The sequence below is a fragment of the Amborella trichopoda genome, chromosome 2 (assembly GCF_054954075.1).
Source record: "Amborella trichopoda isolate Santa Cruz 75 chromosome 2, AtrichopodaSantaCruz75HAP2 v2.0, whole genome shotgun sequence".
In the NCBI taxonomy this organism is placed as follows: Eukaryota; Viridiplantae; Streptophyta; class Magnoliopsida; order Amborellales; family Amborellaceae; genus Amborella; species Amborella trichopoda.
Window position 1 is genome coordinate 7,136,649 of NC_142337.1, and position 144,179 is coordinate 7,280,827.

General features: G+C 35.4%; 6 protein-coding genes and 1 pseudogene across 14 annotated transcripts in view; 5 read left to right on the plus strand and 2 right to left on the minus strand.

The window, feature by feature from the left end:
• The window catches only part of LOC18443191 (fe(2+) transport protein 2-like), a 2,151-nt pseudogene extending 1,146 nt beyond the window's left edge, over nt 1-1,005 (plus strand). Inside the window, exons 2-3 of the transcript XR_016049197.1 lie at nt 31-180; nt 578-1,005. The product of XR_016049197.1 is annotated as a fe(2+) transport protein 2-like (transcript). The remainder of the gene's footprint in view (nt 1-30; nt 181-577) is intronic.
• A 23,222-nt stretch (nt 1,006-24,227) lies between these two features.
• Nucleotides 24,228-31,471, plus strand: LOC18443192 (fe(2+) transport protein 1). Its single transcript, XM_006853384.4, has 3 exons — nt 24,228-24,901; nt 27,334-27,483; nt 30,996-31,471. Exons 1-3 carry the CDS (start codon nt 24,311-24,313, stop codon nt 31,299-31,301), a joined length of 1,047 nt encoding a protein of 348 aa, XP_006853446.1. The 5' UTR covers nt 24,228-24,310; the 3' UTR covers nt 31,302-31,471.
• A 3,170-nt stretch (nt 31,472-34,641) lies between these two features.
• Nucleotides 34,642-118,818, minus strand: LOC18443195 (organic cation/carnitine transporter 2). Of its 2 annotated transcripts, none has more exons than XM_088857702.1 (2): nt 118,037-118,773; nt 34,642-35,316 (listed from the first exon to the last, which is right to left on the minus strand). In XM_088857702.1, the coding sequence occupies exons 1-2, from the start codon at nt 118,461-118,463 to the stop codon at nt 34,826-34,828; spliced, it is 918 nt and encodes a 305-aa protein (XP_088713828.1). In that variant the 5' UTR covers nt 118,464-118,773; the 3' UTR covers nt 34,642-34,825. The 2 variants fall into 2 exon arrangements, with proteins under 2 accessions (XP_088713828.1, XP_020528579.2); XM_020672920.2 differs by lacking the exon at nt 34,642-35,316 and adding an exon at nt 99,503-100,911 and having other exon boundaries at nt 118,037-118,818.
• On the plus strand, nt 41,742-50,264 carry ERG28 (ergosterol biosynthesis protein). Of its 7 annotated transcripts, none has more exons than XM_088857706.1 (6): nt 41,742-41,963; nt 42,247-42,366; nt 42,529-42,719; nt 47,663-47,869; nt 48,544-48,632; nt 50,032-50,264. In XM_088857706.1, exons 3-5 carry the CDS (start codon nt 42,605-42,607, stop codon nt 48,612-48,614), a joined length of 393 nt encoding a protein of 130 aa, XP_088713832.1. In that variant the 5' UTR covers nt 41,742-41,963; nt 42,247-42,366; nt 42,529-42,604; the 3' UTR covers nt 48,615-48,632; nt 50,032-50,264. The 7 variants fall into 7 exon arrangements, with proteins under 7 accessions (XP_088713832.1, XP_088713829.1, XP_011626640.1 ...); XM_088857703.1 differs by lacking the exon at nt 50,032-50,264 and adding an exon at nt 49,351-49,636; XM_011628338.3 differs by lacking the exon at nt 50,032-50,264 and adding an exon at nt 49,365-49,636.
• On the plus strand, nt 53,138-54,217 carry LOC18431844 (fe(2+) transport protein 1). Its single transcript, XM_006841957.4, has 2 exons — nt 53,138-53,281; nt 53,710-54,217. The coding sequence occupies exons 1-2, from the start codon at nt 53,180-53,182 to the stop codon at nt 54,013-54,015; spliced, it is 408 nt and encodes a 135-aa protein (XP_006842020.3). The 5' UTR covers nt 53,138-53,179; the 3' UTR covers nt 54,016-54,217.
• Nucleotides 73,726-81,000, plus strand: LOC18443194 (fe(2+) transport protein 1). Its single transcript, XM_006853386.4, has 3 exons — nt 73,726-74,372; nt 77,515-77,664; nt 80,516-81,000. Exons 1-3 carry the CDS (start codon nt 73,782-73,784, stop codon nt 80,819-80,821), a joined length of 1,047 nt encoding a protein of 348 aa, XP_006853448.1. The 5' UTR covers nt 73,726-73,781; the 3' UTR covers nt 80,822-81,000.
• A 10,533-nt stretch (nt 118,819-129,351) lies between the features above and the next one.
• LOC18443197 (organic cation/carnitine transporter 2) lies at nt 129,352-139,783 on the minus strand. Its single transcript, XM_020672836.2, has 2 exons — nt 139,227-139,783; nt 129,352-130,829 (listed from the first exon to the last, which is right to left on the minus strand). Exons 1-2 carry the CDS (start codon nt 139,651-139,653, stop codon nt 129,601-129,603), a joined length of 1,656 nt encoding a protein of 551 aa, XP_020528495.2. The 5' UTR covers nt 139,654-139,783; the 3' UTR covers nt 129,352-129,600.
• Nucleotides 139,784-144,179: the final 4,396 nt, after the last annotated feature.

The window sequence follows — 144,179 nt, forward strand, 5'->3', positions numbered from 1 at the left end:
TAACCTAAAAGAAAGTGAATGGTTTTTTAGGTATTGGAATTTGGGATCGTGGTGCATTCGGTGGTGATAGGACTGGGGATGGGAGCTTCACAAAATCCATGCACTATCAGGTCTCTGGTGGCGGCTCTTTGCTTCCATCAACTCTTCGAAGGAATGGGTCTTGGTGGCTCCATACTTCAGGTTTCTCTCTCTCCTTCTCCTTCTCCTTCTCCCCCCACAATTTTATGAAACTAAACAATAATTTATCCCCCACAATTTTATGAAACTAAACAATAATTTTTGTATATTTATCCTCAATTCACCTCAAAAAGATGAATTAGAGGGGATATTCTAACAAAGCACACAGATCAGACACATAATATGGATACATATTTATTCATCTACAATGTAGACATGTATTTATTTTTGTCTTATGGATGTATGTATGTATGTATGTATGCATGTATAGTTACATTTTAGTTGTATTGCTTGCTAGCCGCATTCACAAGTATCTGCATGTGTAATCATCTATAACACACATATGTACATATATGTGTATGCATAATCTAATTTGGTTAGACATCTGATATGATCGCAGGCAGAGTATCGAACCACAATGAAGGCGATCATGGTGTTCTTTTTTGCAGTGACAACCCCCTTTGGAGTAGCACTAGGGATTGGATTATCAAATGTGTATAGTGAGAGTAGCCCTACAGCTCTCATTGTGGTCGGCATTTTAAATGCGGCTTCAGCTGGGCTTCTTAACTGCATACATGGCTCTGGTGGATCTCTTGGCTTCAGATTTCATGGGACCAAGGTTTCAAAGCAATCCTAAGCTCCAAGGTTTCGCTTATGTTGCAGTTTTACTAGGAGCGGGTGGAATGTCTCTCCTGGCTAAATGGGCCTAACCATATTTATGCAATCTGCAGATCAATTCCATAGTTGTTTTAGCAGTGTATTTACTTTTCATTGCAATTGATGCATTATTTCATTGCAATTGATGCATTAGAGAAAAGGAAAAATAAATTGACAATAGAACTCCACAAGTTCTAAATAAATTTTATGAAACCTCTTGCAACTTAATGGTTTATGAGATTATTTCCTCCTTGTTTTTCTCTGGGTGATTAGGTCATTATATTTTTTTTTGCATTAGATTTTTTATATTTTTTGACCATTCTGCTGCGTGTGCATACAAATGTGAAGTGTTGGACTTTGGCCGATTTTGAGTTACTCAGACTTGACCGAGGTGAGTTCCAGTTAACAACTTCCAAGGTTGAAAACATTAAAAAGACAATTTTTGTTGAAAATCACTATAATATCTTTGAAAAATAAATTGTTACACGATTTTTATTGTTTTATGATGATTTGGGTACTTTCTTATGACATGAACTGTTTTTTTATTTTTCTTTTTGTTAAATGTTTTTGAAATAGTTTAATGTATAAATCAAAATTTTCAATAATCCATCTTTTGTATATTTCTTTTTCATATTTTATAGTTTCTAAATGATATCTATACCTTGTTTGGTTTCTTGTGATTTTTAATTATTTTAGTAGTCTTTTTTATATACATTTTTATTGAGTTTATGGGTATGTTTTGCCCTTGTTTACCTGAGCTGAATTTTAAAACATTAGAAAAAACCAAGCGTTCTTTTAGCCATTCACTCCTTCATAGAACCCATTTCATACTTTCAAGAGGTTAAATTTTCAACATTGTAAGCCTCTTTTACAACCAAAAAAAATTGTGCAAGTTTCTTAATAAAAGCTCTTTTGGACAATCAATACATTCGTGATAGGAAACTTAGGGATTTCAAAAATGTATGAACTTGTCAATTTTACTTATCTTTTTCGTTTTACGATTTATTTTCTAAAAAGGGCTTTTGCTGAAAATGTTTTTTTTTTTTTAATTTTTTTTTTTTTTTTTGTGATCTCATGTAGAGAAACTACCAGACAAATACAATATTTGAGATAGTAAATAAGAATTGCCAAAATATTCTATTTATTTTAATAAAAAGTCAGGTCTGTTGGATTATCAAGGAGGCAATAGGAAGCAAAAATGTATAAACTTGCTTATTATACTTTTCTTCTTTTTTCTTACAATAAAGAGTCTCTAAATGACAATCACCCATTTTAACATACATAACAACGGTTCAAATGGAGGTTTGAGCCATTTTGGTGCAAAATAAAGGACTTAAGTGCCTAGATCAAGGATATTGGATCTTCATGAACCACTTGTGTTCAAATTAAGGTTCTCTTAAGATGCTAAAGCTTGCATAGATATCTAAGAGCCCATCTTCAGATGGTTTGTGGTCTAACATTGAGTTGTTATAAATATGATGCAAGAAGATCATAATTAACCTTAGCAATCAATTGTGATCTCTTTACAAAAAGTAAATGATCTTATAATATATATTTTTATATTAAAAAAAATGATTAGAACAACATTTTTATGGACCAATTTATTATTATTATTATTTTAACCAAAAATACCATGTGCCATTTTGGGAGACTTACGTGGCTCTTTTTTCATTAACTCATGTAACTTTCTAATTGTAGTCATGGGGAAAAAGCTAAAAAAATAAACAGGTTGATTTTTGGTATATAAAGAGTGAAACAAAAAAAGAAAAGAAAAAGAGAAAAAAAACACAACCAGCAACATGCAAAGCAATAAACAAGAAAAATAATGAGTAAGAAAAATAAAGCATGAAAGATATAATACAAAAAGAGTAGCAATATTTTATGTGGTTCTTCCCAAATGTGACATTCACAGGCATGACAAATTGAAATCTACTATATCGATGAAATAGAATACAAAAGGATTAAAATCACTCTCCTGACCGACATCATTTGTAGTTTTTCGTTATCTTTATTTATGGCAATTATTATTGAACGTACTAGATAGAAATGCGAGAGTAACAAAAAATCGATTTTCTACACTAGATAGAGATGCGAGAGCAACAAGAAATCGATTTTCTCTCTACAATTGGAATACCACCCAAAATTTGCATAGGAATCCCTTCTCTACAAGAAACAAACCTCTCTCTTAACATGAGGCACATGCAACCCATTTGTCTCAGTAGAAGCTCACTTCTCTCTTTGGATAAACCTCTATGCAGGAAGCCCTTGTGTCTATCTAGAAGGAAGTCCACCTTCCATAAGGTGGCCAAATAGGGCATACATATTCCTTTCTCCCTTTGATATATATATATATATATATATATATATATATATATATATATATATATATATATATATATATATATATATATATATATATATATATATATATATATATATATATATATATATATATATATATATGAATCTTATAGCAAATAGAAATCCTTATCCTATTAAGAAATATATTTATTTCATGTCTAATTTGGTTTTTTTAAAATAAGTGATTTTACATCTGCCAAAACAAAAATCCCAATAAACATATAAACTTATCGATATCAATATCAATCCTAATAATATAAAATTTCACTGGGGAGGTGATGGATATCACCTTATCCAATAGTTTGTACTTATGACCAAACCGAATAATTTTATCCTAACTTTGAAAATATTGAAATTCTCTGACCATAAAAGAACCTCCTTAGTTTTCTTCCCTATGAGATAGTTTTCTTCCCTATGAGACCTATGGTACAATTTGTCTTCCCGATGAGACCTATGGTACAATTTGATCATGAGGACCACCGTCTTCCTGCCCTTATAATTTGAGTTTTAGTCCGGAAGAGCCGCTTCTTGTCTTAATTGAATGGTTATTTAATCATTTATTGTTTTATCCATTTGATCTTCAAAGGTCTTAATTGAATGGTTATTTAATCATTTCTTGTTTTATCCATTTGATCTTCAAAGTCAATGTGTCCATATTTGCTCTTGGACCATTTTCTAGCCACGTACGGAAATACATTCCACTTTTTACTTCTTGCATTCTCCTTCCATTGTATCAATGCTCTATGTGGATGTGTACTATGCTTGTTGAATGTTATAAACCATATATTGAGTTGTTTATTTTGTACATTACAAGATATTAAAGTTTCTTATATTTAGTTTTTTATTTTGTAGGATTACTATTGTAATGAGATTTCATTTCTAAAAGGCAAAAGTTGTAACTTTATATATTTATGGTAAACCAGAGTAATTCCTATAAATGAGATACTGGTTTACCCTCCATATATTGAGTTTCTTATCTTGTATATTACAAGATACTAAAGTTTCATATTTTGTGGGATTAATATTGTAATGAGATTTTTTTCCTAAAAGACAAGAGTTGTAACTCTATATATCTCTGGTAAACCAATGTAATCTCTATGAATGAGAATCTGGTTTACCCTCTATAGATGTAGTAAACCAGTATAATCGATGTAGTAAACCAATGTAATCCCTATGAATGAGATACTGGTTTACCTTTCGTGGATATAGGCATCGTTGTCGAACCATGTATATGTCTTATTGATCTTTCTCTCTCATCACTATTTCTTTTATTACAAATTCTACATGGTATCAAATTAGCACGATTGGTCGCTAAACGTATTGCTAGTCGACAATAAGTTTCTCACATTAATCTTCTTCCGTTTTATGACGAGTCGTTCATTGTTTGAACGACAGCTATGTTCAAATAAAATTTCCCTTGTTAGGCACCATATATTCTCCTTTTCTTGTTGCAACCATATTTCCTCTTGATGAGAGTTTTAACAAGAAGCACTATTATTGTTCCAAGCTTTTAATGGGGCCACTTATCAAAGCAACATATTTTTGCAGGTAGAGAAGGGTGCTTCTCATATAATGCGGAGCAGCTTATAAAAACCATCGTGTTGTAGATGAATGAGGTTGAGGTGTTGGATTTATGTGGCCTTTAAAGGCCTTATGAGTGCGTAACGAAAAATATTTATTATAGTGGAACATAAACTCAGTGGGAGTGTGGTGCCTCGAAGACCATACTAAGCAAATGATATTTGCGGATAACGGACTATGCTTGACGATCTAGACCAGTCGGTTGGAAAACCCAAGGTACCTGGGCATAAAAAAAATAAAATAAATCGAGAAGGATTTTTGGGTTAGCCCTTGATGAGGTCGGAGCTTATGCCGAGATGAGTGAGCCGAGGGATTGTGTGACCATTGTGTGTGACGGTAGGCCTACAGAGACGGGGGCCAAAACCTCATCCATATTCCATCATACGACATGCATATAGATGTATCAATCGGGAAAGCTAGATATCCACATTTGGGTAAGCATATGCATGTGCGAGAGATACCTTTATGCGCCATAGAGCTGTGGTCGCATCAGGTTATGATGACCTTGACTTGTCTCTAGGGGAGGACCTGTAATCCACAGAATGAGATTGCGACTCCTTGGCTCATCGACCAGATTTTGGTGACCTGTTAATGAGCCCCTGCTTGGACTGTGGGTCATGGGAAACACTGCATCGGTTCTATAAAACAAGTGTAGTCTATAGTCCACAGTTGAAGATAGAGTACCCCATGATTGTTGATTGAATTCTTGAACCATATGGATCCACTTCCCATCATATTAATTTAATTGTTTTGATTTTATTATTAAATTATTTTAGATTTATTATTTGAATTTTTATAAGTCATTTGATAATTTATTTCTTATTTTTGGACTTATAAAACTGAAGTTATTAATTTATAAAGTTACAATATTTTAAAATTTATTTTGTTTAATGTTTAAAGTATTTATTAAAAAACATAAATACATGGGAGCCGATAGTACACATGAGCCCACCATGTGGGTATTAGGTGGGGCCCCACATACCATACATGGGTGGCACACCCCACCCTTGGATACCTTATCCTGTTGCTTTGTCTTTAAGTTTGTTAAATATGATAACTACATCTTGTAGCATGTGGTCAAATATTGATTAGGAAATGTTGCCATATCTTATCTTGATTATTGAAGGAATATCTTGACTGATATTATTGAAATATTCTTATGAAAAATATGAGATGGAATATGTATGCACTATATCTTTAATGGATTTAATTTATTTAAATATATTGATAGGAAAATGGTTTGAGGAAAGGGGGATAATGGTTCATTCACCTTCCATAATGTTAATGACCCATCGATAGAATGGATGATTCAGATCTCTCACCCCACAAGTCACCTTGATCAATGGTCCATATTCAATCTTAAAAAAGAGGCAAACTATGGGAAACCCTAAAGAAACACTAGACCTAAATTTCACTATTAATAGGGGTGCTCTCCCCCATCTCAACACACATCTCTCTCCCATAAACTCTCTTTCTCTCTTCCCTAAGGGCCACACCCCTCTCTCTCTACTCTCTTATTTTCTCTCTCTCCGAAGAAGGACCCTAAGGGGCATGCCCAACATAGAGACTCTCTCTTTCTCTCTCATGATCTAATCTAAGGGTTGGGAAAATTAAAGCTTGAGCCTAATTGTTTTGGAGTTAAAGTTTTGTAGAGATTTAAGGGTGGTTACCTAGTTTGGCCGAAATTAGCTTTTCCGGTTCGAGATTGAAGCTAGACCGCTGATCCCGCGCCATTGATGTCGTGACTCGGTGTGGGGTGTAAAAGCCTGGATGAGGTAATCTCCGACATCTTTTTCTTTATTTTGTTTTATATTCTCAAGCACAATATTAGGTTGTATGAATGACATCAAGTAGTTGAGATTTATTTTATTGATGTGTTATTTAATTTTTAAAATTTCTATTATTTGTAAAAAGACCATCTGTGAGTGATCTTGTTGCCAAAATTATAAGGGGTGATTATTATTTAAAAAAAAAAAAAAAACTTTATATTTCTCTGTCAAAAGATTACATAGGTCTTTCTTTCATTGGTATCAGAGCTAGTTTTACTTGATTGCCATTAAGAGTCTTTTCTTATTTTTGCTTGAGAAAATAAAATAATGGCTGCTCGTACCTTTATCTCTGAAATCTTGATAACCGAAAGCTTTGATGAGACCAACTTTGCTTCATGGATAAGAAACATCAAATTTGTGCTCTATGAAAAAAAATTACATGAGGTATTCTTTGAGGACCGACCTCATCGTCCAACTGACGACTCATCTCAAATAATCAAAGATGAGTACGCCAACTGGAAAATGAGGAACTTGATATGCAAACACATTCTTTTATGTGCCATGACTGACTCGAATGCTTCTGAATACGAGTCAATCTATACGGCAAGTGAGATTTTTGATAAACTTGAAAGAGAGTATGCTGAACCATCTGTCATGAAGCAAACTATGGCTATGAGAAAATACAATGATTTAAAAATGGTAGAAAGTACCAAGTTTGCATATCATATGCACGTGTTTCATGCGTTAGTAAGAGATTTGGAAGATACAGGCATGAAGCCCAATGAATCTATACAATTGATTCATTTAATGAATTCTCTCCCTAATTCATGGGAGACTTTCATAACTTCCATCTCTGCTAGAAGAAAAACACAAAAATTGGAAGAACTCATCATGACTATCAAATTTGAAAAAGAAATGAGGAGTTCAAGGCAAACCCCAAGGGACGCTGTGCATATGGTAAAATCTCAACCATCTTTTAAATTTAAGAAAGGAAAGGGAAGAAATACTTTTGAGAAGAAAAGATATTTCAAAAGAAGAGATTTTGGAAATAACAGAGCAAAGAGAGAGACTCGAACTTGTTTTATTTGCAAGAAGGTGGGCCACATAGCCAATAATTGTCGGTCCAACAAATCTGGTGGAACTAACAAGGAATTGGCCTGTGTGGTTTTTGAGTCCATGCTAGCTGACCCCAAGGAAGCTTCTTGGTGTCTTGACTCGGGGGCTACAGCTCATGTCACAAACACTAATGAAGGTTACCATTCTTTCACTCCCATGGGGCAAGGACAGCAACATAATTATATGAGAAGAAATCAGAAGACTGATGTACTTGGAGTTGAAGATTTTGAGCTGAAACTAAAGAGTGAGAGCATCTTGATCCTAAAACAAGCACTTTATGCTTCTGATATGAGGAAGTGCTTGGTTTCGATTCTTAAGATGTCTATGGCTGGATTTATAACCACTTTCATTGGGGAGAAAGTGGTGGTCAAGAAGGGGAAATATGTGATCATGACTTGACGACTTGTAGACGGTCTATTTACCATTGAAATAAAAGAGAATGTTGCTTATGTCTCGTCCCCTAATGAATTAGATGCTATCCTATGACATATGAGGTTATGACACATTAATATTAAACGAATGAAAAGATTAAAATTGGATGGGATTATTCAAAATTATAAGGGAGATTTATCGAAAGTGTGCGAGTCTTATGTGCAAGAAAAACTAATCAGAAAAAATACCACCAGGGCAAAAAGAACTACTAGCGTATTGGAAATCGTTCATAGTGACATATGTGAACCTACGAATGTGAGCACCAAAAGTGAAAAAAGATATTTTATCTCTTTTATAGATGACCACTCGAGATATGGCCATGTGTACCTTATTCATGCAAAATCAAAAGCCCTAGAAAAATTGAAAGAATATAAACCCCAAGTAGAGAATCAAACCAACCTGAAATAAAGTCCTTAGAACCGATAGAGGGAGGGAATATTCATTTGACCTTTTCAAAGAATTGTATATTGAAAATGTGATCATCAATCAGTACATCATGCCTTATACTCTTGAACAAAATGGTGTAGCTGAGAGAAAGAATAAGACCTTAGTGGAAATGGTAAGGAGTATAATGGCGCATGCAAATCTCTCATTGGAGTTTTGGGGAGAAGCCGTATTAACGACATGTTATATCCTTAACCAGACTCCCACAAAAGCTGCCCCACTTACACCTCACGAAATTTTCACAAGTCGTACTCCCTCTCTTGAACACCTGAAAATTTGAGGTTCCTCAGCCTATGTCCTTATCCCACATCAAATTAGAGCCAAATTGAAACCCAAAACTGTCAAATCCAGTTTCATTGGTTACCCAGATCAGGGTAAGGTGCATCGATTCTACAATCTTGAAACTGGTACGGTTATTGAAAGCCGCGATGCTCACTTCCTTGAGGAAGAGTTCCTTGAAGCAAGGGTGAGTAGAAAACAAGCCAACTTTTACGAAGAGGCAAAAAATAAGGATGTAGTTCGAGACTCTAAACCAACCCAACCTGTTTCTGAACTCCTTAAAGAAAGTGAACCTTTACCTGAACTAAGATGAAGTAACCGAGTCAGTACACCATCTCTTTACCTAGAACATTTTGTCTACCTTGGAGAACATTTTGATAAGGTTGGGGAAAATACAGATTCATAACCTAGAACTCACCGTGAAGCCTTGACCTGTCCTAAAAGGGAATACTCGGTAGAAGCCATGAAAGATGAGTATGCTTATATTAACTAAAACCATGTATGGGAATTAGTACCCCTACCTGAAAAACGTAAGGCCATTAGTTGTAAGTGGATCTTCAAGAAAAAGTTGAACTCTGAAGGGAAATAGAAAAATACAAAGCTAGGTTGGTTGCAAAGAGTTTCTCCCAGAAAGAAGGGATAGATTATGAAGAAACTTTTTCCCCTCTTGACAAATTCCCATCTATCCAAATCCTTATAGCTACAGCATCCCATTTTGACTTTGAGGTTCAACAAATGGATGTCAAAACAACCTTTCTAAATGGAGATTTAGAAGAAGAAATTTACATGACCCAACCTGAGGGATTTGAGGAGAAAGGGAAAGAAAACCTTGTATGCAAACTTCATAAATCCCATTATGGCCTGAAACAATCATCGCGACAATGGTACATAAAATTTCAAGAGACTCTTGTTCTTGCAGGATTCTCTACAAATAATAAGGATTATTACATATATCAAAAGGTTAGTGGGAGTGATATGGTCTTTATATCGTTATATGTAGAAGATATGCTAATTGTTAGTAGTTCAATTGCTCTAGTAGTAGAGACGAAAGATTTCCTTATACAACTCTTCGATATGAAGGATCTTGGAGAAGCTTCATATGTGTTGGACATCAAAATAATAAGAAACAGGAGAGAGAAGACTATCCAATTTTCTGCGACAACACGACGGCTATTTGTGTCTTTAAGGAACCTCGGTTTCACAAGAATTTCAAGATTATCAAGCCATACTTCTATCACTTGAGAAACAAGGTGAGATTGAAAGAGATAGAAATCAGTTACATATCTACATATTTGATGATTGCAGACCCTTTAATTAAGGGAGTTGTCCCTAGTGTTTTTGTTAGACATGTGAGAGAGATGGGGATGAGAGAAAGTGATGAAGAGATAATGTAAGGCCAAGTGGTAGATGTCGGGTTTATGTGGCCTTTAAAGGCTTTATAAGTGTGTAATGAAAAATATTTACTATAATAGAGCATAAATTGAATAAGAGCGTGGTCCTTCGAAGACCATATTAAGCAAATAATATTTACGGATAACGAATTGTGCTTGACTGTCTAGGCCAGTCGGTTGGAAAACCGAAAGTACCAGGGCATAAAAAAAATAAAAAAAAACTGAGAAGGGTTTTTGGGTTAGCCCTTGATGAGGTCGGAGCTTATGCCTAGATGAGTAAGCTGAGGGACTGTGTGACCCTTGTGTGTGATGATAGGCCTTTAGAGTCGGGGGCCAAAACTTCATTCATGTTCCATCACACGATATGCATATAGATAGATTGTTCGGAAAAACTAGCTATTCACCTTTGGGTGAAGCATATGCATGTGCAAGAGATACCTCTATGCGCCATAGAGCTGTGGTCGCATCAGGTCGTGGTGACTTTGACTTGTCTCTAGGGGAGGACCTATAATCTACAGACTAGGATTGTGACTCCTTGGCTCATCAACCAGACTTTGGTGACCCGCTAATGAGTCCTTGCTTAGACTGTGGGTCATGGGAATCTCTCTCTACTATCTTATTTTCTCTTTCTACTCTCTCTCTCCTAAAAAAGACCCTGGAGGGCACGCCCCAACATAGAGACTCTCTCTCTCTCTCTCATGATCTAATCTAAGGGTTAGAAAAATTAAGATTTGAGTCTAATTATTTTGGAGTTAGGGTTTTATAGAGATTTAAGGGTGATTACCTAGTTTGGCCGAAATTAGCTTTCCCGATTCGAGATTGAAGCTAGACCGCTGATCCCGCGCCATTGGATGTGGTGACTCGGTGTGGGGTATAAAAAACCGGATTGAGGTAATCTCCGGCATCTTTTTATTTTAATTGTTTGTTCTTTTATTTTATTCTCAAACACAATAGTAGGTTGTATAAATGGCATCAAGTAGTTGAGATTTATTTTATTGATGTGTTATTTAATTTTTGGAATATCTATTGTTTGTAAAAAGTTCATCTGTGAGTGATCTTGTTGCCAAAGTTAAAAGGGGTGATTATTAATTTTATTTTTTTGAAAAAATTATATTTCCCTGGCAAAAGATTACATAGGTATTTCTTTCATGAGGAAGTGTGTTTCTTGTGCGCGTAGCAAGGGGTGCAATAGATTTTTGCATGCAGCAAAGATAAACACCAAGATTTTTTCCTTTTTGAAATTTTTTCACGGACACTCTACTCTCTCTCTAGCAAATCTTGCACGCAGCCACGATTCTTAGCACCCACAAGCCGTTGGACGTATATTGATGTCTTCTAGAGAGAAAAACAACAATGCTCTTTGGGATCTTCGATTGGTAGCGGCATCTTTTATTCTTTGTCGTGTTTTGCTGCTAATCAGGTCAGTTTTATGGTTCTCTTTATTTCTTCGTAATGACTGATTTAGAAAATCACTCTAGTATGAAAATTACTATTGTTCCTTTGAATGAACTTAATTATCTAGTTTGGTTGGAAGTTGTTTCTTGTTATATCTTTGAAAAATCTAAACATGGACACATAACTAGTGGTTGAGAATTTTTTCCTGGTTGCTAATTGTGAGAAATATGAAACAAAAAGGCCTAAAATAGTGGTGGTGGTAAATACTCTAACAATTATCTTGATGGGGAAGGGATGCTCTCACAACTTTCTGTGATACTTTTTTTTGGATAATAGACTCAGGGACCACAGATCATATGATTGGTAATTTGCAGTGTCTATCTAACCTAAAAAATAATGAAAATATGAACCATGTGTTTATTGTTCATAGTTCTTTGATTCATGTCCATAGTGTTAGTATGAGCAATTTCTTCTCCAAGTCACAAAACTCAGAAGTTCTTTTTATATCAGCATTTTCTTCTAACTTGATGTCTATTAGTAAAATTACTTAGAGCATGAATTACAATGTTACTTTTTCTCCCAACTTTTTGATTTTCCAAGACTGAGCCGTGGGGAGGAAGATTAGTGAGAGAAGACTATCCCATGGGCTATATTTATTCAAACAGGAGAATAAGACTTTGGTTGCCAGTTAAGATAATTTCGATATTAAAAAATTGTGGCATTGGAGATTTAGGCACCCCTCAAATAAAGTTTGAAAATTTTTGATGCTTTCTCTATCTTTGTACTCTCATTTTTGTGGAGTCTGTAAATTCTTAAAACAAGCAATACTTCATTTTTAGTCTTCTATGCATATTTCAAAAGAACCGTTTAATTTTATACATTCTGATGTCTAGGGACCAGCCCCAGTTGATTCTTATACTAGCTTTAAATATTTTCTTACTTTTATCGATGATTGTTCTCGTGCTACTTGGGTATATTTATTGAAATAAAAAACATAAGTTTTTCCTGTGTTCAAAGAATTTTCCAAACTAATTTTCACTCAATACAATGGGAAGATTAAAATTCTGCAGACTGATAATGACACAGAGTATGTGAACAAAGCTTTTTCTGAGCATTTATTGAATCTTGATATTCTATACCAAACATTGTGTGTTGGAGCATCTCAACAGAATGGAGTTGCTGAAAGGAAAAACAACACCTTTTAGAAGCTACAAGGTTTTTGATGTTTTAGATACATGTTCTAAAAATTTATTGGTCTGAAGCTGTTTTAACTTCTTGCTATTTGATTAACAGACTTCCAAGCAAAATTCTTAAAGATAAATCTCCCCTTGAAATTTTGAAAAATAGAAAAATTGATTTATCTCATTTACGAGTATTTGGATTTGTGTCTTATGTTCATGTGGCTGGGCACAATCGAGATAAACTTGGTAAACATTCCAATAGATGTATCATTCTTTGATACTCTTCTACTCAAAAGGGAAACAAATTTTATGATCCCATAACTAGAAAAATGCATATTTTCAAATATGTTCAATTTGTTAAAACAAAGTCTCATTTCCATAACACATTGGAGAGTGGTTTGGAAAATTTCACTCAAGGGGAGTGTTCAAGAGGTCATTTGCCCTTGCCTGATATTAGCACCAGTGATATGTCCAACACACCCCGAATAAGTCATGATGATCAAGCCTAAGCTAAAGATACCTCTGAAACTCACCAAACTGGTTTAGAAGAAAAAGACTATGCCGTGGTTGTGGCCCACTTGACCCCCCTTGCGCAGGTCTTCTCATATCTCACAATCTTCATCTAGACTTCAAGATATTTGTACTTACCGTGCAGTTTCTTATCATGTTCAAAATTATATTACCTATCAAAATATCTCTCCTATTTCTAATAATTATGAACCAACCAATTTTCAAAATGTTATTTCTCAACTTGTGTGGAGGAAGGCCATGAAAGAATAAGTTCAAGCACTTGACAAGAACCATACTTGGGATATTTGTCAAGCTACTTAAAGGGAAGAAAGTAGTTGGATGCAGATGGGTTTATAAAATTAAATATAATAGTGATGGGTCAGTTGAGAGATATAACGTCAGGTTAGTGGCCAAATAATTTACTCAAACTTATGGGATCGAATATAAAGAGACTTTTGCACTAGTTGCCAAGATGAATATTGTTTGTGTTCTTTTATCTATCGTAGTTAATTGTGCTTCCTCTCCTCATCAGATGGATATTAAAAATGACTTCTTACATGGTGACCTTGAAGAAGAAGTCTGCACGAGTCTTCCTCAAAGGAATTCTAAAGAAAATGAGAAACGTCTTGTATGTAAATTAAAGAAGGATTTGCATGGACTTAAAACAATTACCTCGTGCATGGCATGCGAAAGTCAGTTAAGCTTTAATGAGTGTCGGGTTTCTTACAAGTTTTGTTGATTCTTCGATGTTTGTAAAAAATGGGACTTCAGGTACAACAATTGTATTCATTTACATTGATGATACTATCGTTACAAGTGATGATAAAAAAGAATCATATAACATACAAGTTATCTTCATAAGAAATTTGACATCAAAGACTTTGGTCAGCTAAAGTATTTTCTCGGTATTGGAGTAGCACATTAAAAAAAAAGACTCTTCATTTGTCAAAGGAAATATGTACTAGATCTGTTGAAAGAAACTGGAAAACTAGAAGTCAAACCCATTGACAATCATGTTGATATTAATTGCAAGCTTAATTTAACAAATGGAAAACCTTTTGAAGATGTGAGTCGCTTTTAGAGACTTGTGGGCAGATTGATTTACTTGACTGTGACACGACCAGATATAATGTATGCGGCTAGTCTTGTGAGCTAATTTATGCATTCTCCTAGATTGTGTCATCTGGAAGCTGTAATAATCCTAAAATTTCAAAAGAAAAAAAAAAAAAAAAAAGAGATAAAAAACTTTGAATAAGTGATGATCCATATGAGCATGATGGTCCTTAGGGGCCATCACTATCTTCTAAAGCTTTTGGTTTAAGCTTTTTCCTTTCTCTTACCAAGTCCTTAGTTGACGTGGGCCTTAATCGTCTCTCGTATAATATTAAGGTAACACCTCAGGTATGAGGTGAAGCTCAATAAAATAATATAATAATATATTATAAGAATTTAAATTCGAAGAGATGAGGATTCCCACCCTAGAAAGTTTTGAGATCTCTCTCGTTAGTCGAAACGCGGTGAGCTCTTTCTCTCTCTAGTCCAATTTTGATCGGAAGTTCCCTCTCAAATATTTTAGGTAAGTGACTTCATTATCTTGAAAAATAATCCGTTCTTTTTAAAAATGAAATGAAATAATTATTTCTGATTGTTATCATGAATTTTATGCGCGGTAAATTTTATGCGCAAGTTACCTCATTATTTTGAAAAATAATCTTTTTAAGAAAATTGTGATATTTTATCTATGTTAGAAATTCTAAATGCTGTAAATTCTTAAAAATAAATTTATTTATTTTTCTTGTTTATTGTTAGAAAATTTTAGATACTGTAAAATTATTAGAAATAAATGTGATATTTCTGCTTTTAGTAAAATTGTGAGATTTTCTTTCTACTGTTTTTGAATTTTTAGACATTGTAAATTTCATGTGCAAATGACTGCCTTATTATTTGACAATTGATATTTTGCATTTGATTATAGCATTGTCTGTTAAATGTTTATTTACAAATTGACATCCCATAAATTGTGATGATTCCGTATTCTTGAATTTCTATAAGAGTCTTTCTATACATATTAGATTGGCAATTATGCTAGAATGTTTTTACGAACGGCTACCTTTCTGAATTTGAGCCCAAAATATTTGACTGGGTGTTTTCGAAATGTTATTGGAAGTGACTGTTATTAATCGTTTTAGTGAAATTCATATTAATGATTTCAGTGATATGTTGAGTACATGATATTGCTGCGTTCGAATGTTTAAAGAGATTTAGAAATATTTTAAATATGCAAGGAGACTCATCCGGTTCACCGGTGAGATATAAGTGGACCTATCCGGGACGCCAGTAGGGATTAAGTGGACTCATCCGGTACGCCGGTGAGGTATAAGTGGACCTGCAGGGATTAAGTAGACCTATCTGGGACGTCGATAGGGATTAAGTGGACCCATAAGGATGCTGATGAGGTATATAAGTGACCTACTTGGGACGTCAGTAGGGTATTTTGTGAAATCCTTTGAATTATGCGTTGCCATTAAAATGTTATACGCATTTCAATTATTTGAATTATACTTAATTATGCATTTTTTTTTTAAAGTGAAACTGTTAATGCATTTCTGTTAATAGATCTCCTTTTTGAAAATATTGATATCTTTCAATCATGATTATTTTTAGGATTATGATGATCACTTACTGAGTAGCCAAACTCATCAAATTATGGTAAACATTTTTTCAGGATAACATCGGTTTTATTTTGAGTGCTCGTCAAGATCAACCTTGAAAGATATTGTAGTTGTGCTTAAACTTTCTTTTGTTACCTTGTAAGAATTATCCACTGTAAATTTTTCCTATCAAGAGATGTATATATGTTTTGACTGTCACATCTCAGGAATATTAGTATTGTAAATTCTTGGGGTGTGACAATTATGGTATCAGAGCAAAATATCCATATCTTTTTCAGTAATCAGGTACATAAATTTAGAGGACTAAATTTCTTTAAGGGGAGAAGAATATAATAATCCTAAAATTTCAAAAAAAAAAAAAAAAAAAAAAAGGAGAAAAAAAACTTTTAATAAGTGATGTATGCGGCTATAGTCTTGTGAGCTAATTTATGCATTCTCCTAGATTGTGTCATATGGAAGCTATAATAATCCTAAAATTTCAAAAGAAAAAAAAAAAAAAAAAAGAGAGACAAAAAACTTTGAATAAGTAATGGTCCATATGAACATGATGGTCCTTAGGGACCATCACTATCTTCCAAAGCTTTTGGTTTAAGCTTTTTCCTTTCTCTTACCAAGTCCTTAGTTGACGTGGGCCTTAATCGTCTCTCACATAATATTAAGGTAACACCTCAGTTATAAGGTGGAGCCTAATAAAATAATATAATAATATATTATAAAAATTTAAATTTGGAGAGGTAAAGATTCCTACCCTAGAAAGTTTTGAGATCTCTCTCTTTAGTCGAAACGCAGTGAGCTCTTTCTCTCTCTAGTCGAATTTTTATCGAAAGCTCCCTCTCCAATATTTTAGGTAAGTGACTTCATTATCTTGAAAAATAATCCGTTCATTTTGAAAATGAAATGAAATAATTACTTCTGCTTATTATTATGAATTTTAGGCGCGATAAATTTTATGCACAAGCGACCTCATTAATTTGAAAAATAATTTTTTTAATAAAATTGTGATATTTTATCTATGTTAGAAATTTTAAATGCTGTAAATTATTAGAAATAAATTTATTTATTTTTCTTGTCTATTGTTAGAAAAATTTAGATGATGTAAAATTATTAGAAATAAATGTGCTAATTCTGCTGCTAGTAAAATTGTGAGAATTCTTTCTACTATTTTTTAATATTTAGACATTGTAAAATTCATGTGCAAATGACTGCCTTATTATTTGAAAACTGATATTTTTGCAATTGATTATAGCATTGTCTGTGAAATAGTCTGTGAAATATTTATTTACGAATTGACATCCCATAAATTGTGATGATCCCGTATTCTTGAATTTCTATAAGAGTCTTTCTATACATATTAGATTGGCAATTATGCTAGAATGTTTTTACGAATTGCCACCTTTTTGAATTTGAGTGTTTTTAAAATATTATTGGAAGTGACTGTTATTAATGGTTTCAATGAAATTCATATTAATGATTTCAATGATATGTTAAGTACATGATATTGCTGCGTTCGAATGTTTAAAGAGATTTAGAAATATTTTAAGTATGCAAGTGGACTCATCCGGTTCGCCGGTGAGGTATAAGTGGACCTATCCGGGACGCCGGTAGGGATTAAGTGGACTTATCCGGTACGCCGGTGAGGTATAAGCGGACCTGCAGGGATTAAGTGGACCTATCCGAAACGCCGATAGGGATTAAGTGAACCCATCAGGACGCTGATGGGGTATATAAGTTACCTACTTGGGATGCCAGTAAGGTATTTTGTGAAATCCTTTGAATTATGCGTTGCCGTTAAAATGTTATACGTATTTCAATTATTTGAATTATACTTAATTATACTTTTTTTTTTTTAAAGTGAAACTGTTAATGTATTTTTGTTAATAGATCTCCTTTTTGAAAATATTGATATCTTTCAATCATGATTATTTTTAGGATTATGATGATCATTTACTGAGTAGCCAAACTCATCAAATTATGGTAAACATTTTTTCAGGATAACAACGGTTTCATTTTGAGTGCTCGTCAAGATCAACCTTGAAAGATATTGTAGTTGTGCTTAAATTTTCTTTTGTTACCTTGTAAGAATTCGCCACTGTAAATTTTTCCTATCAAGAGATGTATATATGTTTTGACTGTCACATCTCAAGAATATTAGTATAGTAAATTCTTGGGGCGTGACAGAAGCTGTTGTTAGGATTCTCATATATCTTAAGTTGTAACCCGGTAGAGGTGTTTAGTTGAAACTGAATGGTCACACTAATATTATTAGTTATTCTGATGCTTACTAGGGAGGTAGTCCAATTGACAAGAGGTCCACTACCGGCTATTGTACATTGGTCAGATGAAACTTAGTTACTTGAAAAAGCAATAAACAAAATTTAATTTTTTGATCCAGTGTAAAGGCTGAATACAGAGCTATGGCTTCAACTACAATTGAATTGATGTAGCTAAAATACCTACTTCGAGATATGGGTTCCCAGCGGTCAATCAAATGAAGATGTTATGTGATAATCACGCAGCTATGCATATAACCTCCAATCTAATTTTTCATGAAAGAACTAAACACATATAATTTGATTGTCACTTTGTAAGAGAAAAGGTCCAATAAAAAATTATTCGTACTCCTTATGTTCGAAGTAAAGACCAACTTGCAGACATGTTTACCAAAGTTATTGCAAAGACAAAGTTTTATCAGACACTATCCAAGTTGGGCAATATTGATATCTATGCACCAACTTGATGGGGAGTGTAGAAAGTTATAAAAACCATATATTGAGTTTATTATCTTGTATATTGAGTGTCCTATTTTGTGCGATTATTATTGTAATGATGTTTGTTTCCTAAAAGGCAAAAATTGTAACTCTATATATCTTTGGTAAACTAGGGTAATCCCTATGAATGAGATACTGGTTTATCCTTTGTGGATGTAGGCACTATTACCGAATAACGTATATATCTTATAGATCTTTCTCTCTCATCACTATTTTTTTTATTGCAAATTCTACAATGCTCCCTCAGGAGCATAGTATACTTCTACTCCTCAGTTAGGTGACCAATTTGGGAGGATTTTTTTAATATGAAATTTTGGTAACCACCTTAGAATTAGCAGATGACTATTCTCAAAAAACAAAATTTTAAAGTTGAGTTTTGTAACGCTTAGATCTAACCCTATAAAAATGGAGGGTTTCTATTCAATCTTGAGACATTATTTTTTTAAAGTGATTAGAGGGTGTAGTTAGAATTTTTTTGTTTTGTTTTATTGAGATTAGTTTATTTGTTGAAGAGGTTACATCCCAAAAATTGGGGTCCTTGGTGCAGTGTATCACGCGGGAGTAAGCGAACAATATACTCCCAAGGGAGTAGACAAACAATATACTCCCAAGGAAGTAGGGTACCTTTTGGTTTCAACATAACCTCTTTTCCTTTCTAGATGTATGGCATGTTGTGGTGGGACTATATTGTGGACTCGCTCATTAGGTAAATGATCCTCGAACTATTGGATCTAAAATGTTGCAATCCACTTTAAAATCGCAAGATGAATATTTTTCTGAAGAGAGAGAGAGGAGGGAGAGGGGCATGTTTTGGGCACATATAGAATATATTTAATTTATTTAGAGAGAGAGATTCTCTTTTTTTTTTTTTTTTTGAGACACATAAAATGCATATAATTTATTTTTGGGTGAGGTTTGTATTAGGTTTCAACCTTATACTATTGAATTAAGGTGCGACTCAAAATTATGCAGAAAATATATTGTTGTCCCTAATTATGAAGTTTAAAGTTCCAGAAATGATGAAAATCAGATAGATCTATAAACACTTGAAAATCTTAAAATTGGACTGTTCAGATAATATATTAGAACATAAATCATTTTTAGTATTAAAAATCCCCTTTTTTATCATGTCAATAAATTTCGAGGTCGAGATAGATGATTTGAGAATTTCAACATAATAACAACCCATGCTAATGGAGTTTTTTGGTGTACCTTACTCATAAAGTATAAGGTCGAGACATTATATAAGTTCTCTCCCTTATTTTTTAAAATTTGAAGCAGTTACGTGTCACAACTTTAGAATCTCATAAGCACTCGAAGATGTGGTTTTTACTCAAGTACAAGTTGGAGATTCGATTGACCATACAACATTGACTACAAAACCGGATGGTACGGCGTGCTTGTCATCTCAAGTACACGTTGGAGATTCGATTGCAACACATACCAAGCCTTTAAGAAAATAAATAATTAAAAAATGGTTGGTATATGTGGCCGCAATTATTTACTACCATATGAAGTGAAATCCGATAGCGTGCGTGGGTTATATTTGTAAGATTGTCACTAAAAAGACTCAAATTGTTTTTAAAAAATTGTCGGATTTCGTTATTAGCCCGAGCCATCCAATTTAATATCCAATTTAATATCTAATGAGTATGAGTAATTATGACCACATTATCATAAATATAAATGATTTTATTGTATAAATGATCCAATACAACAATTGCATAGTAGTATAATGCAACTATACATCTAAAAAACCACATTTTTGGCATTTTTATGACCCTAAATTTTACACACATATTCTCTTCATCCTCGTAATCAATTCTATGAAATTTTTTTTTTCAATTTGCACCCTTGATATGGTCAAAATTAGTAACCATCCAACAATGAACCTCGACCATTCATTTGGTGAATTTCAAGATCTAGAATGAAAACTTTTTAGAGTATTTTTTCAAAATTTTCCTTTTTATGATTGTTCTTCAGAATGAAAAGAGTGTATATTTAAAAATTCGTGTCAAACAAATGTCTCTAATATAGTTTTTGAAAATGGTTGCATTATATTACTATACAACCATTGCATGAAATCATTCTCTTTTATTCTAACATATTAACAAAGAAAAGGCTAATATAAGTGCGAGGCTCTAAACAATCAAATTAGAGCCTACTTCACTTCAAAAATTTTATTTGAAGAGGTTGTTTTGATGCCCAAATATCCTAAAATTGATCATCTCGAAATCAAGATGCATGGACATGAGAAAAAAATGGATTTAAAGTTTTGAAAATAGGTGCATCTTGTAATGCATTTTTGGCCCATCAATTTTCAAGATTTTCAAGTTTTAATGGATCTGCTCAATCTACACTATCTTTGAATCTTTAAATTTCATAATAAAAATGAAAATATATTTGAAGGCTATACCAAAGATTTCGTATTGAAACCACATTTCTCAATACTATTTGAAGGTGTGCTTTATTTTGATTGTTGAGAGCTTCGGTTCCATACAATCTGCACCCAAATTATTAAGATTAATTAAAACAATAAAGCCACAATAATATTCGCATAATTTGAGAGGGTATACCATGATTTTTTAGGATCATCTCCATCACTCGTTGTCTACAATGGTTGACATCAGATGTATTATTGTGTGGAATGATAAATATACTATGCTTCCGAAGGAGCATACTATGCATTTACTCACTCGAGCAAAACACTTAGTTGGAATTCTTTTTTTTGAAATTTTGGATCCATCTAATTATAACGAGATGGTTATTTTCAAATATTTAAAATATTTGGATTTTGAGTTCTTGAACATCTTGATCATTCCCTTCAAAAATTAAAAAGTTCGGGTGGAATCTTATGATTCCATTCTTTTTAGGTACAGAGAGAGTGAGAGTTAGCTCTTTTTTTCTTTGAGGTTGGTTGCGGGGTTCTAGAGATCACGTCCTCAAATTTGGGATTTAAAAGATACTCTTAGGTACGTTTTACTAGACGGAGCAAATGGATACTATACTCCCACATGAGTAGAAAATCTTTTGGCATATGATTTTTCTTCCGAAAGGTCAACAACATGATAGATCGCGCTCCCAACGATGAGTTGCTAAGGATATTTATGTATTTTTAATAAAAATCAGCGGCATTGGGTTGGAATGATAGCACCTCACAAGTTAGGTAAATAAACCCATTAGTTTTAGTTTTGCCAAGTTCAAAATTAGTATTTAATTGCTACTGGATGATGATTTTTTGCAGAACCTCCAAAGTATTTTTAGTTTACGATTTTTCTTGTATCTTTAAGTTCTTTAAAAAAAGGGAAAAGTTTATATAGAGCCGAGGCTCTAAACAGTCAAATTAGAACCTACCTCAAAAATTTCAGTAGGAGAGGTTGTTGTGATGCCCAAATATCCTCAAAATGACCATCTCGACATCAAGATGCGTGGATATGGGATAAAAAAATGGATTTCAAGTTTTTGGAAATAATGTATTTTGCAACGTATTTTTTAACCGTCAATTTTAAAAATTTTCAAGTTTTCATAGATATATCGATCTACACTATTTTTGAAGCTTTAAGCTTTATAAATAACGATAAAAATATATTTTAAGGCTATCACAAAGATTTTCAACATTGAAACTATATTTCTTGACATTATGAAGGTGGGCTCTAATTTATTTGTTTAGAGCCTAGGCTCTATACAAACCGCACCCTTAAAAAATTTCAAAGATATTACATTTAAAAGAATCAAAGTTCGGTCATATCTTTTCAATTCAAAGTTCGAGCCCAAATATATAGCACAACCGAAGAAATTGAAAAGTAATACAGATGTAAGATACAAGTTGGAACAAAGTGATCGGTCAAACAACACATTTAAGTTTGGGTGTGGTTTCTACAAGGTGGTAACCTTAAACAATCCAATTAAGGCGCACCTCCAAATTTTATCATAACATATAATTTTGATATAAATTGTTTTTAGGATTATTGAAAATCTATTTTCGCATCTAATTATAAAATTTTAAACTCTAAAAATGTTTAAAATCAAGTAGATCTACGAACATATGAAAATCTTGAAACTGGACGGTCTAGATAATGTGTTGTAAGATGCACTATTTTTGGAACTTATTTTTTTTTTTTATATTCATTAATCTCGATGTCGAGATGATCAATTAGCGGGTTTTTCAACACTACAAAAACCTTTTTCGATGGATTTTTGAGGCGCAACTCTAATTCTACATTTTACGGTTCCAACCTTACATAAACTTTTTCGTTTAAGTTTTCATAAATGGAGAATAAATTATCATCTTTTAATGAAAACATTCGGTGAATAAGTACAAATTGTAAATATGTGCGAAATATTTGCCAAATTCTTATGCACCCTTCAGACGTCCCCGTGTTGTGGATGATTTAACATCCAATATCTAGAATTGGAGAGTAATTTTGGCAAAGTTAAAGAAAGGAGCTCCTTAATTAATGAAAAGAACTCTTAAAAAAATAAAAATAAAATAAACATTTCATTTTAGGAAAAATCCATTCTACATGGTAAGATTAAGTGTATGTATATATTACTACAATAACCTTTATAATTTTTATATAAAAAAATATAATATAATATAATATGTCGGGTTTGGGGTGGGTCCATCTAGATCCAGACACGACCTACTGGGTCCAACTCTTTGACCCATACCCGAACCCGCACCAGGTCGGGTAGTCATGTTTCAGGTCGGGTAGTCATGTTTCAGGTCGGGTCCGGGTAAATTCCAACCCTATTAGGGCACTTTGTAATAGAGATCTACAACAATATGTAAGAAAAATAAATTCCTTATCTAAATTGAGAACCACCAAGTTTGGATAAATTTCTCATCTAAATTAATGACTTCTTACCTAAATTGATCAAAACAATTTAATTTTATACCCATATTTAATAATTACATATTTTATGAAACTAAGCTCCTCAAAAAGGTTGAAATCCAATAGCTAGAAGTGTGTTGTTTTAGTTCAATAAAAACTTCTCGTCTTGAATCTACTAGTTAATAGCAAATTTTACATTTAATGATTAAGGATAAGTGTGAAGCTAAAAAGAAAACAAACAAAAAAACGAGAAGGAACCTTAAAAAAAAAAATCTTGGAAAGAAGGAGGCTTAGCTGGACTTGAGATCCAATTCCAAAAACCAGCCACACGTGGCACTCTAAGGACCATTGATTTGCCCATTTTGTTTCTGTAGGGTATGTGTTTGTCCTGTTTCATCCCATGCTGGCCTCGTGTAGAGCACACGCCCCACTGCGAAGTCAAGATTTGATGCAACGGCCCACAATTCTCCATAAAATATTCAATACATCGCAGCCGTCAATTTTCATTCCCCAAAAGTACAATTCGATCCCACGTCTCGAACCCTAAACCAAATGGGCGGTCTAGATCTTGTAGATGTGGACCCATCTCAGACAACGAGAGATGACCCTCTATCTTGGCCGTTGATTTAAATAAAGGGCAGCTGGAGAGTGAGCCTATATATTAATAGAGGGCGTATGACCAAAGCGTACAAAGCAAGTACCTCTTGAGAGTACTTGTAAAGAGATATTCTTAATTGAGGAAATGGGTCTCAGGCTCTCTGAACCAAAGCTCTGTGTTTTAGTATTCTTCTTAGCTTTCTCTTCGTTCTTGGTCCAAACCCTAGGTTCCGGAGAATGCGAACGTGAGACCGGTGATTGTTACAACAAAACGTCGGCTCTGCGTTTGAAACTAGTGGCGATAGCCGCGATTTTGATAAGCAGCATGATCGGTGTTTGTTTGCCATTGATAACACGATCGTTGCCTGCTCTGAATCCTGATCGGGATGCCTTTTATGTTGTCAAGGCCTTTGCGGCGGGGGTCATACTTGCTACAGGATACATGCATGTTCTCCCTGATTCCTTTAATAATCTGACCTCCAGCTGTCTGCCGGAAAATCCTTGGCAAAAGTTTCCTTTCACCACGTTCATCGCCATGCTCTCGGCTGTGTTTACACTCATGGTGGAGTCTTTCGCTACCAGTTTCTATCGCCGGATGAATGACAAAAAGAAAGGGATCGTTAATCCACTTGGCACCGACACTGAGATGAGCCCTATAGGCCATAGTCATGGTCATGGCTTTGAGCACAAGGATGGCCCTGCAACTGCCATGCTTCGGTATCGAGTCATTGCTCAGGTTGGTCTTCCTTTCAATATTTCATGTTTGACGCCTACCTCTTAATGGTTTCCTACATGAATATGGTTATTTATAAGTTATTATCGAGCCAACTTAGAATCTCAACTCGAATTCGAGATCGTCTGGAGGAGTTGCTAAAAGATTAAATTAAATTATCCTCGTAGTATTAAATCCGTATCACTATTTTTCACCGCCGAATCCGACTGGGAATACTACCGAGTCCAAGCCCGAGTCACACATTGAAGTACTCCATGTAATAAATTTTTTTTGGGTTCAATGGGGGAGAGGGCCTCTACGTGGAGCGCTAACCAATTAAGCAATGAAGATGGAGGGGAAAAGATGAGAAACCTGGTAACACACGACACGCCAGGAATGAAAGCTTTTGACAATGATCCGCATGGCACATTGGACGCTTACATGCAAGAGTGCATGTGGAGAGTCGTTAGCACACTATTATTTATCCCAATTTAAGCATTCACACCAATATTTGACACCCTTATTTTCATTACTACCGGTTCCCATCTGAATTTCAAAGTTAGACATGTCTCGACTAGAATAGTACTAAGATGAGTGACCACTTTGTATACATAGAGGCCAGTCATCTCGATTGATTCATTAAAAAATAAAGGAAAAAAAGAATTCTTCTTTTTTTCTCCAAATAATCACTTTAAGGTAGAGGCCTGTTATCCTCATTGATTTACAAAAAAATAGGGAAAAAAAATCTTTTTCCCAAATAATCACTTAATTGTCATTATGTATGTATGTATGAAGTTATCGACAGATGTTGCACATTTCTTTGTTATGTTTACGTTTGGTAGGTATATAAAGGTAAAGTATAGAATGAGACTATTTATATTTGGTGTAAGGTAGTTACAATTCATCTTGACCATTGGATGTGAAATTGGGTGGTATGTATTTATTCTATTGACCAAGATCAAAATTCAATAGAAAATTTCTCAAACTTTTTGAGACATTCAAGCTAACAAATTTCATACCGAATGGTTATATGTAATTGAGACCTCCTTTTAATAGAGGTAACTAGTCTCATTGTATAAAATCCCATATATAAATAGGAGAGGGGGATTTCTTGAAATATATCGGTCCTTATAATATTGTGGTAAAAGGAAAAATTTTGGGGAGGGCAGGCCACAACAGCATCCACTCAAATCTGGCAAACTCAATCTCTTGCTATTGGGGAAAACGATCATGAAATTTGGATAATAATCGAAAGAAAATGGGGGGAACATGGGGTATGCTTTGAAAAAGAAAATAATGTCGAATCAAGCACCTAAGATATAGTATATTGCCTCATCAACATTATAAACAAAATGAGATAGTAAAGGACTAGATCTTGTCAGTCATAAAATAAACAGCCTATATCTAGCCAGTCAAATTTTGAAGTTTTTTTTTTTTTTTCTCTTTTTTCTTCTGTGAAATATTTCATTGACTTCTTCATCAGGCCAAGGAGGGTGTTTATTCCAACTTGGGGCAAAATAAATAACTCAGGCCCCCTTAAATGGCGCAGGCGGACCACTACATAGTGGTCTGCCCAAGGACTGACGAGGTATTCTCTCATAGTAAGATCTTTCATTCGCTTAGGGCAAAGGAGGGTGTCTATTCCAAGTTTGGGGCAAAATAAATACCCCAGAGGCCCCTTAAATGGCGTAGGCGGACCACTACATAGTGGTCTGCCCAGCGACTGATGAGATTTTTTCCCATAATAAAATCTTTTATTTGCTTAGCCATGACTAGGTCATTAGTAATTATCAATATTTCAGGAAATTTATCAAAGCACGTATGAGAGATATATGTAATTTCTGAAAAATATTTATTCATATTATTTGAGTTAATTTAGGAATGGGATTGTATACTACAAGGCTCTTTATCTTTCATATAAAGAGGTCAGAATTATGGAAAATTATAGATGCCCTGAAATTCAACTTTTTAAACATCACACCGCCAAAAAATTTTGTATTCCATCCTAAATTCCAATACTGTTTTTTCTTATATTTATCCCCAAGACAAAAAGTAAATGATTTAAGAAAAAATTTCCCAAAACAAATTTTTTTTTTTGGAACTACGAGTTAAGCAAATAACATGCTTGCAATCATGATTGAAATTTAAAGACAAAAGACACATGACCATGAGTACAGGTCGGTGAGTTAGAATATTTAAAAGGGATTGTATATAATGAGACCATTTACCTTCGGTACAAGATCGTAACCATTAATCTTAACCATTGGATGTGAAATTGGATGGCTGCATGTATTAATCTTAACCATGGGATGTGAAATTGGATGACTGCATTTATTCGATTGACCAAATTCAAACTTCAAAATGCATATTTTGATCATTTCTTTAATATTTTTTCTATAATTGAATTGCACACGGGTTTATGCTGATTTCATAAAATGCCATGGTATGTTGTTCAGGTATTAGAATTGGGGATCGTGGTCCATTCGGTGGTGATTGGGCTGTCATTGGGAGCCTCTATGAATCCTTGCACCATAAGGCCCTTGGTGGCTGCCCTTTGCTTCCATCAACTCTTTGAAGGAATGGGTCTTGGTGGTTCCATACTCCAGGCAAAATCCTCTCTCTCTCTCTCTCTCTCTCTCTCTCTCTCAGGCATCCATGTCATGTATTTTAGTAGGATAGGGGTTGGGGTGGAAACGGTTGCCCCAAACCTGACCCGGTTTAAGGCCCAAGTGGATCTGAACAATGACTGGACTTGGCACTTTGGGTCAGGCATTAGATTTGAATCTGGGTTGGTTCAACAGCGAACCGTACCTGAATTTCGTTTCTACAAAAATGTGGTCTGGTCTTGATCTGGTCAACTTAGATCCCAACCTGGACTGGATCTCCTAGTGTCATGGATGGACTTGGAATCGAACCCAAACTAAGTTGTATTCGTACCATAGTTAGCAAGTTGCGGAATAACAATATATCAGCAAATTAGAACATCGGTAATAAATTGATTTTGTGTCAAAAAATATTGGAAAAAAGAACAGGTAAAAAATACTGCTTCCAAAAATGACTTAAGTTAGAGAACCGTGAATATTTCGGACTTGACAAAAAAAATAAAATAAATGGAATGAAAAAAAAGTCCAAAAAAAAATAAACACAATGAAAATGAAAAAATCAGATATGTAAACATAAAATATTATAAAATTATGAGTTATAATTATTATATTGATACATTAAAACTATTCAACTATAACTTCTATGTCCTTACCTAGTATCTCTAGAGTCATACTGGACAAATTTTAGTCTAAGCTTATGATAAATACCATAACGATGCTACCAAATCAGTCAGAAAGCTAAAAGTTACAGGCAAGGTTTGACTAGTTAAGAAAGCATAACTATTATAGCGCTACATCTCCGATCACTTAACTAACTAAATAAAAAAAAAAGAAATAGAGGAGCTTAAATGAAGGAAATGACGAACTAGAGAGACGTAATAAGAGCATATAGGTCTTAGACAGAGAGATTCAATTCAAATAAAAGAAAGCAGCTGATAAGAAACATAAAGAAAATAAGAAAAAGATAAAAATAGACCATTTACTTTTGGTATAAGACGGTTAGAATCACTCTGATCTGTCGGATTTCAAATCCGGTGGTTATGATTATATTATTGGCTAAGTTCAAAGTTCTTCAAAAAAATTTATCGAAGTTTTTGACACACTCCAAGTTATCCAATTCGAAATTGGACGGCTAAAGGTGGTTGTTACCTCCCTGTAACCAAAATAAATAATCTCAGAGTATACAATCTCAATAAAATAAAACATTGTGTATAGTGTGCTCCCATGCACTTACTCCTTCACATAAAGATCTACGAAGTATTTTCTGCATCTAAATTTTTTGGGATCCCATTTAGAGGCACTAGATGGGTATTTCCAAACAAAGAAGAGTGCATATACTTTGCCCCAATGGGAGCACTATATTGTACAGTTCCTCCCTCAGTTAAAATACCTAATATGAGACCATTGAATCCATCTAAGAATAAATAAATAACTATTTTTAAAAAGAATTGGATTTTGAGTTCTTCGATACTAGATCTTACCGTCTAAAAATTGGATGCTTTGTTCAATATTGTGACATAATTTTTTGCCTGGCACATTGAGAGTAGGATTTGAAAGAAAGGATTTTCTTTGAGGTTAGTCTAGAGGATGATGAGTCTACATATTAAAAATCTTGGGGTCCTAATAAATACATAGTATGCACTCGCTGGAGCACGAAATCTTTTGGTAAATTTAATTAAGAGTCTTTAAACATTATCTATGGTCTCCATTCTATGTTATATTTTATTCAGGCACATACAAAATGGTTTCATTTGTTTATATATTGGAAAATTGTTTCATCTGGGCTGGACCACATTTCTACGATATGCGGTTCTAATGTATAAAGCATCAATTTGAAACATGGATGCAAATAGGTGGTCTATCTAAAATAATTGAAACTAACGGTTCAAATATTTTCTTCATAAAATTATTATTTTTATTTCTTAAATTATTATGTCATTAGCTTGTCATGTCATCACGGATGCCCATGACCAAAACGAGCCCTACCTTTAAAAAAATCACTACTCAGATCTCGTACGGGAGCATTTCTTCTATTTATTCCCTTCGCTAAAACCTAAGTTAGATCTAACTTCTTCGGCGACAATAACAGTAACAATAACAACAACAATAACAATAATGATAATGATAATAATAAATTTCACCTGAAATCTTAGGAATTCGTTGATAGTTGGAATAGATTTGTAGACTGGATTTGCTTATACATTTTAAAGTCTTTCTATATGTCTCTTTTCTATTCATTCAATGTCATAAGGTTAAAATTAGGAAATATTTGTTGTTTTCCCGATGTTTTCAAATATTTTCAATAAAACCTTCTAGGAGAATTTTTCAAATTTATTTTGTTTGTGTATGAAAGATTAACATCCTAAGAATGTCTATTTCTTGTAGAGTCATACCTAAGTTTTTAAGAGCTCGATATATATATATATATATATATATATATATATATATATATATATATATATTATGGGTGCAGTTGGCATACAGACGCCTCCGTAGGTGTAGAGGTATGATGCCCTTCAAATTTTCTCATGGTATATAATTTCGATGTAAAATATTATTAGGATTATCTCAAAATCTATTTTTATATCTAATTATAAAATTTAAAATTTCAAAAATGGTTAAAATCAAGTAGATCTATAAAAATATGAAAATCTTGAAAATAAACAGTGTAGATAATATGTTGTAAAATGTACTATTTTTGAGACTTAAAATCTTTTTATTTTCCATAGTCATACATCTCGATGTCGAGATGATCAATCAAAGGGTTTTTCAACATTAAAACAATCTTTTCCGATGGATTTTTTAGGTGCATCCGTAACTCTACATTATAAGGTTGCAACTTTATATAAACTTATATATATATATATATATATAGGGTTTGTCTAGAAATAACAACCCCTCAAAATACAAAGGTTCAAGTTAGAAGGGGTTGTGATCGGTGTATTTATCAAAACAATCATTTTTTTTAATTAAAAAATAATTTAAATAGATAACTTTACCATTAAGCAATGACAACTTTGAAATTTTCACAAAAGTACAATGGTATTTTGGAAGTTATTGTCCTGAAACTTTATTTGTAAAGTGTTTTTTGTCTTTTAGTTAAAATTTCAAATTTACCCCTTATGAAGATGAAAAAAATTCCCATTGTCTTGCGGTAATATTTACAAATTTGCCCCATTAGAATAACTTTTTTTATAAAATAGACAACAAAATTAATAAATCCGCCTTTCACTACTCTCTCTATCTGGAACTTTTGTAATTTGAAAGGCTGTGAAGTTTAGTACTCTTGGGTGGATCCCAAATTTCAAATTACACAGTTCTTCCTATAATAGCTCTTTCACATGAGGGTGTATGACAGTATGCTGTAGGGGAGCATTTTATGAGGTAAACATTAAAGTTTATATTCTCAATGGTTTCTTTGTTGCATCAAAATTTTCTTCGACATACATTTATGCATATATATTTACCAGCAACAATATTATGGTACTTAAATGTGATGGAAAATTGGATTTCAGGCTGAGTACAAGATCTTGACTAAGTCTATCATGGTGTTCTTCTTCTCAGTAACAACTCCTTTTGGAATAGCATTGGGGATTTTTTTGTCAAATGTGTATAGTGAAAGCAGCCCAACAGCTCTCATTGTTGTGGGAGTGTTAAATGCAACTTCAGCTGGGCTTCTTAACTACATGGCCTTGGTGGATCTCTTGGCTACTGATTTCATGGGGTCAAGGTTTCAAAATAGTCCCAAGCTACAAGCCATGGCTTATGCTTCAGTTTTGCTAGGGGCTGGCGGTATGTCTCTCATGGCTAAATGGGCTTAGGCCCATTCAAGGGGAATTTATGCTTGTCTTAGTTTTCTTTTGCATTTCCTTTTAATCGTTAGTTTCAATTTTCGTTACCTGTAGTTGGTGTGATGATGTAAAAAGTTTTCTTTATCAATAATGTTATTTTTATGGGCCAAATTACCAAAAAAAAGAAAAAGAAAAGAAAACTTGATCACGTTCGTGTGAGGAGCAACTAGCAGTTGGGATGAGAAGATTTTTTTTTTTCTGGGTAAGACCTAACCATTTCATCAAATAGTTTAGGAGTTAGTTTTTTTTTCAAAGTGTTGGTGAAGGTGCTTGTAGGGTGGTGTTAGTGGGAACGCCGGAGCTCAATATTACAATCCATCTTATTTAAAATTCCAGGAAAGAGGTCATAAAACATACATAGTTTTAGGACAAAATAATCTCCTTAATATTTAAAATTTTATAAGGCATAGTTTTATAATAAGAAAAAAAGTTTATATAAGGTATCAACCTTATAACTAATTGGGGAAAAGTATTATGATGCCAAAAAACACACTAATTAATCATCTCAATCTCAAGATAGATAGACGTGAACAAAAAGGATTTCAAGTCTTGAAAATAATGCATCTTATAAGATATTATCGCGACCGTCCATTTCTTAGAGTCTGTTGGATCTACATTATTTTTTAAGCTTAACATTTCCTAGATAGATATGAAAATCGATTTGCAGACTATCATGGGAATTTTTGGCGCGTTAATCATATCTTTTGACATCATTTTGGGGCGAGGCCTACTTTGATTGTTTAAGGTGCCAACATCATACGAACCTCACCTGTTACATTAAATACGTCTACAAAAGTGCGAATACAGTTTTTTTAAGGCCGAGTTTACTATAAGGTGGCATCCTAAAACTGTAAAAGTAAGGACCACCTCTAGATTTTACTTGGAGATATGGTTTTTGGTTTCAGAAACCTGCTTGAAAATCTATTTTTCTCCCTGACTATGCGATTTAGTCGAGGCAATCGAGTTGATCATCTGGAGCGAATACATCTGGATCGGAAGTAAAAGCACTAGCGAGTGGAATTATTGTATTGCTTTACTCGATTTTTTTATTTCTTTATTTTATTTATTTTTAAGTTGTTGGGATGGGTAAGTTTGCTTTGCTTTTGGATGTTTGTTGATGAGCCCATTCGCTTTACTTTTTGGAAGACTTCTCCTGCACCAGTAACAGCTATTTGGATGGGAAGATATAGTCTTTTGGAAAGATTTTAAGTCTTTTAGAAAGGTTGGTCATTACAAGAGATAAACTTTCATTCTTTTGTAGTAGGGATGATCCTTTGGTGGGGGAATAAAAGGAAAACGAACCACGTAATGGTGGGAGGAAGTTTTTACATTGAATGAAAAGAAACCAGCAGCTTGTTAGAGAGCGAGAAAGCCTTGTTGTAGAGTGTTTTAATTCTTGTGGGGCTTGGAAGAGATCTCAGATCTCAGATTCTTAGGTTGATTTTTTATTCTTTTTGATTTGTTATTATTATTTTTTTCTCTTTAAAATGCGGCTGTACTTGTTGAGTATTGGCTTTTGGTAAGTGTCCATTGTGCTTGATTATGTGGAGTGAACATATTGAGCTTGGAAACAGAAGCACCAGTGTGAGGAATTGTTGTATTTCTTTATTTGATTTTTAAATTTATTTATTCTTTATTTTTTTAAAAGTAGTTGTGATGGGTCCGTTTGCTTTGCTTTTGGATTTGTTGGAGTCCATTTGATATCTTTTTGGACGACTTATCCTTAACTAGTAAGAACTATTTGAATGGGAACAGTCTTTTTGGAAAGATTTAAGTCTTTTGGAAAGATTAAGTCTTAGAAAGGATGGTCATTACCAGAGATGAACTTTACGTTTTCTTAGTAGGGATGATCCTTTGGTGGGGAATAAAAGGCAAATGAACCATGTAATAGGTGAGGAAGTTTTGATGTTGAATGAAAAGAAACCAGTAGCATGCCCTCATTCCTCTCTTTCTCCCTCTGCCCCCAACTCTCTCATACCTTGACCTCTCTCTCTCTACCCCAAACTCTCTAGAGAATGTGGTTGGTTCATTTCAGTCAAGTTTGTCAGAATCTTACCGGAAAATCGATTTCCCCCTAAAGCCAGGACCTTGATTTATCGACCAAAACTGGTTGGAACTTGGCATGAGATTTTGTTTACCAACATATCAATATGTTCTAAGTAAGAATCGGGATCACAGACTGGAAATTTATAGCCTAGTAAAACAATTGAATTAGCCACAAAAGCAACATGATACTTGGAAGATCCAATAGAACTCGGTGCATATTTGTGATTGTTTTAGCACCTCACAAACAGACACACATGATCGAGTAACATAAGAACAAACTCGTTCAGCAAAAAGAACAAGATTGAGCAACAGACTCAATCTTACAACAATGGACAAAAAAAAACTAAATCTGGCTCTTATACTATGTGAAAAGTTTGAGATTTCTCTAAAGAGACTCGGTGTTCATTCATCAGTATTAAAATATAAGGTTGTCTTATATAAACGAATACAGATGACAAAAATAAAAATAAATCATAGACATACATATTATACCCATACTTACCATAAAATGCAATATATTGCATCTACCTTTCCCCTTAATACTGATTATAATATATACCTTTCATATTACCCCCGGTAGACAATATATACTTTGCTTCCGCCAGAGAGAGAGAGAGAGAGAGAGAGAGAGAGAGGCACACTGAAGTTTCACTTACTCATTCACTGAGAAATCCCTTGGAGAGAAGAGAGAGCCAATTACTCAAACCTCATGAACCCTATGGACCGCAAGAAGTGACCTCTTCACACTCTAGCTCCTCCATGGTGTCACAGAGTGGCCTGCCTCTTGTCTCAGGCAACAACAAAGAGGACATTCCACAGCAAATAATCACCAACCCAAACACCTCCGAATGACCAAAATGCATTCTCTTCTCCCCAAAACCACAAGCAATGGGCTAAAAGCCCCAGCAAACAAAATGGCCTGCCTAAGCAAAGAAAGAGCTGAGTTTCTCACACTGGTTGGGAACAACTCTAAACAATATAGCAGCAAAATGTTAGAGGCTGTGCAACAACTAAAGAAGGCCACAATCTCTGCCCCCATTTGCGACCCATTCTTAATGTCCCCCTTTCTCTCAACAGAAACCAACACATCCCACATTCTCTCTCTAGGCAAGGACAAACCCCCCTTTCTCTCTCTAGACAAGAATACACACAAGATGCTCAAGACCCCACTAACCATAGATAATGTGATCACAGCACACCTCCTATTAAGCCTAGAGATTAGGAAGAATGAGAGAAGGGCTGAGGGAAATTCAGCCAAGGCATTAAAAGTGACACTTAGATGGAGATTGAAGTCTAAATTTCCAGCCCCAAGTGGCATTCCATAGTACACAAGCCCCGCCCCAAAACCAACAACCATTGTAACCAACAACCTTCTAAAAGCCCACCTTTTTTCCCACAGTGTTTTCATGGCTGAATAAACATTCACATTCCATGCCTCCTCTTCTATGCTAAGTGCCTCTTATGTTAAAATCAAGGCTTTTTCCATTGAGCCTAGCCATTGATCTCAAAACCTTGAGAGCCTCCTCTTTTCTTCCTCTCACTAGAAGCCACCTTGGTGATTCTTTAACAAAAAAATGCACCAAGATTGAGTAGAAAAATGTGGGGAGAGAGACCATCAAGTATAGGACCCTCGAATGAGAGTTTTGAGTGAAGTAGGCCATGGTGGGTAGAGAGAGGAAGCCAATTGTGAAGCAAAAGAAGCCAATTATGCCAACCTCTCCCCTCCACCGTCTGCCCACCAGCTCTGTGGAGAGGACGAGGGCACTGGTGCCAACGGTGGCACGGGCGAAGCCCCCTATGAATCGAAATGAGGAGTAGATCCATATGTTTGGAGAGAGAGAGGTGAAGAGGCCGGTTAGAGACATCATGAGGCATGTAATGTGAAGCATCCTCTTGCGACCTAGAGTTGTGTCTGCCAGCGTTGCTAAGACAAGGCCACCTGCACCATGTTCATAGACAACTTTTAACGATTGATCAAGAGAGAGGGACTGGGGATCATCTATTTCTTCATTGTTCATTTACCCATGGATTATAGATGTGGGCTTTGCAAGTAGTGAGGTGCTCTTTGTCTTTGCCACTTAGATGCACAAAAATTATTAATCAGCTCATTATTCCTTAAGTGCCGAAAAAAGGTTTAATTTTGTGGGAGATCATTCATGCGGCTCTTCTATGGGAGGTTTGGTTGGAAAGAATAATCGGACTTTGAAAAGGTGAATTCTGAGTTAATTCAAGTAATGGATAAGATTGTTCACAATGTATGGTCATGGTTTTCCAATATAAAATAAGGTTTTGGGGTGTCTAAGATGGATATCATTCTTAATATGCATAATTCGTTTCTACAATCTTTGGCAAAGACAAGACCTAAAGGTAGATGGACACCATCAGCAAATGGATGTGTTAAGCTTAGCTATAATGGAAGTTCTTTGGGAATCCAAAGCCTACTGGATTTAGAGGAGTGATTAGGGATTCCATGGGTGTGGAGATTTTCTATTAGTTTGGACCGTATGGTGTAGCGCCAGACAATAATGTTGAGATATTGGCGGTGTTACAAGGCCTAAAGCTATTGAGAGATCAGTGTACTAATTTTGATTGGATGGTGAAAGGTGATTCCTTAAATGTGATTAATTGGTGCACAGGGTAGGGTAGGTCTACATGAAGCTCGAGAAGTTTTTGGATAGAAGCCTTAGATACTTGTTGCCACTAAGTAATAGTCTTTAACCATGTTTATAGGGGGCATGTTGGTACGTGTGTGTGGCCATGGGGCTTTTAAACATGCAATATTTCTCTCTCTCATAATTTAATACTTATCACTAAAATAAGAAGGCTTCTTAGAGAGTGAAAATGCTCTTATCTAACGGTAATAAAGTAACCACCCACTTTTCAGGATTACAGGGCCACGTTTCCTTAAAGATTTCAGGAGGAAGCCGAACGTTGGAGAACGACTTCCTCCATCCCTCTTTAAGAAGGGTTTCATGGCCATAGAGAGGTACATAGAAATTTACAGAGTTCTCACAGTTATGATAAAAGGCTGATCTTTGCGATCGTCAGTCTCACTACACTGCCCCTAATCCTGAGAGTGGGTCCATCTCTTCTTTCAAGTTTTTAAACATTGGTATCATAGCAGGTTGTGGAAGCGTGGTGGGCTCATAACCTACAGGTCCCATTTTTTTTTGGTATTTTATATCTTATTTTTTCTTGAGTTTAATTTACGGTAACTTTTATATTGTGCTTTGTCATTCACGTATATCTTGCTGTAAATTTTTCTAACCTTAAATTTAACAGTTTGAATTTTTTTATGAATTTTTTTCTCTTAATTTACTGCTCTTCATTTGTGATTCAGTGCTTGCTTTTTACTGGTATTGTTGGTTCTGGAATATTTTCTCTCCGTAAATTATTTACCCATACTCTTTCTAGATTGCGTTTGGCTTACGTGATCGTAGCGTACTCGGTTAAGTCCTATGTTTAATCTTTTGTAGAGAAAAGTTAAAGAGATAGAGACGCTAGAAGAATCATCAAAAGAATAGGAACATAGAGAAAATAAGTTTAAGGCTGTTGCATAAGAGTTATATTGACTTAGCATATGCCTCAATATTAGGTTCTCTGTCTAAGCCTCAATATTAGGTTCTCTCTCTAGAGTAGACTCTCTATCTTGTGCTAAGACATAGTCACATATTTATGAAAATTATTCTAATGGAAGATTTGGTATAAAAGTAGTCATTGTCTTACTTTATTAAATTTTTTGTTGCACCACAGTAGTGCGAATATAAACTGTTTGAGAAAATTTTTCTTTGAAGTTGCAGCTCACTGACAGTCGGCAAACATATTGATTTAGCTAGCAGACAATATTTTCTTAAATACAATTAAATTTGTTTTTGAACTTTTAGGTATTATCTAAAAATTTAAAATATCATCTAGGCTAGTCATGTCAGAATTATCTAAACTTGAAAAACTCAATGAGACCAATTTTTGTATGTGGAAAAGAAAAATTGGATATATTCTTTTCTATGATAGGGTAGATTATGTCCTAGAAATAGAACCATGAGTTTTAGAACCTAATGCCAATGGTTAAGCTAGAAGGCGACTTGAAAAATGGTTATAAAATAATAAAGTAGCTAGGACTAGTATACTGAGCTTTATGGAAGATGATTTAATTAGAGTTTTTGAGGATCACACCACCGCTCAAAGTACGATGGGTGCCATATATGAAAAGTATGAGACCACTTCTGCGACCCATGTGCAATTGTTGTTAGAAAAATACAATTCTTGTAGAATGAAAGAATCAGATTAAGTGACTGAACATGTCAATAAAATGACAGTGCTCACAAAGGACCTTGCTGCAACCTTGAATCCGGTCCTCGATCGCATGCAAGTGTCCATTGTTCTTAACAGTCTCCTTCCATCTTGGGTGTCTGTTGTAGTTGCATTGAACCATTTTGTACAAGGGATAACCTTATTAAATCTTCCCCTGCATCTCAGTATTGAAGATGATAGAAGAATGATGAAGAAGTCAAATGAGCTCCATTTTGCACAAAGTTTTTCTAAATTTGTTTTTTATACTTTTTTATAGGTGCTTGAGGGTGAACAATATATAAAAACCAAATATATTGATGCATGTGAAAAGTATAAAAGCCGAAGATATTACCCCGATTTGATATATAAAAAGTAAAAATAAAATTAAAATAGTTAGACTTGCTCTCACTTTATCCAAATGTTTTTTCTTTTAATGTGATATGAAGTGTCAAATTCGTTTGACCAGCCATGGATGAGCAATGATTTCGAAATCTCATTCATTTAACAAAAATTACCATATCATTAACGAAAACATTAATAAATGGTAGAAATCAGCTGATCTTCAGATCTCCTAATTTATGAAATTTCTGTTTAAACCAAATATAGCTTTCTAAAATCCCCATAATTCTGGACTAGTTAACCAAAAACAGTATTTTCTATTACCATGTACTCAATTTATGCCTTGGAGATTTCATGATTAGAAATCTCCGATTCTAATTGCAGGCTCCACTTGCCAAATGCCTCCCAAAAGCATGTAATAACTACTCTTTTTTTCCAAAAAGTATCTTTCATTTTCTTGAAAAAAAAATACAATATTTCAAGATAGATTTGGTTTTTACGCATTAGATGATGCAATATATGAGCGAGATCTCCAGTCCATTTTAGATAGACGGTGGATGCGTCCAAGGACATAGTCCAATGACCACGTCCCCATTTACCAAAGGCTATTCCTTGTTCCTTCTAAGTAGGGGTAGCAATGGACCCAACCCGACCTCGGGTCCAGGTATAAGTCCAAAATTTGGGCCCAAAAAGTTGGGTTCGAGTCCAAAACCTGGACCCGAATACTATTTACATATGGGTCTAGATCTAGGTCCAACCGGACCTGACGCGAAAATTATGAGTGTACAGGGGTATTCATAAATGTTGTCAATATGTTTATTTTTTAGTGTTTTCTAGTTATTACGTAAAATAGTAAGGTATATATGGTCATTCATAAATGTTGTGCAATACTGTAAATGTTGTCAATAATATAGGTATACGATAGTAAAAAAAGGCAAAAATAAAGAAGAAACCATAGTCAAAGCCCACGTGTCTCGCATAAACATTAGGGTGGCAATGGATCCAACGGGTAGACCCCACCTCAAGTTCGAGTATGGGTCCAAATTTTGGACCTAAAAGGTCAGGTCCGAGCCCAAAACCTGGACCCGAATACTATTTGATTCCGGGTCCAAGTTTGTCGAGACCCAACCCATTTGCCACCCCTACTTCTAAGATTCCCTTGAGAAAACGGCAACACCTTTGATGTGACTATTAGTATGTCCAAACATGCCTTTAGGATAAATTATCACTAAAAAAAAACAATCACCTCTAAAGCTTGTTTTGGTGGTCAATTCAATTTACTACTTACCCTGAAATTGATCATCTCGATCTTGAGATAGATGTATGGATATGAAAGATACAATCAATTTTAGATGTATATCTAAAATTTCCAGAGTCTTAAAAGATACAATCAATTTGCACCATTTTTAAACTTTAAATTTCATATTGAGGGATAAAAGCAAGGGAAAAGTAAACAGTTGTTTTTTATGTTGAGGACTCACCGATTGACCATCTCGTCTTCAAGACGTTGGATATAAGAAAAAAGAAGAAGAAAGATTTTAAGTCTTGAAAATAGTGTATCTTGTAACGCATTATATGGACCACTCATTTGTAAGATTTATTTTTAAGTGTTTTATAAATTTGCACCAATTTTGGATCTTTAAATTTCATAATTATGGGTGGAAATGAATTTTTAGATCAACATAAAAATCAATGCAAAAACTACATTTTCCAATAGGAAAAAGTTTATATAAGTGTGAGGCTCTAAACAATCAAATTAGGGCGCACCTTAAAAATTTCACTAGAAGTGGTTGTTTTGATGCCCAAATGTCATCAAATTGATCATCTCGACCTCAAGATACATGGACAAGGGAAACAAATGGATTTTAAGTTTTGGAAATAGTACATCTTGTAATGCATTTTTGGACCGTCAATTTTCAAGTTTTCATAGATCTGCTCGATCTACACTATTTTTTAAGCTTTAAAATTTATAATTAGAGATGAAAATATATTTTAAAGCTATCACAAAGATTTCCAGTATTACCATATTTCTCGACATTATTTGAAAGTGCGCTTTACTTTGATTGTTTAGAGCCTTAGCTTTATACAAACCACACCCTTTCCAATATGGTTCGAAGGAGTATCTTACTTTGACTGTTCAAGGTGCGCACCTTATACAAACCTCACATAAAAATAAATTCAAGGCAATCATAAAATTTTCAACACAGGCCACACCTTTAAGAAATATTTGGAATAGTGCTGATCTAGAATGAAATTGGCCGATCCGGGTCAGGTATTGGTTGGAAGAATCTAGTTCACGGTTGGAACTGAGAATTGACTTGTTCTCACATTTTTTAATGGGTGTGGTTTCTATAAGGTTGTAACCTTAAACAATCCAATTAAGGCGCACCTAAAAAATTTATCATAACATGTAATTTTAGTATAAATAATTATTTGGATTATCTAAAAAATATATTTTCATATCTAATAGTAAAATTTTAAACTCAAAAAATGGTTGAAATCAAGTAGATTTATAGACATATGAAAATTTTGAAAATGGACGGTCTAGATAATGTGTTCCAAGATGCACTATTTATGGGACTCAAAATCTTTTTTTTTCCCCATATTCATACATGTCATTGTCGAGATGATTAATTAGAGGGTTTTTTAATATTAAAACAATATTTTTTGATAGATTTTTGAGGTGCATATGTAGTTCTCTTGCAACCTTTTGTTAACTTTTTCCTTTTTAAAATTTTTCCAATTTTTTCTTTTTGTGTACATTATGATTTATTTCTTGTTGGTTGATTCACTCGACCGGATTACTGCCAATCCATATCGATGATCTGCTGATGCAAACTGATTTCCCAACCCTTCACCTAACAGATTTGGGTTTAAAGGTTTTTTGATTGCTGAAGGCTAGTGAGGTTTAGGCTATTGGATTGCATTCAAATATTTGAATATTTTATTATTAAAGTTTTAAGTGATTCATCAATAATTTAATAACCAAAGAGAAAATACATATTTGAGAGGTTAAAATCCTATCATCAAAGTTCAAAATAAAGGCCTCAAGTCTATATGGATCCGGTTTCTATGCGGCCAAGCCCACATATGTAGAAATGTACGTTTTTTATATAAATCTATTTTTATGATGGACTTTAAAATTTAAGTTTGAAAGATATGTAATCTCTAACATGAAGATCATGAATATAAAAAAATAAAATAAAATTTAAATATTAAAAAAAAATAATTTTGATAAAAAAACATTTAGACGGTTAGTTTCCATTGTTTCTAGATGAAACACCTACTTGTATCCATCTCTAAGATAGATGCTATCTACTTTCTAGATTGTAGAAGTGCGGTTTAGTCGGCATTTAGCAATTTCCCAATCTATATTTCACAAAATTAAAGTAAAATTCAAGTACTACTTGAATTTTGTAAAATACAATATTAACTCTCAAAGTTTGTTAAAGAAAAGAAAAAATATTATATAAAATAACTATTTATTTTTGGTATATGGAGGTTACTCGTCCATCAGATTTAAAATCTGGTGGTTGTGGGTGTAATCGAATTTATAATACGAAAGTATTTATCTTTGTTACTGGGGGTCACGGATGCTTACAGCCATGTGATTTCGAATTCGACAGCTTGAATTGTTTTAAAAAATTCAAGATTTGTTTTTTTTTTTTTGAAGTTTTGACCTAGTGAATGACACTCCCTCTCTCTTCAAAAGCCCTACATTCACAGGTTTTTCTCGCTCCTCTCTCTTCCATCTGACTCGTTAATGCCTTCGAGCCTGTACGGGCTTTGAGCCTCTTTCAAGCATTTAGAATCGATTAATATCGGGAAAAAACATGCGCAGTTCATGGAGTATTTTGTGAAATAAGGCAGAGTCTCAAAGGGGATCTCTGGTTAATGTCTTCTCATCCATGGCTATTCGCTTTCTCTGAAATCTTCTCTGTTCCCAATGTTTCTGAGGTATGAATCTTGTCGTGGTTGATTGGGTTTAGAGAGAGCTTAGCGGGAACGGAGAGAGATGTTGTAATGGTTAATGGGCTAAAGGAAAAAACACTGCGTTTTTGGGTTTTTCCTCTTCAGTAAAATAAAGGAATGACATTGAAGTCTTAATGTGTGAATGCTTTATTTTTCTCCGTTGTCGTTCCACTCCCATTCTATTTTCTTATGTGTTTTTTATTTTTTGCATTTTTTATAAGAACTTTTAGTTAGATACTCTATTCCGACACTTTTGTGTTTTGAACAGCTCTGAAAACAGGGTTGAGCTTGGATATATTCATTCAAAATGTTTGGATTTGTTTGAGCACTAGTGTGTTTTCTGCTCACAATGTGCTCGAACAAATGATATAAAGAGATAGTCAAACAGGTACGAAAAAATATATGTCAAGATACTATATAATCCAAAGACCAGCAATGCATATTTTCAAAATTTCAAATATCTGAATATTGAAATCCTGAGATGTGCCTCGTTTTGATTGTTTAAGACAGTCCTTAATGCCCCTTTTCATGTAACAAGCACTTGTAACAGAACTTGGCAGTTTTGAGAAGCCTTTTTTATCTCGGATCAAATTCCCCCTTCAAGTTTAAAAGAAGATAACAAGAAAATGGAGGCATTGGGGTGGTGGCTGATGCTTGTTGGCGCTCTTCGCTTAGCCTCTGTTTGGTTCGGCTTCTTTAACTTATGGGCTCTTACGCGCGGTGTCTACTCTCTCTCCTCAAGTATCTTTCTTCTTCTTATTTACTCCTTTTTTTTTTATTGTTCTCTCACATTGTTATTTTCATTACGTTTCTCAAAAATATATCCATCAGGTGCTGCCCATTTCCACACCACTCTCTGTTTTTGAGTCATGTTTCTATAAATGTTGATTTTGTTTGTCTAATCAGTGGTTCATTGATTTTATTTTTATTTTTTATTATCAATTGCTTTGTTATTGACGTTCTTTTTTCTTTGATCTTTACATCAATGCGTTACTTATTATGTAGCTTTTTTTTCTTTTTCTCTTCATGCATTTGGGATTATTCTGCTTTGCCTTTTGGGTTGAAGCGCTGCTTATTGATGATGATGCATAGTCAAATCTTCGTGATTAGATTGAGAGAGGTTGCTTTTTTTGACATGGATTCGTTGGTTTTTTGTTCTTTCTAGAATCAATGATGGAATTTTATGACTACATCTGCGACATCTAAGCTTTTAATATTACCTTGGATTCATTTCTCATTTGTTTTTCGAATAGCAATGTTACTTCTGACTTCATGAGATAGACTGCAATAAAGATTTCTATGAATTTGGGGGTCATCCATGTTTTAAGCTGGGTTTAGTTTTTCTTCCTTGATGATGGTTTCTCTGGGCTTGAAGCCAATATGTGATTTGGTAGGTTGGGGCTTGGTAGTGATGTCCTTGAAGGTTATAATGGAACGAGTGTGATATTTTTTGTTTGGTGGGGGCTTACTTTTGCTTACTTAGTATGATGGAAGTTTGGATTAGATGGAAATATTTGACTATACTAATTTTTTTTTTTTTGGTAAAATATGTGACTTCATTATTCATTGCTGGAAATGTTTAATGGCCTCTATAGAATGTGGGTCTAATTGGTTTTTGGGCCATATGGTATTTGTTAGGAGGGTTCAGATTGATTGCTAGGCATGTTGGGTGTTTATGCTTGATGGAAAATGTAACTTTAATATATCATTTCTAGCACTGGTTAATGGCTTTTATGGAGTGTGGGGCTAATTGGTTTCTGGGTCAATTGGTTTTGCTTGGTGGGTTTACATTTGATTCCTACGCATGGTGGGTGTTTATGTGAGTTGACTTTGTCAATCGAAATGATGTTGTTTTGGTAATAATGTTGTTGAAGGCTCTTAGGGAGTGTTTCTCTGATTTGTTTTCTTTGGCGGGTTTAGGTTTTATTATAAAGTATCTTGGGTTCTTGACTGGAGGGAAATATGTGAGTTTAAAGTATTGTGACTGATATAGTTAAAGGTTCCTATGGAGTGTGCAATCAAATTGTTGTTTAATGGGCTTTGGTTCTGTTAAAGGTTCCTAGGTAAATGATTGAATGTAAGACCATTTATTTCTCTGGGAAGGCTCAGGTTTGATTCCAAAGTTTGTTGGGTGTTTGGACATGATGGGGTGTGGAGATACATGATTCTACTAAATGATTGTTATTGATATTATTGTTGAGGATTGTATACCGAGTAACCAACTCTTTGAAATAGATAGTGGGGCCTAAGATTTGGGAGAGTATTCTCTCAAAAAAAAGACTTGGTAGAGTCTTGTTTGATGGGTTAGAATTGGCGTTCTAAGCATTTGAGCTCCAGCTATAGCCATCCTTTTTGGACATGTTTGGATGGACCACGAAATGGGAGTTCCTCCATTTTCAAAGATGCTGGTGTAGGAACTCATTGGCAACATGTTTGTTCCCCTCCCATTTTGAAGCTTGGCTGAAAACTGCTTGGAAGTTGACTAAATAAAAATAGGCTTGATGATACCAAAAAAAACAAAGAAAGAAAGAAAGAAAAAGAAAAAAGTAGCCTTGGGGACAAAATAACGTGTTTTGCCCATATTCTTGAATGTGGATATGAGTACATCTATGGGGTTGGTCGTCCTCGGTTTTCTTTATATTGCATTTTATTGCGCGGATAGTGGTTGGATCTGATTGGTAATTCCAAGGTTTCTCCCAATGGATTTAGTTGTGATGGAAACTACTAATTTTTTGAGTTTTTGGGGAGTTCCCCGGTAACTATAATGACAGCGATCCTCTTAGTGTGGACTATGTGCACGATGGATATGGCACCTCGGTTTCTGTGCTCCTATACTTGAAAGTGACCGCCTCTTTAGTATATTAAGAGAGCATTTATTGGTTTCAGATTGAGATATAATAGGTGGGATGCTTTTCCATTTTTCTCTTACATTTATAATTTGGCTTTTGGGCCTGAAGCATATTTAAAAATTGGAGTTTCCCAGTCATTGATGTGCATAATCAGTTAAGAAAAAAGTCTCAAATTTTATGAAGCCATATTTCATTAATTTGTGCAATTATGAAAAGTTCATGTCTGATATAATTGCTCAAGTTGCAAGAGTTCAGTTGTTCTTTGAAGACAGTATGAATATAAAAGAAGGTAGTAACATAGGAGATGTACTATCTCTTAATACTTCATCTAGAGGTGTAAATGGAGTGCTTATGAAATATGAACAAGTAGCTTCCTTTGTACCATTGGAGTTAGTCTTTGGGCAATGGTTTCCTTAAATAGCTAGCAATTGATAATTAGGCTTGACATTACAAGATTACATTATGCAAAATTAACCAATCAATGAATCAAAGTAATATTAATATATTTAGCACTAATAGAGAACACTAGGTTGCGGCCAGGTATGTGGTTCTGAAATTGTGTTATTATCATAGTATAAGAGAATAGGCCCCTCAAGGGGAGCATTAAGATCCCTAAAGAGAAAATGTCTTTGTATCTTCTGCAACATTTGAAGCAATTCTGTGTTTCTTACTATAAGAATCTTTTGCCACCTAGAAGAGGACAAATTCCTGGCATTAGACTGTCAATTGTCAGGGATTCCTGCCCAATCATTCTACGAAAAGGCCATAAAATCAATGGAATTTGATAGAGTAGCCATATTGTCATTTCTATTGCGGTTTTCTGCAAAAAGATTATTACTGCCCCTTTGTTTTTATGAGTGAAAGAATCTGTTCTCACATTGTCAAATGTGTTTGGTAGCTTCTTGGTAATTTTTAGGGCATTACATAATGGACTGCAAAGTAACAGCATAAGCATCAATAAAATAAATTTAAGAACATAAGCAATACATGGGTGCATGATTTTGAGATGCGTAAAACGCTATGATTGCTGCTATTGTTCGTGGATTTCAAGAGGGTATACCTTATTACATGAGGAACTTATATGATGCTAACTGGCATATTGGTTTAGGATTGAAAGTATATGAAACTTCTAATCTGAGGAAAGAGCAAAGGGCTGGGGTTTCAATTCTTTCATTTCAAAGTAAATGTTAAGAACTTTTTATCAAAAAAAAAAATGTAAATGTTAAGAACTTACAATAGGAGCCAATGTTTTAAAAACCGCAGATCCGGATAGGGAATTAGTGATCTGGAATAGGAATCGGTGGGGACCAACCCGGTTCCTAGTCAGTACCAGGAATCGGTTTGATTTTGATAGACCCTACCATTTTGTCAGAGACCTAGGCAAGTCCTTCATGGATCCCGGCAATCCGGTTCGTCCAAATTGCCCAGTTCGCCCCCATCTTAATTTGTTATTATTTTTAAATTTTTAAAATTTCCAAACTTAAAATTTACTATTTAAATTATTTTGAGACTGATTCCCATGCCGAGAATCGGTAAGATCTTGATCAGTCCAATGGGTAATCGATCTGGCCTCCCGATTTGGGTTTAAAACATTGGTAGGAACTGCTTTTGGCTTCATCTACTGTAAAATATCATCCATATACATCGAAATACCCAAACAGTCAAGGAATACTTGACTGACATGGAGCTATGTGCTCAGTATTGCTTAAATTTAATTGCTAGAACAGGCAACTTTCTGCTTTCAAACCAAGCCCAGGAGGTTTGTTTCATTATACATAGCCCAAGAGAAATATATGCCAGAGAAACTACGTAGTTGTTTATTCGGGAAAAAGTATGTGATAGTTTTTCCCATTAGACAACTACTCTCTATAAGGGGACTCGAATCGCTTATCTTTTGAAATAGAACTGAGAATGGTAGAATACAACATGGTTATTGCATTCTTATCTGTATGTCTGGATTTCCTAACTGTAGGTGCCAAGAGGAGCTACTTGCCTTATCAGGTGATAACTTGTTCTTGATACGTGCTTCAAATGTGGAAATCTGGTAGTTGTGGAGAACACATGCATTCCTGTCTTCCATTAGTTGTGTACTGCCTTGTTTTTAGGTCCTTCACAAAAAGGTCCCTTAGTGCAAGCTCAGACTCAGGAAAATAGTCAACTTGCTAGAATTCTTGATGCTTTGACCAAATTAATTGTTTGACATCTGAGTAGGCGTATACATACAAGATAATTTCTTTTTTTATAAGGATATATGAGGTATCATTAATTACACAACATAATAAATAGGCATGTCCAACCATCCGTAGTATATGTTATGCAATGCACATGGAAAGGTGCAATAGAAGTAAAGATGCTTGCATTAGTGGCCTAAATAACTGTCTACTTACAAGGATGTCAGAGGAAGCAATATACATTGAACTGAATTCTAGATAGAGTTTTACAGCTTGACAATTATGATTTCATTTGGTTTTAGCTCTAGAGAGGAGCTTGCTTAATCACTTACTCTCAATAACAAGTGGTAATTCTTCCTGAATGGCTTGATAAGGAATGCTCAAAATACAAGCCATATGGTATTTCTTCAAGATGTATATGTTGTTTTTGGCAGAAATGTAGTATAGAATTTTTTGATAGTTTCTATAATTAGCTGGATACCTAGACAGTTTTTGTTGTTTGATGCTGGTTTATATTGATGTTCAAATGTATATTTTTTTGGATAGGACAAATGGATCTTCTTATTGCAAATTAAGGTCACCAATTAGGGTTGCTTGCTCTTTTATTGTAGTAACAATGTTAGTTAATATGGCATTTTCTGATTACCTTTGTTTTTCAATACAGTGACTGAAGTTCATGGAAGGACATTTGGAGTGTGGACGCTTTTGACGTGCACTCTCTGCTTTCTCTGTGCATTCAACCTTGACAATAGGCCCCTTTACACTGCCACTTTTCTTTCATTCGTCTATGCGCTGGGTCACTTCCTGAGTGAATACTTTATATACCATACAATGGCTATCACTAATTTGACCACTGTTAGCTTCTTTGCTGGTATCTTTCTTCCCTTTCTAGATTTAAATATTTATTGTTGATCACACTATATATTTGCATCCCTTATAAGATTCCAGTTCAAAAAATAATCTTGGATTCCAATCAGAATGGGATTTGATTAGATTCCTTCAGACTTGATTGATTTGGAGATTTTCTGCATGGAACCGACTGAGGTGGAAGTGGATGTGCTATTACATGAAAATTAGAACTTGTATTTTTGTATTTTTCTCTAGTTTGAGGGCCCATTTGTGCTAGAATTTGATGCCCAGGTAGCCTAGTAGTTGAACATGCTTTGATGGATACACCAGATATTTGTGAGACCTTTTCAAACGGCTGAAATCACAGTTGTTTAGGCTATTGTTGCAGCTGCCCTCCAGATAGGGAGGTAGAGTGGAAGGGATAAAAGGAAGCTACAACCCTTTCCTTTTTTTCGAGGATAAATACAATACACAATTTAACAAGTGGTGCACCATAACTAGATAACCCTTGACACTATGTTTAGTTCAGATGGAGCTATCAAACTTGCATGCTAAGAATTGATTCCGCAATGCCACTCGAGAATTCTTTGTTTGCTTCGTTTTATTTTTATGCAAATTGTTTCATTGACATGTGCTTGGACTGTTTCGCTAAATGAGTCAATTTTTGTGTGTTAACATTAATTGTTTCTTAATCAGGTACATCAATTATTTGGATGCTTACGCAGTGGGGTAGTTTTCAACATCATAGGATCTTGAAGCAAGATTGAGTTTCCTGCTTTCTGCTGGTATGCATTTATTTCTGCTGGCATATTGTGTTACTGATTATACAAGCTTCCTCTCTGGGCTGAACCGATATTTCCTGAGCAATCAATTGACTTTCAAGAGAAACTTATTAATAGGATTAGTAGAAATGTTCATTGTCAATCGTTTCAAGCAGTATTGAACCTACCAGTCCAGATCAAGAATCAACAATAAATGTGTAAATGTTTTTAAATAAGTAATTATCTTGTTATTGTCATGTTATTCAATAGAATGTATAATATTTATTAAATTAGAATGTATAAAAATTTAAATACAAATATTTATTTTTGTAATTGGTATGTCCATATATTATTTAACATAAAATGTATAATCACTATATTTATTATATTTACTAAAATATAATGAATATAGTGTATTAAAGTATTTATTATATTTATTAAGGGGATCGTCTTCAAAGAGACCATTTATCTTTTGTATATGGAGGTAACAATCATTCCCCCTCATTAGATGTCAAATTGGATCGCCTGGCGTGAGTCACGAATTCCGAGAATTTTTTTTTGGAACTTTGTGTTTATTCAATGACATTCTTACAACCACCCATTTTGAAATTTAAGGGACAAAAATGATTGTGACCTCCATGTATAAAAGATAAGTGGTGGTCTCTTTGTAGACAATTTTTTTTATAAATGAATAATGTATTGAGATATTTATTATATCTATTAAGATAGAATGTTCAAATAGTCTTGGGATTTCAGGCAAGGAGAGCGGTTGATACGTTCCTCAATTGCTGGAGTGGGCATAGCCAGCCGGATACTAACATGCCTGAAGCCCCATACTCGTATGTCAATCGGCTCAATGATTTGTCTCAACAATTTAACCAGTGGAAGCAGTGTGATAATGAGGAAGAGCAATGTTGTCTTTTGTTTGATATTATGTTCCATTTTGGACGATGTATTCATATTGATGATAATTGTGTGTACAATTTTTACTGTAAAATGAATGTAATGGTCCACGTATTTCTGTAAAATAATGAATATTCATTATGCAATACCCCCATTCTTTTGGAAACCCCAAAAATATTTATAACAAATTTTTAGAAACTTTTTGAAGGCCAGATCGTCCCAAACAGGCCTATCCACCGATTTGGATCGTCGATCTGCCAATTTGGACCGCTTCCTTGGACAACCGATTTACTCGGCTGATCCAGGCTTTTAAACACTGGTTTCAAGTACGTAATTCTAGACAAGGCATTTAAATTACCCTCATGTTTTACTATTCTTTTATGTGCAGCTGCCACTGCACTACTGCTATCTTAATCAAGTATGTGGTAAACATAAAAGAGACTGTAACAGATTAACAGAAGGCTTGACTTTCAGATTTAACTCTCTCAAGATCTTATAGATGAATGTTTGCTTGTTTCAGGCTCTATTCTAAGTTATCATGTCATCAGTGATGCAACTTCCTCTCTTGATGTCCAGATTATGTATCATGGTGTTCCTTTTGTTATTGTTTTCTTTTTTGTGCTAGTTTAAGAAAGGTTGTATAATACAATGGACCTTAATTGCGCATTGTTATCTGAATTGTTACTGGCAGGGTAACCGTATTGAGATTTCCTTAGGGTCCCAAGTATATGTGATTCCAATTTTCAAGCTCAATGATTCCATATATACGACTTTGAATGAAATAACTCAGCTTATGATACACGTATGTACTTAAAACCTACTTTTGCAAATGAGACATTTGACAAGAGGATTTCTGGAATTTTAAGAGCCTAACCTCAATGTTTGCAGGAATGCAGTAGTCTTGAGCCTTCAGCCATAGATCTCCTGGGGTTTCTTAGATTGCTCTCGGTTTCCTGCAGCTTTCTTTTAGTAGATTAGCCTCAACAATAGATTAATCTAACATGGATCAGCTAGATTGGTCTATAGTAGAAATTGCATTTGGTTGACATGTCATAACTAACATTTAAATGAATTTGGGTTGGCGAGTTGTGGGTTTTGTTTGGTTGGACTAATTAAATATACATGATAGTATTTTGGGAAATTTATGTCGGGACTGGGAAGGATGCTACATTATTCATATTTTGGGGTATATTACTGTGAAGTCCATTTTTTCTAGTTTTTTCTGTTCCTATTTTACCCCGTTGGAACCCTAAACACAGGAGAAAAAAGAAAAAAGTTATTTGGAATGAAAGCCATCATTTTGGCCCCAAATTGTGCTTTAATTAATTTTATTTCCCTTGGTCTGTTGTTGGTATATTTTGTGGTGTTGTTTTAAGTATCCTACAAAAATGTTATCAAGCCTAATAAATTGAAATGTACTTTTAACTTTATCTTCAAATAATTTACAGAAACAGTCGAAGTCACCAGAGCATCGAAATTAGGCCTTATTCAATCACTTTTCCCCCTCTCAACATCCCACCAAACACACTCCGATGGTCCCTCTCAAACACACACACACACTTTCACTCTCTCTCTCTCTCTCTCTCAGCAGTCTGGCCGGCCAACACCAGCTTGTCCAAGGGTTAGCCTTTGCACACCCATCAAAGTTAAGTTTCGTTCAGGCCTGGAAGGGTATTTTCCATGCACTTGGCTTCGAGGCTTTTAGGTTTCGAGAAAGGCTGCATTTTTTAGATCAAGAAGCAAGTGTTCTCTGGCTGCCCTTGAATTCATATATGTTCTGACCACTTTCCAACTCACTATTGTAGTTCACACGATTAGTAGCACTTAAATCTTAGATATTTTTTTGCAAAAGTTCTTTATTTCTCTCCTTCCCTCTCTCTCTCTATTTCTCTTGGCAGCCCCACTTTCCTCCCTCTAACGTACATAGAGATGTGCATTTGGAATGAGAGAAAATGGGGAATCGATAGACAGTTTATTTTTGTGCCTTTTGGGAATTGAGCTTGGGCTTAAGTGGTTAATGGTTCACTTCACAAACATTACATCTTAAATTTAATTCCTTGGGTTGAACGGCCAAAAAGAAAGAAAGAAAAAAAAAAAAGAGTCTATTATATCAATTAATAATATTTGTCAACAGTAATTAACATGATGATAATCAATAATATCATCAATCATTTTCATTCTATTAATTATAATTCATAGCTATTATAATATTCCTAACTAAAATAATTATTAAAAATATCAAGAATATAATCGCAATATTTTACTAAACATTGTACTTATTACACAATTAATTGTAATTTTAGAATGTATTTTTATTAATGTGAACGTATATTAATAATGTATTTTTGGTCGACATTAGAAATGTGATGAGTATGTTTATATGAATAATAATAATAATAATTATACTTTGATAATTGTGAAAGTATGTTATTACATATAATATTATATAATATAGTAATAATATATACTATATATAATATAAGTATATAGTAATATTATGTATTACATATAATATGTAATCAATATATACTATTAATATAAATTATACCAATAAAATAAATATATAATATAATATAACATAATATTATAATATAATATAGTAATACTGTATTATAATATATCATATTGATAATATTAATACTATTTATTTTTATTTTTCACAGTGAATAGTGATCAACAAAAAAAATTCTGAAATAGGAACTTAATCTTTTACTTTTTAACAAAGGAATGAGAATTTTTGTTGAACAATTAGTTTTTGAACTTTTCATGAAAAGTGTGAAGTAAACACAATTTTTTTAAAATTTGAAAGAATACTTTATGAAAGAATGCTTTAAGAAACACAAGCACGTCCAAAGAGAGAGAGAGAGGAAATGTTAGTTTTAAATATGAAAAGAGGGATAAAAAAAAGATCATTTTAAAAAAATTTGCATGTATATCTAGTATTATTTTCTAATGAAAAATCATTTTTTAAAAAATTAGAATGCATATCTAATAAAAAGAAAAAGACAATAGAAAAATAAAATTGATATGCGAATTCAATCTCTTAGATATCTATTTATATCTCTCATTCTCTCTCCCCTACTCTGTTAGATATCTAGTTATATATATATATATATATATATATATATATATATATATATATATATATATCATTATCTCTTTATTTCATATACTCAAACGCGGGTCCACTTCGGCACATGTCGCCACACTTTTTCTCCCAACAACCACACGCCTCCACCTCCACCTCCACCTCATCCTTGGCTTCATCCGACGGCTTCCCTCGCACCCATTCCTAATTTCACGGTGCACCAAATCTCACGATAAACGAGTGTCTCCTAAAATCAAGTAATTTCAATCCCAGCACTTCATTTTCAACAAGAACCCCCCACTTATAGACACCACTTTGCATTGCCATTAGAGAAAGCTTAGCATTGTCATTAGTGAGTGAGTGCAAGCTTTTAGTGAAAGAAACCATTGACTTTTAAATTACCCTATCGATAAGGAATGGACTATTTGTTGTGATAGTCATTGTACAAGAATTTTGATTTAGTGCAAGTTAAATTGGGTTAAAACATAAATGTTTAGTTGAGTAACCTAAAAGAAAGTGAATGGTTTTTTAGTTATTGGAATTTGGGATCGTGGTGCATTCGGTGGTGATAGGACTGGGGATGGGAGCTTCACAAAATCCATGCACCATCAGGTCTCTGGTGGCTGCTCTTTGCTTCCATCAACTCTTCGAAGGAATGGGTCTTGGTGGCTCCATACTTCAGGTTTCTCTCTCTCCTTCTCCTTCTCATTCTCCCCCCACAATTTTCTGAAACTAAACAATAATTTATCCCCCACAATTTTATGAAACTAAACAATAATTTATCCCCCGCAATTTTATGAAACTAAACAATAATTTTTGTATATTTATCCTCAATTCACCTCAAAAAGATGAATTAAAGGGGATATTCTAACAAAGCACACAGATCAGACACATAATATGGATACATGTTTATTCATCTACAACGTAGACATGTATTTATTTTTGTCTTATGGATGTATGTATGTATGTACGCATGTATAGTTACATTTTAGTTGCATTGCTTGCTAGCCGCATGCACAAGTATCTGCATGTGTAATCATCTATAACACACATATGTATATATATGTGTATGCATAATCTAATTTGGTTAGAAATCTGATATGATTGCAGGCAGAGTATGCAACCACAATGAAGGCGATCATGGTGTTCTTTTTTGCAGTGACAACCCCCTTTGGAATAGCATCAGGGATCGGATTATCAAATGTGTATAGTGAGAGTAGCCCTACAGTTCTCATTGTGGTCGGCATTTTAAATGCGGCTTTGGCTGGGCTTCTTAATTACATGGCTTTGGTGGATCTCTTGGCTTCAGATTTCATGGGACCAAGGTTTCAAAGCAATCCTAAGCTCCAAGGTTTCGCTTATGTTGCAGTTTTACTAGGAGCGGGTGGAATGTCTCTCCTGGCTAAATGGGCCTAACCATATTTATGCAATCTGCACATCAATTCCATAGTTGATTTAGCAGTGTATTTCATTTTCATTGCAATTGATGCATTATTTCATTGCAATTGATGCATTATTTCATTGCAATTGATGCATTAGAGAAAAGGAAAAATAAATTGACAATAGAACTCCACAAGTTTTAAATAAATTTTATGAAACCTCTTGTAACTTAATGGTTTATGAGATTATTTCCTCCTTGTTTTTCTCTGGGGTAATTAGGTCATTACATTTTTTTTTTGCATTAGATTTTTTTTTTTTTTTTTTTTTTTTACTATTCTGCTGTGTGTGCATACAATTGTAAAGTGTTGGACTCTGGCCGATTTTGAGTTACTCAGACTTGACCGAGGTGAGTTCCAGTGAACAACTCCCAAGGTTGAAAACATTAAAAAGACAATTTTTGCTGAAAATCACTATAATACCTTTGAAAAATAAATTGTTATACGATTATTATTGTTTTTATGATGATTTGGGTACTTTCTTATTACATGATCAATTTTTTTTTTTCTTTTTGTTAAATTTTTTTGAATTATTTTAATGTATAAATCAAAAATTTCAATAATCCATCTTTTGTATATTTCTTTTTCATATTTTATAGTTTCTAAATGATATCTATAACTAGTTTTGGTTCCTTGTGATTTTTAATTATTATAGTAGTTTTTTGATATACATTTTTATTGAGTTTATGGGTTTATTTTGCCCTTGTTTACCTGAGCTGAATTTTAAAACATTATAAAAAAAACCAAGCGTTCTTTTAGCCATTCACTCCTTAATAGAACCCATTTCATACTTTCAAGAGGTTAAATTTTCAACATTGTAAGCCTTTTTTACAACCAAAAAAAATTGTTCAATTTTCTTAATAAAAGCTCTTTTGGACAATCAATACATTCGTGATAGGAAACTTAGGGATTGCAAAAATGTATGAACTTGTCAATTTGACTTATCTTTTTCGTTTTACGATTTATTTTCTAAAAAGGGCTTTTGCTGAAAATGTTTTTTTTTTTTTAATCTTTTTTTTTGTGATCTCATGTAGAGAAACTACCAGACAAATACAATATTTGAGATAGTAAATAAGAGTTGCCAAAATATTCTATTTATTTTAATAAAAAGTCAGGTCTGTTGGATTATCAAGGAGGCAATAGGAAGCAAAAATATATAAACTTGCTTATTTTACTTTTCTTCTTTTTTCTTACAATAAAGAGTCTCTAAATGACAATCACCCATTTTAACATACATAACAACGGTTCAAATGGAGGTTTGAGCCATTTTGGTGCAAAATAAAGGACTTAAGTGCCTAGATCAAGGATATTGGATCTTTATGAACCACTTGTGTTCAAATTAAGGTTCTCTTAAGATGTTAAAGCTTGTATAGATATCTAAGAGCTCACCTTCATATGGTTTGTGGTCCAACATTGAGTTGTTATAAATATGGTGCAAGAAGATCATAATCAACCTTAGCAACTTATGGTGATTGTGATCTCTTTACAAAAAGTAAATGATCTTATAATATATATTTTTTATATTAAAAAAAATAATTAGAACAACATTCTTATGGACGTATTTATTATTATTATTATTTTAACCAAAAATACCATGTGCCATTCTGGGAGACTTACGTGGCTCTTTTTTCATTAACTCATGTAACTTTCTAATTGTTGTCATGTTGTGGAGAAAAAGTTAAAAAAATAAACTGGTTGATTTTTAGTAAATAAGGAGTAAAAAAAAGAAAAGAAAAGAAAAAGAGAAAAAAAACACAACCAGCAACATGCAAAGCAATAAACAAGAAAAATAATAAGCAAAAAAAATAAAGCATGAAAGATATAATACAAAAAGAGTAGCAATATTTTATGTGGTTCTTCCCAAATTGTTACATTCACAGGCTTGACAAATTGAAATCTACTATATCGATGAAATAGAATACAAAAGGATTAAAATCACTCTCCTGACCGACATCACCTATAGTTTTTTGTTCTCTTTATTTCTGGCAATTATTACTTAACATACTAGATAGAGATGCGAAAGCAACAAAAAATAGATTTTCTCCACTAGATAGAGATGCAAGAGCAATAAAAAATCGTTTTTCTCTCTACAATTGAAATACCACCCAAAATTTGCATAAAAATCTTTTCTCTACAAAAAATAAACCTTTCTCTTAACATGAGGCACATGCAAACCATTTGTCTCAGTAGAAGCTCACTTCTCTCTTTGGATAAACCTCTATGTAGGAAGCCCTTGTGTCTATCCAGAGGGAAGTCCGCCTTCCATAAGGTGGCCAAATGGGGCATACATATTCCTTTCTCCCTTATGATATATATATATATATATATATAGTATTATGAATCTTATAGCAAATAGAAATCCTTATCCTATTAAAAAATATATTTATTTCATGTCTAATTTGGTTTCTTTAAAATAAGTGATTTCACATCTGCCAAAACAAAAGTCCCAATAAACATAGAAACTTATCGATATCAATATCAATACTAATAATATAAAATTTCACTTGAGAGGTGATGGATATCACCTTATCCAATAGTTTGTACTTAGGACCAAATCGAATAATTTTATCCTAATTTTTAAAATATTGAAATTCTCTGACCATAAAAGAACCTCCTTAGTTGTCTTCCCTATGAGACCTATGGTACAATTTGATCATGAGGACCCCCGTCTTCCTGCCCTTATAATTTGAGTTTTAGTCGGGAAGAGCCGCTTCTTGTCTTAATTGAGTGGTTATTTAATCATTTATTGTTTTATCCATTTGATCTTCAAAGGTCTTAATTGAATGGTTATTTAATCATTCTTGTTTTATCCATTTGACGTTCAAAGTCAACGTGTCCATATTTGCTCTTGGACCATTTTCTAGCCACGTACGGAAACACATTCCCTTTTTTACTTCTTGCATTCTCCTTCCATTGCATCAATGCTCTATGTAGATGTGTACTATGCTTGTTGAAAGTTATAAACCATATATTGAGTTTTTTATTTTGTATATTACAAGATATTAAAGTTTTTTATATTTAGTTTCTTGTTTTGTGGGATTACTATTGTAATGAGATTTCATTTCTAAAAGGCAAAAGTTGTAACTCTATATATCTCTGGTAAACCAGAGTAATTCCTATAAATAAGATACTGGTTTACCCTCAATATATTGAATTTCTTATCTTGTATATTACAAGATATTTAAGTTTCATATTTTGTGGGATTAATATTGTAATAAGATTTCTTTCCTAAAAGACAAGAGCTGTAACTCTATTTATCTCTGTTAAACCAATGTAATCCCTATGAATGAGATATTGGTTTACCCTCCGTAGATGTAGTAAACCAATATAATCGATGTAGTAAACCAATGTAATCCCTATGAATGAGATACTAGTTGACCCTCCGTGGATATACGCACCGTTGTCGAACCATGTATATGTCTTATTGATCTTTATTTCTCATCACTATTTCTTTTATTACAAATTCTACATGGCATCAAATCAAGACGATTGGTCACTAAACGATCTATTGCTAGTCGACAATAAGTTCCTCACATTAATCTTCTTCCGTTCTATGACGAGTCGTTCATTGTTTGAACGACAACTATGTTCAAATAAATTTTCCCTTGTTAGGCACCATATATTCTCCTTTTCTTGTTGCAACCATATTTCCTCTTGATGAGGGTTTTAACGAGAAGCACTATTATTGTTCCAAGCTTTTAATGGGGCCACTTATCAAAGCAACATATTTTTGCAAGCAGCGAAGGGATCTTCCCATATAATGCGGAGCAGTTTATAAAAACCACCGTGCTGTAGTTGGTTGAGGTTGAGGTTGAGGTGTTGGGTTTATGTGGCCTTTAAAGGCCTTATGAGTGTGTAATGAAAAATATTTATTATAGTGGAACATAAACTCAGTGGGAGTGTGGTCCCTCGAAGACCATACTAAGCAAATAATATTTGTGGATAACGGACTGTGCTTGACGATCTAGGCCAGTCGAAAAACCCAAGGTACATGGGCATAAAAAAAATAAAATAAACCAAGAAGGGTTTTTGGGTTAGCCCTTGATGAGGTCGAAGCTTATGCCTAGATGAGTGAGCCGAGGGACTGTGTGACTCTTGTGTGTGAAGGTAGACCTACAGAGACGGGGGCCAAAACCTCATCCATATTCCATTACACGGCATGCATATAGATATATCATTCAGGAAAGCTAGATATCCATATTTGGGTGAAGCATATGCATGTGCGAGAGATACCTTTATGCGCCATAGAGCTGTAGTCGCATCAGGTCGTGGTGACATTGACTTGTCTCTAGGGAAGGAACTGTAATCCACAGACTGGGATTACGACTCCTTGGCTCATCGACCAGACTTTGGTGACCCGCTAATGAGCCCCTGCTTGGACTATGGGTCATGGGAAACACTGGATCGGTTCGATAAACAAGTGTGATATATAGTCTACAGTTGAAGATGGAATACCCCGTGATCATTGATTGAATTCCTAAACCATGTGGATCTACTTCCCATCATATTAATTTAATTGTTTTGATTTATTATTAAATTATTTTAGATTTATTATTTGAATTTTTATAAGTCATTTGATATTTTATTTTTTATTTTTGGACTTATAAAAATGAAGTTATTAGTTTACAAAGTTACAATGTTTTAAAATTCATTTTGTTTAAATTTTAAAATATATATTAAAAAAAAAAATACATGGGGGCCCATAGTGCACATGAGCCCACCATGTGGGTATTATTAAGTGGGGCCCTACATACCATACATGGGTGGCACGCCCCACTCTTGGATACCTTATCTTTTTGCTTTGTCTTCAAGTTTGTTAAATATGGTAACTACATCTTGTAGCATGTGGTCAAATATTGATTAATAAATGTTGACCATATCTTATTTTGATTATTGAAGGAATATCTTGACTTGATGTTATTGAAATATTCTGATGGAAAATATGAGATGAAATATGCAATTTATGGTATGCACTATATCTTTAATGGATTTAATTTATTTAAATATATTGATGGGAAAATGATTTAAGGAAAAGGGGATAATGGTTCATGCACATTCCATAATGTTAATGACCCATCCATGGAATGGATGACTCAGATCTCTCACCCCACAAGTCACCTTGATTAACGGTCCATATTTAATCTCAAGAAAGACACACCTCTCTCTCCTATAAACTCTCTCTCTCTCTCTTCCCTAGGAGCCACGTCCCTCTCTCTCTACTCTCTTATTTTCTCTCTATACTAAACAAGACCCTATGGGGCACGCCCCAACATAAAGACTCTCTCTCTCTCTCATGATCTAATCTAAGGGTTGGAAAAATTAAGGTTTGAAGCTAATTATTTTGGAGTTAAGGTTTTGGAGAGATTTAAGGATGGTTAACTAGTTTGGTCGAAATTAGCTTTCTCTGTTCGAGATTAAAGTTATATCGCTGATCCCGCGCCATTGAATGTGGTGATTCGTTGAGGGGTGTAAAAAGCCCGGTTGAGGTAATCTCCGACATCTTTTTCTTTTAATTGTTTGTTCTTTTATTTTATATTCTCAAGCACAATATTAGGTTGTATGAATGGCATCAAGTAGTTGAGATTTTTTTTTATTGATTTGTTATTTAATTTTTGGAATTTCTATTGTTTGTAAAAAGACCATCTGTGAGTGATCTTGTTGCCAAAATTATAAGGGGTGATTATTATTTTTTTAAAAAAATATTGTATTTACCTAGCAAAAGATTACATAAGTCTTTCTTTCATTGGTATCAGAGCTAGTTTTACTTGATTGCCATTAGAAGTCTTTTCTTATTTTTGCTTGAGAATATAAAATAATGGCTGCTCGAACCTTCATCTTTGAAATCCTGAAAACTAAAAGGTTTGATGGGGCCAACTTTGCTTCATGGATAAGAAAAATCAAATTTGTGCTCTACGAAGAAAACTTGCATGAGGTACTCTTTGAGGATCGACCTCATCGTCGAACTGACGACTCATCACAAATAATCAAAGATGAGTACGCCAACTGGAAGAGGAGGAACTTGAGATGCAAGCACATTTTTTTATGTGCTATGGCTGACTCGTATGCTTCTGAGTACGAGTCAATCTATACTGCAAGAGAGATTTTTGATAAGCTTGAAAGAGAGTATGTCGAACCCCCTCTCATGAAGCAAACTAGGGCTATGAGAAGGTACAATGATTTAAAAATGGTAGAAGCTACCAAGTTTGTAGATCATGTGCACGTGTTTCTTGCGCTAGTAAGAGATTTGGAAGATACAGGCATGAAGCCCAATGAATCTATGCAAGTGATTCATTTAATGAATTATCTTCCTAATTCATGGGAGACTCTCATAACTTCCATCTCTGCTAGAAAAAAGGCACCAAAATTGGCGGAACTCACTACGACCATCAAATCTATATAATAAATGAGGAGTTCCAGGCAAACCCCAGGGGATGCTGTGCATATGGTAAAATCTCAACCATCTTTTAAATTTAAGAAAGGAAAAGGGAAGAAATACTTTTGAGAAGAAAATATATTTCAAAAGAAGAGATTTTAGAAATAAGGGAGCAAAGAGAGAGACTCGAACTTGTTTTATTTGCAAGAAGGTGAGCCACATAGCCAATAATTGTCGGTCCAACAAATCTGGTGGAACTAACAAGGAATTGGCATGCATGGTTTTCGAGTCCATGCTAGCTGATCTCAAGGAAGCTTCTTGGTGTCTTGACCCAGGGGCTACAGCTCATGTCACAAACACCAAGGAATGTTACTGTTCTTTCACTCCCATGGGGCAAGGACAACAACATATTTATAAGGGAGGAAATCAGAAGACTGATGTACTTGAAGTTGGAGATTTTGAGCTGAAACTAAAGAGTGTGAGCACCTTAATCCTAAAACAAGCACTTTATACTCCTGATATGAGGAAGTGCTTGGTTTCGGTTCTTAAGATGTCTATGGTTGGATTCATAACCACTTTCATTGTGGAAAAAGTGGTGGTCAAGAAGGGATGTGATCATGACTGGACGACTTATAGACAGGCTATTTACCATTAAAATAAAAGAGAACATTGCCTTTGTCTCGTCCCCTAGTGAATTAGATGCTACCATATGACATATGAGGTTAGGACACATTATTATCAAACGAATGGAAAGATTAAAAAGGGACGGGATTCTTCATAATTATACGGGAGATTTATCGAAAGTGTGCGAGTCTTGTGTTCAAGGGAAACTAATAAGAAAAAATACTACCAGGGTAAAAAGAGCTACTGGCGTAATGGAAATCACTCATAGTGACATATGTGGACCTATGAATGTGACCACCAAAAGTAGAAAAAGATATTTTATCTCTTTTATAGATGATCACTCGCGATATGACCATGTGTACCTTATTCATGCAAAATCAGAAGCCCTAGAAAAATTCAAAGAATATAAACCCCAAGTAGAAAATCAAACCAACCTGAAAATTAAAGTCTTTAGAACCAATAGAGGGAGGGAATATTCATCTAACCTTTTAAAAAATTGTGCATTGAAAATGAGATCATCCATCAGTGCACCGTGCCTTATACTCCTGAACAAAATGGTGTAGCTAAGAGAAAGAATAAGACCCTAGTGGAAATGGTAAGGAGTAGGATGGGGCATGCAAATCTCTCATTGGAGTTTTGGGGAGAAACCGTATTAACGACATGTTATATCCTTAATCAGACTCCAACAACTCCTCACAAAATTTTCACAAGTAGTACTCCTTCCCTTGAACACCTGAAAGTTTGGGGTTGCGCAGCCCATGTCCTTATTCCACATCAAATTAGAACCAAATTGTAACCCGAAACTGTCAAATCTATTTTCATTGGTTACCCAGATCATGGTAAGGGGCATCGATTCTACAATCTTGAAACTGGTACGGTTATTGTAAGCCACGATGCTCACTTCTTTGAGGAAGAATTCCTTGAAGCAAGGGTGAGTAGAAAACAAGCCAACTTTTATGAGGAGGCTAAAAACAAGGATGTAGTTCGAGACCCTGAACTTGAAATTTCTAAATCAACCCAACCTGTTTCTGAACTCCTTAAAAAAAGTGATATTTTACCTGAACCAAGACAAAGTAACCGAGTCAGTAGACCACCTCTTTACCTAGAATATTTCGTCTACCTTGGAGAACATTTTGATAAGGTTGGGGAAGATCCAGATTCAGAACCTAAAACTCACAGTGAAGCCTTGACCTGTTCTGAAAGGGAATACTGGGTAGAAGCCTTGAAAGATGAGTATGCTTCCATTAACCAAAACCATGTATGGGAATTAGTACCCCTACATGAAAAACGTAAGGCCATTAGTTGTAAGTGGATCTTCAAGAAAAAGTTGAACTCTGAAGGGAAAATAGAAAAATACAAAGCTAGGTTGGTTGCAAAGGGTTTCACCCAGACAGAAAGGATAGATTATGAGGAAACTTTTTCCCCTGTTGCCAAATTTCCATCCATCTGAATCCTTATAGCTATAGCAGCCCATTTTGACTTTGAGGTTCATCAAATGAATGTCAAAACAACCTTTCTAAATGGGGATTTAGAAGAAGAAATTTACATGACCCAACCTGAGGGATTTGAGGAGAAAGGGAAAGAAAACCTTGTATGCAAACTTAATAAATCCCTTTGTTGCCTGAAACAAACATCGCGACAGTGGTACATAAAATTTCAAGAGACTCTTGCTCTTGTAGGGTTCTCTACAAATAATAAGGATTATTACATATATCAAAAGGTCAATGGGAGTGATGTGGTCTTTATATCGTTATATGTGGATGATATGCCAACTGTTAGTAGCTCAATTGCCCTAGTAGTAGAGATAAAAAATTTCCTTGCACAACATTTCGATATGATGGATCTTGGAGAAGATTCATATGTGTTGGACATCAAAATAATAAGGAGCAGGAGAGAGAAGACTATCCAATTTTCTACTACAACACGTTGACTATTTGTGTCTCTAAAGAACCTTGGTTTCACAAGAATTACAAGCATTTCAGGCCATACTTCTATCACCTGAGAAATAAGGTGAGATTGAAAGAGATCGAGGTCAACTACATATCTACATACTTGATGATTGCAGACCCTCTAATTAAGGGAGTTGTCCCTAATGTTTTTGTAAGACATGTGAGAGAGATGGGGATGAGAGAAAGTGAAGAAGAGGGAATGTAAGGCCAAGTGGGAGATGTCGGGTTTATGTGGCCTTTAAAGGCCTTATAAGTGTGTAATGAAAAATATTTACTATAATTGAACATAAACTCAATGGGAGTGTGGTCCCTCGAAGACCATACTAAACAAATGATATTTGCCGATAACAGACTGCGCTTGACAATCTAGGCCAGTCGGTTGGAAAACCCAAGGTACCTGGGCATCAAAAATATAAAATAAACCGAGAAGGGTTTTTGGATTAGCCTTTGATGAGGTCGGAGCTTATGCCTAGATGAGTGAGCCGAGGGACTGTATATAGATAGAGCGTTCTGGAAAGCTAGATATTCACTATGCATGTGCTAGAGATACCTCTATGCGCCGTAGAGTTGTGGTCGCATCAGGTCGTGGTGACCTTGACTTGTCTCTAGGGGAGGACTTGTAATCTACTGACTGGGATTGCGACTCCTTGACTATCAACCAGACTTTGGTTACCTGCTAATGAGCCCTTGCTTAGACTGTGGGTCATGGGAATCTCTCTCAACTCTCTTATTTCTCTCTCTACTCTCTCTCTCTCTCTCTCTTAAAAAGGACCCTAGGGGGCATGCCCCAACATAAAGACTCTCTCTCTCTCTCATGATCTAATCTAAGGGTTGAAAAAATTAGGATTTGAGCCTAATTATTTTGGAGTTAGGGTTTTGTAGATATTTAATAGTGGTTACCTAGTTTGGACAAAATTAGCTTTTTCGGTTCAAGATTGAAGCTAGACCGCTGATCTCGCGCCATTGGATGTGGTGACTCGGTGTGGGGTGTAAAAGGCCCGGTTGAAGTAATCTTCGACATCTTTTTCTTTTAATTGTTTATTCTTTTATTTTATTCTCAAGCACAATATTAGGTTGTATGAATGACATCAAGTAGTTGAGATTTATTTTATTGATGTGTTATTTAATTTTTGAAATTTCTATTGTTTGTAAAAAGACCATATGTGAGTGATCGTGTTGCCAAAATTAGAAGGGGTGATTATTATTATTATTATTATTATTTTTAAAAAATTGTATTTTCATGGAAAAAGATTTCATAGGTCTTTCTTTCATGAGGAATTGTTTTTCTTTTGCACACAGCAAAGGGTGCAATAGATTTTTGCATGCAGCAAAGAGAAACACCAAGACGATCCCTTTTGAAATTTTTTCACGGACACTCTACTCAAATCTTGCACGCAGCCACGATTCTTAGCACCCACAGACCGTTGGATGTATATTGGTGTCTTCTAGAGAGAAAAACAATAATGCTCTTTGGGATCTTCGATTGGTAGCGACATGTTTTATTATTTGTCGTCTTTTGCCTCTAATCAAGTTAGTTTTATGGTTCTCTTTATTTCTTCGTAATGGCTGATTTAGAAAATCACTCCAGTATGAAACTTATTATTGTTCCTTTGAATGAACTTAATTATCTTGTCTGGTTGGAAGTTGTTTCTCGTTATCTCTTTAGAAAATCTAAACATGGACACATAACTAGGAAGAAAATCATGAATCTTGCTTTCAAAACCTCTGAAAAAAGTGTTGAGAAATTTTTTCTGGTTGCTAATTGTGAGAAATATGAAACAAAAAGGCCTAAAATAGTCATGGTGGTAGAGACTCTAACAATTATCGTGATGGGGAAGGGATGCTCTCACAACTTCCTATAATACTTTTTCTTGGATAATAGACTCAGGGGCCACAGATCATATGACTGGTAATTTGCAGTGTCTATCTAACTTAAAAAATAATGAAAATATGAACCCTGTGTTTATTGTTGATAGTTCTTTGATTCCTGTCCATAGTGTTGGTACGAACAATTTCTTCTCCAAGTCACCAAACTCAGAAGTTATTTTTATGCCACCATTTTCTTCTAACTTGATGTCTATTAGTAAAATTACTTAGAGCATGAATTATTATATTTCTTTTTCTCCCAACTTTGTGACTTTCCAAGACTAAGCTACGGGGAGGAAGATTGGTGAAAGAAGACTATCCCATGGGCTATATTTATTCAAACATGAGAATAAGACTTTGGTTGCCAGTTAAGATAATTTCGATATTAAAAAATTATGGCATTGGAGATTTGGACACCCCTTAGATAAAGTTTGAAAATTTTTGATGCTCTCTCTATCTTTGTACTCTCATTTTGTGGAGTCTGTAAGTTTTAAAAACAAGCAAGACTTCATTTTCAGTCTTCTTTGCATATTTCAAAAGAACCCTTTTATTTGATACATTCTGATGTCTGGGGACCAGCCCCAGTTGATTCTTATACCAACTTTAAATATTTTTTTACTTTTATTGATAATTGTTCTCGTGCTATTTGGGTATATTTATTGAAATAAAAAACGTAAGTTTTCCCAATGTTCAAAGAATTTTTCAAACTGATTTTCACCCAATACAATGGGAAGATTAAAATTCTGTGGACTGATAATGACACAGAGTATGTGAACAAAGCTTTTTATGAGCATTTATTAAATCTTGATATTATACATCAAACATCGTGTGTTGGAACACCTCAATATAATGGAGTTGCTGAAAGGAAAAACAAACACCTTTTAGAAGCTACAATGTCTTTGATGTTTTAGATGCATGTTCTAAAAATTTATTGGTCTAAAGCTGTTTTAACTTCTTGCTATTTGATTAACAGACTTCCAAGCAAAATTCTTAAAGATAAATCTCCCCTTGAAATTTTGAAAAATAGAAAAATTGATTTATCTCAGTTACGAGTATTTGGATTTGTGTCTTATGTTCATGTGGCTGGGCACAATCGAGATAAACTTGATAAACGTTCCAGTAGATGTATCATTCTTGGATACTCCTCTACTCAAAAGGGATACAAATGTTATGATCCCATAACCAGAAAAATACATATTTCCAAATATGTTCAATTTGTTAAAACAAAGTCTTATTTCCATAACATATTGGAGAGTGGTTTGGAAAATTTGACTCAAGGGAAGTGTTCAAGAGGTCATTTGTCCTTGCCTGATATTAGCACTAGTGATATGTCCAACACTCCCTGAATAAGTCATGATGATCAATCCTAAGCTGAAGATACATCTGAAACTCACCAAATTGGTTTAGAAGAAAAAGATTCCGCCGTGGTTGTGGCCCCACTTGATCCCCCCTTACGCAGGTCTTCACATACCTCACAATCTTCATCTAGACTTCAAGATTTTTGTACTTACCATGTAGTTTCTGATCATGTTCAAAATTATATTACCTATGAAAATATCTCTTCTATTTCTAATAATTATGAGCCAACCAATTTTCAAAATGCTATTTCTCAACCTGTGCTGAGGAAGGCCATGAAAGAATAAGTTCAAGCACTTGACAAGAACCATACTTGGGATATTGTCAAGCTACTTAAAGGGAAGAAAGTAGTTGGATGTAGATGGGTTTATAAAATCAAATATAATAGTGATGGGCCAGTTGAGAGATATAAGGTCAAGTTAGTAGCCAAAGGATTTACTCAAACTTATGGAGTCGAATATAAAGAGACTTTTGCACTAGTTACCAAGATGGATATTGTTTGTATTCTTTTGTCTATCGCAGTTAATTGTGTGTGCTCTCTGCATCAGATGGATGTTAAAAATGCCTTCTTACATGGTGACCTTGAAGAAGAAGTCTACACGAGTCTTCCTCAAAGGCATTCTAAAGAAAATGAGAAACGTCTTATATGTAAATTAAAGAAGGCTTTGTATGGACTTGAACAATTACCTCGTGCATGGTATGCCAAAGTCAGTTAAGCTTTAATGAGTGTCGGGTTTCTTACAAGTTTTGTTGATTCTTCGATGTTTGTAAAAAATGGGACTTCAGGTACAACAATTGTACTCATTTATGTTGATAATATTATCGTTACAAGTGATGATAAAAAATAATCATATAACATTAAAATTATATTCATAAGAAATTTGACATCAAAGACCTTGGTCAGCTTAAGTATTTTCTTGGCATTGGAGTAGCACATTAACAAAAAAAAAGACTCTTCATTTGTCAAAGGAAATATGTATTAGATCTATTGAAAGAAACTGGGAAACTAGGAGTCAAACCCATTGACAATCATGTTGATATTAATTGCAAGCTTAATTTAACACATGAAAAACCTTTTGAAAATGTGAGCCGCTTTTAAAGACTTTTGGGCAGATTGATTTACTTGACTGTGATACGATCATAAATAATGTATGTGGTTAGTCTTGTGAGCTAATTTATGCATTCTCCGAGATCGTATCATATGGAAGCTGTCGTTAGGATTCTCAGATATCTTAAGTTGTCACCCGACAGAGGTGTTTGGTTGAAACCGAATGGTCACACTAATATTATTGGTTATTCTGATGTTGATTGGGGAGGTAGTCCAATTGACAAGAGGTCAACTACCGGCTATTGTACATTGGTCAGATGAAACTTAGTTACTTGGAAAAGCAATAAACAAAATTTAATTTTTTGATCCAGTGTAGAGGCTGAATACAGAGCTATGGCTTCAACTACAAGTGAATTGATGTAGCTAAAATACCTACTTCGAGATATGGGTTCCCAACGGTCAATCAAATGAAGATGTTATATGATAATCAACCATCTATGCATATAACCTCCAATCCAATTTTTCATGAAAGAACTAAACACATACTAGTTGATTGTCACTTTGTGAGAGAAAAGGTCCAGTAAAAAATTATTCGTACTCTTTATGTTCGAAGTGAAGACCAACTTGCAAACATGTTTATGAAAGTTATTGCAAAGACAAAGTTCTATCTGACACTATCCAAGTTGGGCTCCATTGATATCTATGTACCAACTTGATGGGGAGTGTTGAAAGTTATAAAAACCATATATTGAGTTTATTATCTTGTATATTGAGTGTCTTATTTTGTGGGATTATTATTGTAATGAGGTTTGTTTCCTAAAAGGCAAAAGTTGTAACTCTATATATCTTTGGTAAACTAGAGTAATCTCTATGAATAAGATACTGATTTACCCACCGTGGATGTAGGCACTATTGCCGAATAACGTATATATCTTATCGATATTTTTCTCTCATCACTATTTCTTTTATTGCAAATTCTACAATGCTCCCTCAGAAGCATAGTCTAGTTCTACTTCCTCAGTTAGGTGACCAATTTGGGAGGATTTTTTTAATATGAAATTTTGGTAACCACCTTAGAATTAGCAGATGACTATTCTCAAAAAAAAATAATTTAAAGTTGAGTTTTGTAACGCTTAGATCTAACCCTATAAAAATGGAGGGTTTCTATTCAATCTTTAGACATTACTTTTTTAAAGTGTTTAGATGGTGTAATTAGAATTTTTTTGTTTTGTTTTATTGAGGTTAGTTTATTTGTTAAAGCGGTTACATCCCGAAAATATGGGGTCCTCGGTGCAGTGTATCACGGGGGAGTGAGCGAACAATATACTCCCAAGGGAGTAGACAAACAATATACTCCGAAGGAAGTAGAGTACCTTTTGGTTTCAACATAACCTCTTTTTCTTTCTAGATGTATGGCATGTTGTGGTGGGACTACATTGTGGACTCGCTCATTAGGTAAATGATTCTCGAAGTATTGGATATAAAATGTTGCTATCCACTTTAAAATCGTAAGATGAGTATTTTTCCGAAGAGAGAGAGAGGGAGAGGAGCATGTTTTAGGCACATATAGAATATATTTAATTTATTTAGCGAGAGAGAGATTCCCTTTTTTTTTTTTTTTGAGACACATGAAATGCATATAAATTTTTTTTGGGTGAGGTTTGTATTAGGTTTCAACCTTATACTATTGAATTAGGGTGTGACTCAAAATTATGCAGAAAATATATTGTTGTCCCTAATTATAAGATTTAAAGTTCCATAAATGATGACAATCAGATAGATTTATAAACACTTGAAAATCTTAAAATTGGACAAGCCAGATAATACATTAGAATATGAATTTTTTTTAGTATTAAAACTACCTTTTTTTTATTATGTCAATAAATTTCGAAGTCGAGATGATTGTTTTGAGAATTTCGGCATAGTAACAACCCATGCTAAAGGAGTTTTTAGGTGTACCTTACTCATAGAGTATAAAGTTGAGACATTCTATAAGTTCTCTCCTTTATTTTTTAAAATTTGAAGAAGTTACGTGTCACAAATTTAGATTCTCATAAGCACTCGAAGATGTAGTTTTTACTTTAGTACAAGTTGGAGATTCGATTGACCATGTAACTTTGACTTCTAAGTGCGACGTTACCGGGTGCTCGTCATCTCAAGTACAAGTTGGAATTCGATTGCGACACACACCAACCTTAAGAAAATAAATAATTAAGAAAATGAATGGTATACAATGAGACTATTTATCTTTGATATACGAGGGCGCAATTACTTATTACTATATGGAGTCAAATCTGATAGCTTGCGTGAGTTATATTTGTAAGATTGTCACTAAAAAGACTTAAATTGTTTTAAAAAAATTGTCGGATTTCGTTACTAGCCCGAGCCATCCAATTTGATATTTAATGAGTAGGAGTAATTATGACCTCATTATGATAAAAATAAAGGATTTTATTGTATAAATGATCCAATACAACAGTTGTATATTAGTATAATGCAACTATACATCTAGAAAACCATATTTTTGGCATTTTTATGATCCCAAATTTTGCACACATATTCTCTTCATCCTCGTAATCAATTCTATAAAAAAAAAAATTTCAATTTGTACTCTAGATATGGTCAAAATTAGTAACCATCCAACAATGAACCTCGATCATTCATTTGGTGAATTTCAAGATCTAAGCCTTAACAAATTCAAAATCTCTTTTTTCTTTTTTAGCATTATTAATTTAATAGTGATAATGCTATATAAAAATTTTGGGAATAAAAAAATGATTATGAGGCCTATATCTAACCATCTCAATAAAATGGATAGCTTATATTAATTAGGCTAGAATGAAAACTTTCTAGAGCATTTTTTCAAAATTTTCTTTTTTTTTATTGTTTTTCAGAATGAAAAGAGTGTATATTTAAATATTTGTGTCAAACAAATGTCTCTAACATAGTTTTTGAAGATGGTTGCATTATATTACTATACAACCGTTGCATGAAATCATTCCCTTTTATTCTAACATATTAACAAAGAAAAGGCTAATATAAGTACAAGGCTATAAACAATCAAATTAGAGCCCACTTCAAAATTTTTACTTGAAGAGGTTGTTTTGATGCCCAAATATCCTAAAATTGATCATTTCGAAATCAAGATGCATGGACATGAGAAAAAAATGGATTTAAAGTTTTGGAAATAGGTGCATCTTGTAATGCATTTTTGGCCCATCAATTTTCAAGATTTTCAAGTTTTCATGGATCTGCTCGATCTACACTATCTTTGAATCTTTAAATTTCATAATAAAGATGAAAATATATTTGAAGGCTATACCAAAGATTTCCAGTATTGAAACCACATTTCTCAATACTATTTGAAGGTGTGCTTTATTTTGATTGTTTAGAGCCTCGGTTCCATACAATCCGCACGCAAATTATTAAGATTAATTAAAACAATAAAGCCACAATAATATTCGCATAATTTGAGAGGGTATGCGATGATTTTGACGGATCATCTCCATCACTCGTTGTCTACAATGGTTGATATCAGATGTATTATTGTGTGGAATGATAAATATACTATGCTTCCGATGGCGCATACTATGCATTTACTCACTCGAGCAAAACACTTAGTTGGAATTTTTTTTTTGAAATTTTGGATCCATCTAATTATAACTAGATGGTTATTTTCAAATATTTAAAATATTTAGATTTTGAGTTTTCGAACATCTAGATAATTCCCTCCAAAAATTTAAAAGTTCTGTTGGAATCTTATGATGCCATTCTTTTTAGGCGCAGAAAGAGTGAGAGTTAGCTTTTTTTTTCTTTGAGGTTGGTTGTGGTTTTCTAGAGATCACATCCTCAAATTTGGGATTTAAAAGATACTCTTGGGTAAGTTTTACTAGAGGGAGCACATGGATACTATACTCCCACATGAGTAGAAAATCTTTAGGCATATGATTTTTTTTTCCCAAAGGTCAACAACATGATACATCACGCTCCCAACGATGAGTTGCTAACGATATTTATGTATTTTTAATAAAAATCAGGGGCATTGGGTTGGAATGATAGCACATCACAAGTTGGTAAATAAACCTAGTAGTTTTAGTTTTGCCACGTTCTAAATTATTATTTAATTGCTACTAGATGAGGACTTTTGCAGAACCTCCAAAGGCAAGATCTTATAAATCTTTGTAGTTTATGATTTTTCTTGTATCTTTAAGTTCTTTAAAAAAAGGGAAAAGTTTATATAGAGCGGAGGCTCTAAACAGTCAAATTAGAACCTGCCTCAAAAATTTCAGTAGGAACGGTTGTTTTGATGCTCAAATATCTTCAAATTGACCATCTCGACATCAAGATGCGTGGATAAGGGATAAAAAAATGGATTTCAAGTTTTTGGAAATAATGTATTTCGTAACGCATTTTTGAACCGTCAATTTTCAAGATTTTCATAGATATATCGATCTATACTATTTTTGAAGCTTTAAGCTTTATAAATAACGATAAAAATATATTTTAAGGCTATCACAAAGATTTTCAGCATTAAAACCATATTTCTTGACATTATGAAGGTAGGCTCTAATTTATTTGTTTAGGGCCTAGGCTCTATACAAATGGCACCCTTAAAAAATTTCAAAGACATGACATTTAAGAGAATCAAAGTTCGGACATATTTTTTCAATTCAAAGTTCGAGCCCAAATAGATAGCACAACCAAAGAAATTGAAAAGTAATACAGATGGAAGATACAAGTTGGAACAAAGTGATCGGTCAAACAACACATTTAAGTTTGGGTTTGGTTTATATAAGGTTGTAACCTTAAACAATCCAATTAAGGAGCACCTCCAAATTTTATAATAACATATAATTTTGGTGTAAATTGTTGGATTATTTGAAAATCGATTTTCGTATCTAAGTATAAAATTTTAAACTCTAAAAATGGTTAAAATCAAGTAGATCTATGAACATATGAAAATCTTGAAAATGGACGGTCTAGATAATGTGTTGCAAGATGCACTACTTTTGGAACTTAATTTTTTTCTTTAATATTCATTAATCTCGATGTCGAGATGATCAATTAGAGATTTTTCAACACTACAAAAACCTTTTTCAATGGATTTTTGAGGCGCAACTCTAATTCTACATTTTAAGGTTCCAACCTTGTATAAACTTTGTCCTTTAAGTTTTCATGAATGGAGAATAAATTATCATCTTTTAATGAAAACATTAAGTGAATAAGTACAAATTGTAAATATGTGCGAAATATTTGCCAAATTCTTATGCACCCTTCAGACGTCCACGTGTTGTGGATGCTTTAACATCCCAATATCTAGAATTGGAGAGTAATTTTGGCAAAATTAAAGAAAGAAGCTCCTTAATTAATGAAAAGAACTCTTAAAAAATAAAAATATAATAAACATTTCATTTTAGGCAAAATTCATTCTACATGGTAAGATTAAGAGTATGTATATATTACTACAATAACCTTTATAATTTTTATATAAAAAAAATATCATATAATATGTCGGGTTTGGGGTGGGTCCATCTAGATCCAGACCCAACCTGCAGACCCAACCTGCTGGGTCCAACTCTTGGACCCATACCTGGACCCGCACCAGGTCGGGTAGTCATGTTTCAGGTCGGGTCCGGGTAAATTCCAACCCTATTAGGGCACTTTGTAATAGAGATCTACAACAATATGTAAGAAAAATAAATTCCTTATCTAAATTGAGAACCACCAAGTTTGGATAAATTTCTCATCTAAATTGATGACTTCTTCCCTAAATTGATCCAAACCAAAATTTGATTTTGTATCCATATTTAATAAATAAATATTTTATGAAACTAAGCTCCTCAAAAAAGTTGAAATCCAATAGCTAGAAGTGTGTTGTTTTAGTTCAATAAAAACTTCTCGTCTTGAATCTAATAGTTAATAGCACAATCTTCGAATTTTACATCTAATGGCTAAAGATAAACGAACAAAACAAACGACAAGGAACCTAAAAACAAAAAAAATCTTGGAAAGAGGGGGGGCTTAACTGGACTTCAGATCCAATTCCAAGAACCAGCTACACGTGGCACTCTAAGGACCATTGATCTACCCATTTTGTTTGTGTAGGGAATGTGTTTGTCGTGTTTCATCTCATGCTGGCCTCGTTTAGGACACACGCCGCCCTATTGCGAAGTCAAGCACTTAGAAGAAGCGCATATTTGATGCAACGGCCCACAATTCTCCATAAAATATTCAATACATCGCAGCCGTCAATTTTCATTCCCCATATGCAAACGTCAACGGCGAGGAGCATGCTGACACCCAAAAGTACAATTCGATCACGTCTCGAACCCTAAACCAAATGGGCGGTCTAGATCTTGTAGATGTGGACCCATCTCACATAACGAGAGATGACCCTCTATCTTGGCCGTTGATTTAAATAAAGGGCAGCTGGAGAGTGAGCCTATATATTAATAGAGGGCGTATGACCAAAGCGTACAAAGCAAGTACCTCTTGAGAGTACTTGTAAAGAGATATTCTTAATTGAGGAAATGGGTCTCAGGCTCTCTGAACCAAAGCTCTGTGTTTTAGTATTCTTCTTAGCTTTCTCTTCGTTCTTGGTCCAAACCCTAGGTTCAGGAGAATGCGAACGTGAGACCGGTGATTGTTACAACAAAACGTCGGCTCTGCGTTTGAAACTAGTGGCGATAGCTGCGATTTTGATAAGCAGCATGATAGGTGTTTGTTTGCCATTGATAACACGATCGTTGCCTGCTCTGAATCCTGATCGGGATGCCTTTTATGTTGTCAAGGCCTTTGCGGCGGGGGTCATACTTGCTACAGGATACATGCATGTTCTCCCTGATTCCTTTAATAATCTGACCTCCAGCTGTCTGCCGGAAAATCCTTGGCAAAAGTTTCCTTTCACCACGTTCATCGCCATGCTCTCGGCTGTGTTTACACTCATGGTGGAGTCTTTCGCTACCAGTTTCTATCGCCGGATGAATGACAAAAAGAAAGGGATCGTTAATCCACTTGGCACCGACACTGAGATGAGCCCTATAGGCCATAGTCATGGTCATGGCTTTGAGCTCAAGGATGACCCTGCAACTGCCTTGCTTCGGTATCGAGTCATTGCTCAGGTTGGTTTTCCTTTCAATATTTCATGTTTGACGCCTACCTCTTAATTGTTTCCTACGTGAACATGGTTATTTATAAGTTATTACCGAACCAACTCATAATCTCATCTCGAATTCGAGAAGTTGTTAAAAGATTAGATTATCCTCGTAATATAAAATTCGTATCACTAATTTTGAACACCGAATCTGACTACCGAGTCCAAGCCCGAGTCACACATTGAAGTACTCCATGTAATAAAATTTTTTTCGATTAAATGGGGGAGAGGGCCTCTACGTGGAGCGCTAACCAATTAAACAATGAAGATGGAGGGGAAAAGATGAGAAACCTGGTAACACACGACACGCCAGGGATGAAAGCTTTTGACAATGATCCGCATGGCACATTGGACGCTTACATGCAAGAGTGCATGTGGAGAGTCGTTAGCACACTATTATTTATCCCAATTTAAGCACTCACACCAATATTTGACACCATTATTTTCATTACTACCGGGTCCCATCTGAATTTCAATGTTAGGCGTGTCTCCACTAGAGTAGTACTAAGATGAGTGACTGCTTTGTATACATAGAGGCCAGTCATCTGGATTGATTCATTAAAAAATAAAGGCAAAAAAGAATTTTTCTTTTTTTCTCCAAATAATCACTTTAAGGCAGAGGCCTGTAATCCTCATTGATTTACAAAAAAAAAGGGAAATTTTTTTTTTCCCAAATAATCACTTAATTGTCATTGTGTATGTATGTATGAAGTTATGGACAGATATTGCACATTTCTTTGTTATGTTTAAGTTTGGTAGGTATATAAAGGAAAAGTATAGAATGAGACTATTTACATTTGGTGTAAGGTAGTCACAATTATTTTTGACTATTGGATATGAAATTGGATGGTATGTATTTATTCTATTGACCAAGATTAAAATTCAAAAGAAATTTTTTCAAACTTTTTGAGACACTCAAGCTATCAAATTTCATACCGAATGGTTATATGTAATTGTGACCTCCTTGTAATAGAGGTAACTGGTCTCATTATATAAAATCCCATATATAAATAGGAGAGTGGGATTTCTTGAAATATATCGGTCCTTATAATATTGTAGTAAAGGAAAAATATTGTGGGGGGGGGGGGGGGGGGGGGGGGTGAGGGCCACAACAGCATCCACTAAAATCTGGACAACTCAATCTCTTGGTATTGGAGAAAAAGATCATGAAATTTGGATAAGAATCGATAGAAAATGGGGAGAACATGAGGTATGCTTTGAAAAAGAAAATAATGTTGAATCAAGTACCTAAGATATAGTATATTGCCTCATCACCATTATAAAAAAAATGATTTTGTAAAGGACTAGATCTAGTCAGTCAAAATAAACAGCTTATATCTACCCAGTCAAATTTTGAAGTTTTTTTTTTTTTTTCTCTTTTTTTTTTTCTTTGAAATATTTCATTGACTTCTTCATCAGGCCAAGGAGGGTGTTTATTTCAACTTGGGGCAAAATAAATAACCCAGGGCCCCCTTAGATGGCGCAGGCGGACCACCACCTAGTGGTCTGCCCAAGGACTGACGAGATATTCTCTCATAGTAAGATCTTTCATTTGCTTAGGGCAAAGGAGGGTGTCTATTCCAACTTTGGGGCAAAATAAATACCCCAGAGGCCCCTTAAATGGCGTAGGCGGACCACTACATAGTGGTCTGCCCAAGGACAGATGAGATATTTTCCCATAGTAAAATCTTTTATTTGCTTAGCCATGACTAGCTCGTTAGTAATTATCAATATTTCAGGAAATTTATCAAAGCACGCATGAGAGATATATGTAATTTCTGAAAAATATTTATTCATATTATTTTAGTTAATTTAGGAATGGGATTGTATACTACAAGGCTAGTTATCTTTCATATAAATAGGTTAGAATTATGGAAAATTATAGATGCCCTCAAATTCAACTTTTTAAACATCACACCGCCAAAATTTTTTGTATTCCATCCTAAATTTCAATACTATTTTTTTTTATATTTATTCTCAGGACAAAAAGGAAATGATTTAAGAAAAAATTTCCCAAAACATTTTTTTTGAAACTACGAGTTAAGCAAATAACATGCTTGCAATCATGATTGAAATTTAAAGACAAAAAACCCATGACCATGAGTACCTGTCATTTGAGGACAAGGAGGGTGATATTTCATTGACTTCTTCAGCAGGTCAAGGAGGGTGTTTATTCCCACATAGGGGCAAAATAAATAACCCAGGGCCCACTTAAATGGCGTGGGCGGACCACTACATAGTGGTCTGCCTAAGGACTGAGTAAGATCTTTTATTTGCTTAGGACAAAGGAGGCTGTTTATTCCAACTTTGGGGTAAAATAAATACCCCAGCGGCCTCTTAAATGGCGTAGGCGGACCACTACATAGTGGTCTGCCCAAGGACTGATGAGGTATTTTGCCATAGTAAAATCTTTTATTTGCTTAGCCATGACTAGTTTATTAGTAATTATCAATATTTGAGGAAATTGATCAAGGCACCTATGAGAGATGTATTTAATTTTTGAAAAATATTTATTCATATTATTTTAGTTAATTTAGGAATGGGATTGTATACTACGAGGCTAGTTATCTTTCATACAAAGAGGTTAAAATTAGGGAGAATTATAGATGCCTTCAAATTCAACTGTCTAAACATCTCACAGCTAAAAATTTTTGTATCCCATCTTAAATCCCAATATTGTTTTTTTTTATATTTATCTGCAAGCCAAAAAGTAAATGATTTAAGACAACATTTTTCAAAACATTTTTTTTTGGAACTACAAGTTAAGGGAATAACATGCTTGCAATCATGATTGAAATTTAAAGACAAAAGACACATGACCATGAGTACATATCCGTGAGTTAGAATATTTAAAAAGGATTGTATACAATGAGACCATTTACCTTCGATACAAGATCGTAACCATTAATCTTAACCATTGGATGTGAAATTGGATGGCTGCATGTATTAATCTTAACCATTGGATGTGAAATTGGATTGCTGCATTTATTCCATTGACCAAACTCAAACTTCAAAATGCATATTTTGATCATTTCTTTAATATTTTTTCTATAACTGAATTGCACACGGGTTTATGCTGATCTCATAAAATGCCATGGTATGTATGTCAGGTATTAGAATTGGGGATCGTGGTCCATTCGGTGGTGATTGGGCTGTCATTGGGAGCCTCTATGAATCCTTGCACCATAAGGCCCTTGGTGGCTGCGCTTTGCTTCCATCAACTCTTTGAAGGAATGGGTCTTGGTGGCTCCATACTCCAGGCAGAATCCTCTCTCTCTCTCTCTCTCTCTCTCTCTCTCTCTCTCTCTCTCTCTCTCTCTCTCTCCATGTGTCAGGCATCTATGTCATGTATTTTAGTAGGTCAGATATTATAGGGGTTGGGGTGGAAACAGTTGCCCCAAACCTGACCCTGTTTAAGGCCCTAATGGATCTGAACCATGACTGGACTTGGCACTTTGGGTCAGGGATTAGATTTAAATCTGGGTTGGTTCAACCACGAACCGTACCTGAATTTCGTTTCTACAAAAATGTGGTCTGGTCTTGATCTGGTCAACTTAGATCCCAACCTGGACTGGATCTCCTATTGTCATGGATGGACTTGGTATCGAACCCAAACTAAGTTGTATTCATACCATAGTTAGCAAGTTGGAGAATAACAATATATCGGCAAATTAGAACATCGGTAATAAATCGATTTTGTGTCAAAAAATAGAGGAAAAAAGAACAGGAAAAAAATACTATTGCCAAAAATGGCTTAAGTTAGAGAACCGTGAATATTTCGAACTTGACAAAAAAAATAAAATAAATAGAATGAAAAAATAGTCCGAAAAAAAAAATAAACAGAATGAAAAAATCAGATATGTAAACATAAAATATTATAAAATTATGAGTTATAATTATTATATCGATACATTAAAACTATTCAACTATAACTTCTGTGTCCTTACCTAGTATCTCTAGAGTCATACTGGACAAATTTTAGTCTAAGCTTATGATAAATACTATAACGATGCTAACAAATCAGTCAGAAAGCTAAAAGTTACAGGCAAGGTTTGACTAGTTAAGAAAGCAAAACTACCATAGCGCTACGTCTCCGATCACTTAACTAACTAAATAAAAAGAAAAAAAATAGAGGAGCTTCAATGAAGGAAATGACGAACTAGAGAGCGGTAATAAGAGCATATAGGTGTTAGAGAGAGAGATTCAATTCGAATAAAAGAAAGCAGCTGATAAGAAACATAAAGAAAATAAGAAAAGGATAAAAATAGACTATTTACTTTTGGTATAAAAAGATCATAATTATTCTGATCTGTCGGATTTCAAATCAGGTGGTTATGATTATATTATTGACTAAGTTCAAAGTTCTTCAAAAAAAATTTTTGTGCTCCCATGCACTTACTACTTCACATAAAGATCTACGAAGTATTTTCTGCATCTAAATTTTTTGGGATCCAATTTAGAGGCACTAGATGGGTATTTCCGAACAAAGAAGAGTGCATATACTTTGCCCCAATGGGAGCACTATATTATACAGTTCCTCCCTCAGTTAAAATACCTAATATGAGACCATTGAATCCATCTAAGTATCAATAAATAACTATTTTTAAAAAGAACTGGATTTTGAGTTCTTCGATACTAGATCTTACCCTCTAAAAATTGGATGCTTTGTTCAAAATTGTGACATAATTTTTTGCCTGGCACATTGAGAGTAAGATTTGAAAGAGGATTTTTTTTGAGGTTAGTCTAGAGGATGATGAGTCTACATATTAAAAATCTTGGGGTCCTAATAATACTCATTGATTGGCTGCTTGAGAGAGTAAATAGATAGTATGCACTCGCTGGAGTACGAAATCTTTTGGTAAATTTAATTAAGAGTCTTTAAACATTATCTATCGTCTCCATTCTATGTTATATTTTATTCAGGCACATACAAAATGCTTTCATTTGTTTATATATTGGAAAATTGTTTCATGTGGGTTGGACCACATTTCTAAGATATGCGGTCTTAATGTGTAAAGCATCAATTTGAAACATGGATGCAAATAGATGGTCTATCTAAAATAATTGAAACTAACAGTCTAAAATAATTCTTCGGCGACAATAACAATAACAATAACAACAACAATAACAATAACAATAACAATAATGATAATAATAATAATAATAAATTTCACTTGAAATCTTAAGAATTCGTTGATAATTGGAATACATTCGTAGACTGGATTTGCTTATACACTTTAAAGTCTTTCTATATGTCTTCTTTTTATTCATTCAATGTCATAAGGTTAAAACTAGGAAATATTTGTTGTTTTCCCAATGTTTTCTAATATTTTCAATAAAACCTTCGGGGAGAATTTTTCAAATTTCTTTTGTGTGTCTGAAAGATTAACATTCTAAGAATGAACTGCCTATTTCTTGTAGAGTCATACCTAAGTTTTTAAGAGTTCGATATATATATATATATATATATATATATATATATATATATATAGGGTTTGTCTGGAAATAACAACCCCTCAAAATACAAAGGTTCAAGTTAGAAGGGGTTGTGATCGGTGTATTTATCAAAACAATCATTATTTTTTAATTAAAAAATTGTTTAAATAGATAACTTTACCATTAAGCAATGATAATTTTGAAATTTTCACAAAAGTACAACGGCATTTTGGAAGTTAGTGTCCTGAAACTTTATTTGTAGAGTGCCCTTACCCTTTATGGAGATGAAAAAAAAACCTACTGTCTTGTAGTAATATTTACAAATTTGCCCCACAAGAATAAATTTTTTTATAAAATAGACAACAAAATTAATAAATCCACCCTTCACAACTCTCTCTATCTGGAACTTTTGTAATTTGAAGGGCTGTGAAGTTTAGTATTCTTGGGTGGATCCCAAAATTTCAAATTACACAACTCTTCCTATAATAGCTCTTTCACATGAGGGTGTATGACAGTATGCTGTAGGGGAGCATTTTATGAGGTAAACATTAAAGTTTATATTCTCAATTGTTTCTTTGTTGCATCAAAATTTTCTTGTTTTACATACATTTATGCATATATATTTACCAGCAACAATATTATGGCACTTAAATGTGATGGAAAATTGGATTTCAGGCTGAGTACAAGATCTTGACTAAGTCTATCATGGTGTTCTTCTTCTCAGTAACAACTCCTTTTGGAATAGCATTGGGGATTTTTTTGTCCAATGTGTATAGTGAAAACAGCCCAACAGCTCTTATTGTTGTGGGAGTGTTAAATGCAGCTTCAGCTGGGCTTCTTAACTACATGGCCTTGGTGGATCTCTTGGCTACTGATTTCATGGGGTCAAGGTTTCAAAATAGTCCCAAGCTACAAGCCATAGCTTATGCTGCAGTTTTGCTAGGGGCTGGTGGCATGTCTATCATGGCTAAATGGGCGTAGGCTCATTCAAGGGGAATTTATGCTTGTCTTAGTTTTCTTTTGCATTTCCTTTTAATCGTTAGTTTCAATTTTCGTTACCTGTAGTTGGTGTGATGATGTAAAAGGTTTTCTTCATCAATAATGTTATTTTCATGGGCTAAATTACCAAAAAAAAGGAAAAGAAAAGAAAACTTGATCAAGTTCTTGTGAGGAGCAACTAGCAGTTGGGATGAGAAGAGGTTTTTTTTTTCCTGGGTAAGACCTAACCATTTCATCAAATAGTTTAGGAGTTAGTTTTTTTTTGAAAGTGTTGGTAGGGTACTGTTAGTTGTTTTTGAAGGTGCTTGTAGGGTGGTGTTAGTGGGAACGCCAGAGCTCAATATTACACATCTTATTTAAAATTCCATGAAAGAGGTCATAAAACATACATAGTTTTAGGACAAAATAATCTCCTTAATATTTAAAATTTTATAAGGCATAGTTTTATAATAAGAAAAAAAGTTTATATAAAGTATCAACCTTATAACTAATTGGGGAAAACTATTGTGATGCCAAAAAACACACTAATTAATCATCTCAAGCTCAAGATAGATAGATGTGAGCAAAAAGGATTTCAAGTCTTGAAAATAATGCATCTTGGAAGATATTATCGCGACCGTCCATTTCTTAGTGTCTGGAGATCTGCTCGATTTACATTATTTTTTAAGCTTAAAATTTCCTAGATAGATATGAAAATCGATTTGCAGACAGATATTAAAATTGCATTGAACCATTATGTACAAGGGATAACCTTGTTAAATCTTCTCATGCATCTCAGTATTGAAGATGAGAGAATAATGAGGAAGAAGTCAAATGAGCTTCACTTTGCACAAAGTTCATCTTCTCAGATCCCTATGAAACCTTTCAATTATCAAAAAAATAATAGGTATAAGGGAAAAGGGAGAAAATTTAAAAATAAAAAAATAAGGTCGAGAAGATCTGTTTTCATTATAAGGAAATTGGGCACAACACATGTAATTGTCCTAAGATGAAAAATAAAAATAGATACCAAAATAACAACCCTGCTCAAAATAATCAAAATAAGAGAAATGACTTGATCTGCGTAGTTTTAGAATCAATAGTTGCCGATCATGACCTGAGAAATTGGTGGGTCGACTCAGCCTCCACTCGACATGTCTCAAGGACTAAGGACAGATTCACAGAATTGAAAGAGCTTGTAGCCGGTAACTAGCAGATTTATATGGAAAATGATACCTACTGCGATGTACTAGATGTTGGTACCTTTAAGCTGTGTTTACAAGGAGGAAAAAATCTCTTATTGACTGATACATTGTATGCACCCAATATGAGGCGCAATTTGATTTATGTACGTAGGCTAGACGACAAGGGTTATGAAATAAGGTTCAGGTCTGGTCGAGTTACCATTGGGAAGCATTCTAAAGCTTTGGTGTACGTTACTAAAGTTGACAATTTATACCGAATGAATATTAATGATAGTTCATCATTTTCTGATTATATTGATGCATCTTTTGATACTTTTATGTATATGGATGATCCATATTTATGGCACTTAAGATTAGGACATATAAATCATGAAACCAGACTTTCAGGTTGGGTCAGAAGCCCCCGACTGGACCCCGCTAGAAGGGACCTACAGGAAAAACCTTGATCATAAAAAACAAACCTGGTGTAGCAGCAAACAATGTCGAGCGAAGGTTCGTAGCATTTGGCCTTCAAAAAAGGCTTGGTTTTGTACGAGGAGGTCCTGACAATGGCCTCATGCTCCAGAACCACAAATAGTCTCTTGAGGCTGTGGAATCTTCAAAGATCCCTCAAACATCCCGAATGATTGCACTTCTTGATTCTCTCGAAGCATAACATTTGGTGGGGCATGCTGTTGGAAGGTATTTTTCATCAACATGAGGCCCCCGCTCAATAAAGGCCTAGCAAGTAGTGGAAATTCGGACAATCTCAGAATAGTTCCAGAACTGGTCAATATCTTCGTAAGGGCTCTCAAGAGTGTCCTGCAAAGTTTCATCGCATTTCGACATGTCTAAGGCAGTGCAAACTGAGAAACAATTCCAGCAGAATCGGCTTCTAACACCCTGAAACAGACCCCTATAACTAGAGCTACATTTTCAACATCTCAAATTATTGTAGGACCACTACCATTGGATCCATCATGGTTGAAAACCCCCAAGGGTAAAGTTTCAACTCAAACGGACATTCTAAGAAGAAGTTATAGGCAAAAGAGTGAACAGGAGAAGCCGCATGCTATTCCCGAGCGGCCACCCTGCAACACTACACCATTGAATGGACAGTCACGACCAGTGACTTTTAACGCTCATATGTCTCTCATCCTAAGTCGGATCAAGCTCAAATTTGTGAGTATGTTCGTCTAGTCAAGATGAGCGATTCGATATGTGGCACACCCCGTGATGAAACTCGAGTGAGAAGAAAAGCTAGAGAAGTTGCTGATCCGTGATGAAAAAGTGCAAGAAATTTAACAACATCGTGCTTCACTTGAGTGGCCAAATCACGCCGTTCGCGAGCCCGATCTACGCGAGACCAATTCCATTGCAGGCGTAAGGTCACGAGCCATCTTTGACTCGAACCCCTACATGATTAACGGTTGGATTTTTCACACGAAGTCAACGAACAGAACCTCCATCCCAGTCGGGTGATAATCGTTCTTGGGATTAGGTTGACTGCTGACCCTCTATCCAGCATGATCCGGTTGATAGGGTAGGCATGCAGCTTACCATTTTAAAAGAGAGGGCGGTTGTGGAATTTGCCTCCCAACTGAAGGTCGTCTTTGAAAAAGGAGATTGTCAAGTACCCACTTAGGATGGCTGGGTCAACCTCAATAGGATCCACTTCAGTCTCGTACACCTTTGGGTCAGAAAGGGCTTGAACCAGAGCCATATGATAGTCTCTAGACAGCAGGACGACATCATAGATACTTAGAAGGGATGGAATCTATCTCAAGTGCCCAATTACTTCATATTTCACTTTATCCTCATTAATTTTTTGTGTTCTTGATCTAGTCACTAATGTAGGGAGTAGGGTAGGTTTAGGAACATGCTTTAGTTGAGTTTTGGTTTGCAGCATTGGCTGACTTTGTTTTTCAGCCGGTGCGGTTTGGGTTGATGGAGAAGTAATGGAGATTTGTATTAGGGATGTAGAGGTTTGGGGTTGAGGTTCAAGAAAAACTGACGGGTCAGGAAACTTGAGGACGTTGAGCTTTTGAGGCGTGAGCTATAGCTTCTTCCATGATCTCAGGTTCATTTGCCCCGTGCTGGGTGGTACTTCCAAAATCTGTAAGGCTTCTTTGGCAGAGGAGCTTGATGATGGCTCAGTTTTGGCTTAGGTTGCCAAGGCGTCGGTGGCTGTCGAGAATCCAATCACCTGGGCTAGCATCTCTAAGGTGCTTTTGCTGCGACCTGCTGATACTGATGCCTCCAAGCTCTCTGTTTAGAGCGTCAAAGTTTGGGCACTGTCAAGCTGTGCCTGTGGAAGAAATAGAAGAGGAGGGAGGAGAAGAAGAGTTAGAATGTCCCGGCCGGCTTTTAATGCCAACATCGGAATTGGACGTGTGCGGGGGGTATTTTAGGTCTTTCCTCGGCTTTGACCGTTGAGGGATGCTTTTAGCATTGTCACCCATATTGAAGGAATCCCAAGCTGTTGGTGACTAAGGGACATCCACCTGATTGGACGAAAAGATAAGGCGGGCCACTCCCGGAATGAAGTCTTGCATGGTCGGCAGTGGAGGAAGGGGCCTAAGGAATTCTTACTCGACTGGTGGTTGAGGGATGGGATTCTTCGGTGTACTAACCTAGGTGCTCGTCGTCTCCTCTGGACCCCTGAGGAAGCATTTGGTCTGCCTCATCGGGTTTGTGAGTAGTCCTAGCCTGGTGGACTGCCTCACGCTTCAGGGATTTAAACCTACTTCGCCCATGGTAGACTTCCTAGGGCTGAGAAGTCGAGGGCTCTGAAGGGTCCAGTGTATGCTCATAAGGGACCTGCAGCGGGGTCTCCTATTGGATGGGAGTGAAGGCTTGAAAGTGCTCGGGGAGAACGGCGCAGATGATGTGGCCTTCTTGTACCTTCTGAGTGACTATAGCTTCGAACCCAGAACATTCTTTCAGCTCATGGTGCTATACTTGATGATATGGGCACCATAGGTTTTTTGTACCCTGGGCAAGGTGTTTAAGCTGCCTGGTGGGCTTGGGAGTGATGAGACTCTATAGGAGCATTGCCTCGAAGAGGGCACGCAGAGGGTCTGCCTCAGTGCTTCTCGAGGCTTGCATCGAGGGTTCTTCTTGCACTGGCTGAAGAGAGACTTGAGGGCACCCTGCTGGGTTACCATGAGCTTCTGCATCTTCTTTGCCAACAATTTGTGGAAGCAAGTGCATTGGCTCATGTCATGGCCTCGTATCAGGTGATACGAGCACCAGAGGTTCTCCGTTCATGTAGGCAGGAACTTAGGCTGCCTTGTCGGCTTTGGCATGATGTGTCCCTCCTCAAGCATTATGGAGAATAGTGCACAGAGGATAGCGAGTTCCCCCTCATCCTCATTGATCGTCACTATGTGGGAGCCCTCAATTGCCCCGAATGATTTCTTTAAATCTTTGAGCTTTATCTGAACCCTTGTTAATAAGGGCTTCGATAGTGTCGTTGAGCTTATAGTAGTCATGAGTGGGATGACCTACTTTCCTGTGATAGGCGTAATACCTCTCATTCGTCTCCTGCCCAGCCGACTCTTGAGTGTTGACCTCCGTCAACTGGATCATGTTCTGTTCTAGTAGCAGTCGAAGTAGTGCAGCAGTCCACTCCTTGTCGAAGGGGTAAACCTTATTCTGGCGCTAGATCCAGAAGTCACTTCGACTAGCAGTTTTAGGAGGCGGGACCTTATTGTAGGACTGCTATATGCCCTCAGCTTGAGGCATTTGTGCCTTGGAGAGGTCCAGGGTTTGAGGGATGACATTCTTGCTGTCAGTCATGGTGACGGCCGCACTGATCACCGCCTTTTGCTCTGACTGTTGAAGCGAGAATTCGAACCAGAGGGTTGCTGACGAGATCTGCCATGGTGCTTGGAGAGACCCTCTATATGAACTGCTTTAGAGATAAGCTCTAACATGGAGGGAGGGTTCGAGGCCTCGACATGTAGGGCGATCCCGGGAAGCATGTTCTGTATACAGGTCCGAACAGCTTCTTTTTTCGGTCATGGGAATGGCATGAAAGGTTGTCAACTCTCTCCATTGAGCGATGAACTTGTCAACTGGCTTACCAGGGTCTTGAGTCAAAGTAAGGAGCTCGATAGTCTCTACGTTCTTTTGGACTTCGTAGAAGCGTTGATAAAACAACTTCTCCATTTCCTGCTAGGTATTCACCGAGTTTGTAGGCAGCCAAGCATACCACCGGAAGGTTGGCCCTTCGAGAATCTCGACGAACTGATGGAGGACGAGTCGTTCGTCAGTCGCCGTCTCGTGACAGGCCGCTCGGAAGTGGGCGATACACTGGTGAAGAGACGTAGTACCATTAAACAGCGGGAGTTTCTCTTTTTTATAGTTTGGGGGAAACGACACCTGGTCAATGTACGAAGGGTATGACTTTTAGTAGAGCGGCGCCTCTTACATGCCTAGGACCTTGTTCTTGAGGTAATCGGTGACCATAGCGTCTATATCGGTCTGGGAAACCCCTCGAGAGGTAGGGCTGTCTTGGGAGACTGGTGAGCGAGTTTGCCTGGGAGCTGTGTCCTCACCAGTCGGGGAATTGGTCTCAAGGTGAGAAGAAGGGGACCTGAAGGGTTCTAGGCGTTCCATCTTTTCGAGGATGGGTTGCACCATTACCTTGAACCTGTTCATCTGCCCTTCTTGGGTGTCATCCGGATCATTGATCACTATGACAAAAATATGCTCATAAATGTTAAATTCATTAAGTGGTAAAAACTTTATAATATTTCAATATATTTAGCCCTCATGACCAAGTTGGAGATGTTGGTACGTGTGTGTGGCCATGGGGCCTTTAAACGTGCAATATTTCTCTCTCTTATAATTTAATGCTTATCACTAAAATAGAGAGGCTTCTCAAAGACAGAAAGTGTCGTTATCTAACAGCTAGAAAGTAACCACCCACTTCCTAAGATTACAGGGCCACGTTTTCTCAGAGATTTCAAGAGGAAGCCCAACGTTGGAAAATGGTTTCATGGCCATGGAGAGGAACACAAAAATTTACAGAGTTCTCACAATTATACTAAAAGCCAGATCTCTACGATGGATAGTCTCATCACACTGCCCCTAATCTTAGGAGTGGGTCCATCTCTTCTCTCAAGGTTTTTAACAAGGCAAACACTAGGGCAAATTCCTTGGCTAATGATGGGGTGTTGGAAGAAATTGATTTACAACTTCAAACAATTTGAAAAAATAATCCAAAAAAGGTGGGAAGTAAAAAAATATAGCATATCATAGAAAAAAAGCCTAAAAAATCGTCATCCAAAACTTCAAAAGTATTTGTAAAATATTTATATATTGATTCATTAAAAAAACATAACTTTCATAATTTATATATAAAATATTTATATATTGAGTTAGTAAAAAAACATAACTTATACAATTCTTTATGAACCCGAGTTTGTACCTTGGAACTCGGCTCGGCAATGAGCCTAGCCCGAGTTGACTCGGTCCAGTTTTGAAACCAAGTTAGAAATCATTCAGGGGGGTTATATGACCCCAATACCTGGAGTTATTCTTTACACACCTTTCTTTTTATCGATCTCAGCTATCAGTTCAGTAAATTTGATAAAAAAATGAACGAACAATTTGGACCCTAAGGATAGTCCAAATGAACTCGGCTTCATCAGTAAATGAATACCGTCTATTCAAAGAATGATTTCTAACAGGTTAAGAACACAAAATCTATTGTTCTTTTTAATGAAAGAAATTGTTCATTCGGTGAATAAAAGGTGTTCTGCATAAATTAGATCAAGAATATCTTATTTTGCCCTTGTATTGCGGGGAAATTAAAAAACTTGGTAACTTCTATTCATAAGTGAAAAATTTTCTAAAGGATCACACAAAGACACAATTAGATGAAACCAGGACTCACCAACCAAGCAACCAAAAAAGAAGGCTGATGCAGGCAACCCTGCAATCACCCGGCTTGAGCACGACACTCCCCACTCGGAAACTGTCGAGGCCCATGCACCCCTGTCCCTGGCCCACATATCTGTACTGATCTCACACACCGAAGCAGCTCCGCCACACAAACTTTGGCTCGTGCAATGCCAAATGGGCTCGGCATCAGTGAATATGGTTATGAATGTGTGTTGAGCTTCAAAGCACCATGCGAAGGACACAAGCATGGCCTGAGCAATCTGACTGGGCCCAAACGATCCCACATATTTTTCGATGGTCTCATCGATGGAGGTCTGATGCTTCTCTGTTGTCATGCCTTCATGGGCCTGGGCTTGGTGGTCTTCCTCCTGTTAGAAAGGGGTCTTGGAGAGAGGAAGCCATGGATGGTGCTTCAAAGTGTAAGAGATGGGAAGGGTCTAGACCCTATAGATATTGTAGTGGAGGGCACATGGTGCTTATGAGAGAGAGAGAGAGAGCCTTGCATTAAAGGCCCCACACCCTGTTAAAAAATGATCTAGATGCCCAATTCGGTCGTCCCAACGGCAGACAAACTCACCCGTACTTTAAATACCTTTACAAAGTTGCGAATACGGTGTTTTTAGGGTGAGTTTTCTGTAGGAAAATTGTTTCATGCGGGGTGGACCGTATTTCTACAGTACGCGGTCTACAGGTATAAACAATATGGATGCGAATAGGTGGTCCTTCTCAAAAGAATTGTAACTATCGGTTTAAATGTTTTTTAATATAATTATTGTTTCTATTTTTTTTTTTTATCATATTTATGATCTCCATATTAAAAATTATATATTCTCTAAAAATTAAAATCAAATTAAATTTAAAAACTATATTTATTGTCAAGCTTGTATTTCTACAATATGTGGGTTGGCCACATAGAAACTGTTTCCTTTTTTATAAGGTGGCTGCCTAATACTGTAAAGTAAGGCGCACCTCTAGATTTTACCAGAAGATGTGGTTTTGGTTCAGAAACCTTTTGATCATTTGAAAGTCTATTTTTCTTCCGGGCTATGTCATGCAGTCGAGGGGATCGCTATTGATTATCTCGAGGGAATGGATTGGGATCGGGATCGGGATCGGAAGAAGAAACACCATTTTGTAAAATTATTCAATTTTTTTATTTGATTTTTTTATTTGTCTATTTGATTTTTTTTAAAATAGTTGAGATGGGTCCGTTTGCTCTGCTTTTGGATGTTTGTTGATGAGTCCATTTATTTTTCTTTTTGGAAAGCTTATCTTCAACTGGTAGGAGCTATTTGGATGGGAAGAAAAATCTTTTGGAAGGATTTTAAGTCTTTTAGAAAGGTTTGTGTGTTTTTTTAGTAAGGATGATCCTTTGGTGGGGAATAAAACGAAAACAAACCATGTAATGCGAGGAGGAAGTTTTGACGTTGAATGGAAAGAAATCAGTAGCATGTTAGAGAGAGAGAGAGAAAGCCTTCTCGTCGATTGTTTTTTTCTCTTAATTCTTGCGGGACGTGGCAGAAATTTCAGATCCCCGTGTCCACTCGTTTTTCTTGTTAATTTCTTCTCAATTTTTATTTTTTTCTCTAAAATGTAGTTCTATTTTTCAGGTATCGGGTGCCGATAAATTTTCAACTACGTCATTATGAAATTTAAAAATCTAGAAGTGGTTACAGAATGAGGAAATATATAAACACTTGAAAATCTAAAAAATATACAGTTTACATAATTTGTTATTTGATGCTTTATTTTAGGACTTGAAATTTTTTTTTTTTATATATATATATAAAAAAAAACAAGAAAATTTGAAGTTTTCTAACATTGAAACACTCTCTCCTAGATAATTTTTGAAGTATACCTTACTTCAATAGTACAAAATTGACACCTTATATAAACTTCTTCCCGTGTTTTTTCTTTTAGTTTCAAAGATACGCCACAATACTTCTCCTTGATCTGCATAACATATGAAGTGCTTACCTTTTTTGGCAAAAATGGAAGGCCCTTCCAAATTAATCTAATAAAATTGAACACATTGTTTTGATAGACTCCTTTAGAATAGTAGTATTTAACATGTTTACTTTTACCTTTGAGTTGTCCTATAAGAATGAACATTTAAGTGTTAGGGAGCAAAGACCTGATTTTTATTTTAGAGTAGACCTGGTAAGCCACTGGCTGGTGGTTTGACAGGATGGATAGGCATATTTTGATCGATTCGACTAGCTAAAAAAAATTGAGTAACTCTTTTAAATATATTTAATACTCTTAAACTATTTTTTAAATACATTCTATCAATTTGATGTGGTTATGACTTGATCAAACCTTTCATTGTATCGATAGCATGATTTCTAATGACACTTGCACAACCTTTCTTTACTGCTCTGCAAATGAGACTTCTGATCGTTTCCCTAGTAAAAGGAAACAGTGAAGTTCATCTTATTACCATGCCTCCCTTATCTTTACAAAATAGATTCAAGAGATCCGAAAAGTCCCAAAGGCCTCTTATTGGAATTCAGAAAACTACATGCGGATCGGTCTAAATAAATGGAATCACGGTTTTATCCAATCTTTTGTGAATTTCATACAAAGGTCTCATGTTTTCGTGGTGTTTTTGTTTCATTTTTTCCTGCATTTATCGCTTTATTATTTTGTTTTATTAAATTCTATGAAATATGAGGTAATATTCTAGATTGGTTTAATATTAGGAATATCAAACTTCCTTACGGTTGATAATGCTTTATTTAATATGGTTGTTTTTTAAGCGATCATTTATCTTTTGTACATGCAAGTCACAATCATTTTTGCCCTCAAATTTTCAAAATGGTAGTTGTAAGAGTGTCATTGAATAGACACAGCTCCAAAAAGAAATTTCTTGAACTTTATGACCCATCTTAAGCCATCCAATGTGATATCTAATGAATAGAAATGATTGTGACCTCTATTTACAAAAGTTAAATGGTCTCTTTGTAGACGATACCTTATTTAATTGGCTGGTCTGGTATCTCTAAGAGTAGCTTCATTTACACTTTGAAACTTTGTAAGTGTGGTGTGGTTCAATGTTTTAAATATTGGATTGAGTTTAAATGCCTTGTCTTATCTATATATCTATCTATACTACTATATTAAGCTAGAGTTAAGGCGTAGACACGTGTCGGGCAAAAAAGAAGGGCCCTAAATTTATAGAGATTCTAGGACACTCTAAGACACATTCTTAACTCTAGGGGAAGAGAAATAAAATACACATTTAATTTATTTTAAGATAGCTAAATTAGAGAGAGAAAGGATGAGTATGCACAAGAGAAAGAGAGAGAATGAACACGCACAAGAGAGAGAAATCTACACACCTATTTATAAGATAACTAAATTTGTGTGTAAGAGAGAGATGAGTACACACAAGAAAGAAATATCAACATTGTTTCATACCTTAACTCAAGAGAGAGAGAGAGAGACCATATCGATGCTTTTCTCCACATTGTTTCTATATCGTAATTTGTGAAAGAAAAAGAATGAGAAAGATCAGCATTCTTCCCATATCTTAATAAGACATATCCATATACATCATTATCTCTACATTAATTCGATATCTTACTTATTAGAGAGGCACAAAGAGAAAGATTTCCATATCCTCTTTATCACAACATTGTAGCTTTTTATTTTTTTAAAACCTCTTAAAGGTGATAACAATTAGATCTTGCATTTTTATTTATTTTTTTGATCCCACGCTTTTCAAAAAGTTGTGCATGCAAGTCATTCCCAAAAACTTTTCCCATATCCTTTGGTTCAAACCTCCTAAAACTAAAATGAGTATATATCCCCAACTCAACCCCTATTATTGGCTACTAATCACAAGAAAGAGAAAGTATCAACAATCTAAAATTTGAGACATAAGACAAATTATCTCATCCAATTCCGCTGCCCGTTGGAGATCTGGCAGAGTAGTTTATTTGATTGATCCAACCTCAGAACCAATTGTTGATCCCGTGGACCCAGCTCTAGTTCGATAGCTGATTCTATGGCAAATTTACATTGTAACCTATATGCTTATAGTTACATATTTGGGAGCTATAAAATTAACCTGTCTTATTATAGTTAGTATATATATATATATGGGAGAAATAAAATTCAAGAGAGAGAAAGATATGCACTCCGTATCGAAGATTATTCCCATATCTTAATTAGAGGGAGAGGGAGAAAGAGATTTTCATATCCATGATTATCTCCACATTGTTTTCATTTTCATATCTTAATTTGAGAGAGAGAGAAAGCAACATTGTTTTCATATCTTAATGAGAGATTTCTATATCCATCATTATCTCAACATTGTTTCTTTATCTTAATTAGAGAGGTACAAGAGAGGAACATTTCATATCCATCATTATTTCAATATTGTTTCTTCCTTCTTCTTTTTTTAAACATCATAAAGCTGGCAACAATTAGATCTTACCTTTTTTTTTCAATCTCACTTTTTTCTAAAACTTGTGCATGCAAGTTGTCCCCAATTTTTTGGTTCAAACATCATAAAATGGGTACCTATCCCCAACTCAACCACTATTATGCCCAACTAATCACGAAAGAGAGAAAGTACTGATAAAATAAAATATAAAAAATATGAAAATTTAACCTATTTGATCAGAGTAATGTATATAGGAGTAATAAAATTAACAAATATTATTATAGTAAGTATATATATATATATATATATATATATATATATATATATATATATATATAGGAAAGTAAAAATTAACCTACCTTATTATATACTAATCTATAGAGGAGAAATAAAATTCAAGCGAGATAAAGATCTACATATCATATCTAAAATTGTATTTCCATATCTTACGTAGAGAGACAGAGAGATTTCCATCTCGATGCTTATCTCCACACAGTTTCAAAATCTTAATTTGAGAGAGAGATTATCATTCTTTCCCTATCTTAATGAGAAGTTTCCATATCCATCCTTATCTCAATATTGTTTCCATATTTTATTTAAGGAGGTACAAAAGAGAAAAAATTTTATATCCTCCTTATCTCAATTTTGTTTCCTAATTTTTTAAAACTTCCTAAAATTCATAATAGTTCGATCTTGCATTTTTATTTTTATTTTTAATCCCACCCTTTCTTAAAAAGTTGTGCATGCAAGTCATCTCTAATTCCCCCCCTCCCCCTATTTTTGGTTCAAACATCCTAAAATGTATATATCTCCAACTCAACCCCTATTGTGACCAATTAATCATGAGAGAGAGAAAATACCAACAATCTAAACTTTGAGAAATATAAAAAGTTAACCTATTTGATAATAGTAATATATAGGAGCAATAAAATTAACCTATCTTACAGTAAGTATAAATAAATAATAAAAATTAACCTATCTTATTTTATATTAATATTTATCGGAGAAATTAAATTCCATTGAAAGATAAAGATATGCATATCATATCTAAGATTGTGTTTACATATCTTAATAAGAGAGTTCCGTATCCATGATTATCTCAATATTGTTTTCATATCTTAATTAGAGACGCACAAGAGAAAAAGATATCTATATCCTAATTTCAACATTAGTTCTTCTTTGTTTTAAACCAGCTAAAGTTGGACAATTCGATCTTGCAATTTCATTTTATTTTATCACATTTTTTCCTAAAAGTCGTGCATGCAAATCGTCCCAATTTTTTTTAACCCTATTTTTGGGTTTAAACCACCTAAAATGGATACCGATCCCCAACTCAACCCCTATTGTGCCTAACAAATTATGAGAGAGAGAAACTCAAGACAATCTGGAATTTGATAAATATGAAAATTTAACTTATTTGATTATAGTAATGTATCTATGGGCAATAAAATTAACCAATCTTATGCATATAGTAGTGCAAGCCAGTGGGACAGTTACATATGAGCTCAATGGCCCAGATTGAATATGGGCTGATCTGACAGACAACCTTATTTCGTATTTTAATTTTAATTTTTTACTACAAATCCAAATCATGTGAAATTTTAAGCATGTGTTCATCCCATCAAGGCTCACCTAATAAAAATATTAAAAACATAATTCGCAAGATATAAATGAACTAATACCCTTAAAATGTTTCGGGGGTATTTTGATCAATTTATTTTTCATGAAATATGTTTTTGATATTTTTATTGGATTCTACTATTTTTAAAGAACACACATCCAAAATTTAAAACTATTTTTTGGATTTATAAAAAAATTAAAATTAAAATATGAAATAGTGATTATTGGATCGATTCAGATTGAATTTAGGCTATTGGGCTCATATGTAGCTATAGATCTACTGGTCTACGCTAGCATTTCATCATTATATATATATATATATATATATATATATATATATATGGAAATGTTTATATAGAGCCAAGGCTCTAAACAATCACATTTGTGCCTACCTCAAAATTTTTGCTAGACGAGATAGTTTTGGTGCCCAAAAGTTCTGAAATTGATCATCTCGACATCATAATGCATGGACATGAGAAAAAAAAATTGATTTTAAGTTTTGAAAATAAGGTATTTTGTAATACATTTTTTGACCGTCAATTTTCAAGATTTTCAAGTTTTCATAGATCTATCGTTCTACACCATTTTTTAAGCTTTAAACTTTATAAATAACGATGAAAATATATTTTAAGGCTATTACAAAGATTTCTTGTGTTGAAACCACATTTCTCGATACTATTTCATAGTAGGATCTAATTTGATTGTTTAGAGCCTAAGCTCTATACAAACTGCACGCATATACTCTATATGACAAATAAAAAACTAACCTATCTTATTATAATATATGTAGGAGAAATAAAAATCAAGAGAGAGAAAGATATGCATACCATCTCTAAGATTGTATTGCCATATCTTAATGTGTGTGTGTGAAAGAGATATCAGCATTCTTTTCAGATCTTAATAAGAGATTTCCATAACCATCATAATCTCAATATTGTTTCTTCCTATTTTTTTAAGGACAAGCTTTCTATGTTTTCCCTATAGCATAAAACTTATATACGTTCCCTTATCCAACCATCCGATCTGAATGGAGGGCTAAGATTGTCCCAATTACAATGTCACGTCTATACACTATTTCTTTTTTTTTTTTTTTTTGTTTCTGAAACTATTTTGAAACCAAATTTTGGTGTCCAATCCTCTATTAAACTCGCACTAGCTAAAAATATAAAAACACTATTTTCAATAAAATAAAATGACCAAAATACCCCTAAAAGTTTCAAGGGTATTTTGGTCATTATATTTTATCAAAAATTTATTATTAATATTTTTTATAGGTGCGCCCCAATGAGAAAATGGCATATACCAAATTTCATATTCATACAATTTGTACAAAAAAAAAGTAAAAATAAAATACTTTAAGACGTCGGATCTAAGATCAAACAGTGAGTGGCTCTCTTGATCAAAATTGGATGGCTGGATGGTAGGGGGAGGATAGTTCTTCTATGTTGTAGGGGAAGTATAGAAACTTTTTCCTTTTTTTAAAACCTCCTAACGTTGGTAACAATTAGATTTTGCATTTATATATATGAGAAATAGAAAGCTAACATATCCTATTATATAAGGCACAAGTTTATATAGAGCTGATGGTCTAAACAATCAAATTTGAGCCTACATAAAAAATTTCACTAGAAGACATTGTTTTGATGCCCAAATATCTTTAAATCGATCATCTCGACATCAAGATGCATGGACATGAAAAAAAAATGGATTTCAAGTTTTGGAAATGGTGTATTTTGGAACGCAGTTTTGGATCGTCAATTTTCAAGATTTTCATGTTTTCATAGATCTATTGATCTACACTATTTTTTAAGCTTTAAAATTTATAAATAAGTATGAAAATATATTTTAAGGCTATCACAAATATTTTCAGTATTAAAACTATATTTCTCGACACCATTTGAAGGTAAGCTCTAAATTGATTATTAGAGCCTAGGCTCTATACAACCCATTATATAATATTATATGTATGAGAAATAAAAATCAAGATAGAGAAAGATACGCATACCATCTCTAAGATTGTGTTGCCATATCTTAATGTGTATGTGTGAAAGAGATATCATCATTCCTTTCGTATCTTAATAAGAGATTTCCATACCCATCATAATCTCAACATTGTTTCTTCCTTCTTCTTCTTTTTTTAAACCTCCTAAAGTTAGTAATAATTAGAGTTTGCATTTTTTTGGTTTTGATCTCACCTTTTCCTAAAAGTTGTATGCATATCATCCCCCATTTTTTTCTTGATAAAATATCTCCATATCTCCAGTTTTTAAATTTCATTTCTCACTAGACCTAAAATTATAGAACATATCTTGATGTATGGAGAGGCCATGTATTATTTCGTATAACCCCTTAAGCTCATTTTACACATATTTTTCTATCTTAAACAAATTTTAAAAAACGTCTTTATATTACCCAACTCTCACTACGTTTCTCTCTCTCCACGTGTTTTCCAAATCCCTTTCTCTCTCCTTTTTTTCTGGATAAATAACCTCTCTCTTTGTTTATGCAAACATCCACCGACTCTTTTTCTCTCTCTACTCTCTCTCGTCACATTGCCAAGGCAGCCTCGAAATATCGGAATTTAAGTTAACTGAGTTCTTAGTCTACAGTAGCTTCCCTTTCGTTATTTGATCAAAATCCTGAATTTCACTTCTCCTGGGCTCCACTACAAATAAAAGAACATTACAATCTTTGTTTATAGGCTTCAAAGAACCAGGACAAAAGTAGTCCTGATCTAGCTCTTTACCATGAAGATAGAAAACCAGTGAACCATCTGATTCACTAATGATTTCAAGCACAGGGGCCCAAGTAGAGGGCTATTGAAGCCTTGAGGATCGAGTTCTTAATAAATTATGCGACAAGCGACTAGAGAGAGAAAGCCCCACATGGCATACACCACATTCCCAAGCTCTGGGTTCTGATGAACCCACATTCCAATCAGAAGCCTAATACTAAGGAGAAAGCGACAAAGGGCTTTATAAGAAGCCATGGATTTTCTCCATAGGATCAAATCCTCAGCTTTAATAGCACCCAATCTCTCGCACTGAGAGAACGAGATCTTATCAGAAATGGCAAAACTAGTGAGGCTTTTGCAACACAAGCTAAGGCTACAGACATCTCTGGGGCAAAGAAATTTTGATATCACAGCGAGCACATCGTCTGGTAATGCTCGGAAGAAGGTCGAGCTTCGATATTGGGAATCAAGCTCTTCATGGGTTCCAATTTCTTGAGGACCACCATAGCTAAGAGGAGCTGGCTTCTCTTGTAAAGGGCAAGCCATGGCTGCCATGTTCTACAGTCGAACCAGCAAGAAGAGCCAAAAGAAAACCCATCAAAGAATTGAGCATTCGGGTTTCAAATTCTGAACAATTATTGACATTTCATCAAATTTATAGAGAAACCCATCAAAATAAAGTTTCAAATTTCAATCTCTGTGTCTCTGAAACAGTGAACCCTGTAAACCTAGACGAAAGAACATAATCTTCTTCTCTAATCTCCATTCAAAAAGAAATACCAATTCATGCAAGACCAAAAGAAAGCCGCAAACTTTGTCTTCAACTACAAATCCAAAAACTACCCAAAATTCTGCCGCAACTGGAAAAGTGACCCAACTCAGGGTTCTCTCTCTCTACCTCAGATTGAGCTACTGCAACAAAACGAGGTCCAACTCTTTCTCTCTCTAATCCTAATCCATAAACTCTATACCCACGATCATTGGTCTGACCACCATCCTGCAAAAGCTCAAAAACAAGAGAGAGAGAGAGTCTAGAGAGAGAGAATCTAAAGAGAGAGTAATAAAGTGAGATGAAATGAAGGGGCCTCTGGCGTAAGAAATTGCAGAAACATGGTTCTTCAGAGCATCAACGGCCTTATATAGAAAAAAGATCAAATTCCACCATGAGCATCCAGCGATTGAGGTATCGCAATATTTTTAAGGGTGGGTTACAGAGAATCCATGGCCCACATGCGTGCGTTTTTAGAGAGAGAGAGATGTTACCTACCCATAAAAACTGAAGAGAGAGGGGTATGTGAAACAGGTGGAGAGAGAGACGGAGAGAGAGTTGGGTAATAAAAGACATCTATCAAAATTTGTTTAGCGTGAAAACAGAGAATCAATAAAGTACGTCTAGGGGGTTATAGGAAATAGGACAGGGATCTTCATGCATCGGGATATCTTTTAAAATTTTAGATAAAGTTAAAAATGAAATTTAAAAATTAGGAGGTATGGAGATATTTTTTTTTTTTACTTCTCTTATTTTTTTGGTTCAAACATCTTAAAATGGGTATATATATATATATATATATATATATATATATATATAAATAAAAGCTCAACGGTTTAGATTGAATCTGATTATCACGATCTTATTTTGTATAAGAATTTTAATTTTTTTCTACAAATCCAAATCACTTGAAATTTTGGGTATGTCTTTTTAAAAAATGGAATAATCTAATAAAAATATCAATAAAAATTTATGTAAAATTAAAATTTACCAAAATACCCTCAAAATATTTCAAGGGTAATATGATCAATTTAGTTTTTTCAAATTATTTTTTAATATTTTTATTAGGTGCACCTTGATGAGAATAATGAACGTCTAAAATTTTAAGTGATTTGCATGTGTAGAAGAAAAACAAAAATTTAAAAAATAAAATGATGTTGTAACCGTCAGATCGATCCAGATTCAATCTGAGCTATTAGATTCATATGTAGGTATGAGCTAGTTGGCTACCTTATATATATATATATAAGATACTACAAAACACCTGTAGCGAAAAATTAATAGTGATTTCGCCTACCCATATCACTGTCCAAAGTTCATTGCACGATCACGATTGTCTGATAGTGTTTCATCTTTCATTTTTTTTACAAATTAGAATAATATAAAATTTAGAGTGTGTGTTCATAAAAAATAGGTGAATCTACCAAAAATATCAAAAAAAATATTTTACATGAAAAAATTGACCAAAATACCCCCAAAAAGTTTGAAGGTATTTTGGTCAATGATTTTTGACAAATTATTTTTTTTATATTTTTATTAAGTGCGCTTCACTAAGATGTACACATGATCTAAATTTCAAGTCATTCTGATTTGTAGAAAAACAATGAAAAATAAAAAACTACCGGACAATCATGACCATCCGATGAATTCACTAATATAGATTAGGTTATGGTACTCATAATATACCATTGATTTGTATATGGAGCTTGTTTTAATAAAATAAATTTTTTTATTAAAAAGGATGTAACATCATTCGACATCGCCTACGGGTGAAGAGAATCGATGTTTTTTCACCAATCAATTAAATAAAAACTTTCAAAAGATACATTCTTGAGAGAACTAAAGAACCAATCTTCGCTGCCTCCTCTATACAAATTTTCTCTCTACAAAATAACCCAAAATGTCCTTTGCGCACCCTCTCAACAAAAGCAACTTTAAATAGAAATAGAAACCCCACTACCTACAAGCCTCCCATTTTCTCTAACTTTTTAGTTCTTTAAACCCATATGTAAATTCTAACCTAGGACTAAACTGAAAGATAATCATCTTATATCCAAAAGATAGAAAACACAAATTAAAAAGAAAACCAATCCGTTAAAAGTTCAGCATTCAAGACAATTGTTAACAAATTATTACATTGACACCAGTTGCAGAGAGAGAGAGAGAGAGAGATTCACTTAGAATTAGAGGCAGTGGTACATTAAAATTTCAATAATAGTCATTCACACCCTTGGAGAGGAGAGAGAGCCCAAAACTCATACACCTATGGACTGGAAGAAGTGACCTCTTCACACTCTTGCTCCTCCATGGTGTCACACAATGGCCTGCCTCTTGTCTCAGGCAACAACAAAGAGAACATTCCACAGCAAATAATCACCAACCCAAACACCCCAAATGACCAAAATGCATTCTCTCTCCCCAACGCCACAAGTAATGGGCTAAAAACGCCAGCAAACACAGTGGCCTGCCTAAGCAAAGAAAGAGCTGAGTTTCTCACACTGGTTGGGAACAACTCCAAACAATATATCAGCAAAATGTTAAAGGCTGTGCAACAACTAAAGAAGGCCACAATCTCTGCCCCCAATTGCGACCCATTCTTAATGTCCCCCTTTCTCTCAAAAGAAACCAACACATCCCACATTCTCTCTCTAGGCAAGGACAAACCCCCCTTTCTCTCTCTAGACAAGAATACACACAAGATGCTCAAGACCCCACTAACCATAGATAATGTGATCACAGCACACCTCCTATTAAGCCTAGAGATTAGGAAGAATGTGAGGAGGGCTGAGGGAAATTCAGCCAAGGCATTAAAAGTGACACTTAGATAGAGATTGAAGTCTAAATTTCCAGCCCCTAGTGGCATTCCATAGTAAACAAGCCCCGCCCCAAAACCAACAACCATTGTAACCAACAACCTTCTAAAAGCCCACCTTTTTTCCCACAGTATTTTCATGGCTGAATAAACATTCACATTCCATGCCTCCTCTTCTATGCTAAGTGCCTCTATGTTAAAATCAAGGCTCTTTCCATTGAGCCTAGCCATTGATCTCAAAACCTTGAGAGCCTCCTCTTTTCTTCCTCTCACTAGAAGCCACCTTGGTGATTCTTTAACAAAAAAATGCACCAAGATTGAGTAGAAAAATGTGGGGAGAGAGACCATCAAGTATAGGACCCTCCATGAAGAGTTTTGAGTGAAGTAGGCCATGGTGGGTAGAGAGAGGAAGCCAATTGTGAAGCAAAAGAAGCCAATTGTGCCAACCTCTTCCCTCCACCGTCTGCCCACCAGCTCTGTGGAGAGGACGAGGGCACTGGTGCCAACGGTGGCACGGGCGAAGCCGCCTATGAATCGAAATGAGGAGTAGATCCATATGTTTGGAGAGAGAGAGGCGAAGAGGCCGGTTAGAGACATCATGAGGCATGTAATGTGAAGCATCCTCTTGCGACCTAGAGTTGTGTCTGCCAGCGTTGCTAGGACAAGGCCACCTGCACCATGTTCATACTTCATACACAATTTTAACCGTTGATAGAGAGAGGGTGATGCAAATAAAAAATGGGTTTTTTTTTTTTGTATATTTATTGTAGTTTAGATTTGGTATTATTTAGGGGGTGAAGTGTCTATATGGCGGCAGTCATCAACACTGTCCATATATTTGGATGGTACAGATAACTGTCCATATATTTGGATGGTAAACATTATGTACAGTAGCCAATGAAGGAAACCGGGGGAATCCCATTGCGCATTTTTTCTCTTTTTTTATTATGATTTTATCTTACCCTCTTGCTACCCACTTTTGGTTGGTTTCTCTCACCAGGAGAGTGAACAGAAGGTTTAAGGCATTGGCAGAAAAAGAGAAAGACCGATGATCCCCCTCGTGGGCCTAAGAGGAAGAATCCATGCACCACCCACAAGAGAGAGAAAGGAGCCCAGGCAAATCGGTCTGATTGTTAGTTGCTTGGCTTAAGATTTCATACTTCTTCAATTCAAGTCTCCTTTTGAGTTCTTTGGAAGCCTTTAAGGTTGAAGATTGGCTGAGGCTACCATTGTGAATTCTAAAGCCCCATTTGTCATATACATAAGCAAATTCTAAAGCCCCATTTGTCATATTCATAAGAAAATCACATAAACCACACAGTGTGACAGAGCAAATCTACATTCCATTTTGCAACTATGAAATATGAAATTAAAAATCATAGAGGTTTTTAAAAATTTTATGGCATCATTTGGCCAACTTTATATTGACAATCTTGGTTGAGCCTTCATAGGTTTTTGGATTTTACCTTTGATTATGCCAATGTCACTCTACTAGATTGTTCTTTCATGTTAAATTAAGAACCTTGATTTGAAAAAAAAAACCTAATTCAAGAATGAGAGAGAAAACCATAGTTGCAGAGAGAGATTAGTGTGAGGTCTCTTTCGTTGCAGAGAGATCAGCGAGGGAGATAGTGCCTGGAGAGCGAAGCGTGAGGTCTCTTTAGTTGCACAGAAATCGGCGAGGGAGATAGTGCCTGGTCTCTTTAGTTGCAAAGAGATCAGTGAGAGAGATAGTGTCTGAAGAGAGAAAACCATAGTTGCAGAGAGAGATCAGCGTGAGGGAGAGAGTAGCTGGAGAGAGAAAACTAGGTAAATTGTTTAGAGAGATACAGGGAAGAATACAGCAGGTTTCCAAAAGGACAGGTCACCGGGGCTCTCGATGGCCCCATTTTCCATTGACTTTAGTCAAGAAATCCTCACCGTCCAAATTATCACATGGTGAGGTAGGCCGCCGCCCTACTTCTTTTAATTGGGCTGGAGCCTATGAAAACATTTTTGTATTTTTTTCTTTTCAAGATTTGAGGGTATAAATGATATTTATTTTTTAATTTTAAGAGCTATCTCTTAGACATAAAGAAATAGGACTATCTCAGTTGCTATGTTTTAATATGTAGGAAGTCCAACTTTAAGTTGAAAAGCCAAACTTTTGATATACATGTAATTAAAAGGTTATATTTTTTAAGTAAAGAAATGAGCTTTAAGGAGAGATAAATAGTTTTTTTTTTATTAATTTTATTATTTTAGTTGTAGTTAAAAGGGAAATGTCGAGCTATGTAAAATAAAACATATTGGAATTGAGTAAAGTTGATCATGTTAAAAGAACTTTTTGGGGTGGATTCCCTTAGTATTTTTATTTTCTTGGTTCACTATTTCTTTTTACATCAGTTGTTATGAGAGCTTTGAGATCTATAATATCTAGCCATAAAGCCTCTAGATCAAATATTTGAGAAAATCAACGAAGACCTTGTAGAGCGTATTAGCAAATTTATAGGACAAAGTCTATTAAACCTATTTCGTATCTAGCAATCTTATGAACAAAATAAAGAAGAGATGGATCTCGATACAAAAGATGTAGCCAATAACCCAATAGATCTCGATACAAAGATGATGCCAATAGCCCAAAACGTGCAAAAATTTTCAAAAATCAATTGTGAAGAAAATAATACTTGTTTTGCAGCTTATGAAATACCACCATTTGAGTTTAAAGAAGAAATCAAGATTTAGTTTGGTATTCCAGAAGTTCGGTGTGTCAAACTTCCACTATAATCTGATCATTTTTTGTATTTAAGAAAATGTTTAGAGTCCATATATAAATCACTGTAAATTTTATAATTCTTTATAGGTTATGTTAGGGTACTCATGGAATAATTTATCATTGTTCTGAGTAAATTTTGGACACTTCTATACTCTATTTTGGTCACTTCCTATGTAGATGAAGTAATACTCCTCCTAATGACTAAAACTACTATTACTAAAAAAAATTTCTATGTACAAAATATCCAAATTTTGTTGAGAACATAACCCTTTTTTATATACCGAGTTTGTACTTTGGAATTGGCCGGGCAACGTGCCACGTCCGAGTCGAATTGGACGAGTTTTGGAACCTCAGTAGAGAGGGGTTATTTGGCCACAAAACCTGGAGTTATTCTTTATGCACCTCTTCTTCTTTTTCATCTCAGCTATCAATCCAGCAGTAAAATTAACAAAAAAAAAGAATGAATGAACAATTTGGACCCTAACAATAGTCCAAATGAACCCGGCTTCATTAGTTAATGAATACCGTCCATTCGAAGAATGATCTCCAATAGGTTAAGAGCACAAAATCTATCATTCTTTTCATTGAAATAAATTGTTCACTCGGTGAATTAAAATGTGACTACACATACGGTCTAAAAAGTGTAAAGCAACCATCTTAAAGATTGCTGCAAATAGGTGTTCCATCTAAAAACAATAGAAAAGAAACTAACGGTTCAAATGTTTTTTTACTAGAATTACTATTTCTAATTTTTAAAATTTACTTATTTTAATATATTCATGATCTCCATATTAGAGATTACATATCCTTAAAACTTAAGCCCAAAAATCTATCTCAAAAATAAATTTATTAATAAGCCCATATTTCTACATATGCAGGCTTGGCCACATAGAAATCGGGTCTTTAAAATGTTCTGCATTAATTTAGATCAAGAATACCTTCCTAACACTAATTCTTCCCTTGTGAAAGAATGAAAAATTTGCTGATCCTGGGGTACAAATGCATATATGAGAGAGCATTTAATTACCGGTAATAACAAGGGAAAATTCCAACAAAACCCATTGAGTCAACTCCCTACGCATTTATTTATGGGTGTGATTTCTATAAGGTTACAACCTTTAAGGCACACCTCCAGATTTTATCATAACATGTTATTTTGGTGTAAAACATTATTAGGACGATCTTGTTTACGATGAAAATCTGACATATCTTCTGATGAAGAACTCTCAAATTTTAACACCTTAAGCTAATTAAGAAGATGCAAATAAAGTGGTAGAGAAAGTGGGACAGATCGAATTTAGATCTGAGACCAGATTTTCCCAGAATCGAGCAGATCTACTCTCAGATCTGTGGCAGATCCAGCATGATCCAGAACATTAAAATACGATTTTTAAGACAAGTTAACATATCAAAAATAAATAAAACAGTAAAAAAAAGAAGAAGAGAGCGAAAGAAATAATACCAAATTGGGCCGGATGGCCTGGGATTCCCAAACTTTCGAGGGCTCACTTGTATCAGAACCGGTCCTCTTTGCTTCTCTGATTTAGATGTTGACCAGTAGATCTCTAGTGTAAAGGGTTAGATCTAAGTTTGTTGTGCCTTAATTCTAGTTTTGATCTAGGTTTTTTGTACCCTAGGTCTAGGTTTTCTCAGCCTTGGGGGTTAGGACTTCAAGAGGCTAGGGTTTCTATTTTCTTTAGGGTTTTCAATCTAGAGATTTTTCTAAAGCTATCGGTCTTTCCAATGGTCTGGAGGAGAACTTCCTTAGTTTTCTAAGGGTTTTGTGATCTCCAGAGGTTGAATATGAATTCTGAGATTTTCTCTAATTTTTGGGGAATCTTCCTAAATTTTTAGGAATTTTCTAAGGGTTTTTCCTATTTTTGGTAGTTTTAGGTAATTTTCCTAATTTCAAAAATTTCTAAGGTTTTTTTTTTTTGTCTCTTTTTCTCTCTCCTTTTGGGTTAGGGAGAGGGGGCATTTATAAGATTCAATTGGCGATTTTTCCTAACTAATTTGGAGATTTTTCAAAAAAATTTGGATTTTTCTTGAAGTTTTAGCCATATCTAATTAAAGAAAACGTGTTTACTATGTCATCAGATGCATTGACTACGTTATCAGCCCGAGTCTAGGCCTGTCGGGTCTGTTACAACCCAGCCCGACAGTTGGGTCTCACAAGGACTAAATTGTTATTTTTTTATACATTTTTATCCGTAGGTCCAATTCAGGCGATTCTTGAACCGTTGGAAAGCTCTTGAATTCTACTTCAAATTGGGATAGGATTTGGGTAGTTTTGAGGAAATTAAATTGGGTCTACTAGGATAATGTGGTCCTAAGGGTTAAAAAAACCATATAATTTGCCAGATTTAAAATGGGGTGTCTACAGTTGCCCCTCTTTGGCACTCCCTCTACTTCGAGGGACAGGTCAGTGGCAAAGAAGTAGACACTTTGGCTTTCTCTGTCCTTCGAGGGGCAAGTGAACGTTAAAGATAAAACAGACATTTTAAATTTCTTCTTGAAGTCACGTGGTCAAAGGGCACACCAACTATCCCTCAAAGTCATTGCGCTCACCGAGCTCACCCACCTAGGGCATTTTTCCTCTAAGGGTTTTCGGCATAAGATGTCGGTGAGTTATACAAGCCTGAAACTTGAGTTGGATTTCTAGCCATGTCACTTAACTTCAGGGATTTTTGTAATTTGAATTTTTAACTTTGGCATTTTCTTTGATCTCCTTAGGGTTTGCTAAGGTTGTCTATAGGAAAAAGTTTTCTATAGGAAGAGACTTGTCTGGCCGAATCCGAAGTGAGAGACCAGGTAGCAACGCGGCAATCGCGGCAACGCGGTAATCATCATATACGTGTGTCCAAGCTCCTTTGTTTTTTTAAGACTTTTTTACAATTTTTGAAAGTAAGGGGGGATTTGAAATAGAACACAAAGCAATGACAAGTTACGAATTTATCAAAGAAATTAAAGTTTTTAGAAAACACAAGGCAGTGAAAATTTTGAAAAGAGAAAGATATTTCCAAAAACAAGGTTGGTTAGCTGTTTTAACTCCTGCAACCATAGAGCCCTCTAAGCAATTTAGCGTCATGCAGCGATGGACTATACACTCGACCCTTTTACATCAATAACAAACATGGTGATGTGCCGTCGATACACCCGACCTTTTTGCGTCATACGGGGCTAGATGGTACCTGCCTCGGCTCTTTTACGTCGCATGAGTTTGATATTCTTTCATTGAAACATGGTGATTGTGCCCTGGATACACTCGACCGTTCACGTCATACGGGGATAGACGGTACCTGCCTCGTCTCTTTTACGTCGCACGAGTTTGATGTTTTTTCATTGAAACAAGGTGGTTGTACCCTGGATACACCCGACCTTTCACGTCATACGGGGCTAGACGGTCATTGTCTCGGCTCTTTTACGTCACACGTGTTTGACATTTTTCCATTAAATAGGGTGGTTGTGCCTTGGATACACCTGACCTTTCACGTCATACGGGGCTGAACGGTCCTTGTCTCGGCTCTTTTTTGTTGCATGAGTTTGATATTTTGACTATCTCGGATATTTTATGTTGCATGAGTTTGACGTTTATCATGTCTCGACTCTTTAACATGTATGAGTTTGACGCTTATCCTGTCTCGGCTCTTTTACGTCACACGAGTTTGGCGTTTATTCTGTCTCGACTCTTTTACATCGCACGAGTTTGATGTTTTACGAATTGGACTTTGGGACATCGTATGCACACAAGAGATGAGCTTGCCTCATTTCGCCTCAGGGGATCCAATCAAAAGAAAAACGCTCACTGACTAGCCAATATCGTCATTGGCAAGGTTCATCCATCTCTGATGTGGTAGTTGATAGTTATACTCATATAATCATAGAGTGCATGGCTAGTTTCAAGCCTTCATAACAGGTGTAGGAAGTTGGCTTCGAGAACGAGGCCATATCGATTAACAATTTAACCTCTAGTAGTGATGAAGGAAATCCTTTTTAAAAGGGTTTTGAAAATAGAGGGTTTTAACAATCACATTGAAAATACGCTTTTAAAAGGGACGGGCCTTACAGTTTTGCTACTTGTGGCCCCTTTGGTGGTTATTTTTTTAATTATATTTTACCAAAGATGATGAAAGGATTTCTTTGTGGGATCGTGAGAACTCAAAAGTCTCGAAGTTGCCTTTTTACCATTGGAGCTTTCAGCTTGTGTTTCGTAGGTCCATGAAGAGTTTTTTGGATTCTTACTGAGCTTTCATCTTGAAGAGGTCCCGATGTTATCCTAGGATTCGTCGAAGTCACTTTGATTTTTCATTCATATCACGCTCTCGCATCTTTCTAAGTTGGTTATGTCGAGAACCTGCAGGGTTTAGGAGGACTCTTCGTCCTCAGGGTCTGCCGTATTGTTGGAACTTGTTTGTACTTGAGTGTTTTTTAATTAAAAGCTCCTTCTTAGAGAAATTTATTTTTCATTTTTTATTTTTATTTTTTTACCCGTGATGCCTTTTTAGGTTGTCACCACTTTTTTTTTTAAATGCCTTTTCAGGTTTTCACCACCCCTTTGAGCCCCGTTATGGGAAGTATTTTTTGAGATACATTGCATTGATGGGGTTATTGAGCTCGCACCCCTTCTGATTCTTGATCTTATAAGAATTGTCTACGTGCACTCGGGTGACCACGAATGACCCCTCCCAAGTAGGTCTAAACTTGCCTGAAGGGTGTGGGTTTGCAAGAGTGTGAAAGATTTTCTTGAGTACCATGTCCCCATCCCTGAACTGTCGAAGAACAACTTACTTTGGTATGCCCTCTCGATTCTATGTTAGTAAGCAATAATATTTTGTGTTGCTCGTAGTCGTCTTTCATCCAAATTAACGAGGGCAGCGATTCGTGCTTCGATATTTTGTTCCTCATCTAAATCTTTATGAATAGGCACTTGGAGAGATGATATCTCAAATTCAATGGGTAACACTGCTTCCATACTGTACAACAATGAATACGGGGTCAAGCCAATAGGAGTCTTCTCAGTTGTCCTGTAGACCCATAGCGTGTCATTTAGCTTTTCATGCCAATCTTTGCCACTTTCTATTATTCTGTCTATAATTCTTAGAAGTCCTTTGTTTGTAGCTTCTGCTTGTCCATTTCCTTGAGGGTATTAAGGTGTGGAGAATTTCTGCATTATCTTAAACCTTTTGCACACCTTAGAGACCTTTTCGTTTTTGAAGTTTGATCCATTGTCAGTAATAATTGATTCAAGAACACCAAACATGAAAACAATGTTGTTCTTTATGAAATGGGCAACATGTTGTCCCTCAATTTTGACAAATGATGTGGTTTCTACCCATTTAGTGAAATACTCTGTAGTTGTTAATATAAAATGGTGGTCGTTTGAGGCTTTCGGTGAGATCATTCTGATGATATCATGGCTTAACACGGCAAGGGGCCATACAGGCGGTATTGAATTGAGTGGTACTGACAATGCATGGATGAGGTCTCCATAAAGCTGACATTTGGGACACCTCTTTACGAACTTCCAGCAATCTTCAGCCATGGTGATCCAGTAATAGCCTTGGCGCCCAATTTTCTGAGCTAAGGTGGCTGTGCCAGAATGACCTCCTTCATTGTGTAACTTTGTCAGTACTTGGTCGATTTCTGGCCAATCAAGATACTGTAGAATGATGTCATTGAAGGACTTTTTGAACAGGAGATCACCTCTTACTAAGAATCGCATAGAAAACCTTCGAATGACTTCTTTATCCTTTTTGGTGGCTCCTTCAAGGTATAACCAATCTTTCAACGAGGACAAAACATCGTAGAACCATGGTTTTGCCTTAACTAGCGCTTTTAAAGCCACGAGAGACACTTCCCCATCGTTCTCATTTTCTTGCTCTATTTCTTCTTTGATCTTGGTAGGGAAGGATCATGTTTGTTCCTGATATAGAATGACAGCGTGGTGATTTTTTGAGGAATATCAACCATTGAAGCAAGGGTCGCAAGGGCGTCGGCGAACCGATTATTTTCCCTACTTACATGCTGAAAGGTGATTTTCTTGAAATATTGGATCATCTTTTCCACATTTTCTTGATAGGGCTTGAGCTTTTCTTCTTTCACCTTCCAAATCCCTTGAACTTGGTTTATGACGAGTAAGGAGTCATAAATCACTTGTATTTGTTAGATTTTCATTCTCATGGCGTTCTCGAGCTCGACTATCAAGGCTTCATATTCAGTAACGTTATTAGTACATATGAAATTCAATCTGATGACTGTTGGAACTAAAATCTTCTCGGATGAGCATAGTATGAATCTTATACCTGACCCCTATTCATTCCTTGTACCATCGAAGTATAGCTCCCAAATTGATTCCTCAATAGTGAAGAGGTTCTCATCAGGGAGACCAATGTTGACGGGAGTGTTATCTGGCAGTGCGTGTTCAGCTAAGTGGTCAGCAATGACTTGTCCTTTGATCGATTTTTGAGTAACATATTCGATTTCGAACTCGCTTAATAGCATTCTCCACTTCGTCGAATGTCCGTTCACGACTGGTCTCTCCAATAGGTACTTGAGTGGGTCTATTTTTGAGAAGAGCTTGACTGAGTGAGATAAGACATAGTGTCTTAACTTCTGGAAGGAGCACACAAGCGTCAAGCAATGCTTCTCCACATCTGTGTATCTTGTCTCACAGTACACCATAGTTTTGCTGATGTAATATATCGTTTGTTTTTTTCCATTGTCATTGTATTGTCCTAACATTGCCCCCATGGTCTTGTCTCTCACTGACATGTATATGATCAAGCGTTTGTCTAGACTAGAAGGACTAAGGATGAGAGGTTTGGTGAGGCACTCCTTGATTTGATCAAACGCTTCTTGACACTCATTATCCCATATGAATGGGGTATCTCTCTTAAGTAGTCTATTAAACGACGTGCATTTGTCTGCTAGTTATGAGATGAAACGCCTTATGGCTTGTATGCGACCTTGAAGCCCACGAATTTCTTTGATGTTCCGAGGAGAGGGCATTTTAATGATGGCTCGTATTTTAGACGGGTCCACCTCAATGCCTCTTTGCCTTACTATAAAGCTTAGTAATTTGTCGAATTCAACCCCAAAGGCACATTTTTGCGGATTGAGTTTGAGTTGATAATTTCAGAGCCTTTTGAAAATGGTTCTCAGGTTGGTGAGATGATCAAGCCTGGTTTTTTACTTGACCAGAATGTCATCGACATAGTCTTCCATGATGGTGTGCATTAAGTTGTGGAAGATGCTACTCATTGCCTGCTGATAAGTTGCCCCTGCATTTTTTAAGCCGAAGGGCATGACTTTGTAACAGTAAATTCCCCATTGCATTATGAATGAAGTATTGGTCTGGTCTTCTTTTGCCATGAAGATCTGGTTGTAACCTAAGAAGCCATCCATGAATGACAACATCTCGTGCCATTCAGTGTTATCGACCAAGGCATCTATGTTTGGTATAGAAAATTAACCTTTCATGCCTTATTGAGGTCTCTGTAGTCAACGCACACTCGGATCCTCCTGTCTTTCTTAGGTACGACCACTATGTTGGCCAACCATTCTGAGTAATCGAAGGGGATAATGAATTTCGCTTTGAGCAGCTTGTCGATTTCTTCTTTAATTTTGAGCTCAAGGTGGGTCTTCTGACGTCGGAGTTTCTGCTTTACAGGCTTGGCCCCTTCATTGAATATTAGGTGATGTTGCACCAATGTGGGATCTAGCCCTAGCATATCATCGTATGACCAGGCGAAGACATCGCGATATTCCTTAATAAAGGAAATCATATTTTCTCGCTCCTCAAGAGATAGGGAGGTTCCCATCTTGGTTAACCTTGGATCTTTCTCAGTTCTTAGGTTTATGTCAATCGTCTCGTCGATGATAGCCGCTAGGTCACCATCGAACGTCTTCTTGAATTGCTCAACATGGGAAGTGAGTTCCTCAGGTTGAGAGATTTCTTCCGACTCTTGGCTCTCTTGATCTTCGTCTTGGTCATCAAATTCGTCATCTTGGGTATTGTGCACCATTATCGGGCTATCTTGAGTGTTCGCCATTTTTTTAAATTCTTTTTCATTATTATCAGTTTTATAATGTTTTAATTTTTCAACGGTTTTTGAAATAACACAAGAGGTGTCCCTTATGGGACTCACGAGAGAAATGTTGGGGATTGGACATGCAAGGTGGTTAGATGGGCACCTTGTGCTTATCCGTTTTTTGGCACCGAGACTTGAAGGTGCCGCTAGTATACTTCCAACGATTCTTGAGATAGGGGAGTGATCGACCAATTTCTCTCTTGGGTTTGAATCGATGGATGAGCACACTTGGCTGTGTTAGAGCCGATTGTGGATACCTTCAAATCCAAGTCAGCAAAAAGGTCTTCAATTCCCAGTTTTTTTTTGTGATGAGATGTGAAAGAAGAGTTATTCCCTATTGAGGATTCAAGGATCACCTTAGGCCGTTTTGAAGGATGGGCATCGAGAGGATCGAGGCTTTGAATGCCTCCAGATACAAAACCCGGATAGCTTGAAGGCTTCATCCAGCTTTGCAATAAGGTGAGAGAACACCCGAGATCTCTTCGATCTCCGTTTTCAGTTTGACTTCGAATTATTCAGAAATTGCCTCTATTACACCTTGCCCTTGACTACCCAAGCTTTGGCCCTGTTGGAAGCCTCGGGAGAAGAGCATGTGCCAAGATTCGAGGGACCCGAAACCGTATCGATGTTGACATTGGATAATGTCATCCATCGATGCAGAAGTTTGCAAAATTTAAGAAATAGAGTTGCCAATTCTAAGTGTAAGGTGGCACAATCGGTTTGCTCGAAGGAAGAGAGCGGGATTTCTCCGAGCTTGACTCCTACAGCTAGCTTCCCGTTATATGTACTAGGATTGAGAAAAACAGAAGGTTCATACATACCTTTGCGACACCTTTTTTAGTTGGAAATTTGAGGCATTGATGGACTGTAGAGGCAACCAAGAGGTTTTCATGCAGCCACTGTCTTCCTAACAGCATGTTGAAAAAAGGATTTATGTCCAAGACATGAAACTTTATCACTTGGACTGTAGGGGCGATCTTGAGTGTGAGAGGCAATATGCCTTCAACTTGTCTTTTGGTTTTCGTCGTATGCAGCGATAGTTAGTTGAAATAGCTCAAAGTCATCCGGGTTTTTGCTTATCTACTTCATTGTTTTCATAAGGCATATATTTAAGGATGCCTCATTATCAACAAGCACTCTTCGTATCTCATATCCTTGCATGAAGACGGTGATGTGCAGAGGTTGGACGTGAAATCGATTGAAGCTGGTTGGGATGTCATCGTCTGTGAACACAATTGGTGTTGGTGCCATCAGCTGGTTGATCATTTCGCACAACTCATCCGACTGTGTGTTGCTCAGGATGTGTGTCTTGGCATGGACCTTCTCGATTTGGGCTTTAAGTGCTGGTGAATTGGTGAGTAGCTCAAAGATGAAGATTTGAGCTTGGATATTCCCGAGATGAGCTGGTAGATCGTAGGTGGTTGCAGATCATTGAATTTCTTTGATCAGCTCGTGATCAACGACCCCCGCCGGTTGTTTGGTTTTTGAGGTATTTCACATTCTTTCATCGAGACTATCGACTATCAATTGAATGGGTTTGAACACTCGACCTCTTCACGTTACAGAGTAGACCTCGCCAGCTTGAAGCTCGATAAGGTCAGCCCTAGCAATAGTAATGGGAGACATTGGGGTATTGGCTCCTAGTTTGGAAGATGATGCATTTTCATTGGTCCTGATCATATCAATCTCTAGTGTGTTATCTTCGTTATATTGGTCCCATTTGAGAAGGTTATTGAGGTTTGGAGATGAAGGGCTTCCTCTTAGGAGGCTCAAAAGATATTCTTCGGGTTCTTGAAAGTGATGTTCACAAGCTAATATGAACTGACTAGGATCCTCTTCTTCGTCTCCACACTCAATCATGTGAATGACAACGTTCTCTTTAGAGTTGTCTTGAACTCCTAGCTTTTCGATCGTTGTGACCATATTTTTAGGGAGAGGATTTGTGAATATACCCATCTTTTGATTAGGCTCGACGACAGGTTGATTTCTAGGTGCGACAGTGATGTCCCCCCTATTGATTAACCTTTGAATCACCCATTTCAAATATATATGCAGTTTTGAGTATCATGAGCATGGCCTTGATGCCATTTGCACCACCTGCTCTTATCCATGACTTGAAGTGGTGGTTCAGATGGTAGTAGGAGATAAACCATATTCTTAGTCAAGAGTAATTAAAACGCTTTTTCTAATGGGTCCTTGAGAGGGGTGAAATTATCCTCTCGCATATGGTTATTATTTTGAACGTTGGCACTAAGCTGACCCCTTCGGTTTTGATTCTGATTGTTGCGTTGAGCCGCTGAACCTTGGGCCGATCTGTTAACGATGATCTCATTAACCTAACCGAAAGCATTCCCCTTGTTTTTGTTCTTATTTTGGGGAGCTGTTATCGGCTTGTGTCGGGCTTGGTGCTGAGGGGTGTCCCTCTGGCCCTTTCATGTCGTGCCACCCGCTCGATTATGGAGTCGAAAGAGTGGGGGATAAGACCTTAGCTGAAGAAGGTCATGTACTCGGGAGCAGCAATCTCTTAGACTATGGAGATCTTGGCTGGGACTGTAAGTAGACATTCAATGACCCGCATTGCCACCTCGCTGAATCGACCGATGAAATCTTCGAAAGATTCTCCTGGGTTTTGTTTTGTTGCACCAAGTTCGCCAAGGGAGAGAGGTCTTGGTGTCGACCCACGATAGTGAGAGACAAATAGGTTGAACATTTCATCTGGAGAGATGTGTGGTCGAGCAGACAATGTTCTCCAATGCCAATTCAAGGCCTCACCGGTCAATGTTTGTGAAAAGATGGCCTTTAGTTGGTTAGGTCTGTCTCACAAAGCTCAAACGGAGAGGAAGTACGCATTGACATGAGTATCTCGATCGCTCTTCCCATTTAAATTGTTTCTAAATTATGGGACGACAAATCCCAGGTGAAGATTTTCCATGCTTGCAAAGGTCTCATGAACATAGGCCTTTGGGGGTGGAATTTCATGCATGGCCATTCTTACAAGCATATCCTGCATTGCTTTTAAGGTGCTTTCTTGTTGAGTATTTGGTGTGGCAGTGGGCCCACCGGTTGGTGGGTTCCCAAGTGTAGATTGATAAGTTGAGACTTGGGGTATATGTTGGCCCGCATGGGCCTGAGATTGATGAGCCGCAGTCACCGGGGTGGTTTGATACATTGGTGCCTGAGGGGCATACTGACTCGTAGGTGTCACCATCGGTTGCAGAAATTACACGGTTTGTTGGATCGGATGAACCAGAGGGATCGATTGAAGAATCGATTGACTCGACTGTGTTAAGGGTTGGCCTATACCACTAACTTGGTTTGGGATCGGCACTTAACCTGGAGCATGAACAGCGTAACCTAGGTCAACTAGACTTTTGAGGGCAGCTTGGACGCCTTTCTCACCCAAGGGTCTTCTGTTTCGTAGAGTGTTCAGGACATCATGAGTTGTACTATGGTGGCTCGAGGTTGGGTTAAATACCCAAAACCTAGGTGGGACGTGGTTTTGATATCGCTGCACCTCAGAGTTATCTTGGTTTGAGTTACGAGAATTGACTTTAGATGTTTCATGAATTTCTTCTCTCACTCAACTTCTACTTTGGTTACTTAAAATCCCTTGTACGATGACGCTTGGTCAGACTCCCTGACTATTCAAGATTTTTTGAGTGGAGCTGGTTTTTCGGACCACATAGATCTAAGGATTAAGAGTGGATGCTTGGGGCTCTGCCTCTAATTGAAGACTTGGGCGTTAAACAATGGATTGTCCTGAGTTCCGTCGATAACTCTAAGGGATTACAGCATACTGGTCCTTAGGTTTGGGCAGGTTAGGCTTAAAGTTGGCTTTGGAGCAGTCATCATGGTCGCCTTGAGTGACTGACATGGTGATTGCTTTTGGCTGGGTTCTAAAATCTAGACTTAGGTAAGATTTAAACTCGATGACTTAGGGCAAACCTAGCCTGACACTAAGGGTAAAAACCTTAGCAAAGACCCTGAACTAGGGTAAGCCTAGTCTATCTCTAGAGGCAACTCTTAAGCTTAGAACTAGACTAAGATCTAGACTAGATAATGCACGAGTCACGGCTCGACCAAGAGTAGGTCTAGGTTTGGAGGGGTCAGCAACCCTAATGTTTCTCTTTTTTTTTTTTTTTTTTTAAAAAAAATTATCGTTTTAATTTTGATAAAACACAGTTAAACTAAGCATGGTGAAAGCAGGAAAAATATGATTTCAGTCAAAATTAACAAACTAAAATAAAATCAAAAGGACAAAAACAGAACAGAACTATTTGAAGCAAAATATAGATATATTTTTTATATTTTTAAATTTTTTATTTTAGGCAAAAAATTGGTCATCAAGGAGCCAAAAGTCCCTGGACTGGTCCTGTGGGGTTCCAGAATTTTTCTGAGACACTTGCAATTGGGCGACACGGGTGGTGTCGCCCTTGCAGGCTGGGCGACTGCTGGTGTCGCCCAAAAAATTATTTGTTTTTATTTTTGTTATATTTTGATCTTGTTAATCTTAATGAAATAAGACCACTTTAAACTTGTAATAAGCAAGAAATAAAAATATTTATGATGAAATAAATTAAAATAAAGTAAAATAGAATGTTCAGATTGAACTAAAAAATATTTTTTTGTATTTTTAAAAATTTTATTTTGATTTGAAGTTTTTTGTGCAGTCACAAAAACGTCTCTAAAATATATTCAAAACGTTTTAGAGGTTTCTGAGACTTTTGAATTTGGGCGACACTGGGAGTGTCGCTCAGAAAAAGCAGGTTTCGACGCACCAAAACCTTAGATTCTGGTCACAACCCTTTTTACTGAAAACAGTGAAAAAAAATGAATAAAAATCGTATTTTGAAGCTTAGATCAAGCTCAATATAGCCCCACGGTGGGCGCTAAACTGTTTATGATGAAAATTTGACAGATCTTCCGATGAAGATATCTCAAGTTTTAATACATTAAACTAATTAAAAAGATTTAAATAAAGTGGTAGAGAAAGTGAGACAGATCGAATTCAGATCTGAGGCCAGATTTGCCTTAAAACGAGCATATCTACTCTCAGTTCTGTGGTAGGGCTAGCATGATTTAGAGCCTTAAAATACGATTTTTAAGACAAGTTAACAGATCAAAAATAAATAAAAGAACCAAAACAATAAAACGAAGAAGAAAGAGAGAGGAAGAAGTAATACCAAACCAGGTCGGATGGCCCGGGATTCCCGAGCCTTCGAGGGCTCACCTGTATCAAAATCAATCCTCTTTGCCTCTCAGATTCAGATGTTGACCAGCAGATCTTTAGTGTAAAGGGTTAGATCTAGAGTTTTTGTATCTTAATTCTAGTTTTGATTAAGGGTTTTTGTAACCTAGTTCTAGGTTTTTTCAGTCTTAGGGGTTAGGACTTTAGGAGGCTAGGGTTCCTATCTTCTCTAGGGTTTTCAATCTAGAGTTTTTTCTAAAGCTGTCAGTCTTTCTCAAGGTCTAGAGGGACCTTCCTTAGTTTTCTAAGGGTTTTGTGATCTCCAGATGTTGAATATGAATTTTGAGATTTTCTCTAATTTTTGAAGATTTTTTTTAAATTTTTAAGAATTTTCTAAGGTTTTTCTTATTTTTTATATTTTTAGATAATTTTCCTAATTTCTAAAATTTCTAAGGTTTTTTTTTGGTCTTTTTTTCTCTCTCCTTTTGGGTTAGGGAGATGGGGTATTTATAAGATTCAATTGATGATTTTTTCTAATTTTTTTGGAGTTTTTCGGAATTTTTTTTTTTATCTTGAAGTTTTAGCTGTGTTTAATTAAAGAAAATGAATTTATTGTGTCATCAGATGCATTGCCTGCATCATCAGCCCGTGCCTGGGCCTATCGAGCCCGTTACAACTTAGTCCGATAGTTGGTTCTCATAGGGACTAAATTATCATTTGTTATATCTTTTTATCCGTATGTCTGATTCAGACGATTCTTGGACCGTTGGAAAGCTCATGGGCTCTACTTCAAATTGGAATAGAATTTGGATAGTTTTGGGGTAATTAAATTGGGACTATTAGTATAATGTGGTCCTAAAGGTTCAGAAAACCATAGAATTTGCCAAATTTAAAATGAAGTGTCTATAGATTTTAAAATCTATTTTTTTATATCATTATAAAATTTTAAACACCAAAATCGTTAAAATCATGTAGATAATAAACATATCAAAATCTTGAAAATGGACGGTCTAGATAATCTGTTGTCAGATACACTATTTCTAAGACTCAAAATCTTATATATATATATATATATATATATATATATATATATATATATATATATATCATTGTTGAGATGATCAATTAAAGGGTTTTTCAACATTAAAACAACCTTTTCCGATGGAGTATTGAAGTGCATATGTAATTCTATATAGGTTGCAACCTTATATAATCTTTTTTTATTTATTTATTGCAACTTTGACTTCAAAACTAATTTTTATAGCAAAAATCTTAAGTCAAAAAGTCATAGTTTGAAAGGCAAAAATACCCTTGCAAGACCGAGGGCCACTTCTGCCAGATTGCTTCGTATATGTGCCAGACCGTTCATTCAAAAAGTGCCTTCATGCCACATATAGTTGTCGGACCGCCACAATTCAGTGCCAGACCGCCACCATAAAGTGTCGGACCGTCTTTGGTGAGTGAATGTCTGCGAGAATGTGATGGCTTCATGTACGGATCAAGATATTTTCGTCTTCCAAACTATGACTTTTTGACTCGGTGGTATTTGCAATAGAAGTTGGTTTGGATAAAAATTGCCATAAAAAAAAGTTCATCATGGGGGTTTTGTAATTTTATGTGATAACAGTTGTTTCGCAAAGAAAAAAACAAAAAAAATCTCAAAACCTTGTAACTTCTACTCATAAGATAAAAATTTACCAAAAAAAGAAATTCTAAGATCTCCTTCCCAGAGAAAGACACAATCAGATCAAACCAAAACTCACCAACCAAGCAACCCAAAAAGAAGGCCGATGCCGGCAACCCTGCAATGACCCGGCTTGAGCACGACAGTCCCCACTCGGAAACCGTCGAGGCCCACGCACCCCTGTCCCAGGCCCACCTATCTGCTCCGATCTCGCACACCGAAGCTGGTCCGCCACACCCACTTGGGCTCGTGCAGTGCCATGTGGGCTCGGCATCGGTGAATATGCTTATGAATGTGTGCTGAGCATCAAAGAACCAGGCGAAGGACACAAGCAAGGTCTGGGCAAGCTGACCGGGCCCAAACGATCCCACATAATCTTCGATTGTCTGATCGATGGAGGCCTTATGATTCTCTGTTGTATGGCCTTCATGGGCCTGGGCTTGGTGGCCTTCATCTCGTTCTTCTTTCGTGTAGGTTAGAAAGGGGTCTTGAAGAGAGGAAGCCATGGATGGTACTTCAAAATGTGAGAGATGGGAAGGGTTTATAGATATTGCAGAAGAGGGCCCATGGTGCTTAACGAGAGAGAGAGAGAGAGCTGTGAGAGAAGAGAAGGATTTATGGATACACTAGGGGCCACGTGGTGTTACAGAGAGAGAGATGAGAAGGCGTTTGCAGAAGAGGTGAGAGAGAAGTGGATGGGACAAATCTGGTACGTTATTTTTATAGGCATGTTGACGTGGCTTATTAGCTGGACCTGATTCCATGAGCTGGATCATAGAACAGTGGTCATTTTCCTGCATGATTTGTGGTATGCTTGGGAATGAGAGAGAGAGGGAGCTGCCATTGAATATGTTTGAAATAACATTGAAGGTGGAGAGGGGCCTTGCATTAAAGGCTGCCTCCCCACAGTCTCTCAAAAGGGATCTAGTTGCCCAATTGGTTTGGAAGGACTGACTTGCACCCCCGCCGACCGATTTTCCCATGTGGGTATCGGTTAAAAAAATACTTTTGAATATTATTTAAAGGAAAAAGTTTATATAGAGTCTAGGCTCTAAACAATCAAATTGGAACCGATCATAAAAATTTCATTAGAAGAGGTTGTTTTGATGCCCAAATATCTTCAAATTGATCATCTCGATGTCCAGATGTATGGATTTGAGAAAAAAATAGATTTCAAGTTTTAAAAACAGTATATTTTGTAACGCATTTTTGGACCATCAATTTTAAAGGTTTTCATAGATCAGTCGATCTACACTATTTAAGTTTTCATAGATATGTTGATCTACACTATTTTTAAAGCTTTAAACTTTATAAATAAAAATGAAAATACATTTTAAGGCTATCATAAAGATTTCCACTGTACAATCAATGTAAAGCGCACCTTCAAATAGCATCGAGAAATGTGGTTTCAATAGTGAAAATCTTTGTGATAGCCTTAAAATATATTTTTATCTTTAATTATAAAATTTAAAAGCTTCAAAAATAGTGTAGATCGAGCATATCTATGAAAACTTGAAAATCTTGAAAATTGATTGTCCAAAAACAGCGTTGGAAGACACATTATGTCCAAAACTTGAAATCCATTTTTTTCTCATGTCCATACATATTGATGTCAACATGATCATTTTAACGATATTTGGGCATCAAAACTATTTCTTCTAGTAAAATTTTTTAGGTGGGCTCTAATTTGAGTGTTTAGAGCCTCGGCTCTATATAAACGATTTCCTAAATTAAAAGAAAATTGTTTCATGCGAGCTGGACCGCATTTCTATAATATACGATCCAGACATATAAAGCATCCATCTTAAAGATGGATGCACCTAGGTGGTCCATCTAAAAACAATTGCAATTAACGACTCAAATGTTTTCTTAATATAATTATTATTTATGATTTTCAAAAGAAAAAATTCATGTTCATGATCTCCATGTTAAATACTATACATTCTCTAAAAATTAGAATCAAATTATATTTAAAAAAGACAGTTGGCATATGGATGCAGTTGTAGCTGTAGAGGCAAGGTGCACCTTCAAATTTTATCATGACATATAATTTTGATGTAAAATGGTTTTAGGATTATCTCAAAATCTATTTTTATATCTAATTATAAAATATTAAATTTAAAAAAAAGTTAAAATCAAGTAGATCTATAAACATATGAAAATCTTGAAAATGAACGGTGCAGATAATATGTTGTAAAATGCACTATTTTTTAGACTTAAAATCTTTTTATTTTTCATGGTCATACATCTCGATGTCGAGATGATCAATCAAAATTCAACATTAAAACTACCTCTTTCGATGGATTTTTTAGGTGCATCCGTAGTTTTACATTATATGGTTGTTTTAAAGGAATTGTTTTCCTTTAAAAACCACAAATCCGCGTTTCGAAAATAATGAAGGCTAGCCGCATGCTAACCGCGTCCAAATTAAAAATAGGTGAGAACTAGGCAATTAGGCTGATCTACATTGCTCATGCCTCTCATAGACAACCCTGGTTTTCTGATAGCACTCGGCGAGTACCGATCCCCTAGTCGATGAAGAGATATAGTCTATCCCATTGTTTCTCTATCTAGACTTTTGTTTTATAAAATATTGGTTCACCAAAACTGTTGTAGTTTCACCAAAACTGTTGTCTTTTAAAACTATTGTGCCTTTTAAAAAATATCTCATAACTATTGTGTGAAAGCTCTAAATCCAATGGGTTATTTTGATAAATAAAGCATGAAATAAACGTAACTGGTAGCAACCAAATAAGAAAAATAAACTAGGAAGAAAATAACAGAAAAATAAAATAACAAAATTTATGTGGTTTATTACAGATGTGACTACATCCACAGGTGCGGATGATCGATCTTTTTCCACTAATCAACAAGATAAAAAAATTACAATAAACTGATATTTGAGAGAACCAGATAAGAAACTCATTCCCTCATAATGCCTCATCTCTATAATTTTCTCTCTCTAAAAAGCCCAATAGTTTTTTTTCTTTTCTTTTTGAACTCATTCTCTCTCTACAAAAGCAACTTTAATATATAAAAAAAGTAATGATCCTATGAGACTCTTACACACCCATGTATGTAAGATCCTAAAAGATAGCTATTAAATTTGACACAGATCTTTACAAAAGCTATTACATGAGCATGGGACTTGACTTTCCAAAACATCTGTACCAAATTTAATGGTGATCTTTTGGGATCCTACACACATGGGTGTGAGGGTCTCATAGGACCATTACTCATATTACAACAAACAACCCAAAAAGACACCTACCTATGACTTCCTTCTTTTCCCTAACTTTTATGAGAAACTTATCATTATCTCTTTAAATATCGGCCCTCAAGTTCATCCTTATCCAAATGGAATTACCCCCCATAAACTCCAACATAATAGAAAATTAGATAATGATAATCCTAAAATAATAAAACACCAAAAAATAGGAACACAATCGTTTAAAATTACAGATTCAAGACAAATCGTAACAAATCTTCACCTTTGTTTGAATTCCAAAATAGAGTCCCATCGACCGTCTTCTCCATACGCATCCCCTAGGCACTTACGTAGACAATACATTAGTCAAGTCCAAGCACAACTTGAGCTCCTGTAATAGAAACGGTTTTGTCAGTATATCCACAACATTTTTCTAATAGAAACGGTTTTGTCAGCATATCCACAACATTTTTCTTGTAAACTCAATTACATCCAATGAATTGATTGTTTTTAGGCAACTTCACGAGATCCTAAGTATGATTTTTTATAAAAGACTTCATTTTTCATCCATGACATCATTTCACCTGCTAATGTCAATATCATGCATAACTTCCTTAAAAGTTGATGTCGTTTGGCTTGTGGTAGCCAATTCATAAGCCACCATATCTTCAAAACCGTACTGCACCACTGACTCTTTTATTCTTTTCTCATTCCAATCTGAGACACTTGCTCAAGTGGAGTAGACTCAATGATTTTCTCATGGTCAACATCTTCTTCATATTCACAAGGACTTTTTGACATAGATTTTAGATTTTTTTTTTCTGTAGTTATCAATTCCACCTCAACTATAGCATTGTTGTGGTTTTTTTTTTAACACCTTTCTGAATGTACTTTAACATGGCAGACACATCAAACTTAATATCACAATTGATAACAAATTTAGGGTACTTGGGATTTGGGCACCACTGTCTGTAGCCCTTAACTTCATCTGCATATCTAAGGAAAATACACATCTTTGATTTGGGACTCAACTTATCATTCTTCACATGAACATCTGCATATCTAAGGAAAATACATATCTTTGATTTGGGACTCAACTTATCATTCTTCACATGAACATAAAGCAGGACAACCAAAAATTTCGAATACTCATTTCAATTTGATTCAGAAAGTTTCTAGGAACTTTATAAGAGATTGAACTTTTTTTTTTTTTTTTGGTTAAGTGGGAAGAGGGCCCCTACCTTAGTTAGGAATTGAGCTTAGGACGAGCTTTGCAAATCGTCAAGTCAATGGGGAGAGGGCCCTTATCCTTGATAGGAATTGAGCCTAGGACGTAACATTACAAATCCTCCGGCGCTAACCAATTAAGCACCGGCTCTTTTACATATGTGAAAGTGCTATGATGTTTGTCACTGTAGGCAATATTCGTGTGATCCATGGCACGTATAGGGTGCGTTTGATTTTGGAAAGTTTTTAAAATTGAGAACTCCCACTTCCATGTTTGAAAATTATATTGCGGAAGTAGATCCGGGGAAAGGCGCCTTCCACGTGTCACTTTTGTATCGTCAAAATGGGGTTGGAGACACCGACCGACGAGAAACTTCAATTGCGGAAGTAGATCCGTGAAAAGGCTGTTCCACGTGTCACTTTTCTAACGTCGGTTTGAGACACCTACGGACAATAAACTTCAAAAGTTACATTGGTTCATGTTGATGAGGAATGACATTGTGATGGTTAATGGTGGTTATATTTTTTTACTTGATACCTTCGCATTCCCATGCGTTTGTGCTTCACATACTCCACTATGTACTTTCGGTCTCTTTACTTTCATGAACACTATGTATGGTAAAAGGAAAATATTTTTTGGGTTAGTCAAGGCAATTCTTTGAATGTTATTAATTGGTCTCACTTTATAACAAGATTCTCATTGAAATTGAGATCGAAGTGGACGGAGATGATGGATTTGGTGCGTGGCATGAATGTGACTTTTTACCTTGTGTATAGGGAGTGAATAAGGAGAGTAACATATCAAAGGGCATGAATAGTGAGATACAAGGATGACCATATATGGGCCGATATACCCTTGATAGTATCTTCTCTTTTGACATGTCTACATATTTTTCTTTATTAAAAACAAATATATAAGTTTTAAGGTCAGAATCAAATGTATTCGGCTTATTTTCATTTTCTTTGCTTATGTAAATTGTAACATAGGATTAATCATGTGGAATTGTTCTGTTCCCAATATATAAATATAAAAACCTATGTTTCTATAAATATAAAAACACCGAATGTGATTTTCTCTAGTCTTTGTTTGGAATTTAATGTTTGTTTAAACATTTTTAAACATCCCACTTTTCGGAGCGTCCAAATATCTAGTGACTCCACTGGGGAACAATTCACGTTTCATCTCTGGTTGGGTCTAGGAAGTTGATCCTCTCTCTAGGATATATCATTGTCACGGTCTCCCTCACATTCACTCTCGTGTCTTCTTTATTTACCTTGACGAGCGAACCCCTACGTCAATCACAGGTCGTCAAAAGGTAACAATAGTTGTAGTATTAACGTCTTTCCAAATGGGGACTATGGAGGTTCCGCGGGGCTTCTCCATGTCGACGGACCAATCTGCCTTTGCTGAAACTATGGCTAGCCCATGTATTACGGGAAGGAAGACTGCAACGTGAGAGTTCAAGCCACAATCATCAAAGGCTAGGACGACGCGTGAATCACAACCCCAGGTGGATTTAGTCCCGAGCAGTAGGCCATTGAGGGTGATCTAGACTTACCCCTACGAAACTCAACGAACGACAATCAATAGTTGTGCTTTGGCTAGTAGCATCCCAAAGCAAACATGAGCACCGCACCTTGTGAGGTCCACTGCCTCTATGTGCAAGAAGGATGCCCATACAACTCCCGCAAGGATCAGATCAAGGCCGTCATCTTCTAAGCTCTCCAATTCATCTCCTTAAGGCTCCCGATCTGTAATTTCTTGGCAAAAAAAGGTGTTGAATTGGAGACTTTGGTAATTTCGAATGTTTTTATTGTATGAATTCATTGTAATTCTTCCTCATTAATAAATTATAGAACATTGTAAAAAAAGAGTAAATCATGTAGCACCGTTAGATGTCACTCCCCCATTATAAATGGCCAATATAGGAATAGAAAAGGGCAAATAAAGGTAAAAATCCTTCATTTTTTGTAGGACTTAAAGTAATCCTCTATTTTTTATATCTTACTCATCTTCCTGCTTTTTTTTCCACAATACTCCTAGTTGAAAACTATTCCCAAAATACCTCTTGTTGAGAAATCCAAGTTTCATGTCTATCTCTTTTCTTTTTCAAGAGATCGATTTAGAACTTTAGGTTCAGAACTAATGTTTTCGTAAACCAACCAATTCGGAATTGAAGTCTTGAACCAATAATTCATTCAGAAAATAAAGTTCTAAATATGTCCTTCACTCTAGAAAAATCCGTAACCAAAGTGGTTAGGAACTCCGAATTTCGAGCCACTCTTTTAAAAAAAGTAGCGAAAATTTGCATAGAGCCCTAATTCTCCATCTTATTTCATGATAGACTCTTTTCTTTTTTTTCTTTGAAGTGGTATAAAGAAACCCTAAGGATTTCAACACAGCCTACTATCTCTTATCTCCTTCTTTTATTCACTTTTGATCATAAAAGTTAGCCCCAACAAACAATTTTATACCACCTTAACCTAAAAATTATTTATACTTTTTCCTCTTTCAACTTCATTATATCTCTCACTCTCAATTCACCAGTTTCTAAAATCCTTTTCTTTATTATTTTTTTCCCCTTTTCAGCCCCTCAATGCATCATATCTCTCACTCTCTCAATTCACCACATTGAGGGTGTCGGGTGAGTGTTGCCACTAAAGGACTTATGAGTGCTTCTAATAAAACATTTTGATATAATAGAACATGAACTCAGTGGGAGTGTGGTCTCTCGTGGATTATACTAATAAAATAACATTGCTGACATCGATATGAGCTTTACAAATTAGGCCAGTCAGTTGGCAAAATATGTTACTTGGGTATAGAAAACTATCCAACAAGAGTTCTAATAGGTCATCCTTTGATGATGCCAGAATATACTTGGATGAGTGAACCGATAGACTATGCAACCCTTATGTATGATGTTGGACTACAGAGACGGGAATTAAAACCTCATCCATGTACCATCACATGCCATGCATATATGATAGTCGTTTCAGGAAAGAGAACCAATTTTTATGGTGAAACTTATACATATGCGAGAGATATCCCTATATGTCATAGGAGTTGTGGTCGCAACAGGTCTAAGTGACGGTACGCCTTTAGGGGAACTAGGATTACGACCCCTTGGCTCATTGGCCAGACTTTGGTGACCCACTAATGAGTCACTGCATGGACTGTGGGTTATGTGAAACATTGGGTCGGTTTGATAAAACAAGTGTGGACCATAGTCCACATTTGAAGGTGGAGTGCCACAGTAATTATTAATTTAATTCCTAGATCATATGTATTATTTTCCCATCTAATGATTTTAATTATGTTTGTTTTATGATATATATGATTTTAGAATTATTATTTGAATTTTTTAGATCTCTGAATATTTTATTTATCAAATTTGGATTTATAAAAGCATAGATATTGATTTTACATTGATTTAAATATTCAAGTAAATTCTAGAAATCACTTATTGAGTTTTAAAGTATTTAAAATTGCATGGGGCCCATTGTGCACATAGGCCCACCATGGCCTAGATGGTGGGGCCCATGAAAGCATCTCATGGGTGGCACCCCCCACACATTTAGCGACTTTCTATTTTGTTGTGATAAGTGACTTTGGCTTGAAGGCCAAGTTGTTCTGTGTTTTGGAAAGCTATTGGCATGAGGAAGCTTTGAATGGATTCTGAGAAAGCATGAGAAAGCTTGTGCATTATTTTTGGTATGCACAATATTATATTTAAAATTATTTAATTTAATTTCTATTGATAGGAAAATGGTTTAAGAAATGATGATAAATATTCTAGCACCTTCTATGCTGTTGATAACTCATCTATGGAATAGATGGCTCAAATCTCTCACCGCACAAGTCACCAAAAATCAATGGTTCATATTTAATCTCACAAAAAGAGAAAATCCATGGAAAACCCTAATCTTATTTTTGCACTATAAATAAGAAGACCCCTTGCTCATAAATCTTTATACTAAAATCTCTCTTCTCTCTCTAAATATTTCTCTCTCTCTCTAGATCAAGTACGGGGCACGCCCCACCTCTTGGACCATCTCTCTCTCTCTAGGTTGACCTAAGGGGCATGCCCTACCTAGATGGTGTTATCTCTCTCTCTCTCTCTCTCTCTCTCTCTCTCTCATCTTGATTCGATGATCCTAAGGTTTAGATAATAGTAAGTAGATGCTACCTCCCTTAAATTAGGTATTGTGGGTTTGTACCTAAGTTTGAGTTTTTGTGATCAAGAGGAGTTCATAGTTCCATTGGAGGGCATGACCTAAACTTGCTTTCCTAGTTGAGATTGAAGGTTGGTCATTGATCCCGCGTCATCCCATGGTGGTGACTCGATGTGAAGTGTAATAAGCCCGGCTGAGGTAATCTTTGGCAATCTCTTTTTGTTTATTAGTACATTTAATTATATTGTTTTTATATTCCCAAGCATAAGGAGTTGTGGTTATTTTCTTTGATTAAATAAAATTAGTTTAGCAGCATCAAGTTTTAAGATCTTGTATTTGTTGGTTTTATTTTCTTTGAAGCACCAATTATTGTAATCAGACTACTTGTAAGTGATCTCTGCCAAAAGAAAAAGAAAAAGAAAAAGAAAAAAGGAAAAAAAAATTATAAAAAAATAAAAAATAATATATATATATAGAAAAAAGCTTGGGTGAAAAAAGAAATAGAAAAAAGGAAAAAGAAAAAAAAAAAAAAAAAAAAAAAAAAATATATATATATATATATATATATATATATATATATATATAAAATGAGCCCAACGGCCCATATTCACTGGGCTGATCTGACAATCACGGATGTCTAGTAGTGTTTGAATTTTAAGTTTTTTTTTTTTACAAATCTAAATCACTTGAAATTTTAGGCGTATCATCTTCTCATCAATGCGCACCTAATAAAAATATATAAAAAATAATTCGTTGAAACAAATTGATCAAAATACCCCTAAAATATTTTTGGGATATTTTGGTCAATTTATTTCATAAAAAATATTTTTTTTATATTTTTCGAAGCTTTATCTATTTTTTATGTACACGGGCTTTAAATTTCAAGTGATTTGGATTTGTAGAAAAACAATTAAAATTCAATCTGAACAGTTGGGCTTATTTTTTCCAGTGAGCTAGTAGGCTCACCCAAACATCTTCCACACACATACACATATATATATATACCTAGCAAGATCATATTAGTCTTTCTTTCAGAGGGTTCTCTCTCCCTCATATTAGTCTCTCTCACCTCCTCTTTCATGTTAGTCTGTCTCTAAATTTTTCAATCTTTTATATTGTCTCTCTATACACCTCTCTCTCTCTCTAAACGTCTCTCTCTAATAGCCATGTACCCTGTGATTTCTGTTTATTGTCCATCTACTGTATGATTTCTCTCTAATGGCCATGTACCATGTAATCTCTCTTTTTAACCATTTATCTCTCCTCCCTATCAATATTTCTTTAACTTGATTTTGTTATTTGGTCTTATAAATAATAGATACCATATTAATAACAGATACCATATAAATATGTTGTGTACAACAGATACTACATTAAATGTATTCTTGTATGAGTTCTCTCTCTCCCCCTGAAACAACTTTTTTGCTTTTACTAACCTTGACGAGATTTATGCAGGCAACGCATGTAGTGTATTGATTCGAAACACACTTACAATGTAAAAATTGATCCTTCGAGAAACCGAAACATCAATTATTTGGTTATCTTTACAAATTCCCTTTGTTATGTGATGCTGATTCTAAGCAAATCCTTTTTATAATAAAAGTTATGATGTTTGTTGTAGTTGTTAATGCTCAAAAACGACATGGGAACTATTTAATGTGAAACACTTTAATGCTATTCAAATCAAGGCATAACGTTTTGGGGTATGTAACAAAATGATAAAGAGTATTAAACACAGTGATAAAGAGAAGAGAAATAACGGGATGAAGGGACAGATTTGGGTTTTGGTGGATTTCATAGAGCTGTCCAGGAATACGAGCATTGGACAACAAAGAACTACACTATTGCTTGGGGTTCATATTATGGGACATGAACTTAGAAGCCAGTTGTTCGATAATACAAATGCCAAACAACACATTGCGTTTGCATAAATAATGAGCACTCATGCCCGGTATTGTCATTGCCAAACTAGAGGACAATTTATGAAAAAAAATAAAAATACTGTTGTGGGGGGAGAGAGGGTACTCATAACTTATATAGCAACAGGGGCATCAAATAGTAATAAACCCCACTAACCTTCCCTGTCAATAGTGCCTGTACATAATTTGCTCTAAATAAAAAAAGAAAAGAAGAAAGAAAAGTGATACGATATTATAAACATCAAAATGAGAGCAAAGATCAAATAAGCAAACTACAAAAAAAATAGAACCTCAACATAAAATTCATAAAAATTTGGACTAGATACCAATTTCCTTCAACTTAAACTGGTACCTGCATAATTTATTCCTTGAAACTTGATCTCATCACTTTGAAGAGAAAGTGGCAGCAAAAGGTGAGACATAGAGAGAAAGAGGTACACTAAAGTTTCAGTGATTCATTCACTGAGAAATGGAGAGAGGTTTCAACAATTGTTACATTGACATCAATTACATCGACATCAATTGCAGAGGTAGTGCTTAGAAAATTGACTTGGCCAAGGTATTCACGTGAGGCCGAGTAACTTCTTAATACAACTCATTTTGTTTTTTAAAAAATGAATATAAAAATAGGATATATAAAATTATCAGGCAAATTTTTTAATCAAAGAGTTAATGACACGTGGGTTAGGCCCCGCTACTTGAAGCCGGGGAGGAGTTCAATTCCTATAAGGTTCTTTTTTGTGTTTGGTATGAGAGCTTTCTGAGCTCTCACTATGAGAGCTTTAAAAGTAACGGTGGTAATAGAATCGAGAATCGAACCACCTTCCCACGGCAACAAATTTGTTAAGGTTAACCACAGAGCCATTCAAACATGAATAACTTCGATTTTTCACATTAATATGATCAAACTTTACAAATATGTTGTACAACCTACTTGCCAGAAACTCGAAGAATTACTTGGCCAATTCCAAATGGCCGAATTAATTGGCTGGCTCCCAGTGGCCTCGGCCGAGTCTCATAACGCTAGCAGAGAGAGAGAGACAGATGTACATTAAAATTCAAATAATATTCAATCACACCTTTGGAAAGAAGGGAGAGCCAATAACTCAAAACTCACGCACCCAGCGGACTGGAAGAAGTGCCCTCTTTGCACTCTTGCTCCTCCATGGTGTCGCAGAATGGCCTACCTCTTGTCTCAGGCAACAACAAAGAGAACATTCCACAACAAATAATCACCAACCCAAACACCCCAAATGACCAAAATGCATTCTCTCTCCCCAACACCACAAGCAATGGGCTAAAAATCGCAGCAAACACAATGGCCAGCCTAACCAAAGAAAGAGCTGAGTTTCTCACACTAGTTGGGAACAACTCTAAACAATATATAATCACGATGTTAAAGGCTGTGCAACAGCTAAAGAAGGCCACAAACTCTGCCCCCATTTGCCACCCATTCTTAATGTCCCCCTTTCTCTCAATAGAAACCAACACATCCCACATTCTCTCTTTAGACAAGGACAAACCCCCCTTTCTCTCTCTAGACAAGAATACACACAAGATGCTAAAGACCCCACTGACCATAGATAATGTGATCATAGCACACCTCCTATTAAGCCTAGAGATTAGGAAAAATGTGAGGAGGGCTGAGGGAAATTCAGCCAAGGCATTGAAAGTGACACTTAGATAGAGATTGAAGTCTAAATTTCCAGCCCCTAGTGGCATTCCATAATACACAAGCCCCACCCCAAAATTAACAACCATTATAGCCAACAACCTTCTAAAAGCCCACTTTTTTTCCCACAATATTTTCATGGCTGAATAAACATTCACATTCCATGCCTCCTCTTCTATGCAAAGTGCCTCTATGTTGAAATCAATGCTCTTGCCATTGAGCCTAGCCATTGATCTCAAAATTTTCAAAGCCTCCTCCTCTCTTCCTCTCACTAGAAGCCACCTTGGTGATTCTTTAACAAAAAAATGCACCAAGATTGAGTAGAAAAATGTGGGGAGAGAGATCATCAAGTATAAGACCCTCCATGAAGAATTTTGAAAGAAGTAGGCCATGATGGGTAGAGAGAGAAAGCCAATTGTGAAGCAAAAGAAGCCAATTACACCAACCTCTCCCCTCCACCGTCTGCCTACGAGCTCGGTTGAGAGGACAAGGGCACTCGTGCAGACAGTGGCACGTGCAAAGCCGCTTATGAAACGAAGTGAGGAGTAGGTCCATATGTTTGGAGAGAGAGAGGTGAAGAGACCTGCTAGAGACATCATGAGGCATGTGATGTGAAGCATCCTCTTGCGACCTAGGGCTGTGTCTGCCAGCGTTGCTAAGACGAGGCCACCTGCACCATGTTCATAGACAACTTTTAACGATTGATCAAGAGAGAGTGAGACCTATAGCAAAGTGGGGTGTGTGGGGTAATAAAAAAAAATATCACCAAAGAAACAAGTAAAGTGTACATTAAAATATTGCTATAGTAGAATGTAATAAGATAGAAAAGTGTATATTGCATTTAACAAAATAAGAAGTGGCATATTATATCATTATATTATCATTATAAAGACAATAAAATAACCACTACAATAGATTAATGTGAGGAGTTCTCAAAAGTTCTTTTCTCCGTCTAAAATTCTTTATGGTATCAGAGCAAGTAGCAACCTCTTTCTTTAGGTGATTCACCGAGCATTCTTGACTCACGGTATTGTTTTTGACGACTTATTTGATTTTTCCTATTACTTCATTAGCATCCCTTCCACGTCCAAATTTTTTTTTTTTCCATTAGGTTTTCTTCTCAATTTTTCTTCACACAGTACACTTTGTCTTATTAGCCCATCATCTTACCACTACAACCGAACCTTATTGTTTGTTCCATCATCTTCTCACGTTTTCTTCATCAAAGGTTATTTTCTTCTCACTGCCACACTATCATCTCAAGCCGTCATCTTCTTCAAATACAAATACTCACTTCATTTTCTTTTGTTCCTGATACTCATCTTTTCTTCCGTGTATCTTTTCACATATTACATTATCATCTTTTCCTTTCACCATATTCTCTCACATATTCTTACCTTACATATTTTCTCTCTCTAAATCTCAACACATTCTATCTTACCATATCTCATTAAAAATCACTCTGCTCCAATGGACTCTTCATCCTCATCTAACAAGTATCCTTATCCATGTACCTTTAATATAGAAAATTTTGTGTCTATTAAATTTACAGAAAATAATTATTTATTATGGGTTATGCTCTCTCTCATTGAGAGTTAGTAACTTTTGGATTCATTAATGGTGATTGCCCTACACTAAGTCAAAAGATTTCTTCTCCTGAAGGTAAGAGTGAGATCGAAAACCCAGACTACAAATCATAGCTAAAATTCGATCAGCTTTTTAAAGCTTGGATCGTAGGGACAATATCATAAGAGGGTTAACCTTGTTGTTGGTCTCAAGACTTCTGAAGAAGTTTGGAAGTGCCTGAAGAATGCCTATACAGGTAATTTTCAAGCTAGGGAGTTTCAACTTACCCAACAACTCTAAACCTGCAAGAAAGGGAATTCAAACATATCAGAATACATATGCAAATTTAAAAGTATTTGTGATGATTTGGTGGCTATTGGAAAACATGTGCCAGATGAAAATAAGGTATTTTGACTTCTTGATGGACTTGGTCCAAAATATGAGAATTATGTTACCATTATGCTTCTGGTTCCTTCATATTCTGAAACTATGCCTCTTATTTAAAGTCATGAGAGTAGAAATCAATTTTATGCCTCTGACGAACACTCATATCCAAATCAAAATATGGCCTTTGTTGGACAATTTTTTTTTTTTGACCCAACAAAGGTAATCGAAACCATAGAGGAAGAGGGAGAAACAACTTTGGTCGTCAAGAGTTCTTCAACTCTCAAAGACATGGTCTTATTCAAACTAGTCCGATCAGTAATGTGGGTCGCAGAGTGACCCACAAAAATCAAGAAAGTGGTGGTACGCTTCCGATGCGACCCATGAGTCAATGTTTACAACAAGTTTCCTAGATGCAACAATCTACTCATACACCTCGGGAAAAATGCCAAATTTGTATAAAACTTGGACATGCTCCATTCAAGTATTGGCATCAATTAATGCGCACATATTAATCAGAATACATTTCTCATGCCCTTGCTGCAATGACTATAACTAATTCAAAAGACTCGGAATGGCTCTTGAACACAGGTGTTTCCACTCATATGACAGGAGATCCAGGTAAGTTGCAAATTATTCGTGCCTTTAGAGGCACAGATACAGTCATGGTTGGGAATGGTAAACAACTAACTATTTCCCATGTTGGTATTGCAAATATGCTATTGGATCTAGAAAATTCAATTTCTAATTTTTTTGGTGCCTAAAATGAAAAAGAACATGTTGTCTGTTAGTCAATTTACAACAGATTTCCCTTGTATTTTTTAATTATCATCAAATAGTTTTCTGATTAAGAAAATGAGCACAAGGAGAACTCTGGCCAGCGGAGTAGAAAGGGAGGATTGTATGCACTTGAAGAAGTGAAACAAGCTTTATTCTCTAATCGAAATAAAAGAACATCAGAAGATATATGGTACCAAAGATATATCCTCAAAATAAAGTTATTCATTACTTAGAATCTAAACATTTGATTAATGTTGATGTATGAAATAAATCTCATTATGTTCGTGCTAGTTGTCAAATGGGAAAAAAATGTAAGCTTCCTTTTAGTGGTGTTGATAAAACCTATATTGAACCTCTCTTTAATATTCATTCAGACTTATGGGGCCCTATTCCAATTTTATCTAATCTTATATGATGTTTATTGATGATTACACTTGTTTTAATTGGATTTATCCTTTGAAATGAAAATCTGATTATTTCGTTACATTTATGAAATTTCATCGTTTGGTTGAAATGAGGTTTGATAAAAGAATTAGAGTTTTTCAATATGATGGAGGTAGTGAATTTGCTAAGAAAGAATGCATTGATCATCTTAACGACAATGGCATCATGCGACAATTATCATGTCCGGGAACCCCTGTGCAAAATGGAATAGCTGAAAGAAAACATCAAATATTGTAGAATTGGACCTTACAATGATGTTTCATGCAGAAATTCCTAAAAGATTTTGGGTTGAAGTCTTTCATACTGCAGTATTTGTTGTCAACAGAATTCCCTCTACCAATTTAAAAATGGATTCACCATACTCACTATTGTTTGGATACTTACCAGACTACTCCTCACTTCGAGTATTTAGTTGTCGATGCTTTTCATATCTTCGAGACTATGCTGCAAACAAATTTAGTCTTTGTTCTCTTTCATGTATATTCTATAACTATAGTGTCCAGTATACGGGCTACAGATGTCTACATCCACCCACAGGATGAGTCTATAGATCTAGAAATGTTGTATTTGATGAAAATATATTTCCTTATGCTAACCCCAATTCTTTGTTTGATAGTGCTCAGGTTTAGGGGGCGTTATCCACCTATGCAGAATGGTCAGAGTGTTATGAGCCTAACATACATGCTCTTTCCTCTTCAGATTCATCAGTTCTACATGAACTACACATACGGGACGCCCTTGATGTATCTGGTCCTTCTTTGCCCATCACCAATGATAGCTCTCCAACTTCTCTTGTAAAGGGAGATGTCACCACTGCAACATCGATCTAATAGCTCAAAGATGATGCAACACACAACCATGGTGATGAAAATGTTGCTATTCAAGAAACCAACCAATCTAATTCTTTTACCAGTTTTGGAGCATCCTCGTCATAACATGGTTACAAGATATCAAGATAGTACTCGAAGACCTCAAATTCTCTCATCCATGGTAGCAATGTCAAGTGCTTATGCTTTTAAAATTATTCCTTCTGAACCTAAAACTATTAAGTCTACCTTAGGACATCCAGGTTGGCATCGTGCTATGGAAGAGGAAATTGAAGTTCTATTTGTTAATTCAACTTGGAAGCTAGTTCCACATCTTCCCGGTATGAATGTTGTTGGTTGTCGTTGGGTCTATAAGTCTAAATTAAAGTTTGATGGAAGTCTAGAAAGACTTAAGGCCAGACTAGTTGCTAACGGATACAATCAGGTTGTTGGAATTGATTTATCTGAAATATTCAGTCATGTTATTAAGCATACTAGTATTCGAATTGTGCTCACCATAGGTATTGTGCATCACTGGCCTATCAAACAACTTAATGTGAAAAATGCTTTCCTGCATGACTTCTTAAGGAACCTGTATTTATAGAACAACCTCTTGGATTTGTGAGCTCAAAATATCCAAATCATATCTGCAAATTAAAAAGAACTTTATATGGTCTCAACCAAGTACCTCGGACTTGGTTTGATCGATTTAATGCCTATTTATTATCATTGGGTTTTTATTGTGGCATTGTTGATTCATCTCTATTTGTTTTTCGCACTACTAAAGGTAGTATTATCTTTCTCCTTTATATTGATGATATTATTGTTATTGGTGATAACTCAAATCTTCTAGAATGGTTAATTTTCCAACTTGGAATGGAATTTGCAATGAAATATCTTGGACATCTTCATTACTTTCTTGGTATATGTATCTCATTTTTGCATGTGGGAGTTTTATCTCACAAAGAAAATATGCTCGGGATCTTCTTGATCATGCTCAAATGCTCGGTGCCAAACCAATAGCAATGAAGAATAATATTCATGGGATTTATGATCTATGTCCTTATCCATCTCTTTATCGGAGTATTAATACCTTGCTATAACACGGTCAGACCTTTCCTATAGTGTTGATACAATATGTCAATTTATGCATGCCCCAAATACACATTTTCAGGTAGTTTAGTGAATTCTTCGTTATCTCAATGGTACACAGTCATGTGATATAAGAATCTTTTCTGCTAGTTCCGTTGATTTATCTGCTTTCCCCGATGCAAACTGGGTTGGATGTTCAACCACTCGTCGTTCAACTACTGGTTTCTGCACTTATCTTGGTTCCAACTGCATATCTTGGAGTGCTTAGAAACAATCAACTGTAGCTCGTTCTAGTGCTAAGGCGGAATACCGATATGTGGCATCCTCTGCAGTAGAATTGACATGGCCTTCTTTTATTCTTCAGGATATTTAGTTGCCCTTTCCTCGGCTACCAATACTTTTTTGTGACAATATTAGTGCTCTCTACATGACTGTTAATCATGTTTTTTATTCACAGACAAAATACATTGCGTTAGACTATCATTTTGTTCGTGAAAAGGATGCTCTTGGATTACTTATCACCGCTTTGTTTCTTCTCGTAATCAAATAACTGATATCTACACCAAGCCTTTGCCATGAGATGTTTTTTGTGATCTATAAGATAGTGTATATTGAAATATTGTCATGGTAGAAGGTAGCAAGATATGAAAGTGTATATTGTACATAACAAGATAAAAATGTACACATTATACCATTGTATTACCGCTTTGTTTCATCTCGTAATCAAATAACTGATATCTACATCAAGCCTTTGCCATGAGATGTTTTTTGTGATCTATAAGATAGTGTATATTGAAATATTGTCATGGTAGAAGGTAGCAAGATATGAAAGTGTATATTGCACATAACAAGATAAAAATGTACACATTATACCATTGTATTACCATTATATATACAATGAACCACTACAATAGATTAATATGGGATACAATTATCTTCTCAAAAGTATATTTCTCTCTCTAAAATTCTTTATGGGGTGTGGATCTCTTTTTAGTAAAGTGGTGTGTGGATCCTTTTTTACCAAACTATTAGAGAGCAAGAGAGAAAGCAATTATATAGATTATGGACAATGGAATCATGGATATCACGGTACAATCTCTTAAGGTAGCCCATGCATTTAATTTTTTTATTACCTACATGCACCTATCCGTATTGCAATGTGTGTGTAAACCAGTGTTTGACTACTCGGGCGAGCCAATCCGGAATCGCACGAGTCACTCGTGCTTGCCACCCAGGCAAGTCTGAGTATCCCAAGTTTGTTGGGTGGTCAGACTCAAGGATCTAAAACAATTTCAGAAAATATTTTTAAAATCCAAAAAAATAAAAAGTTTACTTGTAATATGTTATATAATATTTTTCTGTTACTTTGGCAAAGATTGAAATGTGTTTTGGCTATGAATAGTTAGTTTTTTTTTTTTCCTTTGTTTGAATATTTCTAAAATACCTCCGTCAGAATTGACTTTTTCAAAATCTATTTTTTCACTAGTTCTAAATGATTTCTTTAATTTTACTTTAAATGTATTTTTATTATTTTTTTAGGCTTTTTGTATTTTGTATTTATTTTAACACTTTTTAGCTTGGCCGAAGTCAGCCTAGACTGGGCCAAGTTTGAGGCTTTGCCAGGGGCCAAGCCCTGTGGCTGAGCCGTGTTTTCGAATCACAGATCCAACATCTGAAGTTAGGCGCGGCCATGAGTTGTTATGCATACTCATCTATCCGTATTGCAGTGTTTGTGCAAACAAATGTACTCCCCATTTACTCTTGTTCATAAATATTGATTTTCAAAGTAGGGTAATCCTGTACATAATAATAAAAAATGATTAAAATTTGAAATAAGTGAAAGCAAACTACATTATTAACAGGCTAGATATACAAATTTGTCAAACAACAGATGATAATTATTGGGAATGGGGTTGAGGTCATAATGGTAGCATCACTTGAGCCTTAACTACGGATCTAGATTTCCATTCCAACTAATACATTAAAAAACCATTAATTATTTCTAAAAACGGATAGGAACATGTAATCCCCATTGATCTACCCAAAAAGGAAAATAAATAAATATTAACAATTATAGAAAAAAATCATAGACACTGATACTAAACCTAGCACTTACTAAACCTAGCACTTACCATATATACAAGATACTATACCTACACTTTCTATACATATCTATTACGGTAAACACCTTTCATAATCCATATTAACCCTATAGAAAATATATTACTTTCCTTAATATAAACAAAGTTAAAATTCCAAAATAAAAGGAAAAATACATAAAAGATGGAATTTTGAAGAAAATGATATACTCCTTGAAACACTTTGAAAAAAATCCAAAAAAGGTGAGAAAGAAGAAAAATATAGCATATGATAGGAAAATTTCAAAAATCAACATCCAAAACATCAAAATAATATGTAAAAAATATTTATATATTGATTCAGTAAAAAAAACATAACTTTTATAATTCTTTATATGTAAAATACTAATATATTGATTCAATAAAAACAACATAACTTTTATAATTTCTTTATAAACCCGAGTTTCTACTTGGAAGCCCAACTCAGCAACGTGCCACTTCCGAGTCGACTCGACCAAGTTTTGAAACCAGGGTAGAGATCATTTAGAGGGGTTGTTTGACCCCAAAACGAGTTATTCTTTATGCACCGCTTCTTTTTATTATCTCAGCTATCAATCCAGTAAAATTAAAAAAAAGTGAATGACCATTTTGGACCCTAAAGATAGTCCAAATGAACTCGACTTCAACAGTAAATGAATACCGTCCATTCCAAAAAGGGTCTCTAATTGGTTAAGAACACAAAATCTAATGTTTTTTTAATGAAATAAATTGTTCATCTGGTGAATTGAAATGTTCTGCATTAATTTAGATCAAGAACAACTTCTTAACCAGTGTTTTCAAACACAATTCGGCCAAAACACTCGCACCTTGTTGAGGCGACTTTGTTGGCCAAGTTGAAGAAACTCACCTTAGTCATATTTACTTTTAAAAAATGACAAAAACAGAATAAAAAAGATAGTAAATAAAGCAACCTCCACAATTTAGAATAAGTCATTAATTGTCGTATTGGTTGGCACATCCATCTAAGTTTGTTGATCCATGAAAAGCCTATATAGGTTCAACTCCCACACATACCATTTATGCATTTATGACTTATAGGTGACATAAAAGCAAGCTCTCTATGCATCCCCTACAACGTAAAAATTATATACTTCCCTTTTATTAAACCTTCCCTTCTGAATGGAGGGTTAAGATGGTTCCAATCACAATGTCTTTGTCTCTACACTATTTTATTTTTAATTTTTTTCTATAAACTATTTTGACACCAAATTTTGTGCGTCAAATCCTATATTAAACTCGTACTATCGAAAAATATAAAAAATTTATTTTGAATAAAATAAAATAACAAACATACTCCTCAAAGTTTTAAGGGGTATTTTTGTCATTATAATTTATTAAAAATTATTTTTAATATTTTTTATAGGTGCGACCTAATGAGAAGATGACACTTAACAAATTTCATGTTCATATAATTTGTATAAAAAAATAAAAGTAAAATATTTTGAGACGTCGGATCTAAAATCAACTGGTGAGTGTCTCTCTTAATCAAAATTGAACGGCTAGATGGTAGGAGAAGCATGGATCTTCTATGCTGTAGGAGAAGTATAGAAACCTTTCTCATCTAAAACTCAGTACAATCTACTCAGATAAAACTTGCCTCGATTAACTCAACCGAGTCCGAGTGTCCTCGGCCTAACACTAATTTTTCCCTTGGGAGAGGATGACAAATTTTCTCTTACAGGAAAACACTTGCATATAAGAGAAAGTATTTAATTACTGGAAAATAATAAATTTATTGTGGGGAAAAAGAAAGATCTAAAAAATTTGAAACTTCCATTCATAAGAGAAAAATATACAAAATTTTCTAGGCTGAGCTTTAGATACAAAGACACGGAATCAGATGAAACCAGGACTCACCAACCAAGCAACCGAAAAAGAAGGCCGATGCCGGCAACCCTGCAATCACCCGGCTCGAGCACGAAACTCCCCACTCGGAAACGGTTGAGGCCCACACACCCCTGTCCCAGGCCCACATATCTGTTCCGATCTCGCACACAGAAGCAGCTCCGCCACACCCACTTGGGCTCGTGCAGTGCCAAGTCGGCTCAGCATCAGTAAATATGTTTATGAAGGTGTGTTGAGCATCAAAGCACCAGGCGATGGACACAAGCAAGGCCTGAGCTAGCTGACCAGGCCCAAACGAGCCCACATATTCTTCGATGGCCTCATTGATGGAGGTCGGATGCTTCTCTGTTGTCTGGTCTTCATGGGCCTGGGCTTGGTGGACTTCATCTTGTTCTTCTTTCGTGTGGGTTAGAAAGGGGTCTTGGAGAGAGGAAGCCATGGATGCTGCTTCAAAGTGTGAGAGATGAGAAGGGTTTATTGATATTGTAGAAGAGGGCACGTGATGCTTATTCGTGAGAGAGAGAGAAAGAGAGAGCTGTGAGCCATGAGAAGGATTTATAGAGAGAGAGAGAGAGAGCCGTGAGAGATGAGAAAGGCTTATAAGATGTTGTAGAAGACGGCACATCGTGTTAGAGAGAGAGAGCAGTGGATGGGACAAATTTGTTATGTTAGAGAGAGAGAGCAGATACAAATTAAAAAATTATTATCTATAAAGAGACCATTTACCATTAACTAATTTTTCCTATTAATTATATGTCAAATTGGAAACCTTGGGTGAGTTACGAAGTTCGAAATTTGTTTTTTGAACTTTGTATCTAATCAATAATATTCTTATATGTAGAAACGAAAAACAATCCACGAAAACAAGAAAGAATAAACAAACACAAAAAAAGAAACAACCAACCGCAACGCAAAGATATACGTGGTTCGGCAACGTACCTACGTCTACGGGAGATTAGAGCTTTTTTATTAGCAATTGAAAATAGGGTTACAATACGCTCTCTTCCTCACGCCTATCTGTTTTTATCTCATTACAAAGAGATCTGCGTTTTTTCCTTAACCCTTAACTTTTGGATGAACCCCCAATCGCAACGATATATATCGATTCCCAGATAGATGGTATAAATTACTAAAATACCCTTATATGGATATATATATCAAGTCCCAGATAGATCGAATCACATGTACGGATATATATATCAAGTCTCAGATATATCGAATCCCATGTACAAATATATCCGAACCCTGAAAAATATATTTCCTCAGAATACAAGACATCAATCCTTAACAATCTCTACCTTGGCTTGAATTCTGTCGAGCCACATTGAAGATGTCTTCATCCCCATACCTCCATAAAGGTATGCTACTGCACCCCCACCTGCCATAGGGTGCTGCCATCACTCTCAACAATGAGAGACATTAAGCAATTTCAAGCAAAGCTTGAACTTCTCCGTGGTGACCGGCTTTGTAAACATATTTGCAGTGTTGTCATTCGTATGAATTTTCTTCAAGTGAATTATTCTTTTTGACACAAAGTCCCTGATCTTGTGATATCTCACATCAATGTGTTTTGTCTTTGTATGAAACCCTTGATTCTTTGCAAGATTTATGGCACTTTGACTATCACAATACAACACAGTACCTTCTTGCTCCATCCCCAACTCACGAACCAAACCAGTCGACCAAATCATCTTATTTGCAGCCTCAACTGCTGCCATGTACTCTACCTTTGTCGTAAACAAGGCAATCGTGGGTAGAAGCATTGCCTTCCATGAAATAGGTCCACCTGCTAGTGTGAAGACATACCTTATAGTAGACCTTCGCTTGTCTAAATCACCAGTATAGTCGGAATCAACATATCCCACAAATTCTGTAGACCTTCTCTTCCTGCTGAACATAATTTTGAGATCTGACATCCCGTTTAGATATCTGAAAATCCACTTAATAGCATTACAATGCTCTCTTCCAGGATTATTTATGTATCGACTAACAACACTGACAACATGAGATAAATCCGACCTGTTACAAACCATAGTATACATGAGGCTTCCGATTGCGCTAGCATAGGGCACCAGAGATATCTACTCTATCTCCTTATCCGTAGTGGGACACTGCCGTTCAGATAACTTGAAATGACTCGCCAATGGAGTGCTTACTGACTTGGCCTTTTTCATGTTGAAACGCTTTAGCACATTTTTAACATACCTTTTCTGAGATATCCAGAGTTTACCTGCATTTTTATCTCTATGAATCTCCATACCAAGGATCCTACGAGTAGCCCATAGATCCTTCATATCAAACTCAGAACTTAACATAAATTTGAGAGAAGTTATTTCGCATGCATTCTTGGCAGCTATGAGCATGTCATCAACATAAAGCATCAAGAGAATAAGAGAATTATCATTAAGAACTTTTAAATAAACACAATAATCATACTCACTTCTTGAATCTTGAATAGCCAATCCGCACCATGAAAGAGTCGAAGCGCTTGTACCACTACCTGGGAGATTGCTTAAGACCATAAAGCGATCTCTTGAGTAAGTAAACTTAATCTTCATTTCCATGCACCTTGAAGCGTTCAGATTGCTCTATAAAGATTTGTTCCTCTAAATTACCATGAAGAAACGTTATCTTCACGTCAAGCTGTTCTAGCTCCAAATCAAACATGGCTACTAAAGTAAGTAATATCCTTATTGAAATGTGCTTGACAACTGGAGAAAATATTTCATTGTAGTTCACTCCCTCGTTCTAAGCATAGCCTTTTGCTATGAGCCGAACCTTGAATCTCTCACATTCCTTTTCTGTTGCTGCCTCTTTCTTTTGAAAGATCCACTTGCACCCAATCATTTTCTTTCCCTTAGGCCTCTTGACAAGCTCCCAAGTCTTGTTTTCTTTCAGAAACTTCATCTCCTCCATCATGCTGTCATTCATTTATCACTCTATGAATCACTTAGAGCATCTTCAAAGGAGTCGATTTCTCCAATAGTTAGAGCAAAGGCTACCATGTCCTCAAAGCCGTATCTCACTAGGGCTTTGTGAACACGCTTTTTTTTGCCTTTTGCTAAATTGTAGGGTTCACCGTATGATTGTTGTTGTTCTGGTATGCTGTTAGATGATTTTTCATCTTCTAGTGTTGCAGACTCTTCTAGCTTCACCTGGACTGTCGATCTTTCTCCATCCCTTTCATCTACTTGTACTTTGTCATCTTGCATGTCGATTGACTTCATCATGTGAGATTCATCACACACAACATCCCTGTTGAGTACAACCTTATGTGAAGTAGGATCCCAAAGCTTGAATCCCTTCACTCCCTTTTCAAAACCGAGAAAGATGTATTGTTTAGACTTAGAGACTAATTTGAAACGTTTACTACTTTGCACATGGATATAGGCTGGACATTCAAAGATCCTCAACATAGAGTAATCTACCGGCTTTCCTATCCACATCTCCTCTGGAATTTGCAATCAATCGTTGTAGATGGTGACCTATTAACGATGAAACATACTATGTTAACTGCTTTTGCCCATAAACTTTTCTTCAAATTTGCATTCCAGCATACTACGAGCTCTTTCCAAAAGAGTTTTGTTCATCCTCTCAACCACATCATTTTGCTAAGGAATTTCTAGTGCGGTAAAGTGACGTACAATTCCCTATTCTTTACAGAATTCTTGAAATTCTCTAGACTTGTACTCCCCTCTATTATCTGATCTCAAGCATTTCAGTTTCTTTCATGTCTTCCTTTTTACTTCTGCATTCCATTGTTTTAACTTCGTGAATGCTTCACTTTTGTGTTTCATGAAGTAGACCTATACCTTTCTTGAGTAATCGTCAATGAAGGTAATGAAGTATTCTGCCCCACCCTTGGATTTGATTGGTGAAGGCCTCATACATCAGTGTGTACATAGTCTAGTATATCCTTACTCGTATGAATTGTAGTTTTGAATATAATCTTGCACTGTTTACCGAAAACACAGTACTTACAGAAATCCAGTTTACAGGCTCTGAACCCTTCAACAATTTTCTTTTATGAAGTTTCATCATACCTCGTTCACTCATATGCCCTAAACGCATAAGCCACAAATTTGAGTTATTTGTGTTGGACTCAACATCTGTGGTTATAGAAGCTCCACCTATAAATAAACTTGCCCTTCCCCTTTGATTTTGACTGACTTCTGCTTCCAAACCTCCTTTGATTTAATCTGCCTCTTTCATGACTCTCTTTATGTTTTTCAAAGAAACCTTCTCCTTGAGATTTAATACTGCTAGTCTTCTTCCTTATCTCGTTTGACATAAGAGTAGCAGTGACTTCGTCCTTCTCAAGAGTCTCATTTCCATAAAGTAGAGTCGTAACCAGGTGATTGTATGATCTTTGAAGCGAAGCCAACATAAGTAAGGCATTGTTCTCATCCTCGATTTCGTCCTCAAGGCTTGCTAATTGGCTTATGATCTGGCTGAACTCGTTGAGATGTTCAAGCAGATCGGTATCTTCTTCCATCTGAAGAGAATACAACTGCTTCTTTAAGAACAACTTGTTCGTTAGAGATTTCGTCATGTAGATACTCTCGAGGTTTGTACAAACCTCCATAGCAGTTTCAAGATCCACGACATAACGCAAGGAGTCATTTGAGAGATTCAGACGAATCACACTTACCGCCTTTTCCTCCATTTCTTGCCACTTTTCATCGTCCATATTTACTGGTTTATTCGATTTCCTTAGCAAAGCCTTAGCTAGACCTTGCAATATCAAAAGATCCTTCATCTTTCATCGCCAAAGGGTGAAATTGTTCTTTCCATTGAACCTCTCAATGTCATACTTGATGCTTGAGCCCTTTCCTATCATCATGGTAGCAAACCCCAGAACGCGGAATAACCTTGTAAGCTCTGATACTAATTTGTAGAAACGAAAAGCAATCCACGAAAACAAGAAAGAAGAAATAAACACAAAAGAAAGAAACAACCAACCAC

Excerpts from the sequence above, each read along its gene's own strand:
- LOC18443192 (XM_006853384.4), top strand. The coding sequence starts at position 24,311 with ATGGGTCTCAGGCTCTCTGAACCAAAGCTCTGTGTTTTAGTATTCTTC. Across the intron at positions 24,902-27,333 it reads GGTATCGAGTCATTGCTCAG|GTATTAGAATTGGGGATCGT; the intron begins GTTGGTCTTCCT and ends TATGTTGTTCAG. Across the intron at positions 27,484-30,995 it reads TTGGTGGTTCCATACTCCAG|GCTGAGTACAAGATCTTGAC; the intron begins GCAAAATCCTCT and ends ATTGGATTTCAG.
- ERG28 (XM_088857706.1), top strand. The coding sequence starts at position 42,605 with ATGGAGGCATTGGGGTGGTGGCTGATGCTTGTTGGCGCTCTTCGCTTA. Across the intron at positions 42,720-47,662 it reads TGTCTACTCTCTCTCCTCAA|TGACTGAAGTTCATGGAAGG; the intron begins GTATCTTTCTTC and ends TTTTCAATACAG. Across the intron at positions 47,870-48,543 it reads CACTGTTAGCTTCTTTGCTG|GTACATCAATTATTTGGATG; the intron begins GTATCTTTCTTC and ends TTTCTTAATCAG.
- LOC18431844 (XM_006841957.4), top strand. The coding sequence starts at position 53,180 with ATGGGAGCTTCACAAAATCCATGCACCATCAGGTCTCTGGTGGCTGCT. Across the intron at positions 53,282-53,709 it reads TTGGTGGCTCCATACTTCAG|GCAGAGTATGCAACCACAAT; the intron begins GTTTCTCTCTCT and ends ATATGATTGCAG.
- LOC18443194 (XM_006853386.4), top strand. The coding sequence starts at position 73,782 with ATGGGTCTCAGGCTCTCTGAACCAAAGCTCTGTGTTTTAGTATTCTTC. Across the intron at positions 74,373-77,514 it reads GGTATCGAGTCATTGCTCAG|GTATTAGAATTGGGGATCGT; the intron begins GTTGGTTTTCCT and ends TATGTATGTCAG. Across the intron at positions 77,665-80,515 it reads TTGGTGGCTCCATACTCCAG|GCTGAGTACAAGATCTTGAC; the intron begins GCAGAATCCTCT and ends ATTGGATTTCAG.
- LOC18443195 (XM_020672920.2), bottom strand. The coding sequence starts at position 118,463 with ATGGCTTCCTCTCTTCAAGACCCCTTTCTAACCTACACGAAAGAAGAA. Across the intron at positions 100,912-118,036 it reads CTTTTTGGGTTGCTTGGTTG|GTGGCCTTGTCCTAGCAACG; the intron begins GTGAGTTTTGGT and ends AACATGGTGCAG.
- LOC18443197 (XM_020672836.2), bottom strand. The coding sequence starts at position 139,653 with ATGGCTTCCTCTCTCCAAGACCCCTTTCTAACCCACACGAAAGAAGAA. Across the intron at positions 130,830-139,226 it reads CTTTTTCGGTTGCTTGGTTG|GTGGCCTCGTCTTAGCAACG; the intron begins GTGAGTCCTGGT and ends AACATGGTGCAG.